Source organism: Dreissena polymorpha, chromosome 5, assembly GCF_020536995.1.
Source record: "Dreissena polymorpha isolate Duluth1 chromosome 5, UMN_Dpol_1.0, whole genome shotgun sequence".
NCBI lineage: Eukaryota > Metazoa > Mollusca > Bivalvia > Myida > Dreissenidae > Dreissena > Dreissena polymorpha.
This window is the reverse complement of record NC_068359.1, coordinates 41,999,068-42,128,148: the sequence shown is the minus strand read 5'-3', so window position 1 is coordinate 42,128,148 and position 129,081 is coordinate 41,999,068. Positions and strand designations below refer to the sequence as shown.

Genomic DNA, 129,081 nt, shown 5'->3' with positions numbered 1-129,081 from the left:
AGAACCGTGTTTAAACCGAACAAACATATTCAAAGTATATTTAATTGCACATTGAGGATAGAAAACATTTTACAATGAAATACCACCACCCATGATTATAGGGAAACTTTGACCCCTTCATTTATGTCCAATCATTATCTGATCTACATGTAACAGGAAATTCCTCCCCTGAATTATTTATTATGTTGTACTTGTATTGAACAGGTTTGATACTAGCCAATGTATACAATGTATCTTTATTCAGAATTGTTCTCAGACAGAGATATTAAAGCAATTTATTTTCTTATAAGATTCATATTATTATATTGGGGTTTTAGTTAATAATATTGATAGTTTTAGTATATTGATATTTCATTTTTTGTATTCAAACAAAATGACTTAATTTTTAATAATGGAAAATATATATGAACCATGCAAAATCATACAAAAATGAACTTAAGCTGTAATGTGTTGCAGATTCACAGAGGCGTGTAATGTGATGTTGTTATGTTGTGTAAGATAGATCCTGTAAAAATATTCTTCATGGAATTTGTAAATAATACCACAGATAAAATATTGTTGAAGGTAAATAGTCTGCAAGTTGCTCATTTTCCTCTAACATGCCCTTGTATTTCAAGGAAGAATACTTTCCAGGCCAGAGGAAAGAGGTTTGGGTTCATATCCCAACAGGGGCTTCAGAGGACATGCATTTTGGGACAAATAATTTTATTTGCTTAACTTTATCCTTAAACTCAACCAAAGCATCATGCAAATGCATTGGCAATAATCTTTGATAATGCATAAATGAAAAGACATAAAACTTATGAATTGAAATCATTTTAGCTCCACTATTATATATGAAATATATATAGTGGAGCTATCCTACTCACCCCGGTGTCGGCGTTAGCATAAGCGATAGCGTGCAAATGTTAAAGTTTGCGTACCACCCCAATTATTTCCCATGTCCCTTTACATACTGCTTTAATATTTTGCATACTTCTTGACCAACATGACCCCAACCTATAAACAAGAGCAGAACACTGTATCAAGCATTTTGTAAGAATTGTGGTCCTTTTTCACTTATAATATGCATATTATTTATAAATCTATGTAAAAGTTTGCGTACCACCTCAATATTTTTCTATGTCCCTTGACATATTGCTTTAACATTTTGCATACTTCTTTACCAACATGATCTCAATCTATAAACAAGAGTAGACAACTCTATCAAGCATTTTGACAGAATTATGGCCCCTTTATACTTAAATAATTGAACATTTGGTTAAGTTTTGTGTTTTGGTCCATTTTACTCCTAAAGTAGCATAGCTATTGCTTTCAAAATTTGAAAACTCGCTAACTATCATAAGGGGACTGTACAGGGCAAGTTGCATAACTCTGGTTGGCTTTTTAATGGACTTATTGCCCTTTTTTGTCTTAGTAACTTTGAATATTTTGTTAAATTTTGTGTTTAGATCCACTTTACTTCTAAAGTATCAAGGCTATTGCTTTCAAACTTCCAATACTTTCTTACTATCATGATGGAACTGTACCTGGTAATGAGACCTTGACTTTTGAATGACCTTGACTCTCAAGGTCAAATTAATAAATTTGCTTATATTGCCTTAACTTCTTTATCTATGATCAAGGTACCTGTAGCAGACCTGAGCCCCCCCTCCTGGACGCTTGGACCAATTGATGTTGACCTATCACTCTCTAATAAAATAACGAAAACTGACTTGCCACAACTCATCAAGTCAGAAGCTCTCTCCCTTATAGATAATTTGTATGCTGAGCATCTAAAAATCTAAACTGACGGCTCCAAATGCCCTAACTCTGGTTTGGTAGCCAACTCTTTTGTAATTCCCTAAAAAAATATTACTAAAACGCACAGGCTCAGCAACAATCTCTCTATTTTTACAGCAGAATGTTTGGCAATTTTTAAATACTCTTTGTGCTGATTATTGCTTAATAAACCTACTAAAACTGCTATTTTATCAGACTCAATGTCATCTCTTGAGTCTATAAAAAAACAGAAAAAGCAGATCTAGGTCTGACATTTAAGCTAACATTTTGGAACTTCATCAACAGTGCCTAGATAAATCTTTAAAGGTCACATAAGTATGGTGTCCAGCACATGTCAACATCAGCGGGAATGAGCAGGCCGACAGGGGGAAAAAGGAGGGCCTCTTGAGGGGGGCCGTAGATGCTGGGGAACTCCTGGCACCTACTGAGATCTACTCCCTGACAAAGAAATTTGTAGTGGGTGAGTGGAATCTCCGGACCGACAATTTGTCTTCCCGTCGACATACTTTTACCAGAACCGCGAAAACCCTCAGGCCGCCTGACAGATACTCAGCAAAGTATGTCCTCTGTATAGACCCCGCATGTTCTAGGTGCCAGGAACTGCGCCCCACATGCTGCTGCACTGTCCTAACCACAAGGCGCAGAGCGACCACCTCGAAGCTGCATTGCACTCCCATGGACTAGTTTTAAACCTTTCCAACGTGCTAGACCCCAAGGGAGCAGCTAGGGGCCGGGTCTTCTCTGCCCTCGCCAAATACCTTCTGGATTGTCAGATAACTGACAAAATCTAGGTCATTGGGGGAGGGAGAGCAGCCAACACCCACCCAATTATTCAGTCTTGTGACTGTTTGTCCTTTAAACTGTGTAATCTTTGCACAAAACTGACGTAATCTAGTAATTGTGTTGGATTTGTGTCTCCTTTACACAACTTTTATTTTAGCTTTTATGGGTTTATTGTTCTACCCCGCCCTTTCTAAATCAGGCCAATGGTATTGACCTGGTCTTATTTATTTTAATAAATTTTTTATGAGAGTATGACGTTAGTCCACCATTTACATTTTTCAGTATCTTAATATAATCATATTTTATGGCATTTCTTATTACAAGAAAGGACGAGGCTGTCCAGTAACCTGGGATTGTTGGCTGCATTGCACCCCCTCCCCTCTCTTCCCCTTTGACACCCCACCCTTTCCCCTTCAAACTCGAAGAGCCATGTCGGACTGGAGTGCACGGTGCAGGGCCTAATACCAGTTAAAACCCTTATTTAGCCCTATCCAGGGTAATACCAATCCCTTGGTATTATTGTCGATTTTGATGATATTGCTAATTTTCGATCATAGCAAATTTTGTACCTTGTAGTACATTAAATCTTGTTATAACTGCTAATTTGTGTAGCAAATTTCCTTATTTTTGTGTAAAACTGCTATCTTATATAGCAAATTGCCTTAATTTTTTCTCAATACTGCTATTTCTACACCATAGCAAACTTTTTACTCTGTATTACACTAATTTATGTTAAAATTGCTATTTTATATAGCAAATTTCCTTAATTTTATGTTAAATTGCTATTTTATATAGCAAAGTGCCTCGGTTTTTCTGTTTAATTGCCATTTTACATACCATACAAGGTACTTTAGTACTATTTCCTCCATTGTTTTCACCAATATACAAATAATATTGATTGGATTAGAGCTTTTTGGGTTTGTTTTACTGCATCTAGGCAATATTTGGTCTTTTTACCATTTTACATCATACCTTTTTCCTATTTTCCTTCAGTTGCATACAAACTATTTTTCATTTACCGTGCTATCCCTCTGGTCCTGGGGAAACAACCTTTGTAGACTCCATCCCCACAATTACCTCCCTTAGTTCAACTAAGTGACATCACCCCTGCTGGCTTTTCTCCCCCACTCACACCGGCCTACACTCCCAAAATCTCTTCTTCATTCAACCCTCCAGGGTGGCAACTTGTAATTTAAATATATAAATGCATACAGTACTGTACATATTGTAAATAATGTACTTTTTGTACTAATTTAGTTGTTTTGTCACATTTTTACCTGTAAAGCACATTGTTTTACCCTTTATTTTTATGTGGCCCTATAAAGGTGACCGTTTGGAGACACGTAAGTCATTACCCTTAACATATAAGGGTTTTTTACTAATCTCACTTTTAAATATTGTTTTAACGCCACTCTGGGGGGGACTTCTCTTCTCCATAGACCAATCCTCTTTAAGTTCCATACAGACAGGGTCTTACGTTGGAGCATTACGGTTATATTCCCTGTCTGCAAGTGTTTAACATTGAGCCACATACATTTATAATTTATACACATTACAATTTTTAATAACTCAATACTCAATTGCAACATTAATATAGATTTAAGAGTTATACTCCCTATATGTTATTATATATTATCTTTTTCCTTTTTTTCCATATAATTGCATGTCTTCATGCAAATTCACTTTACATTTGAGAGCTATTAAATCAGGCTTTAGCATTCCTACTAATTAATGTTCATAGATAAGCATATTTTCCCATCGATTAGATCTTGTTGTATGACATTTCGTTTAAACATTAAATATACACCTAATTCTGGTACTTTACTATGTATGTAAATATATAGTGGCAATGTTAAACCACTTTGTGATCTGGAAAATCCTTAAATATTTTTTTTTTTTCAAACATATTACACATCTGTGTATTCCTTTACTTTTCTATAGGCATTATACTAAAAATAATCCTACTTGGATTTTAACATTTAAAACACAGATCACAAAGTTTAAACACTCCAACAAAGCATTGCAGTAAATACTGAACAATGGGTCTAGTAATGATGATACCGCATATAATAGTATGTGTTTTTACCATCAACTCTTATAAAAAATTGGGCTATTCTCCTCCTTCTCTCTCTTTTCAATACAAACAACATACTTATAATAATGATAATAATGACAATAGTAACAATAATAATAATATTAATATTAATATTACTTCATCATAATAGTTTAAATAACATATACCAATTATATTAAATTCAAACAGATTCAAGTAGTAATATTCCTTCTTGTTTCATATGCTTTGTTTACATTCCAAAAGTGCAAAAGGGCAGACGTCCGTGCAAGAGCAGACGCCATTTCAAGGTCGACTGACTATTGGGGTTATTTACCCTTGGGACTTCGGTTAAAAACCATTGCCCGAGCACACTGCTTAACATAGAACTCTGCATAAAAAGCCGAAAACGGCCATAAAATGGACAGCCCGATTTTACTGGGCTGTACCATTGGTATAAATATAAAACTTTGCAGTGTTGGTGCGGTGCCTTAATAAAAATCTATTGGTTTAAAAATATATAACCCTTATATGAAGCGTTAAAAAAACGCAGTGCTATACAGTGAATAGGCCTAACGCGGTTAAAAAAGCGGCGTTTTAATTGGTTGATGCGCTTATATAACGATGGCGCTGATTGGCCGAAATTTCTTATTAAGGATTGCCAGTAGGTCAATCCGTTTTAAAATAGATTTTCCCACGGCTGACTTTGTACTTTTAAGAAAAAGTAAACAATAATGGTTTATATGCAAAAATATAAATGAAAGAACAAGAATGAGTTAATCCAAAAGAACTTGGAGTTGTTTTTTAGTATTAGATTACTATGTTTTTGTTACGTTACTGTACTTATTATTAATTTATATCATTCATATGATGTTGTTATTGTATGTTATTCTTTGTATTGTTTTTTTAAGGAGGAGAGAGAAAAAGAATAGCCCAATTTTTATAAGTAAAGATGGTGAAAACACACATACTGTTGTATGTGGCAGCATCATTACCAGACCCACTGTTCAGTATATACTGCAATGGGTTTGTTGGAGTCTTTAGACTTTGTGATCTGTGGTTTAATAATTTGAAACCAAATAGGACTATTTTAATATATTAATTATAGAAAAAAGGAATACACAGATGTGTAATATGTTTGTGTAACAATATAATAATATTTGAGGGTTTTCCAGATCACAAAGTGGTTGAACATTGCCACAATATGTTTACATGCATAGTCAAGTACCATTTTTATGTGTATGTTTAAAGTTTAAACTAAACGCCAAACAACAAGATCTAATCATAAGAGAGATATGTTTATATCTAAGAACATTTATTAATAGGGATGCCAGAGCCTGATTTAACAGCTCTCAAATGTAGAGTGAAGTTGCATGTGCAAATGCAATTATATGAGAAGGAAAGGAAAAAAAAAAAGACAATATATGATATCACATAGAGTGTGTAACTCTCAATTATATATTAATATTGCAATTGAGTATTGAGTTGTTAAAAAATTAATGAGTACAAGTTTATGTATGTGGCTCAATGTTGAACACTTGCAGACAGGGAATATAGCCGTAATGCTCCAACATAAGACCCTGTCTGTATGGAACTTAAGGAGGATTGGGCTATGGAAAAGAGAGATCCCCCCAGAGTGGCATTAAAACAATATTTAAAATTGGGTTTAGTAATAAACCCTTATATGTTAAGGGCAATAACTTACGTGTCTCCAAACGGTCACCTTCATAGGGCCACATAAAAATTAAGGGTAAGACAATGTACTTTACAGTTAAAAATAAGACAAAGACAGCTAAATTTGTACAAGATGTACATTATTTACAATATGTACAGGACTATATGCATTTATATATTTAAAATACATGTTGCCACCCTGGAGGGTTGAAAGAAGGAGAGATTTTATGGAAGTGTAGGCCGATGTGGGTGGGGGAAAAGAAGAGCCAGCAGGGGTGGTGTCACTCAGTTGTACTAAGGGAGGTAATTGTGATGATGAAGTCTACAATGGTTGTTTCCCCCGGACCAGAGGGAGTGCACGGTAAATGAAAAATAGTTTGTATACTATTGAAGGAAAATTGATAATGGTAAAATGGTAAAAAGACCAAATATTACCTAGATACGTTTAGATAAACCCAAAAAGCTCTAATCTATCCAATATTATTAGTATACTGATGATAACATTGTAGGAAATAATACTAAAGTACCTTATATGGTATCCAAAATGACAATTAGACACTAAAACCGAGGCAATTTGCTATATAGAATAGCAATTTAATATAAAAAATTAGGATATTTGCTATAAAAGTAGCAATTTTAACATGAGTTAATGCAATAATAATAAAATTAAGGCAATTTGCTATATAAAATAGCAGTTTTCACAAAAATAAGGAAATTGCTACACAAGATAGCAGTTATAATAATCCTTAATGTGCTCCAAGGTACAAGATTAGTACTTTCAGCAAGGTCGACAATACTTTGTCCTAGATAGGGCTAAATAGGTGTTTATAATGGTATAAGGCCCTGCACCGTGCACTCCAGTCCGACATGGTTCTTCGAGTTTGAAGGGGAAAGGGTGGGGTGTCAAAGAGGAAGGGAGGGGGTGCAATGCAGCCAACAATCCCAGGTTACTGGACAGCCTCGTCCTTTCTTGTAGTAAGAAATGCCATAAAATATGATTATATTAAAAAACTGAAAAATGTAAATGGTGGACTAACGTCATGCTCTCATAAAAAATGTATTAAAATAAAGAAGACCAGGTCAATGCCATTGGCCTGATTTAGAAAGGGCGGGGTAGAACAATAAACCCATTAAAAACTAAAATAAAGGTTGTGTAAAAGCGACACAAATCCAACACAATTATTTGATTACATCAGGTTTGTGCAGAGATTACACATTTTTAAAAGGAAACAGTCACAAGACTGTATAATTAGGTGGGTGTTGGCTGCTCTCCCTCCCCCAATGACCTAGATTTTGTCAGTTATTTGACAATCTAGTAAGTATTTGGCAAGGGCAGAGAAGACCGGGCCCCTAGCTGCTCCCTTGGGGTCTAGCACGTTGGTAAGGTTAAAAACTAGTCCATGGGAGTGCAATGCAGCTTCAAGGTGGTCCCTCTGCGCCTTATGGTTAGGACAGTGTAGCAGCATGTGGGGCGCAGTGAGAGGTTCCTGGCACCTAGGACATGCAGGGTCTATACCGAGGACATACTTTCCTGCGCCACCGGGTAATAGGGTGGTTCCCATCCTCAGGCGCGTGATGGCTCTGTCAAGCACAATGCTTGCCGAGTATCTGTCAGGCGGCCTGAGGGTTTTCGCAGGTCTAGTAAAAGTATGTCGACGAGAAGACAAATTGTCGGTCCGGAGATTCCACTTGCCCAAAACAAATTTCTTTGTCAGGGAGTAGATCTCAGAAGGTGCCAGGGGTTCCCCAACATCTTCGGCCCCCCTCAAGAGGCCCTCTTTGGCCCCCCTGTCGGCCTGTTCATTCCCACTGATGTTGACATGTGCTGGACACCATACTAATGTGACCTTTAAAGATTTATCTAGGCACTGTTGATGAAGTTCCAAAATGCTAGCTAAAATATCAGGCCTAGATCTGCTATTTCTGTTTTTTTTATGGACTCAAGAGATGACATTGAGTCTGATAAAATAGCAGTTTTAGTAGGTTTATTGACCAATATCCAGCACAGAGAGAATTTAATTGCCAAAAGTTCTGCTGTAAAAATAGAGAGATTGTTGCTGAGCCTGTGCGTTTTACTAATGTTTTTTGAAGGGATTACAAAAGAGTTGGCTACCAAACCAGAGTTAGGGCATTTGGAGCCGTCAGTGTAGATTTTTAGATGCTCAGCATACATATTATCTATAAGAGAGAGAGCTTCTGACTTGATGAGTTGTGGCAAGTCAGTTTTCGTTATTTTATTAGAGAGTGATAGGTCAACATCAATGGGTCCAAGCGTCCAGGGGGGGGCCTTGGAGGGCCTCAGGTCTGCTACATGTACCTTGTCGAGACCGGCATCCTCAACCAGGGTCCTAATACTCGCACCAAAAGGTAGGGCGACATGCTTACGCTTAAGTATTTTCCCCTTGACGAAGGTGCCAGTCCCGACAAGTTTGTTTACGGGGTTTGAACCATGCCGAGACTTAACCCTGGCCCAGAAATTGAGGGACTGTTGTTTTCTACGCAAGTCAAGAGGTAACACACCGGCCTCCTCCTCTAGCAGTGCACCCGGTGTACAGTTTAGGGCTCTCAGAGCTATCCTTAGGGCCTTGTGTTGAATGGCATCAACCATTTTTAGGGCGTTTGGCTTAGCACATGCATAGATTTGGGCTCCATAAGCTAGCTTTGGACGTATAAGGGACTTGTAGAGTGTTAAGAGGCTATTTTTATCTGATCCGAAACCTGTGCCTCTTAACATTCTCATTAAATTTAGGTCCCTTTCGCACCTTTCTGCCAAATATTTAAAGTGGTGAGTAAAAGTTAACTGTTTATCTAGGTACATACCTAGAAATTTCACCACTTTTTCAAAGATAATTTTGGTGCCGCCTAAATTTAAGTCCAAAGAGTGCTGAAATTGTTCGCCAAATAGTACTCCTACTGTTTTGGTTGGAGAAATTTTGAATCCCCATTCAATTGCCCATTTCCATATGGAGTCTAAGCCTGCTTGAGCCCTCTTTTGCAGGCGTAACATGTTAGACCCCTTTAACCAAGTGCCTGAGTCATCGGCAAACTGGGAGATAACCATTCCTGAGTCTTTTACGGCATCAGGTAGACCGTTTACGATGAGGGAGAACAGAGTTGGGGATATTACGGACCCCTGAGGGGTTCCGCGATCAGTTATGGCTACCTCTGATAACTCCCCATCGACCCTGACCTGGATTTTACGGCCCTCTAGGAATGCTCTGAGGTAGTGGAAACTGTATCCAGTGATTCCATAGTCAGCTAGCTTTTTTAGTATGCCGAAGGTCCATGTTAAATCAAAGGCGGCCTGAAGGTCCAAAAAAATTGCTAATATTAGCAATTTCAAGGTCGTTCTTTGTGCGAAATTTTTATCCCAAAACGGATTGACCTACTTGCTTTTGCGCGGACGTGACAGAGATAACCAATCAGAGCTATGCTTTTAAAGTCAACCAATAAAAACAGGCTTTCTCACAGCATTAGGCTAGACATTGATTATTAATTTTATTAAGTACTGCGTTTTTAACGCTTCTTGAATAAGTATAGATATTTTTAAACCAATAGATTTTTATTAAGGCACCGCACCAACACTGCAATGTTTTCTGATTACCGGAATAAACCCCCTTCGGAAGAAACCCCCTTCCCTAAAAACGGCATAGCGGAAGAAACCCCCTTTCACATTTTGCATACGCGGAAGAAACCCCCTCGCTAGTTTTGCATAGGCGGAACAAACCCCCTTCGAGTTTTCAGACAGGCGGAATAAACCCCCTTCGTGTTTTCAGACAGGCGGAATAAACCCCCTTCCTAAGTGTTAAGTCTTTCACGCAGAGGTAGTAAAATCCCGACTCGAACGATTCCCAGTACATCCGTTTCAACCCGACTCTATTACTGCATGCTTGCTACTTTTCAAGTTTATATTCATTTCCCGATAATCCCGTTTATAACATTTTTAAAGCACTTTCTGGTAAATATTAACGATAAAAGCTCTCAATAATTTCTTTAACACAAACCTTGCCATTTTTTCTCTTGTATCAAATAAATTTCGGCATAAGTGACTATTTATAGACTTGATGAAATATTCCCTCCGAACATGCATCAATCCCCTAATATATATCTACAATAGGCGGTACATTAAAGGACCTTTCATATAATTAAATGAAGGTGCGAAAATCTATTTCCAAACTGTTATGTGCCGAGTAAAGAGGTGTACCGGCCGTATGTTCACAAGTTGTTAATGATGAGATGCTCGTGTGAATTTGTATTGCACTCGTTTCAGTGAGATTATACCATTTTATATGCGTTAACTTGTACTATATTGATAAAAATAACAAAAACACAAAATTAGCGCCCAGAGCCGATAGTGACGAAGATATTTCGTACATATTTTCCTACAATAACCGAAGCATTCGTCTTAAAAAAAAAATTGAATCATGCAAAAAAAAAACGTGCTTCCCGGGAACTTTCTGAAAATGAAAGTGAATTTCTGTAAACAATTACCGTGCGTTTGAATGTTACTAAATCGTCTGAAAGGGGGTTTGTTCCGCTATGGAAGGGGGTTTCTTCCGCCTATGCAAAACTAGCGAGGGGGTTTGTTCCGCCTATGCAAAACTAGCGAGGGGGTTTCTTCCGCGTATGCAAACTATGAAAGGGGGTTTCTTCCGCCCTGCCGTTTTTAGCGAAGGGTGTTTCTTCCGGAGGGGGTTTCTTCCGTACACCATGTTTTCTATTTATATCAATGGTACAGCCCAGTAAAATCGGGCTGTCCATTTTATGGCTGTTTTTTACCTTTTTATCCAGAGTTTTATGTTAAGCAGTGTGCTCGGGCAATGGTTTATTAACCAAAGTCCCGAGGGTAAATAACCCCATTCGTCAGTCATTTATGATCATATTTGATTCATACTTTGACTCAAAACAATGACCACACACCCACATTATACCCCCTCTTCATGATGGCTTACGTTATTCTGTCAAGCACTCAAGTAGTCCAGCGGCTGTCCTCTGACAGCTTGTGTTCTTTTTTTTGTTACTCCAACTATCACGCAACATTTTAATGCAAATGAATAACATTTTTGGTTTCAATAGTCCTAATACAATATAATATATAATGCAAAAATGAGAGAACAGAATAAACTAATTATATTAGGTAACAATCTCACAATTTAAATAAATTAATAATAGGTTTGCCATCCATATAGAAGAAAGAAAAGTAAAGAAATTGTGAAAAAAACACACTAAAATGTGTGTGTGTGGTACAATCTATGTATTGAAAAGAAAATATATAAGACTTCAACATATAAATAACTGTATGTATTAACATATGAAATTAAAAAAGGAATAAAAATACTTACTTAAAAAATTGTTATAAACGTTTAAATCACCTAGGGGCTAATGTCCTAGCGTGCACTTTTTTGAAGGGGCTAATGTTCTAGGGGCTAACGTCCCAGAGGGCTAATGTCTGTACCCTATTAATAATATATTAATTACTGGTGACAGTCATGTATTTATATACATAGAATTAACAAAAACCTGTCAAATGTTACACTATCACTCATACAACCATTGAACCATTTTATCCATGAACAATTGTGAACTTAAGCTTTGAAATTGTGAAAAAAAGAACAAGTAGTATAATGCATGGGGAACTAGAGTAAATGCAATGCTGAAAGAAATTAAGTATATTATTTGGTTCATCTTCAGTCCATTTCCAAAATAAAATATAATATAATAATAACTGTCAGTCATGTATCATTTATGGTTATAATACCTCTGTTTATTATATATTCATAAAAGAATTACATTTTCTTGCTAATAAACTTAATACATGCTCTAACTCGCCTACACAAATGACACAATAAACAAATATTTGGATTGATTTTGAAAGATTCTTAGTGCTCATAGGTAATATGGAAAAACATCATCGATATTCATTATACAATTGATAATATGATAATAATTGTTATCATTATTTTGTGTTTATTGTTTTTTTAAAAACAAACAGCTATGCAAACAATTAAAATCCTAACAATTAAAAAGACTAACAAGTATAGATCTGGTACAGTGGACAGGAAATGGACCCAGTCATAGGGGTACAATTATCAAGTGATGAGCTCGTTATCATAGACTCTGAGAAGATGCTATAAAAACATGGGACCTGTCATAAAAAGCTAAGATGACCTTTCTGCCATGAAGTTGGGGGTCATAAAGTGTCTTCTAAGAAAAATAACAATATTGACAGGTTAGCTTAAAAAAACATAGAATTATACGATTTATTTATTTATTTTTTATTGGTGAACCAAAGGGCCAATGAAATCTATTAATTGTAATGTTAAGAGATAAATTACTTGATTTCTTTTGCTTTTTGCTATTGTTCAGTCAGATTTTTGAAGTGCTGTCAACATTTATTGTATGTTATAATAAATTTGATTTTGTTTAAAACCGTGTTAGTAATACTCTTCATAAAATAATGGAGGATAATGAATATGTTGATTTAGTGAACTTTCTCACTTTGGAAACTTTTCCTGTGCTTATGAAGGGAACTGATCGTGTAAATATCAACAGGCGTCACCAGTTCAAAATTAAGGCAAAGAAATTCTTCTTGAAGGGTAGGATATTTCAAAATTGCATTTTCTCCCTGAATTTCTCAGATCAATAATTAACTACAAGTAACGGTTTCTAGAATAGCTCCCAGATGTGATCATAGTGTTTATTTTAAGTTATAAATTATCCTTAGTCAGGTTGCATATTTCTTTATGAAAACTGGCAATTTAAATTAATATCTTAAGATGAAAATAATGAACAAAATAATAAAATAAAAATAAAATATTAAAGTGGCTGTAATGCCATTAATTACAACATAGTTGTTTAAATTTTAACCCTTTGAGCGCTGGAACCGGATTTTGAAGGCCTTTGCAAACAGTTTGGACCCAGATTAGACGCCACAGAACGTGGCGTCTCATCAGGATCCAAACTGTTTGATATCCTGATAGTGGTCTTAGAAAAAAAATCGAAGAAAATGCTAATCATAGAATTCAGCAGAGAACATTTAAGCAGACGACAAATTTCCCAGCATGCAAAGGGTTAAAGTGGTTGCAATGGCATTAATGACAACATACTTCTTTAAATTTGAATGGCAATTGTCATATTATTTTATCATTTAATGACACATCAATTATCAATTAGTGTAATTGTTAATATGAAATAATATGTGGAACACTGTATTATGTGAATTTGGAATAAGACATCAACTTGGGAATGGACATCATTTTGGTGATTTTCTCAGACAAAACTATTCATGATCTCAATTATTTTTTGTAATATTTTATCTATACTTCAAGCTAAATAAGCAATTTTCTATAACTTTTTATTAACAGTGATTGTATTTTTATCCCTTTTAATGTATTTTTAAAATGTGTTCATGCACTGCAAGGACAAGGTATTATTTTAGGGGGATTAAAAACAAATTCAATAAAAAATCCAGTTGTGTAGTGTAGTAAAATCAATTTAAATGATGCTATTATATATGCAAGTATCTATTTGAATTATAATATGTCAAACTTAATAAATACAACATGTAAAACTTCATATTATGCACTGTTGAAAAATCACAATTTATTCCCGCATTGACGTCTATTCCAACCTCACATTATACAGTATTGTGTCATAAATTGGACGTTTTGCTTTTATATTTTGCATACTTCTTTACCAGCATAACCCCAATCTATAAACAAGAGCAGACAACTGTATAAAGCATTTTGTAAGAATTATGACCCTTTTTCCACCTAGAATATGCATATTACCCGGTATTGATAAATCTATGTTAAAGTTTGTGTACCACCTCTAAATTTTATGTTCCTTTACATTTTGCTTTTATATTTTGCATTCATCTTAACCGACATGACTCCAATCAACTCAAGAACGCTTATGCCTAGGATAATGAAACTTGATAGGTAAATTGATCATGACTCGCAGTTGACCCCTAATTATTTTCAGGTTACTATATCAAAGGTCAGGGTCACGGTGACCTGAAATAGTAAAATGGTTTCCGGATGATAACTAAAGAATGCTTAGGCCTAGGATCATGAAACTTGATAGGTAGATTGATCATGACTTGCAGATGACCCTTATTGATTTCAGGTCACTAGGAGGTCAAAGATCAAGGTCACGGTGAACCGAAATAGTAAAATGGTTCCCGGATGATAACTCAAGAACGCTTATGACTAGGATCATGAAACTTCATAGGTACATTGATCATGACTGGCAGATGACCCCTTTTGATTTTCAGGTCACTAGGTCAAAGGTCAAGGTCACAGTGACAAAAACATACTCACACAATGGCTGTCACTACAACGAAGAGCCCATATGGGGGCATGCATGTTTTACAAACAGCCCTTGTTTTAATTTTGATATCCTACTTTGCAGGTAAAGAACTCTTCAAATATGTACCAGGGGTGCTTAATGGGGTTAAAGTGGTTCGGATGGGAGAGACGGCTGATCTCTTGAAGGAATTCCATGCCAGTGGTATAGGGGGCCACAGTGGTTTCAATAAAACAAATGAGACGATGAAGATAAGGTTCTGGTGGCCTAAGATGACACATGATATCAGGGAATATGTAAGTTTCAGAATGCTACCTGTTACTTTTCAGTTTTTATGTGTTGTATAGTCAGGAAAAATGTTTGTAAATAAAGAGTGTCTAAATACTTTGAAATACAAACCCAGTGTTTTGAAACAGCTTTGCATTAATCACAATGGAAAGTCCTGCTTATGTATTTGTATTACACTGAATTCTTTTAAATGTATAATTCTCAATTTTGGGGCAATTATTATTAGAAGGGCATTATATTCAACTGAGAATGTATTGAATAGCATTCAAAATTTTCATTGATGTTTTTGTGTTGAGACCATAAAGTCTATGAATCTTCGCCAAACTATTCATGGCTGGCTGGCTGGCTGGCGGGCTGGCGGGCGGGCTGAACAAGCTTGTCCGGGCCATAACTATGTCGTTCATTGTCAGATTTTAAAATCATTTGGCACATTTGTTCACCATCATTGGACGGTGTGTCGCGCAAAATAATTACGTCGATATCTCCAAGGTCAAGGTCACACTTTGAGTTCAAAGGTCAAAAATGGCCATAAATGAGCTTGTCCTGGCCATAACTATGTTATTCATTGTGAGATTTTAAAATCATTTGGCACATTTGTTCACCATCATGGGACGGTGTGTCGCACGAAAGAATCACGTCAATATCTCCAATGTCAAGGTCGCCACGACTAAAAATAGATTTTTTTTAAAAACAAACTTACAAAGGGGGGTTTATTTTGTTTGTTCATTTCAAAAGTTCAGTTTGAGTTTTCTCCCTTTATCAGATTTTTTTTTCACAATGAAAACCTGGTTTTGTGACAATTTTGTCCCTTGTTTTCCACTTTAAAATCAAGTAGGAAAGTTCTTAAAAAACGAGTTGGTAAAATAATTGTAATTCAACTTAGTATTGTTGAAAACAGGAGAAATTCGATCAAACAAATGGAACAATTTAAGTAAATACAAATAGAGAAACCTCTTCCTTGCATTGTCAGTTCACACAGTTAGAGAGGTATCTGTTCTAGTATAATAAATTACCTCTTGATTTTAAAGTTGAAGTTTAAATGCAAACTTAAGTGCAATAATTATTTGGAAGTAATTATTAAATTCATTGAAATGCAAAATGAAATAAATTTGGCACTTGTGAATTTGATTGACAATGATTATTTTGAATAACTGGATCATCAATTGTATAAGATATTTATCAAAGACGATCCATGATTTCAATCAAAATCTTTAATATTTCTTTTGCAGAAAGCTGAATGTCTTGTGAACAATCTCCCAGCACTGACACTGGGACAGTCTCACGTAGCATTTTTCCGGAACTATGTTCGGGGACGTCTGTTGGCCTCTGGGGACAGGCACACATATTTATGTAATGCCCTGCAGTGTATTGACCCCAGAGGACTTAAGTGGCTGAACTGTGATGTGTGTGGGCGTTGGGTGCATGAGAAGTGCATTGGAACTGGTTTGGACACTGAAGGCTTTCGATGTGACATTTGCAATGTCCAGTACAGTTGATAAGATACGGATTACAGTTGATACTTCGAAAGAGGCATTTATATATGATGGTTTTACAATCATAAGTAAGAATTTGAAAGTGTGTTAAACTTCATGACTTAATAATAAGTATCAAACTGCTAGTTAGGCAGCAATGGCGTGTACATATTTTATTTTATTGTTTTATTCTGTGTGCTACAGTTTTTATATCAAAGTATAACAGTCTACAGTGTTTCATTATTTTCTTGAAAGAAGTTACCGTTACAGCAAGTGGTAACTTATGATGTTATATTGTTCCATTGTTATATCTATGTAGATATGATTATAAGTTGTTTTTGTACTGTTAATGATAATCCGTTTAGAACTACTTATTGTAAGTCATCAGCGAAACATGTGAGTTTTGTAGTGAAGCAATCATGAACTTATATTTTAAGGGTAAAATACACATTGTTGCATAGTTATTGCCTGTACATCATATCATTCAACAAACAGATGGTTACCGGTAGACCTTAAAGTCTCTGTTTTCTGGTTAATAAACAACAGTTCAATAATTAAAAAAGAAAAATACTCAATCACTTTTTGTCTTTATATTAAACCCAGACATTTGATACTATTAATAGAATGTATTCCTTGAAAATATTATAACAAGAATCGTTTGAATGATTTATAAAATATTTTCCAAAAAAAGTATCAAATTGTAGTGAGAAATTAAGCTCTGTTTAAATGTTGCTGTTTGGTGTTTATGTAAAATATATGTTACAACAGGGAATCATTAATTCCATATATTTTGTTGCTGTCTGATAGTACTCTGCCTCTTTTTGTATTGAAGACAATACTTTTAAGAGACTTAATATTGTTTTATGTTCAGCCTTATTATTTGAATGCATTTTTTTTTCCACAAGTACCACGCTATTTTACAGGAAAAGTATACTTAAAAATACTCACCATCTGATTTTGTTAGTCATGCCTCTACATCATAACTTGACTGTTGTGTTCACAACAAACTTTTTGTTGTTGCTATTTTCTTAGAATATCTATTATTATTTGTTTTATGAAACATGTATTGTTCTGAGGAGACAGTGTATTATTATGCCCCCCTTCGAAGAAGAGGGGGTATATTGCTTTGCTCATGTCGGTCTGTCGGTCGGTCGGTCCGTCCACCAGGTGGTTGTCAGACGATAACTCAAGAACGCTTGGGCCTAGGATCATGAAACTTCATAGGTACATTGATCATGACTCGCATATGACCCCTATTGATTTTTTCACTAGGTCAAAGGTCAAGGTCCAGTGACCAGAAATAGTAAAATGGTTTTTGAATGATGACTCAAGAACGCATACACCTAGGATCATGAAACTTCATGGGTAGATTTATCATGACTTGCAGATAACCCCTATTGATTTTGAGGTCACTAGGTCAAAGGTCAAGGTCATGGTGACCCGAAATAGTAAAATGGTTTACGGATGATAACTCAAGAACGCATACGCCTAGGATCATGAAACTTCATGGGTAGATTGATCATGACTCGCAGATGACCCTTATTGATTTTGAGGTCACTAGGTCAAAGGTCAAGGTCACGGTGACCTGAAATAGTAAAATGGTTTTCTAATAATAACTCAAGAACGCATACGCCTAGGATCATGAAACTTCATAGGTAGATTGATCATGACTTGCAGATGACCCCTATTGATTTTGAGGTCACAAGGTCAAAGGTCAAGGTCACGGTGACCCGAAATAGTAAAATGATTTTCGGATGATAACTCAAGAACGCTTTTGCCTAGGATCATGACACTTCATAGGTACATTGATCGTGTCCCGCAGATGACCCCTATTGATTTTCAGGTCACTAGGTCAAAGGTCACAGTGACAAAAATCGTATTCACACAATGGCTGCCACTACAACGGACAGCCCATATGGGGGCATGCATGTTTTACAAACAGCCCTTGTTTAAATAATTATTCATTGTTTCAATATATAAATTTCTACTACCTTATAATACTGTTTAACACAATGTGCAGTTAAACTAGGCTGATATCAGTGAGGAATTTATCTGTATTTTAAATAGCATCTTAGGTTTTATATTTCATTTAATTTACATATTTTATTATATTTTGGTTAGAACAATCAATGATAACTTAGTTATAATACCCGACATATAATATACACTGTATTGATGATCAATCAACTTGTGAAAGCAAAAGATAAAGAAAAAAATTCATCTATAACACACATGTTCTTATAATTTACATGTACTTACCAAATGTTCAATAATTTGCTTTCATTGCATTGTGTTATTCTAAACCTCTGTTAATGATCCCAATAATTACAGTGTTTGTTTTTTTCAGAATGACTGACCTTTCAAAATGTATGCTGTATTTTTATTACAATTCTTATTTTCCTTCATATCCAAAGATGCTTAAAAATTTACACAAAGCAGTTGTTTATTTATTGCAAAAAAGAAGTTCAATTTTCTTCTGCTAATTATGTAATTTCACCACTGCATTCAAATGACTTTAAATAAAAAATTTACTATGCTGAAATCAGTTACAAATGTCTTTATCCAAAAAAATAAAAAAAAATAAAAAACAACAAATGAAGCATATTTTTGAAGTTGTTAAAACAAAAAAGAACAACTTTCTTTTCACCAAACAACGTTAAGAGACTTTGCTTTGTATAAATAATACTCATATAAGTCGCCCCGTTGTTATTATTATCAATTGCAATGTTATTATGTTTATCTTAAAATTTGTCATATCAGGTGTATACAGAATTTAATGTAGGAACACCTACTTAATAACAGTTTTGATCTACAATTCAATTTCAAGATATGGACCATCTTTTGTCTCTTGTTTGTTACTTACTGATATACATGTCCCCCGTGTTTTAATCACACCTATGCATACCTGGGAACACACCAATATTGCCAATGCGCCTGGCATATAAAACACGTTATAAAATATTTCAGAAATACTTTCTATAACAACTTGAGTAAATTTCAGTAATTCAATTCCTTTCTCGCGAATCTTACACATACCTTGTATTGCTTGAACGTATGAATAATGAATGTATATTAATTGTTGGCTTCTCACATTCATTCATAACTTGAGATATTATAAGCATCAGCTGGTCAAGACAAATATAAGTCACAACCACAACCAACATTATGATTAGTAAATACTTGGTCTTCAAATTCTCATGGGCAACATATATCAGCTGTTAAAGCCATATATAAGACAACACCGCCACAAAGATCATTATTTCACACTAATACTTGGTCTTTCACTTTGCACAGGCCGTACATATCAGCTGTTTCTAATTCTTGGTCTTGCACTTCTCACGGGCAATAGGTAGCAGCTGTTCAAGCCAATTATATAAGACACCACTGCCACCAACATCATTATTTCGAACAAATACTTGGTCTTTCACTTCTCACGAGCAATAAATATCAGCTGTTCAAGACAAAGAGAAGACACCACCGCCACCAACATCATTATTTCAAACAAATACTTGGTCTTGCACTTCTCACGGGCAAAACATATCAGCTGGTCAAGCCAAAGATAATACACCACCACCAACAACATCATTATTTCAAACTAATACATGGTTTTGCACTTCTCACAGGCCATACATATCAGCTGTTCAAGACAAAGAGAAGACAACACCAACACAAACATCATTATTTCAAACTAATACTTGGTCTTGCACTTCTCATATGCAATAGGTATCAGCTGATTAAGACAAAGATAAGGCACCACCGCCACTAACATCATTATTTCAAACTTATATTTGGTCTTGCACTTCTCACGGGCAATACATATCCGCTGTTCAAGCCAAATATAAGACACCACTGCCACCAACACCATTGTTTCAAACTAATACTTGGTCTTGCACTTCTCACGGGCAATAGGTATCAGCTGTTCAAGCCAAAGATAAGACACCACCCCCACCAACATCATTATTTCAAACTTATACTTGGTCTTGCACTTCTCATGGGCAATAAATATCAGCTGTTCAAGCCAATTATATAAGACACAGCCACCACCAACATCATTATTTCAAAATTATATTTGGTCTTGCACTTCTCACGGCCATACATATCCGCTGTTCAAGCCAAATATAAGACACCACCGCCACCAACATCATTATTTCAAACTAATACTTGGTCTTGCACTTCTCACGGGCAATAGGTATCAGCTGTTCAAGCCAAAGATAAGAAACAACCACCATCAACATCATCAAATTATACTTGGTCTTGAACTTCTCACAGCCATACATATCCGCTGTTCAAGCCAAATATAAGACACCACCGCCACCAACATCATTATTTCAAACTAATACTTGGTCTTGCACTTCTCACGGGCAATAGGTATCAGCTGTTCAAGCCAAAGATAAGACACCACCCCCACCAACATCATTATTTCAAACTAATACTTGGTCTTGCACTTCTCACGGGCAATAGGTATCAGCTGTTCAAGCCAAAGATAAGACACCACCGCCACCAACATCATTATTTCAAACTAATACTTGGTCTTGCACTTCTCACGGGCAATAGGTATCAGCTGTTCAAGCCAAAGATTAGACAAAACCCCCATCAACATCGATATTTCAAAATTATACTTGGTCTTGCACTTCTCACGGGCAATACATATCCGATGTTCAAGCCAAATATAAGACACCACTGCCACCAACATTATTATTTCAAACTAATACTTGGTCTTGCACTTCTCACGGGCAATACATATCCGCTGTTCAAGCCAAAGATAAGACACAACCACCACCAACATCATTATTTCTAACAAATACTTGGTTTTGCACTTCTCACGGGCAATACATATCAGCTGTTCTAGACAAAGAGAAGACACCACCAACACCAACATCATTATTTCAAACTAATACTTGGTCTTGCACTTCTCATGGGCAATAGGTATCAGCTGTTCAAGCCAATTATATAAGTCACTACCACCACCAACATCATTATTTCTATCAAATACTTGGTCTTGCATTTCTCACGGGCCATACATATTAACTGGTCAAACCAAATATAAGACTCAACCACAACCTATTTCATGATTTTAGACAATTACTTGGTCTTGTACTTCTCATGGGCAATAGGTATAGGTATAAGCAGGTAAAGCCAAAAATATAACACCACCACCACACACATATTATTTCAAACAAATACTTGGTCTTGCACTTTTCACGGGCAATACATATCAGCTGGTAAGTCAAATATAAGACACCAACACCGCCAACATCATTATTTTAAACGAATACTTGGTCTTGCAAAACATTTACTTGGTCTTTCACTGTTCACATGCCATACATATCAGCTGGTCAAGCTTCACATAAGACACAACCTCAATCAACATCATGATTTTATTAATAAATTGGTTTTGCACTTCTCAAGGGTAATACATATCAGCTGGTCAAGCCAAATATATGACACAACCACAACCAATTTCATGATTTTAGACAATTACTTGGTCTTGCTCTTCTCACGGGCAAAACATAACAGCTGTTAAAGCCAATTATATAAGACACAACCACCACCAACATCATTATTTCTAACATATACTTGGTCGTGCACTTCTCACGGGCAATACATATCAGCTGGTCAAGCCAAAAATAACACACAATCACCACCAACATCTTTATTTCAAACAAATACTTGGTCTTGCACTTCACACGGCCATACATATCAGCTGGTCCAGCCTAAGATAAGACACCATCAACACCAATATAATTATTTGAAACAAATACTTGGTCTTGCACTTCTCACAGGCCATACATATGAGCTGGTCAAGCCAAATATAAGACACAACCACAACCAATTTCATGATTTTAGACAATGACTTGGTCTTGCACTTCTCATGGGCAAAACATAACAGCTGTTCAAGCCAATAATATAAGACACAACCACCACCAACATCATAATTTCTAACAAATACTTGATCTTGCACTTCTCACGGGCAATACATATCAGCTGGTCAAGCCAAAAATAAGACACCAACACCACTAACATCATTATTTCAAACAAATACTTGGTCTTGCACTCCTCATGGGCCATACCTATCAGCTGGTCAAGCCAAATATAAGAAACAACCACAACTAATTTCATGATTTTAGACAATTACCTGGTCTTGAGCTTCTCATGGCGAATACGTATTAGCTGTTCAAGCCTCACATAAGAGTAAAAAGACACAACCTCAATCTACATCATGATTTTATTAATTACTTGGTCTTGTACTTTTCATGGGTAATACATATCTGATGTCCAAGCCAAATATAAGACACGGCTGCCACCAACATCATTATCAGACAATTAGTTGGTCTGGCACATTTCTAATGAAAGTAAGTAACAGTTGGTCAAGCACAATTTAATACAAAACCACCATCATCCTTAATTCAGGCAATAACTTTGTCTCTCACTTCTGATCCACTATAGGTATCAGCAGGTCAAGCCAAATATAAGTCACAACCACAACCAACATAACTTTATTTCAGACAATTACTTGGTCTTAAACTTTTCGGGGGGGGGGGGGGCAATTTGTATCAGCTAAGTCAAGCCAAATATAAAACAGAACCACCAGCATCAATATGTCAGACAAATAATTGGTCTTGCATTTCTCACTGGCAATTCCTATCAGCTGGTCAAGCCAAAGATAAGACACATTACCCATGCCAACATCATTTTTCCAGCCAATTACTTGGTATTGCACTTCTCACTGGCAATAAGTATAAGATAATTATGGCAAATTAAGACAAAACAACCACCAATTTTATTTTTTTAGACAAATGATTGTTCTTGCACTTCTCACGTGCAATAAGTATTAGCTTTTTTAAGCCAAATATAAGACACAACCACCACCAATATCATTATTTCAGACAATTACTAGGTTTTGCATTTCTCAAGGACAATTATTATCAGCTGGTAATGCCAGTTTGTATGTTGGTTTTGCAAATCTAAAAGGCAAATATTTTTGCAAGCAATGAAAAATATAATACACTGCTACCAAGTTACCAATATCATTATTTCAGTCAATATTAAAGTGAGTCTTACATGAATCAAATGTAATTATATATTATAATAAATGTATTACTAGCTATAGACAATACATACAACACATCACCACAATTATAATTTGAAACAATATTTTGGAAATAAAAAAAGTTGGAAAAAGCTGGAAATAGCCATTAGAAATATAAAATATTTCCAACACAGGCACAATTATTTTGGTTAATAACTTGACGAATGATAAAATAAATGTAAATGTATTACACAATAAAACAATATTCACTTTTTGGTTCCCATATCTTAAGTAATTTTGGCAGGATTTAAAAACATAAATTACCAAGATAACAAATCATTATAATTCAATCTTAACACTTACAGACACTTAATACCTTAAGAATTAACCATAATTTCTACATATAAGCGTTCACAGAACGTGCGATATCTAAACGTTTTAAGTACACTTGTGGTAACACTTCAGTATAAACATATTCATAAAAATTTGGGTCCGGTTGTTAGCACATTGATTTTAAACAGTGACCGTTTTAACCTGTCAGGCCGTTTTACCTCGGGACCGTTTAATTTTTACCAGCAATAATTTTCACCATTAATGTCCGGAAATAACAACAATCCGAACAGTAGTTTTTTGCATTCTTGATGTAAAAAGTCATTTTGTACTTTTAATATTAACAAAACTACTACAAATTCAAATTAAATAAGTGCTACTTGTATCGGACATCGGTCTTAATGTTTTCACGGTCAGCGGGTTTGTAATTCTCACGGAGGTAACGTGAGAAATGCAAGACTTCCGGTTTATCTTAACTGCCTCACGGTCTTGCAATTCTCACGCGACACCGGTATATATAATCCGCATGCGTTAAGTGCATAAAGCAAACATAATGTAAACAAATGCGCACTTAAGTTTAATACTAAGTTCCTCGTTTGTGAACGCGGTTTACGCTTGTATTTCGAGACCATAGTGGCAATGATGATGAAGTTTGCCTGTATATAGACTTTTTTTATTAATATTATTCCTGTAGTCACTAACGATGCGTTCTGTTTACGTGTCTCAAGCGCGACGAATTTATTTAGTCAAACCCGCGAATTCGATCAGATCAGCCTTTTAATTTCCCGTCCAGACTGTATGCTGATAAGTTTGTGGTAAAATATTAACGCGCGTACATCGTTTCCTTCATATGATGCAAAAGGTACTAGTAGTTGGCTGACAAAGGACCATTTGGCCGGTCTCTGGGTTTGCCAGGCAGAGTAACACAGATCTACAGCGACACAATTATTTTGCGCCTGGATGCACTGTCGACTATAAGTTGCTTCATGAAATAATATTTGCGTTTACATTTTTCTCACAATTATAATTACAACACTGACAGTGTTTACTGTACATACTTTTGCAAGACAAGAATGAGATGCTGCACGACAAAATAATAGTAATTAACGTATTTTGTTCGTATAAAACTTAATTTGTATTAAGTTACCTGTCTGACATATCTTACCTGCACATTATATCTGGAATCTTCTTTACTTTGTCACAAGCGCATTGCTCAACCAGTTTTTATGCAACAGAAATGCGTGCACTGAGTTAAAATGCATTCCAATTTATTACATTAGCAGTAGTTCATAGACTACCGGAACTCAGACTGTACAGATTTGAGTGCATACCGGTAGGTAGTGTGTCACAAAATTGTGCAAACCTAGAAATATTTAATTTAAACTATACCTGGTACTAAGTATGCGACATTCGTTATACATATATCTGGTTGGCACGTGTTGACGAAGATCCTTTTTCCTCGACCAAGGTGTGGACGGACATATAAATAGATAGCTCTTTAAGACACTTTTTTGTAGGATATTGTCAACACATCAATGTATTGCACGTTTTGAATGTAAAGTTCTCTCTTTTCAAAATCGAGAAGTGTATACATGCACGTCAAGAAGAGAGGGCGCAGGATCATGTAACATTATGTTCACAAATTGATGTTAATGGATGTGAACACGAAGTGATGCTTTTCTTTTCAAATAACTTTTCAAAACAATTTTTCTGAAGAATTTCAACTAGTGCATCCAATACAGTTTTTATGCGGCTTATGGAATTGTGAAAAGTGCGACAATGTCCTTTTGTAGATATAAAATGTAATTATAATACCGTAACGGCAACAATACTATAATTATTAGATGAAGAATTAACAAGAGCTGTCAGAGGACAACGCGCTCGACTATTCGAGTGCTTGACAGTACATGTGTATAACATAAGCCATCATGGGGAAATTATTCATATTCAATAATTTTTTAGACGATCTTTCAAAAATAAACAAGAGCGCCGCATGGCGGAGCAATATACGCCCGATTCGTGTGCCATTGGAGATGATACACTGATGATTGATGTATTTGTTTTGGAAATAAGCAAAAAAAACAACAACAACTTATATAACTGATATATTCATATATATGCATTGATATCAATAAGTGTACACTTAGTCTCATTTGTTCTCTAAAACACAATATTTAAATCATAATTGTTTAGACCCCCATACCACTTTGACGCAGGATAAAAAGTTGTTTAAAAGTTTCGGATGAATACAATTTGAATTAGAGTCCGGACAAAGTGGCGCCGTTGAAAATGCACTAATTGACCCTATGACCTAGTTCTTGACCCGACATGACCCATATTCGAACTTGACCTAGATATCAACTAGATGCAACTACTGACCAAGTTTGGTAAAGATCGGATGAATACAATTTGAATAAGAGTCCGGACAAAGTGGCGCTGTTGAAAATGGACTAATTGACCCTATGACCTAGTTTTTTACCTGGCATGACCCATATTCGAACTTGGCCTAGATATCAACTAGATGCAACTACTGACCAAGTTTGGTGAAGATAAGATTTATACAATTTGAATTAGAGTCCGGACAAAGTAAAATGCACTAATTGACCCTTTGACCTAGTTTTTGACCCAGCATGACCCATATTCGGACTTGACCTAGATATCAACTAGATGCAACTACTGACCAAGTTTGGTGAAGATCGGATGAATACAATTTGAATTAGAGTCCGGACAAAGTGGCGCCGTTGAAAATGCACTAATTGACCCTATGACCTAGTTTTTGACCCGGCATGACCCATATTCGAACTTGGCCTATATATCAACTAGATGCAACTGCTGACCAAGTTTGGTGAAGATCGGATGAATACAATTTGAAATAGAGTCCGGACAAAGTGGCCCCTTTGAAAATGCACTTATTGACCCTATGACCTAGTTTTTGACCCGGCATGACCCATATTCGAACTTGGCCTAGATATCAACTAGATGCAACTGCTGACCAAGTTTGGTGAAGATCGGATGAATACAATTTGAATTAGAGTCCGGACAAAGTGATGCCTTCCGCCCGCCGCCCGCCCGCCGCCCGCCCGCCAAGGGGTTTCACATAATACGTCTCGTATTTTATACGGGCGTATAAAAAAGGAAAAAAAAAATTTTTTTTTGGGGGGGGGGGGGGTAGGGGGGTGAGAGGGGGTATAATGTAGGGTGTGGTAATTTATTAGATGATGTTTTAAAACAAGAGGGCCAAGATGGCCCTAGTTCGCTCACCTGAGAGGAGTCGGTTCATTCAATCTTTACCAAATGTCAAACATAACCTAGATTTTGTCCAGACAAACGTCCTGGTCAAGTTTGATCATTATTTCATCTGCTAGTCATGATCAATGTACCTATGAAGTTTCATGATCCTAGGCGTAAGCATTCTTGAGTTATCATCCGGAAACCATTTTTCTAAGATAAGTCACCGTGACCTTGACAGCAATTGTGTGAATACGTTTTTTGGCACTGTGACCTTGACCTTTGACCTGATAATCAATAGGGGTCATCTGCGAGTCATGATCAATATGCCTATGAAGTTTCATGAACCTAGGCATAAGCGTTCTTGAGTTATAATCCAGAAACCATTTTACTATTTCAGGTTACCGTGACCTTGACATTTGACCTTGTGACCTGAAAATCAATAGGGGTCATCTGTGAGTCATGATCATTGTACCTATGAAGTTTCATGATCCTAGGCATAAGTGTTCTTGAGTTATCATCCAGAAACCATTTTACTATTTCGGGTCATCATGACTTTGACCTTTGACCTAGTGACCTGAAAATCTTTAGGGGTCATCTTCGAGTCATGATCAATGTACCTATGAAGTTTCATGATCCTAGGCATAAGCGCTCTTGAGTTATCATCTGGAAACCATTTTACTATTTCGGGTCACCATGACCTTACCCTTTGATCTAGTGATCTGAAAATCAATAGGGGTCATCTACGAACCATGATCAATGTACCTATGAACTTTCATGATCCTAGGCCTAAGCGTTCTTGAGTTATAATCCGGAAACCATTTTACCACGGTAGGGGCGTGGGGTATTGTTTGGGTGGAATCCATTGTGGTATTCAGGTAAGTGTTGTTTTGTCAAAGTTATAATAAAATGTTATCATAAACAAGGGCTGTTTGTAAAACATGCATGCCCCCCATATGGGCTCTCCGTTGTAGTGACAGCCATTGTGTGAGTATGTTTTTGTCACTGTGACCTTGACCTTTGACCTAGTGACCTGAAATTCAATAGGGGTCATCTGCCAGTCATGATCAATGTACCTAAGAAGTTTCATGATCCTAGTCATAAGCGTTCTTGAGTTATCATCCGGAAACCATTTTACTATTAGAGGGTCACCATGACCTTGACCTTTGACCTATTGACCTGAAAATAAATAGGGGTCATCTGCGATTCATGATCAATCTACCTATCAAGTTTCATGATCCTAAGAACAAGCGTTCTTTAGTTATCATCCGGAAACCATTTTACTATTACGGGTCATCATGACCTTGACCTTTGACCTAGTGACCTCAAAATTGATAGGGGTCATCTGCGAGTCATGATAAATGTACCTATGAAGTTTCATGATCCTAGGCATAAGCGTTCTTGAGTTATCATCCGGAAACTATTTTACTATTTCGGGTCACCATGACCTTTGACCTAGTGACCTCAAAATCAATAGGGGTCATCTGCGAGTCATGATCAATGTACCTATGAAGTGTCATGATCGTAGCCATTAGCGTTCTTGAGTTATCATCCCGAAACCATTTTACTATTTCAGGTCACCGTGACCTTGACCTTTGATACAGTGACCTGAAAATCAATAGGGGTCAACTGCGAGTCATGATCAATCAACCTATCAAGTTTCATGATCCTAGGCGTAAGCGTTCTTGAGTTATCATCCGGAAACCATTTTACTATTTCGGGTCACCGTGACCTTGACCTTTGACCTAGTGACCTGACAATCAATAGGGGTCATCTGACAGCCATTATCAATCTACCTAAGAAGTTTCATGATCCTAGGCATAAGCGTTCTTGAGTTATCATCCGGAAACCATTTTACTATTTCGGGTCACTGTGACCTTGACCTTTGACCTAGTGACCTGAAAATCAATAGGGGTCATCTGCGAGTCATGATCAATCTACCTATCAAGTTTCATGATCCTAAGAATAAGCGTTCTTTAGTTATCATCCGGAAACCATTTTACTATTACGGGTAATCGTGACCTTGACCTTTGACCTAGTGACCTCAAAATCGATAGGGGTCATCTGCGAGTCATGATTAATGTACCTTTGAAGTTTCATGATCCTAGGCATAAGTGTTCTTGAGTTATCATCTGGAAACTATTTTACTATTTCGGGTCACCATGACCTTTGACCTAGTGACCTCAAAATCAATAGGGGTCATCTGTGAGTCATGATCAATGTACCTATGAAGTGTCATGATCGTAGCCATTAGCGTTCTTGAGTTATCATCCGGAAACCATTTTACTATTTCAGGTCACCGTGACCTTGACCTTTGATAAAGTGACCTGAAAATCAATAGGGGTCAACTGTGAGTCATGATCAATCAACCTATCAAGTTTCATGATCCTAGGCGTAAGCGTTCTTGAGTTATCATCCGGAAACCATTTTACAATTTCGGGTCACCGTGACCTTGACCTTTGACCTAGTGACCTGACAATCAATAGGGGTCATCTGACAGCCATTATCAATCTACCTACGAAATTTCATGATCCTAGGCATAAGCGTTCTTGAGTTATCATCCGGAAACCATTTTACTATTTCGGGTCACTGTGACCTTGACCTTTGACCTAGTGACCTGAAAATAAATAGGGGTCAACTGCGAGTCATGATCAATCTACCTATCAAGTTTCATGATCCTAAGAATAAGCGTTCTTTAGTTATCATCCGGAAACCATTTTACTATTACGGGTCATCGTGACCTTGACCTTTGACCTAGTGACCTCAAAATCGATAAGGGTCATCTGCGAGTCATGATTAATGTACCTATGAAGTTTCATGATCCTAGGCATAAGTGTTCTTGAGTTATCATATGGAAACTATTTTACTATTTCGGGTCACCATGACCTTTGACCTAGTGACCTCAAAATCGATAGGGGTCATCTGCGAGTCATGATCAATGTACCTATGAAGTTTCATGATCGTAGCCATTAGCGTTCTTGAGTTATCATCCGGAAACCATTTTACTATTTCAGGTCAACGTGACCTTGACCTTTGATATAGTGACCTGAAAATCAATAGGGGTCAACTGCGAGTCATGATCAATCTACCTACAAAGTTTCATGATCCTAGGCATAAGCGTTCTTGAGTTATCATCCGGAAACCATTTTACTATTTCGGGTCACTGTGACCTTGACCTTTGACCTAGTGACCTGAAAATCAATAGGGGTCATCTGCGAGTCATGATCAATCTACCTATCAAGTTTCATGATCCTAGGCCTAAGCGTTCTTGAGTTATCATCCAGAAACCATTTTACTATTTTGGGTCACTGTGACCTTGACCTTTGACCTAGTGACCTGAAACTCAATAGGGGTCATCTGCGAGTCATGATCAATCTACCTATGAAGTTTCATGATCCTAGGCCTTAGCGTTCTTGAGGTATCATCCGGAAACCATTTTACTATTTCGGGTCACCGTGACCTTGACCTTTGACCTAGTGACCTCAAAATCAATAGGGGTCATCTGCGAGTCATGATCAATGTACCTATGAAGTTTCATGATCCTAGGCTCAAGCGTTCTTGAGTTATCATCTGGAAACCACCTGGTGGACGGACAGACCGACAGACCGACCGACCGACATGTGCAAAGCAATATACCCCCTCTTCTTCGAAGGGGGGCATAATAAAAGAGTTATGACAATTTAAGCAATATTTTCAATTATCTAAGTGTAAAAGGGGCCATAATTATGTCAAAATGCTTGATACAGTGGTTTGCTCTTGTTTATAGGTTGGGGTCATGTTGGTAAACAAAAATGCAACATATAAAAGCAATATGTTAAAGAATATAGGAAATATTTGGGGTAGTACGCAAACTTTAACATAGATTTATCAATAATATGCATATTCTAAGTATAAAAGGGGCAATAGTTATGACAAAATGCTTGATAGAGTTGTCTGCTCTTGTTTATAGGTTGGGGTGATGTTGGTAAACAAGTATGCAAAATATGAAAGCAAACTGTCAAGGGACAATGAAAATAAATGGGGTAGTACGAAAACTTTAACATTTGCTGCATATTCTAAGTGGAAAAGGGGCCATTATTAAGACAAAATGCTTGATAGAGTTGTCTGCTCTTGTTTATAGGTTGGGGTCTTGTTGGTAAAGAAGTATGCAAAATATGAAAGCAATATGTCAAGGGACAATGAAAATAATTGGGGTAGTACGAAAACTTTAACATTTTCACGCTAACGGAAACGCTGACTCCGGGGTGAGTAGGATAGCTCCACTATATATATTTCATATATAATAGTCGAGCTAAAAAAAAGTCTGCATATTTAAGTATTTATCCAGAATGACCAAGAGTGAATGCGCAGTGTTTTGAATTCTACTCCAGTATGTGCCCCTTAATGAACATATTGAAACAATATCACCAGCAAAAAAGGTTTTGAAAATTATAAAAGATTGTCACTTGGTAAGACAATGTCAAGCCTTTTAATCGGAACATAACATTGATGTAAATTAATTGGCTTTGTCAAGTTTTTAGTAACTAAAGTAAGTAACTAATTCCGTTTGTCACGATCTCACGTGTTCCTTTAAAGTCACGGTTCCTGTAGGCAGTTGCCTACTCTGCCTTATGGTTAAACCGGGACTGTTGGTTCTTATATATGTATAATTGGTATTACACTGTAACTCCAATGTAACGCGCTCTGTTATAACGCTGTATCTAATACAAGGGCACCGCATAACAGGTGCCACGCTCAGCTGCAAAAAGCTTGTCAGATTTTTTTGATTTTTTTTAGAGGTCACAGTAACCTTGACCTTTGACCTATTGACCCAAAATGGGTGTGGCATGTAGAACTCATCAAGGTCCATCTACATATGAAGTTTCAAAGTTGTAGGTGGAAGCACTTTGATTTTAGAGCCAATGTTAAGGTTTTTGTTAAAGTTTTATATTTGAGGTCACAGTGACCTTGACCTTTGACCTAGTGACCCAAAAATGGGTGTGGCGTGTAGAACTCATCAAGGTGCATCTACATATGAAGTTTCAAAGCTGTAGGTGGAAGTATTTCGATTTTAGAGCCAATGTTAAGGTTTTTGTTAAAGTTTTATATTAGAGGTCACAGTGACCTTGACCTTTGACCTAGTGGCCCAAAAATGAGTGTGGCGTGTAGAACTCATCAAGGTGCATCTACATATGAAGTTTCAAAGTTGTAGGTGGAAGAACTTTGATTTTAGAGCCTATGTTAAAGTTTGATATTAAAGGTCACAGTGACCTTGACCTTTGACCTAGTGACCCAAAAATGGGTGTGGCGTGTAGAACTCATCAAGGTGCATCTACATATTAAGTTTCAAAGTTGTAGGTGGAAGCACCTTGATTTTAGAGCCAATGTTAAGGTTTTTGTTAAAGTTTTATATTTGAGGTCACAGTGACCTTGACCTTTGACCTAGTGACCCAAAAATGGGTGTGGCGTGTAGAACTCATCAAGGTGCATCTACATATAAAGTTTCAAAGTTGTAGGTGGAAGCACTTTGATTTTAAGGCCTATGTTAAAGTTTGATATTAGAGGTCACAGTGACCTTGACCTTTGACCTAGTGATTCAAAAATGGGTGTGGCGTGTAGAACTCATCAAGGTGCATCTACATATGAAGTTTCAAAGTTGTAGATGGAAGCACTTTGGTTTTAGAGCCAATGTTAAAGTTTTAGCACGAGGCCTACGGCGGACGACGAGCAGGCTATGACAATAGCTCGGGTTTTCTCCGAAAACAGCCTCGCTAATAACGCTGGGGGTGCTTGGATGCGTGTATTATGCGGTCGCATGGCTTGGACCCCATCATCCGCGTTATATTGGAGTTACAGTGAATATAGATACTGTATATATATTTATATAATGGCAATTATTCATATAGGAACTAACAGTATCATACATTACAGTATGCGATTTCTTTGTTTAAAAGTTATTGTGTTAAATATTATCATATTTATTAATACATCTATAATTGGCATTATCATCATTATCATGATGATAAATGAAACATTTTAACCATCATTGTACAGTTATTTTTTTTTAAATAAACTATCACTCATTATTCTGTCTGTACGAAGTAGGAAATAGAAATGGAATTTCACATATGGGTGTAGGTTGTACAAGATAAAATATATTTCAAGGCATAATGCTTAAAATGTTATTAAAAGTTTTATCACTCTTGTAAAAAGAAACGTACATTCAAACACAATGTTGCAGAAGTACTTTTTATTCTATACATTGTCTGCACAACACTGAATATACGTACAATACACGGGAAATGAAGTGGTGACAGTGGAGTTCTACAATGCAAACATCTAACAATTTATAATGTAAAAATTGTATTTCAATACTACATGGGGAAGGTATATGGCAAAAACTGACGGTGAAATGACTAGTTCATAAATGGCGAAATGTTTAAGTTAAAGACATCCCTAACATGGAAATGAAATACTGAATTCCTGAAATTATTTAAAAACTAATGTCTGTGAGAAATTCTGTAAATGAATGCGCAATGTAATGACAGTGAATTTACGGGACAAAGTTGTGGAGGCAAAAAGCAATAGAAAACCAATGATAAAGTTAACAATAACATGATTAAGAACATGATGATATATCATTTAAAAGATCAAATAGGAGAGGCTCAACATTTTGACTTTTGGTCGTTTAATTTGTATCAACCTTTCTTGTTGACAAATAATTCAACATACACATGATCATAAGTGATGGAAAAGGATGATCATGACTATGTTATTAAATTTTGATAAAGAGGAAAACATTTTTATTCTAATATACACATTTGCAAACAACAAATACTGAACAAATAGGGAGGAGTTGCATATTAAAACAATGGAAAAAACAACAAAATTGGCATATCTGCAAGCACTGATCTGTCATCAAACAACAAACATTTAAATAAGTAAGTTTGATAATGGAACAGAACACCCATTAGCATCCTTGTTGCTCGTCTTCTAATCCATGCAATATTCTATCATTGCTTGATGCGCACATGAATTTTATGAAGTGTATTCAGGACCAATAAATACGTTTGTTGTTTTCTTAAACAAAGTTTGATAAACCTGTATCTTTCATAGGCCACTGTTATTGTATGCTTCAACAAAACTTTTTTTTCTGAAAAAAGTAATATTGCGCCATTCATTATTTTTCATATTCAGAGGAAGCTAAACAGTAAAAACATGAACACATGTTTTACACAACATGTCTGATCTTCTTGAAATAAATTCTAGAGATAGAATTACTCAATACAAAACCTAACAGTAAAGTAAGTAATTAAAACCATAAGCAAAAGTGTAAAACCATATTGCACGCCAATAGCAAAATATATACAAGATCTTTGGGGTATCATAACTAATTGATTATTACAATCAAATACTTTAATAATAGTTACAGCAAATGTATGGATTGACATGGGTTCATAATCGTCCTTTGCAATCAACACACACACACTACTTCAGTTAATAATACAAAAAGTAAAAAAACATCAACACAAGAACAACATGATTTAATACATAGAAGTGTATATACTTAACTATATACAGACTCTTCACAGATCAGCAGGTGCGCTGACCATACATTGGCAAATAACTTTACCATGTAAAAATATGAACTATTGATAATTTATTCAATTAATTAAGTACTGCAAAAAGTGAAAAACATGTTTAACTTGATAACTTATCATAATAATTTGATTGCTAGTTCAAATTTCAAGATTTTTTTTTTCAATCTCTCCATCCCGATTCTTCATGATGCTTTCTTTAATGCTTCTAGCATGATCTCTTTAGCTGCAGTTTTAGAAACGGTCACTGTTCATATATTACAGGACAATGTTTGTTTCCCACAATTATCAGTTTTTAACATAAGGAAATTTCAATAACACTCTTGCATGATTAAGAGGTGATTTCAACTCGAAACCCATTGTTTACACCAAAAACAGGTCACAATTCACAACTCTATCACATGGTCAGGTACTACATGTCCCAGTAGTTACACAAGACCTTGCACACATTTCTTAATGGAAAATCAACAGTGTTGCTGTCCCAAAAATGATTTTTCATGCTGCTGCAGTTGCATACATGGAACAAAACTACGCAAATATCAAATGCCTCTAACAAACGCCTATTAAAATAGGATTCTTTGATTTTTCACATAAATGATCTAATTTTATATTACTAACAAAATGATACACATCATATATTATGTAGCCTTTCAAAACCCTTATTGGGACCTTGTTCTAGGAAAACTGGGCTTAATGCATGTGAGTTATGTGACAACCCAGATGAGCCTGTGAAGTGCACACAGGCTAATCAGAGACCGACTAAGACGACACTTTGCTTTTATGCAATTTTTCTTTTAAAGGAAGCCCCTTTTTAACAAAAATCCAGTATAGGCAGAAAGTGCTGTCACTGATTAACCGCTGCAAACTGCACAGGCTAATATGGGACGACACTTTATACACATGCATTAAACCCCAATTTCCCAGGTCAAGCTCATATACCATGTTGCCGTTCATAAACCTCATTCAATTGCCCATTCCAGGCTGGAAAGTCCCGTCCCCCTGCTGTCCCCCCAAAGGCATCACCATCCCAGAGGCTGCTGCCATCTGTGGGCCCTGCTGCCCCATGGCTTGAGGCCCCATAGTGGTTCCCTGGGCTCCATACTGAGGCTGGAATGGCATCGGATAGTAGGGCATGGGAGCCATCATAGGGGCGTATGGATACGGGGCGAAAGGCGTGTACGGAAACATGCCGGGCTGCATTATTCCACCCATAGGATACATATTTCCCCCCGGAAATCCACCAGGTTGTGACATGCCCATAGGCTGTTGGCTGCCAAAGTTAGCATTGAAATGATTGTTCCCGAAATTTGGATAAAATCCTGGATTATGCGGCTGTGGAGAGAACATGTCGAAGTTTGCCTGGCCGGATGGGTTGAACTGTCCCATGTTGTTAGTGGACATCATGTTCATTCCGACATTCATGCCCCCTGGATTTCCATACTGCGCTGAAGCGGTTGATGATGTTAAAGGGGTGTCGCTATTGCTGCCCTGGCTAGAATCGTCCAGCTGAGACAGGAAATTATCGTCAGTTTCAGTCAGCTCGGACAGGAAACTGGAGTTGTTATGTATACCGCTCATTGTAAAGTCTCCAACGTTCTGATTTGTACCCGCTGTATGGGCCGCCTGTCCAAATGGCATCGTATTGCTCACAGGTGCTTTGTAGCCCATGATTTGACTGCCGTATCCCGGCAGCATGTTCTTGTTGGCATTCATCTGCTGGCTATCTAAGTAGGTGGGGGCACCAAAGTTGCCAAACATGTTTTGATTGCTATTGTACATTCCAGCCTGTGTCTGAAGCAGAGTTTGACCCGCAGACCTTTTACTCTGTGAAATCCCCGGATTATTTACATCTGACATGCTGTTATTAGCAACAGAGTTATCGGGGATGCCTGGATTGAAGAACCCTCCAACCTGTGCAGATGTCTGGATGTTTTGCATTGGATTCTGCAAGGAGGGCTGACTAAATCCTGTACTGTACTGTGGCCTGACGTTGCTAGACTGGAACTGATTACCTGCATAACCTGACATCGACTTTGCACTGTTCTCCCACTGGTTTCCAGCACCAGAATTTCCTAAACCCTGGTTCCAGTTCCTGAACCCAGAGCTGTCTGCTGACATTTGTGACAAGTTTGAGCTTGAATTGGGATTGCTTGTGAGTTTCATTTCGTGAAGATCGATTTCTGATGGTCTCAATGGCAGGCTGCCATGGTTCGAACCTATCTGAGACTGTTGTGAAGAGCTGTTGGACTGATCGCTCATGGAACTTAATGGAGATTGAGTTCCTGACAAGTTAGAATCTGAAGGACTTCCAGATAGTGTAAATTTTGGTTTACTGACTTTACTCGCTGGCATATCAAATGAATTTCCAGCACTCCCTGAGTTAGGAGCAATGTTTATTTCTTTCACTTTGGATTTGGAAGGCTTCTTAGCACTCTTCTTTACCTTTTCAGTTATTAAACCTGTAGAAGCCATAGGTTTGTCAGCGTTAAACTGTGGCAATTTTATGGCTTTCATATCAATTGGAGGTAAATTCCATGACACATCTTTGGTTACCAGTTTGGCAGAGTCTTTTTCCTCAGACATATCCTCTGATTTCTCAGAAGTTTCTTCAGCTGCTGCTTTGTTCTCTTCTTCAGTCTTTTTGCCTGAATCTTTTACGTCAGATAGACCACTTGCACTAACACCAGACTCCATGGAAGCCGGCATTGCCAACCTCTTAATGGTCTGTAGTCCAGGCTTTGGTATAACTTTACGAATCACCGTGGTGCCTCCAGAAAAGGCCAGACTGTTTGATATTATTTTCTTATTACCGTTTGCAAGCGTTTGGAGCGTGGTTATGGGGCCAATCTTGGGAGACCCAGTTGTGCTGGTATTGGGTGTGACAATTCTGATCTTGGTTCCGCTGTTGATTGTTGCGGTGCTGATTTTCTGTGACTGGGCTGCGATTGTGGCTATCTGGCTGGCCGTTGTGCCAGAGCCCTTGCTGGTTAGTATGGTAGGGGCTCCCTTGTTGAGTGTCACAGGAATGATGGTCCTGACTGGGCCGGGCCCTTGTCGAATGATAGTCAAGGGCTCTGAAAAAAATACGGGAGAAGGGTTCAGTAAATTTTCCAGTATTATATCAAAATATTTAGTAAATAAAGTTAATGAAATAATAAAACAAATCATCTTTGTCATATAACAGAAATAAGTCAAAATACTGGGGGAAAAAAACTAAAAAATAAATAAAAAATCTTGTAAACCAATTTTCTGTTGTAAAGACAAGATTATTAATTTTAACATTTTTTTAACTAAGTTACTTTGAATAAAATGATTCACATCAATGTTAAGAAAGAACAAAAGCTTTTTTCACAACTCCTACACCAACAACAACAAATCCAAAGTTAGTGTGTCCAAAAACTGAGCGTTGCTCTGGAAAAATGGGGTTTAATGCATGTGCCTAAATTGTCGTGCCAGATAAGCCTGTGCAGTCTGCACAGGCTAAGCAGGGACAACACTTTCCGGCATAACTGGATTTTTGCTAAGAGGAGACTGCCTTTAAATGAAAAGTTCCATAAAAACGGAAACTGTACTTAAGTGGTCATTAAAGCAGATACTATACAACTCACTTGATGTTGACACAATGTTTGGTCTGATGACAGTGACACTTGTAGGAGTCTTTCCCTGTGAACTGACAGTGGTGGTGGTAGTCGGCCGCACAATTGTGACGCCACCTGTACTGAGGTTAGATCCTGTGTTCGCCAACGTATCCAGGGGAGAGGTGGAGTCTGGCTGAGGCTTGGACCGTACGGCAAATATTTTACCGTCTGGAGTGCGGATGTAAACCCCTTTAGGAGTGCGAATGACCAGCACTTGCTGACCGGCAGGGATTTTCTTGGGCTCTGTTGTACCTGCCTCAGTGGTTGTGTTAGTCCCGGGCAGTACTATCTCTGTAATTATATATAGTAAGGATAGAACAGGTTCTCGTCATGCATCTTTTACACACATAAATATAATTCTGAACTGTAAAATTTGCATCACAGTAATTTAACCCGTTTACGCCTAGCGTCTAGAAAAAAGGCCTTGGCAAACAGCGTAGACCCAGATGAGACGCCACATGATGCGGCGTCTCATCAGGGTCTGCGCTGTTTGCTTACAGGAATTTCTGTAAGAAATATTCTAAATATAGAAATAAATACCGGTATACTAGACATCCCTAATTTTGGAAATAAATTGATCCAATTTAGAAGGATGGGAGAGTCCACTAGGCATAAATGGATTAAGAATTGAAATCTGCTTTTGCATTATTACAAACCACCACCATGTTATTGTTGGATATATAGACATTACATAAATGCTTCAAACTGAGGAAAGCTGGTGTCATGACAGATATGCGCCTTGCTTTGGGGAAATGGAGCTTAATGTACACGTGTAAACAGTCTTCCCAAAATAGCCTGTGCAGTCGTTTAACCCTTTACCACTTAAATACGTATTTTGACGCTTTTGTAGTCCCTTAGAAAGATACATTCAATTAAATACCTTTCTTAATATATTCAAATTTTAAAGGCTTCATTACCAACCCTTAGATACTGATGAGCAGCAAACAGCATAAAACCTGAACAGACTGCGAGTTACTCGCAGGTTGTTCTGGTTTCATGCTGATTGCACACTGCCATTTTCACTTTGCTTCTAAGTGGGAAAGGGTTAAAGGAAGTGTCTTTGTAGGGAAAATCCAGTTTAGGCAGAAAGTGTTGTCCCTGATAAGCCTGTACACTTTTCTCAGTGTTGTCCCTGATTAGCCTGTACACTTTTCTCAGTGTTGTCCCTGATTAGCCTGTACACTTTTCTCAGTGTTGTCCCTGATTAGCCTGTACACTTTTCTCAGTGTTGTCCCTGATTAGCCTGTACACTTTTCTCAGTGTTGTCCCTGATTAGCCAGTACACTTTTCTCAGTGTTGTCCCTGATTAGCCTGTACACTTTTCTCAGTGTTGTCCCTGATTAGCCTGTACACTTTCCTCAGTGTTGTCCCTGATTAGCCTGTACACTTTTCTCAGTGTTGTCCCTGATTAGCCTGTACACTTTTCTCAGTGTTGTCCCTGATTAGCCTGTACACTTTAATCAGTGTTGTCCCTGATTAGCCTGTACACTTTTCTCAGTGTTGTCCCTGATTAGCCTGTACACTTTTCTCAGTGTTGTCCCTGATTAGCCAGTACACTTTTCTCAGTGTTGTCCCTGATTAGCCTGTACACTTTTCTCAGTGTTGTCCCTGATTAGCCTGTACACTTTTCTCAGTGTTGTCCCTGATTAGCCTGTACACTTTTCTCAGTGTTGTCCCTGATTAGCCAGTACACTTTTCTCAGTGTTGTCCCTGATTAGCCTGTACACTTTTCTCAGTGTTGTCCCTGATTAGCCTGTACACTTTCTCAGTGTTGTCCCTGATTAGCCTGTACACTTTCCTCAGTGTTGTCCCTGATTAGCCTGTACACTTTTCTCAGTGTTGTCCCTGATTAGCCTGTACACTTTTCTCAGTGTTGTCCCTGATTAGCCTGTACACTTTTCTCAGTGTTGTCCCTGATTAGCCTGTACACTTTTCTCAGTGTTGTCCCTGACTAGCCTGTACACTTTCTCAGTGTTGTCCCTGATTAGCCTGTACACTTTTCTCAGTGTTGTCCCTGATTAGCCAGTACACTTTTCTCAGTGTTGTCCCTGATTAGCCTGTACACTTTTCTCAGTGTTGTCCCTGATTAGCCTGTACACTTTTCTCAGTGTTGTCCCTGATTAGCCAGTACACTTTTCTGAGTGTTGTCCCTGATTAGCCTGTACACTTTTCTCAGTGTTGTCCCTGATTAGCCTGTACACTTTTCTCAGTGTTGTCCCTGATTAGCCTGTACACTTTCCTCAGTGTTGTCCCTGATTAGCCTGTACACTTTTCTCAGTGTTGTCCCTGATTAGCCTGTACACTTTTCTCAGTGTTGTCCCTGATTAGCCTGTACACTTTTCTCAGTGTTGTCCCTGATTAGCCTGTACACTTTTCTCAGTGTTGTCCCTGACTAGCCTGTACACTTTCTCAGTGTTGTCCCTGATTAGCCTGTACACTTTTCTCAGTGTTGTCCCTGATTAGCCAGTACACTTTTCTCAGTGTTGTCCCTGATTAGCCTGTACACTTTTCTCAGTGTTGTCCCTGATTAGCATGTACACTTTTCTCAGTGTTGTCCCTGATTAGCCTGTACACTTTTCTCAGTGTTGTCCCTGATTAGCCTGTACACTTTTCTCAGTGTTGTCCCTGATTAGCCTGTACACTTTTCTCAGTGTTGTCCCTAAAAGCCTGTACACTTTAAAATCAGTGTTGTCCCTGATTAGCCTGTACACTTTTCTCAGTGTTGTCCCTGATAAGCCAGTACACTTTTCTGAGTGTTGTCCCTGATTAGCCTGTACACTTTTCTCAGTGTTGTCCCTGATTAGCCTGTACACTTTTCTCAGTGTTGTCCCTGATTAGCCTGTACACTTTTCTCAGTGTTGTCCCTGATTAGCCTGTACACTTTTCTCAGTGTTGTCCCTGATTAGCCTGTACACTTTTCTCAGTGTTGTCCCTGATTAGCCTGTACACTTTTCTCAGTGTTGTCCCTGATTAGCCTGTACACTTTTCTCACATGAACTCTTTTTCCCAGAGTAAGGCTGAAATATTACTCAATATTTATTTTGAATTCTTCCACAATCCAACACGTTTATTACGTTCATTGCACCACTCACCTGTGGTGGCAAGCACTTTAGCATGTTAATTGCACCACTTACCTATGGTAGTAAACACTTTATCATGTTAATTGCACCACTCACCTATGGTGGTAAGCACTTTATCATGTTAATTGCACCACTCAACTATGGTAGTAAGCACTTTATCATGTTAATTGCACCACTCACCTGTGGTGGTAAGCACTTTATCATGTTAATTGCACCACTCACCTGTGGTGGTAAGCACTTTATCGTGATAATTGCACCACTCAACTATGGTGGTAAGCACTTTATCATGTTTATTGCACCACTCACCTGTGGTGGTAAGCACTTTATCATGTTAATTGCACCACTCACCTGTGGTGGTAAGCACTTTATCATGTTAATTGCACCACTCAACTATGGTGGTAAGCACTTTATCATATTCATTGCACCACTCACCTGTGGTGGTAAGCACTTTTATCATGTTCATTGCACCACTCACCTGCAGTGGTAAGCACTTTATCATGTTTATTGGACCACTCACCTGCAGTGGTAAGCACTTTATCATATTCATTGCACCACTCACCTGTGGTGGTAAGCACTTTATCATGTTCATTGCACCATTCACCTGCGGTGGTAAGCACTTTATCATGTTAATTGGACCACTCACCTGCGGTGGTTAGCACTTTATCATGTTCATTGCACCACCACTCACCTGTGGTAGTAAGCACTTTATCATGTTCATTGCACCACTTACCTGTGGTGGTAAGCACTTTATCATGTTTATTGGACCACTCACCTGCGGTGGTAAGCACTTTATTATGTTCATTGCACCACTCACCTGTGGTAGTAAGCACTTTATCATATTCATTGCACCACTCACCTGTGATGGTAAGCACTTTATCATGTTTATTGGACCACTCACCTGTGGTGGTAAGCACTTAATCATATTCATTGCACTACTCACCTGTGGTGGTAAGCACTTTATCATATTCATTGCACCACTCACCTGTGGTTGTAAGCACTTTATCATATTCATTGCACCACTCACCTGTGGTGGTAAGCACTTTATCAAATTCATTGCACCACTCACCTGTGGTGGTAAGCACCTGGTGAACCGAGACGCCCGGCTTGAGGACCTGTGGAGCTGCTACTATCTTGGGTCTCATTGGGACTGGCGTGGAGATCATGGGCTTCACACTGGCGATAGGGCGCTGAACCATGCCATCCCGACCCCTGTGGTGTGCAATAAGAATGGAATTAGGACTGAAAGATTTGAGATGTACTTAATATCTGCAATTCTAAGTTCATCTGAATCAATGAACAAACTTACAGCATTTGCAAACACTCGAAAGCACATATTTGTTCTGTGACTAATAATGTAAGATGTTACATTTATTTTTTATGTTATTATTTTTATGTCAGTGCGACCCCTGTGGCTGTGGTGGGCAATAAGAATCGAATTAGGACTGCATAATTTTAGATGAACTTAACCAGAACAAACTTTAGGAATTTGCCAACAATGTGAAGCAAATGTTTGTTCTGTGACTAAAAATGCATGATTTTTTATGTTTATTTTTCATGTTATCTTCTTTTAATAATCTGCATTTCAACATCATAAATTACATTTTCCTGTTAGCTTTCCATTTCCATTATTTGATCTTCCAGTACTACAGTACATTTAATTAACGTTTTCAATGTCTTGCATGTTAATTGGGAATAAACCCATTAAAAAGTTCTTCGATTTTAAGTTTAAATTGAAACACTTTTGCCATTTTTTTAACAAAGTTTTTATTCGAAAGATTATTCCTTTTTTGGTCATCCATCTTGTGAACTGCCCATGGCGCTTACCTGATGGTTCACTGATATAGTTCACCAGATGGTTCCCTAATAGTTCACCTGATAGTTCCCTAATACTTTGATCACCTGATGGTTCCCTAATACATTGCTCACCTGATGGTTCCCTTACATATTGCTCACCTGATGGTTCCCTGATACATTGCTCACCTGATGGTTCCTTAATACATTGCTCACCTAATGGTTACCCTAATACATTGCTCACCTTATGGTTCCCTAATATATTGCTCACCTGATGGTTCCCCTGATACACTACTCACCTGATGGTTCCCCAAATACATTGCTCACCTGATGGTTCCCTAATATATTGCTCAACTGATGGTTCCCTAATACATTGCTCACCTGATGGTTCCCTAAGACATTGCTCACCTGATTGCTTCCATAATACATTGCTCACCAGATGGTACCCTGATAAATTGCTCACCTGATGGTTTCCGGGTACATTGCTCACCTGATAGTTTGCCTGGTGCTATTCTCACCTGATGGTTTCCTGATACATTTTTCACCTGATGGTTCCTGGATACAGTTGACTGTTCTCACCTGATGGTTCTCTGATATATTGCTCACCTGATGGTTCCCTGATACATTTTTCACCTGATGGTTCCCTGATACATTGCTCACCTGATGGTCCCCTGATACATTGCTCACCTAATGGTCCCCTGATACATTGCTCACCTGATGGTCCCCTGATACATTGCTCACCTGATGGTCCCCTGATACATTGCTCACCTGATGGTCCCCTGATACATTGCTCACCTGATGGTCCCCTGATACATTGCCCACCTGATGGTTCCATGATACATTGTTCACCTGATGATCCCCTGATACATTGCTCACCTGATGGTCCCCTGATACATTGCTCGCCTGATGGTTCCCTGATATATTGCTCGCCTGATGGTCCCCTGATACATTGCTCACCTGATGGTCCCCTGATACATTGCTCACCTGATGGTCCCCTGATACATTGCTCACCTGATGGTCCCCTGATACATTGCCCACCTGATGGTTCCATGATACATTGCTCACCTGATGATCCCCTGATACATTGCTCACCTGATGGTCCCCTGATACATTGCTCGCCTGATGGTTCCCTGATATATTGCTCGCCTGATGGTTCCCTGATACATTGCTCACCTGATGGTCCCCTGATACATTGCTCACCTGATGGTTCCCTGATGCCACTCTCACCTGATGGTTCCCTGATACATTTCTCACCTGATTGTCCTCTGATACATTGCTCACCTGATGGTCCCCTGCTACATTGCTCGCCTGATGGTTCCCTCATATACTGTTCACCTGATGGTTCCCTGTTACATTGCTCAATTGATGGTTCCCTGATACATTGCTCACCTGATGGTTCCTGGATATATTGCTCACCTGATGGTTCCCTGATACATTGCCCACATGATGGTTCCTGGATACAGTTCTCACCTGATGGTTCTCTGATATATTGCTCGCCTGATGGTTCCCTGATAGATTGCTAACCTGATGGTTCCCGGGTACATGGCTCACCTGATGGTTACCTGATAACTTGCTCACCTGATGGTTCCCTGATGCAATTCTCAACTGATGGTTCCCTGATACATTTCTCACCTGATGGTTCACCGATAATCACCTGATGGTTCCCTGATACATTGCACACCTGATAGTTCCCTGATATATTGCACACCTGATGGTTCCTGGATAAATTGCTCTACTGATGGTTACCTGGTACATTGCTCACCTGATGGTTCCTGGATATATTGCTATCCTGATTGTTTCTGGATACATTCCCACCCCACCAACTTGTGAAATGTCCATGGCGCTCACCTTATTGTTCCTGGATACATCCCCGCCCCACCACGCGGGTAGTACGCAGAGTACGAGGGACGACTGTACGACACGTTGAGCCTCTTCTCCATCACGTAACTCTGCTTGGCCAGGCGCTTCTCTTTCATTGTCAACTTCAGCTCCTTGCGATCAATCAGCAGCGATTCATGTGTGAATGGTTTCTAAAAGGAGAAAAAGACAGCATATGTGTTACAATTCTATTTCAGTATTTGTTTATATTTGAACAAGAAATTTGCCTTTGATATTTCTTACATAGTATATTTACATAAACTTATCATATACATGTACGAAAAGTTACTGTTGCAGAAAAAATATAATATGTATTTATTTAACATTGTTTTTGAATGTTAATTATAGAATTATTTTTTTAACAACAAATAATCTTTGAGAAGGTAGCAGTTGTGTATGTATGTTCTTTTATAACTTTTAAACAAATAAATATGTCATGTTCAACCACATCAAGGTGGTTAGAGATTAAATTAATTCTGGACTCAGTATCCCCGCACACACACACGCTTGAAAGTACTAACAAATCATCCTTATGATTGCATACATAGCATATACATGTACCCTGGAGATTTTGCGAGCCATTATCTCATGAACCATTTAGATTTAGATTTTAGTATTGAGTAGAGTACAAATAGGGGCAGTAAAATGCGACCATGGCTTAGTATTATGGACATTTTCTCATTTCTTTACCTCAGTTCAAAAGATAAGATTTGAGTTTCAACTCAGCCGAGTACTCAGGATCTTGGTCAGCGCACGAATAATCTCAAATCTAAGCAATCTCAAATATTCCTCCTTAAACTCGGGGTGGAGTCAGGCTTAACTCAAACAAGAGCACCTCATAACGGGTGCCACGCTCGGCTGCGAAAGCTTGTCAGAATTTTTTTTTTTTTTTAGAGGTCACAGTGACCTTGACCTTTGACCTAGTGACACAACAAGAGATGTGTTTGTCACAAACACAATGCCTACTACTGCGCCACTTTGAAATAAAATTTCTATTTATGATTTGGTAGGTATAGACATCATTTGGCAGGTATAGACATCATCTCCCTTCAAAGCTTATTACCTTCCCTTGAATTTTTTCCAATCCAACCGGGGGGGGGGGGGAGGGTCTCACAGTCAATTATGACCATGTCAGACATCACTGACAACCAAGGCCTGTGGTTTAAAAGAGATCATAGCCAGAGTTTTTTTTTTTTTTTTTTTTTTTTTTTTTCATAACTCGCAGGCTGTTCTGTTTTTATGTTGTTTGCACAGTGGGAAAGGGTTAAGTATGTTTGTGGTACTAGACCCATAGACTGTGCACTTACAGCAGTGAGCCAGTGTCCCTCATTGAGGAGAACATTACAGAGCACACAGTCTGTGCTGAACTGCGCGACATCTGAGAAATCCAACTCTGGAAACTCTTTATTCTGGAAGTAAAACACGTCCTATAAGTCACATTTACAAAGATATACAACAGAGTGTAAAACACGTCCTATAAGTCACATTTACAAAGATATACAACAGTGAGTAAAACACGTCCTATATGTCACATTTACAAAGATATACAACAGAGCGTAAAACACGTCCTATATGTCACATTTACAAAGATATACAACAGAGATTAAAACACGTCCTATATGTCACATTTACAAAGATATACAACAGAGCGTAAAACACGTCCTATATGTCACATTTACAAAGATATACAACTGAGCCTCCGTCTGGGAGAGAAGAATTTTAAAAAGTCTTAATGCATGTGCGTAAAGTGTTGTCATAGATTAGCATGTGGGACAAAACTTTCCGTTTAGACTGGATTTTCTTAAAGAAGAGACTTCCTTGAAACATAACATTCCATGAAAGCAGAAAGTGTGGTCCCACTTTACACACATGCATTAAGCCCCTATTTCCCAGAGAGATGATCAAATTAATAAAAATCTTTAGAGTATACATATGTATACAGTAGGAATTATACAGTGGAAACCCTCTAAACTGGATCCTCTCTATACCAGAATCCTCTACAAACCGGAGAAATTGTCCCAAACCGGAGAAATTGTCCGGTCCAATTTGTTCCCCCTATAAAACCATGTGTAAAATATCTCCTCAAGACCGGAATCTCCTCAATTCCGAACACCGTTCATTCTTTGGATCAAAATTTGGTCATTCCATACATAATTGTACCTCTCTAAACTGGTCAGGACAAGTTAATTGCACCTCAGACCTAGAGTAAACAAGAGCTGTCTCCATAGGAGGACATATGCCCCCAATAAACGCTTTGATAGAAGTTATTGAAATGTACTAAGTGACCTAGATATTTTCTTGATACAACTTCTGACCAAGTTTGGTAAAGATCAGATGAAAACTACTTCAATTAGAGAGCGGACACCATGCTAAATCCTTGAAATGCACTAAGTGCACTGACCCAGCATGACCCTTATTCGAACTTGACCTAGATATTGTCTAGATACAACTTCTGACCAAGTTTGGTAAAGATCGGATGAAAACTATTTGAATTAGAGAGCGTACACGAAAAGAGTGACAGACTGACTGACAGCAGTGCGAAAACTATATACCCCCTTTTCTTCGAAAGGGGGCATAAAAACGTGTGAATAGCGGATTAAAGACGCGTGAAATTTATAAAGGTTGTCGAAAATTTTGCAAACTGTAAAATCGCAAAACAATTTAAAGAGACTTGGCCTGTGATGTACTTATCTATCAATAGAAGTGATAATACTGATTATAATAACTGATAACAAACATAGAGTTCTTTAGTGTGTGTTTTTTTTAATGTAGGAAGCCGTGCTAAATTTTTGATGAGCTTAATGCCATTTTAATTTTGAATTGTTTATTACAATTGCTAATTGCATGTCATATAAAATAGTGATTTGCAGAGTTCTTGATGCAGTTGCATATTGATATTCATTTAGATTTTCAGTTTGGCAATTAAGATAACCAAGACTAAAAATGTCCGAACCTTCTTCTAAGCAAAGGCGCATGGAATTGTCTCTAAACATGCATGTAACTTTAAAACACACACAACAAGAGTGCCAAACTGTCACAAGATACGCCCGTTTGAAGGTTTTGGACAACTTGATAACTTTACCATGACCCATATTTGAACTTGACCTACATATCATCTAGACACAACTTCTGACCAAATTTGGTGAAGATCGGATAAAAACTACTTCAATTAGAAAATGGACACAGTGCTTAATGCTTGAAATGCACTAAGTGACCCTGTGACCTAGTTTTTGACCCAGCATAACCCATATGCGAAATTGACCTAGATATTGTCTAGATAAAACATCTGACCAAGTTTGGTGAAGATCGGATGAAAACTATTTGAATTAGAGAGCGGACACTGCTGTGGACGCCGCCCCGCCCGCCCAACCGCCCGCCCGCCACCAAGGTGAAACTATAATACGTCCCGTTTTGTTAAAACTGGCGTATAAAAAACAAATCAGTTATAAGAATTTTCACATTTCAGAACAATAATCACTTAGCATAAAATGTTCTAGTTTTTTAACTGTAATCACACTTTTATTACAGAAAAGTACAAACATATCATTCAATGATGACATACAAAATTATATGGGCTGGGCTCTCTGAAAAGGGGGCATATTCATAAAGTGTCGTCCCAGATTAGCCTGTGCCATCTGCACAGGCTTGTAAGGAACAACACTTTTCGCTTTTATGATATTTTCTGTTTAACAAAAGTATCTTCTTAGCAAAAATCCAGTTTAAGGCGGAAAGTGTTGTCCCTGATTAGATTGCACAGGCTTATGTGGGACGACACTTTATGCACAGGCATTAAACCTCCTTTTCACAGAGCACGGCCCATATGTAAGACATTTTGCGATCAATTACCTCATGAACCATGAGTTTATCCACATGTTCTCTACGGAACTGATTCTGTGGGTTCAATTCATCGACGACACGGTCCGACATGCCCTGCTTGTTCACCTGACGATCATAGATCTTTTTTTCCATAGTATTTTCAGTCACAAGGCGGTAGATGTAGCTTGGCTTTATCTGATTAAAAATGCTCATTTGTTAATTTGGTTTAATTTTATGAAGCCATTTTTGTCAAACATCCAAGTACATGTGACAAATCGTTCTTCATTCTGGTGACTAATAGCATTAAAATATCAGGCATTTTGTCTTCCTTGCACGAAGATTTAGATATCAGCTCACTCAACTGAGAATAAATCGAGACAGCTGAATAGTTTAGTTTAGCACAGCTCGAACGTATCTATATCAGCAGGTACATGTCTAGATAATGAGAATTACTGAGACACTTTCAAATCTGCTTCCTGGATAGAAATAAAATCTTATTTTGAAATTGAGAAAAGATAATTTGAAATCTCCCAAATTAGGAATCAAACTCATAACCTTTCAAACACAAGGTCAATGTGGTGTAGTGGATATGGTGTCCGCCTAGCAACTGGGAGCTCGTGCATTCGTTCCCCATTGTGGCAGCGTTCCTCAGATCTCCCAAAAATAACCAAGTACTGGTTCTACCCAGGAAACTGACTCGATAAGCCTTAGAGGTACGCATGCAATGAAATCGAGCTTTAAAAAAGGGGGGTAATTTAAACAACCTGTCCAAAGCGGTAGACTCTGCAAATGGCCTGACAGTCATGGCAGGGGTTCCATGAGGCATCAAGCACCACAACACGATTGGCTCCCACCAGGTTGATCCCTAGGGAACCGGCCCTGAAATGTACACATACATGAATGGAGCCTCCTAATGGGAAAACTGGGCTTTATCAACTTGAAATAAACAAGAGGGCCTGAAAGGCCCAAAGTCGTTCACCTGAAAGGAAAGGAACTGACCTGTTCTGTGCAGCCCAAGATGTCATTAGAACAAAATGTTCTTACCAAATTTCATGAATAGTGAACACCCTCTGGCAGCCACGTTTTTTAACAGACCAGAACCATTTTCATACAAATCCAAGACATCATTTAAACAAATATTCTGACAAAGTTTCAATAAGATTCATGAAGCAATATAAGGAAAAATGCCCCCCCCCCCGGTAGCCATGTTTTTCAAGCAACTGGAACCATTTTTGAACTTGTCCAAAATATCATAGGGACAAATCTTCTGACAAAGTTTCATAATGATCGGACAATAAATATGGCTTCTAGAGTGTTAACAAGGTTTTACTATAGCTATATATGGAAAAATTCCACGCTCCTTGACAGCCATGTTTTTACACCAACCGGAACCATTTTCGAACTAATCCAAGTGATCAATGGTACAAATCTTTTGACCAAGTTTCATGATGATCGGACAATAAATGTGGCATCTAGAGTGTAAATAAGGTTTTACTAAAGCATGATATATAGCCATATTAGGAAAAATGCCCCGCCCCCTGGTGGCAATGTTTTTTAAGAAACCGAAACCATTTTCAAACTCATCCAAGATATCATTAGGACAAATCTTCTGACCAAGTTTCATGAAGATCGGAAAATAAATGTGGCCTCTAAAGTGTTAACAAGGTTTTACTATAGCCATATAAGGAAAAATGCCCCGCCCCCTGACGGCCATGTTTTTCAACCAACCGGCATCATTTTTTAACTTGTCCAAGATATTATTGGGATGAATCTTCTGACCAATTTTCATGAAGATCGGACAATAAATGTGGCATCTAGATCAGTGTTAACAAGATTTTACTATTATATATATAGCCATTTAAGGAAAAATGCCCCGCCCCTTGGCAGCCATGTTTTTCAAGCAAACGTAACCATTTTGGAACTCATCCAAGATATCATTGAGACCAATCTTCTGACCATATTTCATGAAGATTGGACAATAAATGTGGCATCTAGAGTGTTCACAAGGTTTTACTTTAGCCATAGCCCATATATAGCCATATAAGGAACAAGAGGGCCAAGATGGCCCTAGTTCGCTCACCTGAGAGGAGTCGGTTTATTCAATCTTTACCAAATGTCAAACATGGCCTAGATATTGTCCAGACAAACATCCTGGTCAAGTTTCATCATTATTTCATCTGCGAGTCATGATCAATGTACCTATGAAGTTTCATGATCCTAGGCGTAAGCATTCTTGAGTTATCATCTGGAAACCATTTTTCTAAGTTGAGTCACCGTGACCTAGACAGCCATTGCGTGAATACGTTTTTTGGAACTGTGACCTTGACCTTTGACCTAGTGACCTGATAATCAATAGGGGTCATCTGCAAATCATGATCAATATACCTATGAAGTTTCATGAACCTAGGCATAAGCGTTCTTGAGTTATCATCCAGAAACCATTTTACTATTTCAGGTCACTGTGACCTCGACCTTTGACCTAGTGACCTGATAATCAATAGGGGTCATCTGCGAGTCATGATCATTGTACCTATGAAGTTTCATGATCCTAGGCATAAGCGTTCTTGAGTTATCATCCAGAAACCATTTTACTATTTCAGGTCACTGTGACCTTTGACCTAGTGACCTGAAAATCAATAGGGGTCATCTGCGAGTCATGATCATTGTACCTTTGAAGTTTCATAATCCTAGGCATAAGCGTTCTTGAGTTATCATCCAGAAACCATTTTACTATTTCAGGTCACCGTGACCTTGACCTTTGACCTAATGACCTAAAAAACAATAGGGGTCATCTTCGAGTCATGATCAATGTACCTATGAAGTTTCATGATCAGAGGCATAAGCGTTCTTGAGTTATCATCTGGAAACCATTTTACTATTTCGGGTCATCCTGACCTTGACCATTGACCTAGTGACCTGAAAATCAATAGGGGTCATCTACGAGTCATGATCAATGAACCTATGAAGTTTCATGATCCAAGGCCTAAGCGTTCTTGAGTTATCATCTGGAAACCATTTTACTATTTCGAGTCATCATGACTTTGACCTTTGACCTAGTGACCTGAAAATCAATAGGGGTCATCTACGAGTTATGATCAATGTACCTATCAAGTTTCATGATCCAAGGCCTAAGCGCTCTTGAGTTATCATCCGGAAACCATTTTACTATTTCGGGTTATCGTGACCTTGACCTTTAGCCTAGTGACCGGAAAATCAATAGGGGTTACCTGCGAGTCATGATCAATGTATCTATGAAGTTTCATGATCCTAGGCATAAGCGTTCTTGAGTTATCATCCAGAAACCATTTTACTGCTTTGGGTCACCGTGACCTTGACCTTTGACCTAGTGACCTGAAAATCAATAGGGGTCATCTGCAAGTCATGATCAATGTATCTATGAAGTTTAATGATCCTAGGCATAAGTTGTCTTGAGTAATCATCCGGAAACCATTTTACTATTTCGGGTCATCGTGACCTTGACCTTTGACCTAGTGACCTGAAAATCAATAGGGGTCATCTGCGAGTCATGATCAATGTACCTATGAAGTTTCATGATCCTTGGCATAAGCGCTCTTGAGTTATCATCCGGAAACCATCTGGTGGACGGACAGACCGACATGAGCAAAACAATATACCCCCTCTTCTTCGAAAGGGGGGGGGGGGGGCATAATGAGAATACTGCCCCCCTACCTGCAGCCATGTTATTCAACTGACCGGAACCATTTTTAAACTCGACTCTCGTATCAAGGAAACAAATGTTCTGAGCAAATTTCATGAAAATTGGGCCAAAAATGTGACTTCTACTGTGTTCACATGTTTTCACTATATACATATAGAGAAAAATGTCCCGCCCACTGGCGGCCATGTTTTTTCACCGATCCCGACCATTTTCAAACTCTTCCGAGATATCAATAAAACCAATGATTTGACCAACTTTCATGATGATTGGGCAAAAATTGTGACTTCTAGAGTGTTTACAAGGTTTCTCTATAGCCAAATAGGGAAAACTGCCACTATATACATATAGAGAAAAATGCCTCGCCCACTGGCGGCCATGTTTTTTCACCGATCTCGACCATTTTCGAACTCGTCCGAGACATCAATTGAACCAATGTTTTGACCAACTTTCATGATGATTGGGCAAAAATTGTGACTTCTAGAGTGTTTACAAGGTTTCTCTAAAGCCGAATAAGGAAAACTGCCCCGCCCACTGACGGCCATGTTTTTCAACGGACCGGAACCATTTTTGAACTCAATCAACATATCATTTAGACAAAAAGATGGGACAATAAATGAGGCCTCTAGAGTGTTCACAAGGCAAAATGTTGACGACGCACGACGGACAAAAGGCGATCACAAAAGCTCACCATGAGCTAAAAACAAAAAAACAAACAAGTTTTCAGGTTTGATTTCTAGTATTTTTATTCTTATTTTTAATATTCTTAATATGACCTTGAACTGTGAACTTAACCTTGTACCTAAAAACCTGGCTAAGCACAACACTCTGCCTCATCATACGGATTAGTCTTGCAATGTGATTATCAAATCCATCCATTCTAAAGCCTGGACAGAGATAAGCCCCAAACAATTTTTCTATTGCTGAGGACCATAATTAGACCTTAATGTATTTAATATCAATTTGAGGTATTTAATTCCAAGACCTTGAATCGTGACCTAGATCTTGGATCATTTATATTTGTTGGCATGAAATTTTGTGGCTAATTAAAAAATACTTTTTTGTTGACTCGTGAATTTGTGGGCTTCTGTTTTTATATTGATTTTGTAATTTTGTGCTAAATTCGTGTATTGGTCAGCGAAAATGTATGTCCCACGAATAATAATGATATACCGGTAAGAGTATCTGAAGATCAATCTATCAATCAAAGCTGGACACAATTATATTTGGCCAATAACAACAGCCCACTACCTCAAAAGTTTCCATAGCATGGTCATTTTCATAATTGTCATTGCATAAGGAATTATTTAACCCACCTTGTTGACAGCAGGAACAACCACTTGTTGGGTTCAGCATTGAAAGCGTTGATCAATTTTTCTCTTTCTGAACTTGAGGTGCTTCCGTCCAACCCTGTAATTACATAGCAATTGTTTGTTATTAAGTTTGCATGCTTCCATCCAACCCTGTAATTACATAGCAATTGGTTGTTATTAAGTTTGCATGCTTCCATCCAACCCTGTAATTACATAGCAATCGTTTATTAAGTTTGCACGCTTCCATCCAACCCTGTAATTACATAGCAATTGTTTATTAAGTTTGCATGCTTCCATCCAACCCTTTTATTACATAGCAATTGTTATTATTTCTGCATGTACACATAACTCTTTATAAAAAAATTGTGCTTAATGTAGTTTTGTTTCAAGGGGATTCAGGTTTAACTCCTTTTAAGCTCATATACGAACAGTCTACAGTTCTATTTCAATCTTTTGCAGGTAAAGGAGTCAATTAAATGGAACCTTACATAACATATGAGGTATATAAGAATACAAAATAGTGAATTTAACAGCATATCGTCTATAAAAATCTGTCAAAGCTAACAGCATTTTATGTATTCCAGACAAATACATTTTAGAATGAAATATGGACAAATATAAGACTTTTTGTCAAATTGTAAAGTTTTTATTTATAAGATTAAGACCACAGATTGAGCTATTGATTTCTCCAACAAGATCAAATTTAACAAATTTTACAGCTTACAATATATACAAGTGTATAATTAATTTTGTTCAACCAGTCAACACCATTCAGATGTTATCAGGGATTTAAATACATTTTGAAAATCAGGAGTCAAATGACCCCTTGTTTGAAAATTTCAGGGGTCAAATTTAATTTTCAGGTGTAAAAATACTGAAGCACAGAGTCATTTTGTTTGTTCATATTGGTTAAAAGCTCTGCACATGTTTCTATATTTATTTTTGTCAAATACTATGCTATTTAGCACAAGTTGTATTCTATAAATATATGATTAATTTGCTCTTCAGTAACATTTGCATCAAATGATAATTTCCTAAAGTTAAAAGACAGAAAATATCAAGATGCTAGTATCAAAAACCAGGATTCTGCCAGTTGTTATGGCTACTTACTGAAGTAGTTTTTATTGCGACACCAGAGTTCATCTTGTTCAGGGCGGGGCACACGATACTTGGACAAGAACTCTTCTATCAAGTTCAAGGTGAACAAACTTTGGCTGAAATACAATCATATCAGCTGCGTTCTGGAAAAACTGGCCTTAAATCATGTTCGTACATGTAAAGTGTCATCCCAGATTAGCCTGTGTAGTCCATACAGGCTTATCAGGGACAACACTTGGCTTTTATGAAATGTTTCATTTTAACTCTTTCAGTGCTGGAACCGAATTTTGAAGGCATTTGCAAACAGTTTGGATCCAGATGAGACGCCACAGAACATGGCGTCTCATCAGGATCCAAACTGTTTGCTATTCTGATAGTATTCTTGGAAAAAAAATAGAAGAAAATGCTTATTTTAGAAATTCAGCAGACGACAGATAACAAATTTCCCAGCATGCAAAGGGTTAAAGAGGGTCTCTGCTTCGAACAAATCCAGTCAAGGTGGAAAGTGTAATTCCTCATTAGCCTGCAAAGGATTATCTGGGATAAAACTCTCAGCACATGCATTAAGTCCAGGTTTCTCCGAACAAAGCTCATATTAATAATTTCTAAATATTACAGTCTTCGTCCTATCACACTGGTCCAAAGCCCGGTGCAAGTGGTTTTGATTTTCGGCTAGATGAAATTTGTAAACACTAGCCAAATTCCAAATCAATAGTTTCATGACCTAATTTTTATGAATAAAGGTAAATGTATATAATTTTATCAATTACAATTATAGTAAACTACTGTTAAAGCAGTTAACAAAACAAATATGATTGCTGTCGTCTCTTGATTTCAGGGGATTATTCACTCACTGAAGTGTGACAAGGAATAGCTTGCAAAGTTTAAATTAGTGACAATATATTTGCTTTTGTTAACGCAAACATGTTGAACACTATCATGTTACAATTTAAGTAAGTAATCAAATTTTATAAAAATGTAGTTACATTAAATCACACATGTTGTATTTATTGACATTTGACATGTCTAATTGCATAGTGTAGTAAGGCCATACCCATATAAATGGCAGTTATACCTTTTTTAATTCTTATTTAGATTATGTAGAAATGTTAAATTCCTAGAATTTAACTCAGACTTCAAAACAAGGTGGATTTTCAATGTTAATGTAAGTGAAACATATAAAAATAAATGTTTTGATCATAAGAATTCATTATATCTTTTATACTTTAACGAAAAAAATCCTATATCAATCACGATCGATTTTCATTTCAAACCATTCACTTTCATTACGTGATATACATACCAAATAAAACCATATAAACTGGGGGCCTACCTGAAGACCAGTATTTTGTCTCCCATCTGCAGAGATTCTGAGATCAGATTGAAGAGGATCACCATTTTACCACCATTCTCCAGCATGCCTGGGACGTAGTCCTTCAGGATTTCATTTGCCTGAAATAGCGGACACATAGAAAATTAATTTTTGATCAAGTTATTAATGTGACTCAATTGTAAACCCTTTTATATATTGTGAAGTGTGTTAAAAATGTGACTAATTATTTGTTAATTGTGAAATGTATGTGAAATGTGAATTATTCTTTTTTTATTGTGAAATGTGTGTGGACACATGGAGGAAATTTTGTTTGTGGTAATTGTAAACCCTTTTATATATTGTGAAATGTGTGGGAAATGTGAATTGTTCTTTTTTTATTGTGAAATGTGTGTGGACACATAGAAGAAATTTTGTTTGTTTTGGTAGATCATTTATTTTAATTCATCAGTGATCGATCATCTTCAAGTTTTCAGAAGTTGCATGATGATATAGATTCTGGGCCTGGTTGCACAAAACTATCACTGACAGTGAAGCCAACAGCTGATAAATTTTGGATCAAGTTATTTATGTGACTCAATTGTAAACCCTTTTATATACTGTGACACAATTATTGTTTGAATTACATTATGTTTTCTAAATTTTGTCATTAGACCAAATGACGAAGTTATGTTCATAAATAATAATTACATAGAATATTTATAAAAATAAGACTGAGTTACCATAGGCATGAAAGACATTGATATCCAATGTAATCCATGCATATATCCAGTGTCTGTTTTGTAATCAAGATTAATCCAGATATTACATAAAGGGTAGAACATTATACTGTGTACTTCACTGACAATTGACATTTCATGTAAAATGCTACTGCAGTAAATATGTATCAATAGCATTGACTTTGTTTAGTTAGAAATGTAAGGATAAGCGCTAATGTTATTAACTTTTTATCCCACTTTTATAGCGAATTCGGTTGATTAAAGCCCAATTGATTCAATTTCTGCAATAAACCACGGCACGAAATGACGTCTTTTTTTTACAAAATGACGTCATAAATCCAGCGAAATTATCCAGTTAAACTAATTTTGTTTAAATAAAAAGGTTTACTGAATAAAAAAGGTAATAAAGAGAATAATAGATTAGTGTTAATTATAGATCAGTTTTATCATGCTCAGCACGAAAACGAAAAAGCGCTCGCCAAGGCTCATGCTTTTTGTTTTCTAAGCCTCTCATGATAAACCTGATCTATAATCAATACTAACCTATTATTCTCTATATTTTCAACTGCATGTATTGTTTTTTTCAGGGATGTTGCAGCTTTAACAGCAAAGACGCTGCAGATCATTAGAGACAATAAACGCAAATAAAAGATGACAATGTGTGATAAACCATTATTTGCCTTGATTGTAATTGAATAAGATTAATCGGAAATTGGATTTGTGGCTTCAAACACTAGCAGGGTCTTCCCCAGGCCATTTAAGCGCCCCTTGCCGGGGCGCTTGAATTTCGAAATCAGAGTCCCCGGGGCGCTTGAAATTTTCCGATCAGTGTATTCTTCAGTAAAAGAAAGTGGAGATTGTCCAAAAAAAATCAAGGTTTCCCTATCAGTGTATCAATATTCCCTGTTTTAAAAGAGCACTCGGTACCTACTTTCACAAGTAATCGCCATAAACACCGCATGGGGTAATGGATAATCCACTGATAAAGAATAGCATGACGCGCGTGTCGATTATTCTAGCCACATTACTCGGTCATTTAAATGCTGACAAGGATGTATCTGGTAACTTTCCAGTCGTCAAACTGTGAAGTTCATCGTCAAATCGGTTACGTGAATGCTTATGAGGGCGGGGTTAACTATCGACCATTATTTTTGATTGACGTCGGGCATGGAGTAAGAGTTTATCGCAGCTTGATTAGCAAGAAGTTGTACCATGTAATATAAAACCGGTAATTAGTACAGTACATAAAACCGGTAATTAGTACAGTACAGAACATTAAAGACGGTTTCGGGCATCTTCATCACACCTTTTTACTGTAAACAAGTGTTACCTATGACTCATAATTAATACGAGAAATTAATTGCAAGTGGTAAACAATTAATTATTATAGCGAGTAATTTGTGCAAATGACTCCCGGTTACAATTATGTGATAACAATTTATTTAATTCCAGTACATGTATATTTCAACATGTCCATTTATAGAACTGATTCACCTCGTTTTTCTGACATTTATTCGACACGTAATGCGCTTTAACAAATTTTCGTTGAATTAATTACGCACACTTGTAAATGTTTCGTCCGATAATCGATAGTTAGAAGACTGATGATGGCAATCGGCCGTGATCCTCGTGGACAACGTGAATTTCATGCATAATTCCGTCAAAACATTTATTCGACTCGTAAAGTGTGTAAACAAATTATCGTTGAATTTATAACGCAACGGTTAATATTTGTTGAAATCTCAAATGGGAATAATTACATTTGTAATCCGAAACCCATTACCGCAAGTCGATGTTAACGTGTTTTTAATCCGAAACACACTTCCGAATGTAAATGTTACCGCAACGTTAAATATTTTTGCTTCAAATTAGCAGTGCAAATTTATTTTGTGTCGAATCTTTTTCTCAATTAAAAAGAGCGCGAAAATTATGCAGCATGTACAACGTCGCGTCTATTGCATACAAATGGCGTGTATTGAGCGTTTTAACAAGCACACAACAGGTCAGGGGATTGACGCATATTCAGAGGCAATATTTCATCACATCTATAAATAGTCACTTAAAAATGGCAAGGTTTGTGTTAAAGAAATAACTGAAAGCTTTTATCGTAAATATTTACCAGAAAGAGATTGATAAAAGCGGAATAAACGGGATTATCGGGAAATAAATAGAAACTTGAAAAATAGTAAGTATTCAGTTATAGAGTCGGGTTGAAACGGATGTATTGGGGAATCATTCGAGTCGGGATTTTACTATCTGTGCGGAAAAGTTTTAAAACAATTAAACAATATAAAAAAAATATATTTTTAAATGACTGGGGGATTTTTTTTAAGAGTCATAGCGCACCAAATGACGTCTTTTGACGCTGTTTTTCTTTGAGTTATAACGCACCACAGAACGTAAATTGACACGTTAAATTAAAAAAAATCAACGTCGGGAGGCGACACCACTCCCGAACCCACCCTCGGTCGGCCCCGGGGCGCCTGAACAAATTCCTGGGGAAGGCACTGACTAGTTACCGTAATTCAGTCCCACTTATCTGCTAATCATTACAATGTACTAGTAAATTGGTATACAACAAGAAGGACCAGTAACTTAACCTCATAACAATGGACTAGTTAATTAGCATTTAATAATCACGGCCCACCTCCTGCAAGTGACTCCAAACTGACCACCTCTACCCCTTGCGATTAATCACGGACAAGGATTACAAACAACTAAGCAAATAGATGAAGCAAATTCCTTTTTTTGCAGATCAGAAATTGCGGAATTAAGGTGCTGAAGAAATAGTAATTTTTTTGAAAATCGACCAAATTACCAGTACATTTTGATGACAATAAATAGTTTCACAGTATGCGTTAATTGTAAACAAATTTGTATGCTCAAATAATTTGAACATGTTCGATAATTTTATTACTTTTAAAATTTAATTTATTGGGGTCTGAAGTTAAGAGACTTATATCTTAATTGACTTTACAAGTTTTGAGCAACATGGCCCTGTTCTTTATCTGTATGACCGGACATTAATTTTAGTGTGAACGAGGAAAAACCCAGAAGCAGCATAACTTAAAAAGCTGAACAAATAGCATTATCCATGCTTATGACTGATATTAAATAATGATCAATACAACTCAGCCTACCCAGTCATACGTGATTGTGGGTTCATTGTTCCTATTGAGACTGAAGGACGACCCCATTGAAGGGGCACTGCTTGCCGGAGAATTGACACCAGCTGCATTGGCAACTGTGGGTATCCCAGAGGCCAGGGACCCCTCGGGCAGCGGACTGGTGTCCATGGCCATAGCTCCCATGAGTGGGTTAGGGGTTGCAGGAGGGGTCTCCTTTTTTGCCTTGGATTTACTGCCACCCTTTTTCTTGGGTTCGCCAGTTTCAATGTCAAGGTCATTGTCGTCGAGGCTTTTCTTCATACACGTGTACAGGATGTCTGGATGGTTCCATATCTGCAATTTGCGGGAACGTAGTAAGTGAATCATTTTGGAATTCGAGAATTCAATTAAGAACTAGCCACAAGAAAACTGGCAGAGTAAATTCGTCATATGGTACTTACATGTTGTATAAATGAAGATTTTTTTTTAATTTATAGTCCTTTACACCACCATTCATAAATGGCTTCATACACTTGCAAAATAATTATACTCTGTTTGCAGAAAAGAACAAGGCGTGTCAACGGATGTGTAATATGCCCCCAAAGTATATGCTTATCAGGTGGTAGGGGAGAAGGGCACTACATTTATTAACGATGCAGAGTATACAACATTTAACAAAAGTTAATCTTAACCAAGAGGACCAAAGGCCCTGGTGTGCTCTCCTGAGACCAAACAAAACTTAACTGACCAGATGTATTTGGTGATGTTTGTGTAATACATATGACTTTTGAGAAAGCCTTTTAGCCTCTAATAACCAAGATTTTATGTGGGCATTATTGGAACAAATGTTCAAACCAACTTTGAAAATTTAGCAAAGAAGACGGCTCCTGATAGAATGTTTTTGGAAAAAATCAAATAAAAGTCCAGTACAATATTATTTTTCATCATGTCATACCAGCTAAACAGCATCCCCTCAAAGCTATGTATTCTAACAAATCATTTTCAAACACTCACAATAAATTTATTATCATAAGAACAAATGCCCTGAGAATTTAGTTTAATGACTGGGTAAAAATGAGCTTTTTCGCTTGTTCACAAGCTCATTAGCAAGCTTCATGATTTTTGGGCAAAAAATATGACTTCCAGAGTGTTCTCATGTCTTTATAAGTTGACATACTGAAAAAGGTTTTGACACCACATCATGATTGGGAATTTTGTAATTTTTCCCAAACTGGGAAAATGCCATCGTCAAATATTGTTCAGTAATCATACAAAGTTATACTAAAATGGTCTAAAAGATGAAAAAAAGAGCAGACATGGAATCCAGACAAACAGACCCACCAACCCACTGATGGAAAATGCAACTACAATAGGCATTCCTTTGGGGGCATGTGGCTATGTGCAAACAGCATAAAACCAGAACAGCCTGCGAGTGACTTGCAGTCTGTTCAGCTTTTTTGCTGTTTGCTGCTTATCAGTATCTAAGGGTTGGAATTGAAGCCTTTAAAACTTGAATCTGATAAGAAAGGTCTTAAATTAAATTTAAATTTAAATTCAACTCTCTAAGGGATAACAAATGCGTAAAAATACGTATCTAAGTGGTAAGCAAGCAATCTACAAAACAGACAAAACCTTACTTTGCAACACACTGAGAATGCTTTTAGAGGGTTATTATTGACCCAGCCATTGGATCCTGAATCAGTGACTGACTCCATGAATTTCTGGTAGAGTTTCCTCTGTATGGGAGACATGCGAATCAGAAACACGTACTCTTCCTTGGGGGGCAGGGCAGCCTGCAGAACTGTGTGTCCTCGTCTGCAAAGAACCAAAGTGAGAAGTCTATTGTAATGGCATTTTAGTTAAAAAGAAGGTATCCAAAGGTAAACTAAGTAAATATATTAATTAAGATTATATTCATTAATCTCAGATAAATACTGCTTTCATAACACTTAAGTATGTATGTTTATACATGTAAATATTTTCCCCAAACAGAAACTAACACGCTAAATTCATTTCCCAAATTCTGGCTTCTGTGCTATTTTTTGCCCTGAATAAACCACGTGTAAAGATGCCCTTTTTAATTTACTTTGCCATGCTCCTATCGCTCCTAAGTTAACAAGAAACCGTCAGAGACGGGTGATGCTCCCCAAAGTTTTTTTTGGTCACAATATTGCACTATATATTCAGATAAAAGGAAACTTCTTGAGGGGCATAACTTTGGACATAATAATACGATGGATGGTTAAGCAAATTTCAAAGGGCCATAACTCTCTAAATAAATCATCTAACCAGAACCCACAAATAACATGCGCATCTCCTCAAGGTAGTTAAGCTTCCCATAAAAATTCATTGAATTCCAGTCAGTAGTTGGGGGGACAAGAATTGCACTATATGTACAGTTTATAGAAAATTTCAAAGGGCCATAACTCTGTGAAAAATCATCCGACCAGAACCGGCTGATAATATGCACATCTCCTCTTGGTAGTGAAGCTTCCCATAAAGTTTAATTGAATTCCGGTCATTAATTGCTGAGAAATAGCCCGGACAAAAATTGTGCATGGACGGACGGACACACGCACGGACAGACGAAGCGGCGACTATATGCTCCCCCCAAAAATTTTTGGGGGAGCATAAAAACTTATAATTTAAGCCCGTAAAATTTACATCTGGCTGTAATTTTGTTCTCCTAATAGGCCACTCTTGATTTTCAATTGTGACAGTCTTTCGCCATGTCTGGTTTTATGCATGTGGTTATATAGTGAGCCTGGGCAGTTCCTTTGCAGATGATACTTTCCTCCTTAACTGTATTTTCGCTAAGATGAGACTTCCGTTTAAAGAATAACCAATAATAACAGAAAATGTTGTCCCTGTTTAATCTGGGATGCCACTTTACACACATGCATTAAGCCCTGTTTTTCAAGAGTGCAACCTAAATGTAACAGATGAGATCATCAATATAAAAAACACCAATGAATTTCAGACAAGTAAACATATTTTCATTGCAAAATGTTTTCAGGTACTTTCCTTCCAAGATACGAGATTAAACTAGAAGAGATATGACACACATGACTGGTATCCACAAATTTTTAACAGTTTATGCATACTGATTGAACAACCAAAAACACACAGTCACTCCAATATTGCAGTTCTCACACTGCATTTGTGGGGATATAATTAAGAAATTTCACAGATGAGGAAACAAGTCTACCCACTCCAAGGAACAAACCAATGTCAGACTTGTTAAATATAAGCCCTATCTGTATACGAATCATAGCTATTTGAAGGGACAGAATCAGACCCAACAAGATTCTGCTTTCAATAAACGCAAATGCCCACACTGATCGTATTATCATGATTGACCCATTTGAATAAGTCCAAGTCCAAAAGTAGGGCCATGTCATGGTCAACAAGCGATGTGTTTGTGAAACACTATATCCTCATATATTTGACCTTTGACCTTGAAGGATGACCTTGACCTTTCACCCCTAAAAATGTGCAGCTCCATGAGATACACATGAATGCCAAATATCAAGTTGCTATCTTCAATATTGCAAGTGTACATTAAATGAGCAATTTTGACCCATATATTTGACCTTTGACCTTTAAGGATGACCTTGACCTTTCACCACTCAAAATGTGCAGCTCCATGAGATACACATGCATGCCAAATATGAAGGTGCTATCTTCAATATTGCAAAAAATATGGCAAATGTTAAAGTTTGCACAAACAAACAAACAAACAAAGCAACAGACAGGACAAAACCAATATGTCCCCCACTATAGTGGTGGGGGACATAAAAAGAGGTTAGGTGATGCGAGTGTTCTGAGTGTTGAATTGAAAACTTTTTAGAAGTATTTATTGATGTTTAGCAAATAATCATTTCGGGTTAACCAATAATTTTTACTGTCTGAATTAGTAAAAAAAGAAGGTCAATGACACCGTCAAAATGAGGTCAGGTGATGTGGTTGTGTTGATATCCTTCAAAGACATCATTGATGGAAGTATCAGAGTGCTGCATTAGGCATTATTGATGTTAAAAACAAAAACCAACATTTGCTTAACCAAGACTTTGGAGCTTCTGTATCAGTTCAAAAGTATACGAATGTCACCGTTAAATGAGGTTAGAGTGATGTGGGTGTGTTGAAAGAATCTAAAGTTTGTAGAAAGCATTACTGATATTATACAAAACATGTCATTTAAGGTTTTACCTCGTACAGACAAAGAAATGAACAGACAGGCTAATCACTACATGTCTTACCACATCAGTAGATGCATAAAAAGAAAGACAAAGCCCTAAACAATTTCACAGAATTAAAATGGATAAATGCAAACAGCATAAAACCAGAACTGAGAACTGCATGCAAGTAAATTGCAATCTGTTCAGGTTTAATGCTGTTTACTGCTCATCAGTATCTAAAGTTTGTAAATGGAAGCTTTAAAACTTGAATCTAGTAAGAAAGGTCTTTAATTTAATTTGATTTTCTAAGGGACTACAAACGCGTCAAAGTGCATTTCTGAGCGGTTAAGGAGAAATATATTATTTGCTTACCTTTGTACAAATCCCTCGAGGAGACTGTGTAACACATGGGCCCTGTACCTCATCAACCTCATGTCCTGTGGGGTACTGTCCGCACACTGCCCATTCATGATGGGCCGCTCAAACATGTTACAGAACTCTGTCTTCGTACCCAGGAAGTTGGGACGCACAAAGTCCACCATGCACCAGTACTCTATCAGGTTGTTCTGCAGAGGGTAGCCAGTCAACACTATCCTTCGCCTAAAAGGAGTAAAAGATACAAGCATACAGTGTGGTTATAGGTTTAAGGTCAGATTTTGGAGCTTTTTTTCTTCTTTACAAAGGGCCTTATATAGAGAAAGGCCCCTTCCCAACAAAGAATTGCTTTAAAATGAAGAAATTTTCCCCAAATGTCAAGCTAACTTATGGAAAAAAAATCCCCCTTTCTCACTTTGGTAGATAATTTTTCCACCAAAATAAAAGGCCATGCCCCTTCCCCAAATAAAAAAAAAGGCCCTGGGTTTATAGTATTACAATTGATAACCTGTGACATCTTTAGCTGGCTTTCACATCAACCCCCTGACCACTGGGTTATTAGTCATCCAGTTACACTTGGCGCATGATGCAGCCACAGCTTAAGCACATATGCATATATCCCTCTCAGGCAGGTTAAAACATAAAGCTACACAACATTCATACATTTTTTTTTATCAGTAATGTTAAAACTATTAGAAGATATATTTAAGCACTTCTTAAAAATGTGGTGTGGTGGAATCTGGGAGACATAGAATACTGGCATCTTACAGTTTTATTCATAAATGTAAGTTTCTTCAGTGTTAAGGTATGCCACCAAGCCAGCATGGTATAGTTGGTTGAAATTTTGTTGATAAAAAAAGAACATACCATGAATTGAAATTAAACATTTTCAATTAATATACACACAGTATGTGTCTCAGTTATAAAATGCATGGTTCAAGTATAACAAGTGAAAATGGCTATGTGCAAACAGCATAAAACCAAAACAACCTGCGAGTAACTCGCAGTCTGTTCAGGTTTCATGCTGTTTGCTGCTCATTGGAATCTAAGGTTCGGGGATGAAGCCTTAAAAACGTGAATCTAGTAAGAAAGGTCTTAAATTTAATATAACTTTCTAAGGAACTACAAATGCGTGAAAATACGCATCTAAGTGGTAAAGGGTTAAAAATACAAACACAAGAACTGTTTGCATCATGTGGCATGAAGTGTCTTGCACATCTACATAACATGGTGATGACATATTTTAAGTTTCAATTAAATAACTTGAGGAATGCTGAAGAAATTTGCTACATGCATTTTAACATTTAATGTGGACAGACCAGTAAAACAATAGACACACAAATGACTCCCATTTACCCCACCCATGGGGTATAAAATCATTCTCACTTCATTTTTGGTTGCATTTACAGTCAGTTAAAAATATAGTTATACAAAAATTTAAAAATAATCATATAGAAAATAAAAAGTATGGGGGGATAAATTTGTGAAATTTATTGTGGCGGAAAATTCTGTTTGCCGGGGGTCGGATGGGCATGCGCATTTATACATTTATCTGAATGGACTCTGTGACTACTTGCCTAGTTTATCATCCTTGTCCTTTCGGGTAATTCCAAGTTATTAAAGTTGAAGCTTAAACAAAATAAAAAATAGTAGCAATACCGTAGGGTAAAAAACGTTTAGGTGTCAAATCGCTGGCTGAGCGATAAGTTGTATTTTAATGTCCGATTAAGTTTGTAAAAAGGTACAAGTAATATTATCACAAGTGTGGCGATAAAAGTGATCACAAGTGTAGTGATCAAGTAAAAGTATTATCGCAAGTGCGAAAAAGTGTGATCACAAATGTAGTGATCAATGTCCGATTAAGTATATTATCGCAAGTGCGAAAAAGTGTGATCACAAGTGTAGTGATCAATGTCCGATTAAGTATGTAAAAGGTACAAGTAAAAGTATTGGATCACAAGTGTAGTGATCGAGTAAGTGTTATCGCAAGTGCGCAAAAAGTGTGATCACAAGTGTAGTGATCAATGTCCGATTAAGTATGTAAAAGATCACAAGTGTAGTGATCAAGTAAGTGTTATCGCAAGTGCGCAAAAGTGTGATCACAAGTGTAGTGATCAATGTCCGATTTAGTATGTAATTCGCAAGTGCGAAAAAAGTGTGATCACAAGTGTAGTGATCAAGTAAAAGTTTAAGTGTGTCATTAAAAGTGTCATGGCGATTATCATGTTAAAGTGGATCCAATGGTCAAGCGATTGGTAGAACTAGGTTTAGCCCAGCAAAGTATATGGTTCTTCCTAGTTCGGTCGCTTGATGAGCAATAGCATTTTTTATTTTGGGTACGCGGTGTTGCTACTATAACGGTGTTACTTCACGTTTTGTAATTTTATCGTGTGCTCATCCACCTCCGGTAGGTATATTTTCAAAGTAACAGGTTTCCACGAGTGAGTAGCCGATCTTTCGTTGGGCTCGTGGTTACCACTGGCTGTTTTTTCGCTGCGGCCTTTTATATCCCACTTTTTACTCGTATAATATATTAAAGAGATCTGTTAATGAATACTTTGTGCATTCTATTACATTTTTGTGATGTTTATTGGGAGGCAAAATATTTTGGAATCGGTTCATTAAACTAGTTAAATGGAGTAATGTGTTGTTTTATCGTTGCAGTCGTAAAATAAAAAGTATAATAACAGCATCACTGATCAATTTATTGCATAGTCAAGATATTTCTAGGTTAGCGCTAAGAAATCTGAATCAGAAAGTGTCAAAATGTGTGATCCTGTGAAAATATGCTTAGTTTAAAAACAATTTACAATTTTTTTAATTGTCTGTTCGAGAATTAAGTAGACAATAAGAGATTTCAGTAGCCATTGTCTATATTGGCTACTGGTAACATTAACATAATACTTCATCGTGCAAATGGCTTACTTTGTTTTGATCTGTTTGAGTGACATGGAGATTCCAGCGTGGGAGTTCTTGATTCTGTGCCCCTCGTCACATACCACCAGGTCCGGACCAGGGTTCACCAGCGCCTCATGAATGTCTGAAATACAATTGAGCTTCAATCTTGGAAACAACATCAGGACTTGTTATTAAGCCATGCTCTGTGAAAAAAGGGCTTAATGCATACGCGTAAAGTGCCGTCCCAGATTAGCCTGTGCAGTCTGCACAGGCAAGTCAGGGACGACACTTTCATCTTTCATGGTAATTTTCATATAAAGTAACTTTCACCTGAGCAAAAATCCAGTTGAGGCAGAGAATGTTGTCCCTGAAAAGCCTGCGCACAACAAAACTTTACACACAAGCAATAAAGCCACGTTTTCACAGAGCTTGGCTTAATTACAAGTACTTATGAAGCAGTTTGTAGAAGATATCATCCAAGATGGCCGCCAGACAGACGATGTTTATGTATTCGGGAAAGAACAATATGCTCTGCTTCTTTTGAATATGAAGTTTGAGAAGTTTAACCTTAAACTAAAATTGAAGAAGTATTTCAAACTAATAGAAACAGTTAACTAGAGCTTTGTCACAGACGTGACAAATACCCCCACCGCCGCATTGACACAGAATATTTTGCATGTTGTCTTCACAAAAAACAGCGGACACCATGCTCAATGTTTAAAACGCACTTAGTGACCCCGTGACCTAGTTTTTGACCTGCCATGACCCATGTTCGAACTTGGCCTAGCAATCAACTAGATACAACTTCTGACCAAGTTTGGTAAAGCTCGGATGAAAACTACTTGAATAAGAAAGCGGACACCATGCTCAATTTTTAAAACGCACTAAGTGACCCCGTGACCTAGTTTTTGACATGGCATGACCCATATTCGAGCTTGACCTAGACATCATCTAGATACAACATCTAACCAAGTTTGGTGAAGATCGGATGAAACAACTTGAATTAGAGAGCGGACACTTAATACGGATCGACAGACCGACCGGCTCACTCCTATATATCCCCCTAAACTTCGTTTTTGGGGGGTATAATTACAACACACTTTGTTTGTGGTCGGTATAAAATTCAAAGATCTCCTGTTCAGTGAACTTACTCAGCAGCAGTTTTTTATCCCTATCCTCCTCCTCCACATCGATGACGTCTGACCCGGGCTTCTTGCGCCCCTTAGCCTTCTGCAGGTGCACCTTCTTGCTGGAGAGCAGACGGTACATCTCGTAACCTAGCAACAACACACCGCCATTCTGGTACCAGGCATCTGCAAACAGCAGGCATTTCAATAGATTAAAACCATGTGCTTTAACATTTCAGTGGTCAGATTAATTGTTTAGGGGTAAGAATTCTGAAGCACAGAGTTACCTTCCTTTTGCATAAAACTTAAATTCTCTGAAAAAATTCCTCTGTATACACTTTAGTAAAAAACTATGCTATTTTACTCAATCTGTATTTTTAAAATTTTATTATTTATTATTTGGTACCATTTGCAGTGAAATGAAACGTGGCAGGAGTCAAAAGTGAAAATAATGCATAATGCATGCATCAAAAGGCAGGAAACTGCTTTAATTGAAATCCATGAAACAGGATTTCATTTCAGAACATACATGTGAGACCTTCCTGTTCTACTGAGAATTCAATACTTAAGACAAGAGATGTGTTTTTCAGAAACACAATGCCCCCTAATGCGCCGCTTTGATTTTTGTGTGACCTTTGACCTTAAAGGATGACCTTGACCTTGCACCACTCAAAATGTGCAGCTCCATGAGATACACATGCATGCCAAATATCAAGTTGCTATCTTCAATATTGCAAAAATTATGACAAAGTTTAAAGTTTTGGGACAGACACATTGACAGACAGGCCAAATATAATATACCCCCGATCATTCGATCTGGGGGCATAAAACTTTAGATCTTTTATTTTTGAAAATTTTCAATCAATGACTGTCTAAGAAAAAGTATCAAGGAAAAGTGCCAACAAATTTATCTTTTAACTTTTACCAATAGTATTAAGAAACTTAATTTAATAAATATCAGGGCCTTGTTGCTCAAAACTTTATGTCCACTTTACAAGTTTACAACAAATTATGTTTGGATCAAGTTGTACACGAGACTTAAATGTTGTCGCATTAACAAATTTGAAAATGTTTGATATTAACATTTATTTCAAAATGGATTTAATTTGGATCAGAAGTTTAACAGACTGTTACCTTAACTGTCGGATATTGTTAAGAGCAACCCGGCGCTGTAATACACTTTTAAACATCTGTATTGAACATTGTAAAGAACTTATCAATCCCAAACACAAAGTTCAACTAAAGAAGTAGACTTCAAACCAAAGACATAATGAACCGTAAAAAAAACAACATAAAGAAGACCTTCGTACCAACAACCCTAGCCCTTGCAGGGGTGTTCTTAAAGTTGTCGTTCAACAAGTAGACATGGTACGGCCTGGGAGGTGAATCAGCCTCGGGTATGCCATACTTCTCACACGTCTCCTTGTCAGGAACCCACATGTTGAACTCCGACATCCAGTTGGCTAGCGTGTTGATGGGCACGATGACCATCACGGACTTGGCCCCAGTGTGCCTCAGGAAGATGTCGATGAAGCCAATCATCTGTATAGTCTTGCCGAGGCCCATGCTGTGTGCCAGAATGCAGCCGAACCCTGAACTGGTCTTGAAGCGGTTGATACACTCCACCAGGTTATCATATAGGAATCTTACTCCACCAATCTGTGATTTTAGTAAGAATTTATAATTTTTATACAACTATATAAATTTAGCCTTCTGGTGAACATTTGAAATTAAGAAATATTTCTTCATTGTAAGATAGACATAAAATGACAAAAAATTTTATTAGTGGCAAGATCAACAATTCTAAGACCATTATTTATTAGCTATAGGAATGTAGAAAGGCACTATCATTAATCATTACTATGGATGGCAAAATTATTTGAATATTCGATTGAATGGTCAGCATTCGAATAACAGAATTGATATTCGCATAACTTTTCAAACGTAATTGCCCTAACATTTAATGACCTGCAAGCCGCTTACTAAATCACCCAAAATCACTTGGGATTAACATGTTTGATGTGATGTTCTTCGTGTCAAACGCGGCCCTTATCAACCTTGATTGCGCAATGCAATATACACACTCTAAAAAAGGCTCCAAACTGTTGTTTGTCAATGGGGTGCCAATTAACGGTTTCAATTGACTGGCGAATAATAATTAAGTTTCTGTGGTCACAGTATGAACAGCCATTAAAATGGGTGAATTACTCAAATTGCGAAATGCAATATACACACTCTAAGAAAGGGCCCGAACTGTTGTTTGTCAATTAGATGCCAATTAAGGGCTTTAATTGACTGGCAAATAATAATTTAGTTTCTATGATCACAGTTTGAACAGACATTAAAATATGTGAATTACTCAAATTTAACATATGATATAAATTCAAAAATCATTAAGGGGATAATTAAATCTAACAAGAGCACCGCCTTGCGGGTGCAGACCGCTCATCTATTTTCTTTTTAAAGGTGAAGGGACTCTCATTTTCAATCACAAAGGAGGGAGGAGTGGAGTGAAGAGGGGTGTATAGTGTGGGGTTGTGGACATTTATTACATTATCTTCCAAAAAGCGAAAAAAAAAAAAAAAAAAAAAAAATCGGGGGGGGGGGGGGGGGGGGGGTTGGGGGGGCGATGGGGGGGGCGGGGGGGGGGGGGTTTCGGTGCGATGGTTGGACGGTATTTCAAACATAACCGTTTAAAAAAAAAATGGGGGGGGGGTATAGTGTGAGGGTGTGTGGTGGTAATTTGTGAGATGATCTTAAAAAAAAAAAAAAAAATCAAAAAAAAAAATTGGGGGTGGGGTGGGGGTATAGTGTGAGGGTGTGGTGGTCATTTGTGAGATGATCTTAAAAAAAAAAAAAAAAAAAAAAAATTAGGGGGGGGGAGGGGGGGGGGGGAGGGGGGGGAGGGCACGGGGGATGGTTTGGGTGGAGTCTATTGTGGTATGTCAGGTAAGAGTAGTTTCATCAAAGTATCAATCAAATCTAATCATAAATAAAGAAGTTATGGCAATTTTAGCAAAATTTAATAATTTGACCTTGAGAGTCAAGGTCATTCAAAGGTCAAAGTAAAATTCAAGTTGCCAGGTACAGTAACCTCATGATAGCATGTAAGTATTTGAAGTTTGAAAGCAATAGCCTTGATACTTAAGAAGTAAAGTGGATCGAAACACAAAATTTAACCATATATTAAAAGTTACTAAGTCAAAAAAGGGCCATAATTCCGTAACAATGACAACCAGAGTTATGCAACTTGTCCTTTTACTGTACCCTTATGATAGTTTGTGAGTGTTCCAAGTATGAAAGCAATATCTATGATACTTTAGGGGTAAAGTGGACCAAAACATAAATCTTAACCAAATTTACAATTTTCTAAGTATAAAGGGCCCATAATTCCTTCCAAATGCCAGTCAGAGTTACATAACTTTGCCTGCACGGTCCCCTTATGATAGTTCATAAATCTTGCAAGTATGAAAGCAATAGCTTTGATACTGTAGGAATAAAGTGGACCTAAACACAAAACTTAATCAAATTTTCAATTTTCTAAGCATAAAAAGGGCACATAATTCTGTCAAAATGCCAGTCAGAGTTACATTACTTTGCCTGCACAGTCCCCTTATGATAGTTAGTAAGTGTTGCAAGTATGAAAGCAATAGCTTTGATGCTTAAGGAATAAAATGGACCTAAACACAAAACTTAACCAAAATTGTCAATTTTCTAAGTATAAAAAGGGCACATAATTCTGTCAAAATGCATGCCAGAGTTATCTAACTTTGCCTGCCCAGTCCCCTCATGATAGTAAGTAAGTGTACCAAGTTTGAATGCAATAGCATTGATACTTACTGAGAAAAGTGGAACTAAACGCAAAACTTAACCAAAATTTTCAATTTTTTAAGTATAAAAAGGGCACATAATTCTGTCAAAATGCACGCCAGAGTTATCTAACTTTGCCTGCCCAGTCCCCTCATGATAGTAAGTAAGTGTACCAAGTTTGAATGCAATAGCATTGATACTTTCTGAGAAAAGTGGACCTAAACGCAAAACTTAACCGGACGCCGACGCCAACGCCAACGCCAAGGTGATGACAATAGCTCATAATTTTTTTTCAAAAAATAGATGAGCTAAAAATGCCACCAGCCCCTTCGGAAGTATGGAAATACTCAAATACCTATGTATAGTGTATTCTAGGTCTTTTGTGGATAAGAAGACCGAAACGTGTAATGTGTGTAAAGTTAGTTTTACATATGCACTGTCTACTTATGCGAATATTCGAATATAAGATTGAATGGATTTGCGAAATTCGAATAACGATATAGGTATTCGATGCCATCCCTAATCATTACAATAGCTGACTTTGTGCATACCTGATGAGGTTTGATATGCTTGCCCACTAGAGGTGACAGGTATATATCTGGGTCGGACGTGGGATGCCCGACGTTAACAAGCACCTTGCCATTCTCGTCAGGCACGTTGTACTGGTCATTGATGTGACTGCCGCTGTTGTTGACATCCTCTGCCTCCGCTAGGTCATCGTCGCTCATGTCTTCCCCCTCCTCCTCCTCATCCCCCTCACTTTTCAACATGACAACGTCTTCGTCATCCTCCCCACTGCTGATGTCTATCACGCCTTCTATCGGGAGAACACGCAGCCGTCAACACAAAAGTGAGGCTTACTTGAGCCACGTTCATTGTTGCTAATTTTTTCTTTTTATTAGGCTGCATCTTACTTAGGGAGTGTTGGTATTATACTGTATGATACAGTCTGCATGACCAGATAACAAAGCGGTCTTAATAGACTTATTCTTATGAAGCATCTGCCTAGTCTACATAAATTTTAATCAACACTTTTTCTGGGAAAACTGGGCTTAAAGCATGTGCGTAAAGTCTTGTCCCAGATTAGCCTATGCAGTCTACTTTTATGGATTTTTATTCGTTTATGGGAAGTCTCTTCTTAATGAAAACACTGTATAGGTGTAAAGTGTCGTCCCTGATAAGCCTATTTGGCATGCACAGGCTTATTTCGGCCGACACTTTATGCTCATGCATTTAGCCCAGTTTTCCCTCCTCCTCAACAAACTCACTCTTCACCATGGCAACGTCCTGCGTCTCATCCTCCCCACTGCTAATCTTTATCAAGCCTTCTATCAGGAAAACATACAGAGGTCAACACAAAATTGAGGCTTTATTAAATTTGTGTCTAAACTAAACTCTTCATAAGAACTGGTCTATTAAGACCATTTTGATCACTGATCATGCAGAATTAAAGTATGGAATATAGACACAGCAGTCAACACAAAGGTGAGGCTAGCCTCGTACTCAGAAAACTGGGCCTAATGCATGTGCCTAAAGTGTCGTCCCAAGTTAGCCTTTGCTGTCAGCACAGGATAATCACGGAAAACACTCCACTCTTATGTAATTTTTCATTTATAATAAGTCTTTTCTAAATGAAAATCCAGTTTTGGCAGCAAGTGTTGTCCCCGTTTAGCCTGTGTGGACTGCACAGGCTAATCTGGGATGGAACTTTACATACATGCATTAAACCCACTTTTCCAAGTATGTGGCTCAATTAACATTTGTCAAGCTAGACAGGGGCTTCATACATGTAACAATTGGTCTATTAAGACCATGTTTATATCTAGTCATGCAGGACTTAAGTATAGTATATAGAATATAAAAACACTTTCCCTGGGTTAGAAACAGCAAAATAATAAAAAGAAAACAATGAAATATTAGAAACACTTTAAAACTTTACTGTGATTTTTCACCATTTAAAGGATTGTGCTGGGTCCCTTTGGATTGGGAAAAATTGCATTGTTTTGACTTAAATTGGGAAATAAGTGTTGTTGTTTTTTGCTTACAAATGCTTTAAAATTGAGAAAAAGTGACTTCAATATTACATTTACTAAGGTTCAGCTTATAGAACTTGATGGGAGATGAACTAAATGTTAAGACTTATTTATTATAAAAAATGTCCTTCTTCAGGCCCCAAATTTGAAGAAAAACCAACAGCATCGCTTTATAAATGTTCAATGTAGACAGTAACTGTAACTTTCAACATGAGTTGTGTTGAACATTAAGTTAACGCCCACTCACCACTTTGCCAGCTATTTTCAAGGGCAAATAACAAGAATGTGTTGACGATTGGCCATGAAAATGTGTCTTGCACATCTCAACTTCATGATTATGACTTTTTTAAAGTTGGAATTATATTTGTTTTTGAAATGTTAAAGTATTTCTCTCCAAAAACGTATAACATTTTATGAGGCCTTTTGTACCCACCGACAAACCAACAGACAGACTTCAATATACCCCCTCCTGAACTTGGTAGGCAAAGGTATAAAAAGAGCTTAAGATCAGAAATGTAACCTAGACTGAAAAGTTTTTTTGACAAATAACAACTTTCATTAATGTTAGTTCAAATAGTTCAACATTGTTAACCTTTTTTGGGTTTAATCTCTGGCTCTACACTTTTTGGTTCCACCTTGATCATAGAAGACACTGTCTCCTTTTCTGCTTCTTCTTCTGCAGCTGTTAAACAAGAAACAAATGCTATGTCAGTAACAAAATATATATTAAATTTATATATACATATGTTTTGTTGAGCACTGAAATTCTAAATTCTTACCTATTTATTGATAAGTGCATTTCTGAATTATTATTTATAAATGCAATTCTGAATTTTGATTGATACTTTTATCCAGCGTTTAAACTTCAGGGTTTACATTTAAACCGACTATTAATAGCTTATTAATATCTTAGTTAGAAGGTGATTTTTCAAGCGGTTCCGTAGTGTAGTGGTTACATGCTCGCTTCACATGTGAGAGGCCCAAAGTTCGAGCCAAAGTAGAATCAAATTATTTGATTTGTGTTCTATGTTTACTGTTTGTTTTTATGTAGACATCTTATTTTAAATAAATATGCTGTTTTATTGTAACCATTTTTTGTTTTTATTATGCCCATGAAATATATGTGTGACAGGGTGGGGGGGGGGTTCGTAAACACATTAAAACTTTTACAGTGTTTTCATATCAATGAGTACTCAACCCATTCGTAAATGAGCAACCTAAGAATAAGTTCAGAATCATCTCCCCTTGAAGTTGAGCAAAATATGAAATTACGCTTACAAGATGAAGCAGATTTTTTAAAACCTACACAGTTCTGTTCCATAAATGAAAACTGCACACGGATGCCAGCAAAAACAAGAAACCATCGGAGTCGGGTGATGCTCCCCAAAGTTTTTTTTTGTCACAATATTGCACTATATATTCAGACAAAAGGAAACGTCTTGAGGGCACAGAAGTTGGGGGACAAGAATTTTTTTTATAAAATTTCAAAGGGCCATAACTCTGTGAAAAATCATCCGACCAGAACCCGCTGATAATATGCACATCTCCTCTTGGTAGTGAAGCTTCCCATAAAGTTTCATTGAATTCCGGTCATTAGTTGCTGAGAAATAGCCCTGACAAGACTTGCACTATATGTACAGTAAATGGAATATTTCAAAGGGCCATAACTCTGTGAAAAATCATCCGACCAGACCCCGCTGATAATATGCACATCTCCTCTTGGTAATGAAGCTTCCCATAAAGTTTCATTGAATTCCGGTCATTAGTTGCTGAGAAATAGCCCGGACAAGAATTGCACTACATGTATATGTACAGTTAATGGAAAATTTCAAAGGGCCATAACTCTGTAAAAAAATCATCCGACCAGAACCCGCTGATAATATGCACATCTCCTCTTGGTAGTGAAGCTTCCCATAAAGTTTCATTGAATTCCGGTCATTAGTTGCTGAAAAATAGCCCGGACAAAAATTGTGCACGGACGGACGGACAGACGAAGCGGCGACTATATGCTCCCCCAAAAAATATTTTGGGGGAGCATAAAAAAAGGAAACCAATGTAAATAAAATGAACTATGAAATATATGGGGGTTACAACACAAAATCATAGATAATGGTTATTTGGGGGTTATAACACAACATCATAGACAATGGTTATTTGGGGGTTATAACACAAAATCAAAGATAATGGTTATACCAGTATCTTTTTCTATTTTGTTTAAAATAATCGGCCAATATATTAATATTTACAGTAGAAAAAAAAAGTTCCATGTAACTTCATTGAGTGCCTTTTACACTGAAATTCCCGACGCCCTTTGATACTTTGCATCAATACTTATCTTGAACTCAGTATGAAACGAAAACAACATTATTAAGCAAACGTGATATTACTCTCACGAAAGAAAATAAAATACATGAGGAATTTATACATGAGGAATAATTTAAATTTCTAAAATTTCCCCAACAAAAATCATGAAATGTTAGCACCATTGTTCCATTCAATGCAGAAGTCACTATAGCTGCCAATACAAACACTTATGGATTGTTAATTGTCAGATATAACGTTTACCGGGTAACACATTCCTAGATGATTTAAGAGCCGTCCAAAAATGACTTTATTGTAGAACAACTAGGAAAGCATAGTGTTTGCCTTAAGCTTTGTCTTTGAACAATTTACATCTAAATTTCTGTTTTCATTAATTAAATTTCTAGGATGTTCAGAGGTAACAGCATTCTGCTCTATTTTGCTCACTTAAAAGTGTTCCCACTACTTACACTGCAGCAGAGACTTGAGCTGGCTGTCCTTCTCCTTCTTTGGTTTGTCCTCAAGGGAGGCAAGTTTCTCCTCAAGGGAGGTAAGCGTGGCCAGCTGCTGTTTCTTCAGCTCCTGCAGGCGACGCTGCCTCTCCAACTCAGCATTCTGGGCATCCAGAGTCTCCTGCTCCAATTTGTTCTCCGAGAGAATTTTCCTGTAAGGTTATCAAAAACAATTGTGCTTTTTATATGAGGTTTTGATACCAATAAAGTGGTTTAAACCCTTAATACTTTTCAGAGGTTAATTATATGTAGATTTATTTAAAGCCAAGAAAGTAGACAAATGGAATTTATTTTAGCCAATGTTGCTTATTTGTAGCCATTCGCTAAAAACTGGTTTAAACCCTTAATGGCTTGCAGAGACCATTCCAAGGCTATGAGCTTTGTGGAATCGTGAAAAAAAGCATTTCTTTAAACATTTTTAAGCATAATGGACATGAATTAAATATTTCAGTTTATCTTGAGATATACCCTTTATGGCTAAAACAAAGGAGTACAATACCCTTAACAATAATACCAGGGGAGAAAAAAACTATAGACTAAAACCATATCAGAAACTCTGAATGAACACTTGATTCAAACCCAGTGTTTCAGATTGGTCCTTGGTCCCACTTTTCTCAAGACAGGTGTCCTAAATGGTCCATTTTTTCATGACATTTGTCCTTAATCATGAAACAACTTTAAGACAATTTTGTTATTGTAAAATTAATAGAAAACAAGTCAAAACTAAATTCAATAACATTTTTCTTCAAATTAAACTTAACTACAGAATTAGGAGAGATCAATTATTCATGGTTAAAACAATTTCCTAGGCACAGCTCTTTTCCATGCCTTTAAGGCCTCTTCATAGGGGATGTCCTTTCTAGGCTTGCCATTAATCCTTATCCTCATTATCATGTCCTGAGTGCCTGGGTTAATAAAGCCTGTTTCTCAAGGCTGTTTGAGTTTGATTTTGAACCAAAAATTCCCATTCACAGCCTGCCGTGTTTACTGGACATGTGATGGCAAGACTGGCCAACTTCAATAAGGATATTGTTTACTATGAAATTTCATTATAAAGTGCCACAATGTAAAGAGAAAATTGCGAGGATGCAATTAACAGTGAAATTATTTTTTTATTCAAAACTCCAACACAAATTATCTAATACATACATAGATAAATATAACCATACAAGAAGTGTTGATCATTGAATACATACATGTTCCAACTCTACCTGTTACCCAATAATCAAGTTTATTTATGATTTCTATTTAAAAAACTAAAATATGGTCAATATTAACGATAAATGTGTTTAAGAAATTTATAAACACAAATGTCCGCGATTTTATGCAAGTTGTATACAAAGCAATAGTGCGATGAAGAAATTTCTATTCACCATGCATGATCATGTGATGCGTTGTGAAAGGATCGAGCACTGTTCATATTTAATACTTACACCCAATCAATGAGTGAATTTCAATTAAGATTAAATGTAACATGTACTGGCAAAAAGATGTCTATCGCAAACAGTTTTCAGAATTTCTTTGATTGATACATAAATACAGAACTCTGTTGTAATTCACTAAAAACTAAAAATTCATCCTTCATTAGAAAACATCAACCGAGAAAAGATCGATACAACATAAATGCCTGTAAAATTTAGCTTCCAAATCCCAAATGAATGAAAGCTATTGCTTAAGTGGACAATCACGTGACATTAATGAATGTTCATCGATAAAAGGCAAAGTATTACGAACATTAATTCCCAAGCTTCTGTATGCGTTGGAAGCATGCATATGTTTCATAAGGGTCTGTATGCGTAATTTGGACCCTTAAATGTGAAGACAAAAAACAAAGTACTCTTGAGATTTGATCGTCCAAAAGACTTGACTTATTGCTACAGAAATGTACCGGTCAAATTGTCTGACAAAAATAGGCACACTGAATTTATTTTTTTTGGTCATTTTAAATTTTATTGGCTAAAAGCCAAAGGGTCGATCCAAATTGAAACACTGCAAACCTGATGTTTTTCCTAGCGTTGTTGTCTGCTTTCTTCTTTTCTCCGTCCTCCGCTTTTTCTCCCTTTTTCTTCCGTTTTCTTTTCTGCTTTCCCTCACCATCAGTTGCCTCTCCCTCGCCTTTTTTCTTTCGCTTTCTCTTCTTCTTTGGTTTGTCTGCATCACCTTTGAAAACATTTCAAGTATACCTTTCAACAAAATATATTATGATTAACCTGTTACTTTGTAATCATATCAGACGATAGAATTTACAACACACTGGTTCTCCAGATCTATGCACATAATTTATCAACTCAGAAATTTGCTAAAAAGAATCATCCTCACTTTCAAGTTAATTTTTATTGTTACAATGGCAACTAGAGCTTTGTCACAGACGTGACAAATACCCCCACATGCCGCATTGACACAAATGATTTTGCCTGTTGTCTTCACAAAAAACAGCGGACAAAATGCTGAATGATTAAAACGCACTAAGTGACCCCGTGACCTAGTTTTTGACCCGGCATGACCCATATTCGAACTTGACCTAGACATAATCTAGATACAACTTGACCAAATTGGGGAAGATGGGATGAAAACAACTTGAATTAGAGAGCGGACACCATGCTCAATGTTTAAAACAAACTAAGTGACTCCGTGACCTAGTTTTTGACCTGACATGACCCATATTCGAACTTGACCTAGACATAATCAAGATACAACATCTGACCAAGTTTGGTGAAGATCGGATGAAAACAACTTGAATTAGAGAGCGGACACTTACTACGGACCGACCGACCGACCAACCAACAGACAGACAGACAAGCTCACTCCTATACATTTTGTGTATACCCCCCTAAACTTCGTTTGTGGGGGTATAATTAAATACTGCATTAATCATTAGCTGACTTAAATGTTACTAATGTATACATTTATACTTGTGACCTTGTTTTGAAATTAAATATTTATTTCAGCACTGCCCTGACTAAAAATACTTGTTTGCAAAACTTGCCAAAAGTCCTTTTGTTAAAGTTATTATATTAGTGGGTTTTTTTACAGACAAATTGTAGAAACACAGATTCATTTTAGCTATATTTGCTTATTTTTACTTTTGGCCATTTGAAAAGTCATGGGAAAAGCACTAAAGGCTCTGAACTGAATACTCGTAATGTCTTATTTCTTGTAACTCTCCTACCTTCCTGCGAGGCGTCCCCCGTTGGTAGTTCTGATGGACCTGCATGCCCTTCACCTTGCTCTGTAGAGGCCGGCGGCTCTTCCAAGCCAAGCTCAACTGGAAATGAAATACATGTAAGATCCAAACAAAAATTAGCCACATTCCTGAGAGAAAAGAAAACAAAAAGACATGTCCATATGGCGTGGTTGCCACTGCATTTTACTTTGTCTATAAACTCAACTTTGAATTTGACGTGTAACATATAAGTGTGACTTTGACCTTTCAGGTTATGAGACTTATGATACATATAACACTTAAAATCTACAAGTTCAAGCGGAGGGGGAGGAATGATTTTTTTAATCCAAATAATGGCTGATATGCAGAATGCACCTATGATTTACATTATTATTATTCAGACAATGACTCATGTTAATTTTATACAGCTAACAATTTACCTGCATCAAGGTCCCCTAGAGAGTTCAGAGCCTCATTTATGTCCTCATCATCACTGACTTCTTCGCTGTATTCCCCTTCACTGTCTTGACTGTCCTCTTTATCTTCTTCATATTCTTCATCACCCTCATTATCATAATCCTCATCTTCATCATCATCATCATCGTTATCACTATTTTCTTCACTGCCTGAGTCTTTTTCAACTTTAACTTTAATCCCTAACTCTTGTTCAGACTCAGTTAACACACTGTCTAGTTCACCAGTTATTTCTGCAAAATTTTGACTTTCAATACCTTGAATGTTCTCACTACTTAATCCAGCTATATAATCTTGTTGATAACCAGCACTTCTCTGATTGCTAACAAAAGAAGGGTTACTTGATGCCCTGTCTGTATTACCATGACCAAAGTTTACCTGTTTTTTAGCGTGATGTAAATTAAATGGCTGCTGTGGTGGTAGCATGGAATTCAAATCTTGTTTTTCGGGGCTAACATAATGGCTGTTTACCATATTATCATCATAACCGTCATCATAATTCTGATAATCATCAGCGCCATAGTCACTGAATTCATCAAATTCACCTTGAAAATCGCCTTCCCCACCACCCCTGTGAGAACTCGCTTCATTGTAAACCTTTCCACTCTGCGCTGTCTTAAATGGTGCATTGTCTGACCCAAATTTGAACTGATCCCATGAGGAAGATGGAATATTTGTCCTTGGCACATTTTGATGAGTGTCCTGAAAAACATTTCCTGAACTACCAACCCTACTTCCGCTCTGTTGAGGAATATTCACACTGGGTTCTGGCTGTGACCCATATTCCCCCTCCATAGAGAAATCGTCAAAGTTCTCCTCATCATTGAAATCTTCCTCCATCCCCTCAAATTCGTTGCCTTGTTCTTCTCCAAAAGAAGGTGCCACAATTGGGGGCTCTGACGTCTCCATCCTGAAATGAGTCATTGAGAATTAACTTTTAAACAAGGGTGAAGTGTGAGTTTTTTCTGTGAAGTTTTTTATAAATTTTACAAAGTAATTTCATTTGAACTAATTAGACTTTTTATACCAAATTGATAAACTTAAATGTCCACAGATCCTATATATTTGAGAATTAAATAGGTTAAATGATTGGGAAAATCATGTTTACTAAATTTCAACTCATTTCTTACTTAGAAACTAATAGGAGAAACAAGTTTTGTATTTTTGTATTAAAATACATTAAATAATTTTTATATGCAATATAATAATGTACCTATATAACACATGTAAATTAGAAATATGCCACTGGGATAATATGACACCGCAAAGGCTAAAGTGCCCATTGGACAACCCATTTTGGCCAAAATAATCATGTTTCATGACTCAAAAATTTTGGATGTAAAAGTTTTTCATCAATAAATGATGACTCGTAATTTTCAGACAGTACATTTCAAATGCCTTTAGTTTTCTGACTTCTTATGTGACCATACCTGATTATGGGTGGCTTTATTTAATAATAAATTTAAAATTGTTTAATGAAAGCTGCATGAACAGATCAATAAAATCAGACGACTTGTGAGATTTCCTGATTGTGTCTATTACAAAATACATTTTACTTTCACAAAAAATAATACTTTTATTTTAATTATTGTTTATAGGAACATTCAATATGAAAATTTGGCAGTTATTTTGGAAAAAAAATGTATACTTTATATCATTGGGAATGTGGCCAAATAACTGCTCTTAGTTTGTCTTCTGCATTTAAGGAAGAAAACAACAACAAGTGTGTTTTGTTATAACTTACATATATTTTTAAAAGGTAATATTTTATGTTCAAAGATATTGTATTGAATAACAAGCAATTAACCATGAGGTAACTGACAAAGCAAGTTTTCAAGACATGATTATTCACATAATATAAATAATAACATAATAAATAATAAACTTTAAAACAAAATTGCCCTTGTCACTAACATGAAAATGCTTAAACTGTGCAATTTACTGGATGGAAGTGTTAGTTTAATTGCATTTTATATAACAAGTGTGTTAAAGGGTTACCTACCATGAGAATACAGATAAACACTATGAATAGAATAACTATATTAAGTCACATTTTTGAAGAAACTGAAATTAGGACAACTGCTGGGACATTTGATATTTCCAAATAGATGTACATCTGTATATCAGAAGCAATAAATGGTTTAACATAGTTCGACTTACATGTCAAATGTTTAAAAAGACAATAAAATACATTAATTGGTAAGCTACCCCATAGCCAGGTTTAATTATATTAATTTGAAATTGATTCAACGTGAAACATTTTAAAAATTCAGGAAAATCATGAAAATGAGCCATCAAAACAGCTTAATTATGGTACGATTAGAACCATGTTTTTACCTCGATTCCTTCCACTTTTTAGACCAAAAATAAATTTAGTCAATCAGACAACTATCATGAAAACGAAGTGTCGAAAACTCTTTATCTGACATAATAATTTAATTATTAAAAAAGGTTATGTTAGTTTCGTTCATTTAACAAAGAAAGCCGCTTAGGCTTAAATTAACTAAATATATATAATTGTTTAACATTGAGTTGCAGTATTAATTAAATCTGAACAAATTGTTTGCTTACATTATTCGTCGTTCATATTGTATGTTTTTAACATAAATAGCCTTAATTTGTAGAAAAGATACTTTATCATTAATGATATAAGCATCGATCGCGAATTATTTCAATAAACGGTCTAGTACAAACCGGGCTAAACCAAACGGTTTACACGAAGTAACAATCTCCACGTAGAGTTGTTGTTCCATGCTCTCACACACAATCTCTGCAATCAGAAGAAAATGCTACCTGATTTGGTAGGATTTTTTAAGTATTTTATTATGAAAAGGAGTATCATTTCCTTTTATATATTAAAATAGTGTATAAGTTTAGGTTCATAATAAAAAAATAAATTACCATAAATTAAAAAAGTAACAAAATGGTAAAAGTATTGTACCGCGTGGCTATTCTATCAACACGTGATTAGTAATAAAGGAAGGGATTTGATCCAGCTACGCTGGTTCCAGTCAAATCTCTGTCACGTACATTGCAAATTTAGAATGTACCCGAGTTTTATTCCCGCCAAAAATCCGATGTCGTAAAACGCGCTACGGAATACGAAACAAAATTCTATTTCAACAAAACCTTCCTCAACATGCTTTAAACTGTGTATGAGTTTTGATAATATAGATGGCATTTTACAGAATATTGACATAAAAATGAACATAATACATTTGAAGAAAAAAAAAAGCCGACAACGACCAATTAACCGTTAGAATTCCCGGCTACGTTATAGTATATTTTCTATACACGGGGTACATGTAAGTAAACATAAGAGTACCCGAGCTACATTTAAGTAACACCCGAGCCGACAATGACCGATTGAGCGTTAGTGACCCCCAAACAAACTCAGAAACGTTGAGGTAACTTTTCCCCGTATCAGTGCAGGCCCCATCTGAAGCATTTGCGTACATTAGTAACGAGTCTTTTCTGTGTGGTAGTCGATATAAGCCCAGTTTCGTAATAGTACCCTGCTAGTTTAACCGGTGCGAACTTTAGGTTAACCCCGGTCCGTCCGTCTGTCCAGTTGTCCGTCCGGATCTAGATCATAAACTATTCAAAGAGTACGCTAGGTTGGCGAACCTCGATAAGTAAATAGATGATCATTTGGCGGAAAATGTACCTTATATCAGTTTTTTCGTCCGACAAAACTGCATTTGCTGTGCTTGCAGAAATACTTAAAAGGGTCTGAAAACTCATGAACCTAAGATAACTAAACACAATTAAGCGAGGTTGGTGAACCTGATGTTTACAGAGGAAAATGTTCCGGGATTTATTTTTCTACAGAAAATGTGATGCTATATTACTCAAATAGTATAAGTTAAAGTCTGGATTCTGCGACGACTCAAACAGTACGCGTAGCTTGACTATTTCACGTTATTTCTGTATTTTCTTATGGCACGAATAGCGTCTGATATATTTGCATAAATAAGTATAAAAAAAACACAAATAAAAACTGGATCCGACGACAACTCAAAAAACGCTTTAGCGAGGATGGTGAAACTCGGCAAGTGGATAGTGGGCCATATGCGGAATAGGCGTGTGACTTCAAGGTGTGTTTTTTCAGTTTTTTTCAGACACAATTAATTGAGAACTTACGGTAAATCTGAATCCTGCCATTACTTAAACGTACTTCAGATAGGGTAATATAACTTATGGAGATCATGTAATTCTTACTCCGCCAACATTTTCCTGATATGTGACTGCTGTCTTGTCTGTGACAAATCTCTTATTTACTGAAATTCTCATTAGATAATTTTATTATCAGCTGGTATTTATAAAGTTGACAATATGGAAATCACTATTATAATTACCGGTGCTCAACGTAATTTAACAATTTTCCTATCGGAATTGACAGCTGGTCATCTGTTCAATTCTCTGTCCAACATTGTTATTATTAGCCACATTTCACATTTATTTGAGCCTTGTTCTGAGAAAACTGGGCTTAATGCATGTGCGTAAAGTGTCATCCCAGATTAGCCTGTGCAGTCCATACAGGCTTATCAGGGACGACACTTTACGCCTAAACTTGATTTTTTGGTAAGGAGGGACTCCCTTGAAACTAAAAATACCATAAAAGCGGAAAGTGTCGTCCCTGATTAGCCTGTGCTGACTGCACAGGCTAATCTGGGATGACACTTTACGCACATGCATTATGCCCATTTTTTTCAGAACACGGCACATTTACTTACCATACTGTATTTTAATGAATGTGATATCGAAAATATTATAATATATTTATCCCAGATTGTGCTAGACTTAAGAAAAAAACAATCACGAATGTCTACACTTGGAGACTTTTTTAACGCAACACTTTTCAAACTTGAATATCTCAGTAATTAGTTGAGATTTTGATTTAAAATTGCACATGTGATCTTTTGACTATATTCAGTGCAAGATTACGATAAAATCATTCATCCGTGACAATGGGGCGATTTTGCACGTGGGGTAGGTGTGGTTTCATCTTTTTGAACGTGAAAATAGTGAAACGCGATGATTCTAATGTTATTTCAATTTCTTCATTTTGGGTGGGTTGATACACCAGGAAAACATAAACATGATTTAAAAATCATTATGTCTCGTATACAATTTCAGGTGCGCAACAGCGCAATCGGCATGTTGCAAGCTACCTTCCCCACTAGCTGAAGCATCCGATCGCAACGGATCAATCATTTTATCGTTTGCTTGCACATACTGTAGTCAAATGATCACATGTACTATTATATATCAAGATATTTACTCATAACTAAGATATTTAAGGTTGAACAATGCTGCGTTCGAAAAGTCACCAAGTGTAGTACAATGCTGTATAATTCTTCCAATTTATTTTCATTTTCATCATTCTCGGTGGGGTTTTTTACACCAGAAAAACATAAAATTAATTAGAAAAACGACATGGCTCGTATGAATATTAATGAGCGCAATGTTTTCACATTATTATTTTACGATGTACGATTTTGAGAATTTTTATTGTTCAGTTTTGTTTTTTTACTTTGTTATGTTTGATATTTTAATGTGGATTAATTTCAATTAAATTAACATTAAGCATTTGATATGTGTTGAACTAGTCTGAGTCCAAATTTCAACATAATCCTTTCTAAAATAAGGGAGCTATATTGATTTGAATACGTAATGCGTTAAAAAAAGTCTTAAAGTGTAGATAGTCGTTTCACATAACGCTAGCTCATTTTATTAATCAATAGATTTACTCCATAATGGGCAAGATTTAGGAAAACCCACTAATCTGCCGGCCCTATAAAGAATATTTCAAAATAACCGTATGTTTTTTTATGAGCTGGAATTTGTTCATTAAATGAGTCAACTTTATTTTGTTTTGTTTTTAAATAAATTTGTTTATTAGATCCGGAGTTGAATTATTTTGGTTTCACTCAATTTAAAGTGGTTGATACGGTATTTGATTTTTAACGATTAATACAGGATCAGCTTTGTTTGTACCAGCACAGACGTGTTTTTTTAACGGCTAGCTAATTCCTGGATACGTCTATGTTGCATTATGTGAAACTGGGATATTTCATTTGATAATATATAAGTGTATTGTATGGTGATATAGGAGTCTTCGTCCGACACGCTTTCTTGAATTTGCCTACTCAGAACCGAAGAAGAATCATCTCAACAACATATCGAACCAGCTCAGAATGAGGAATGCCAGAATACGTATTGAACCTGTCGAAACTCAATAGTTATACGACAAAAACACTTTGTTTGACATTTATCTTTTAAATGTATGCTCACAATGTCAAGAAGAACTGTGGCTCATTACAAATAGTCGTTTGCAATCGGATGCTAGACGCCTGAAAGCATAAGAATGGAACAAGTTACCAACGTTATAATAGTTATTCAATAGTAACACCCCGAAAAACACATTTGGATTGATGCAACTAATAAAAGTCATATTTCAAATTAAGTTTAGGAGGATCCATGTACATGTTTTAGTTATCTTTACCGAGTATGTGACAACAGACGGCTCTACCGTCGGCAAAACCACTGCTGCAAAAGTGCCAGGCCGGACACGTGGCCCCTTCAATACCGCAATACATGACCTCTCCTAGCTCGTTCGTCACCGGCCTTCCGGCATTGAACATGCTGAAGGGACAGCGGTAGAACGCCGGGTCCTTCGAGTGATCCACCTGCGTGTCGGCGCACATCGCTGTCGTAAAGTACAAAAGTAGTTAATAAACGGGGGCGTTTTGGTATAATACAATTCGGCACACGTCAATCCATATGAATGTTAACAGTCTTGAATTGTAAGCATAGTTTTGTTAATCTTTCTCTTACTTAATATTCATTGTAAATGACTTAATGAAATAAAGTGCAGTGTAAATTCATTCAGGAATGCGTATAACCGAATGTATGATTTACAACAATTTCATATGTGTCTCTGTCAAAAAAGTCGTAGGCATTTCATGTGTTATGCGGTTATGTTCACACAGTGTATGTTAATGGCGCATGCTATAAAATATGGATACCGTATGGAGAGAACGAAAGTTGATTGCATAAACATTTTCTGTCTCAAAATGTGTTTCAGGGAGAAGTCAAAATTAGCACTTGTATTAAGACAACACTTAAAACAAATGTGTTACGGGAATTATCTTCAAGAGCATCGGATGTAGAAATTTTAAAACAACACAATAGGTTCTTACCAACAGTAACGCACATGAGCAAAATTATCTTGAACATCTTTCTTTTGATGGACTCTGAAGTAAAGTACAAACTTATATATGGGCCGTGGGGTAAAAAGGGGGTTTAATGCATGTGCGTAAAGTGTCGTCCCAGATTAGCCTGTGCAGTCCGCACAGGCTTATCAGGGACGACACTTTCCGCTTTTATGGTATTTTGCGTTTACATTAAGTCTCTTCTCAGCAAAAATCCAGCTTAGGCGGAAAGTGTCGTCCCTGATTAGCCTGTGCGGACTGCACAGGCTAATCTGGGACGACACTTTACGCACATGCATTAAACCCCCTTTTCACAGAGTACGGCTTATATGTGAACATACAATATTTCAGAATGAAACGGTAAAACGCAAATGTTTATACAAATATGTAGGCCGTTATTAAAGTACAAAAAAAGAAAATACATTGAAAATGTTACGTGTCATTGCTTAAAACGTATATCAATCCACACAGTATTTAGATATTACATGAATTGGTAAATATCTAAAGCTGCGCTCACCTTGTAAGGTCGAAATTTAGAGTATATTTGAATGTTCCAACTGATAGTGTGTATACGATAAGACAATGTCAAGGGCACTTTGATGGAACACTAGTCAAGGTGCCTGTACCACGACACGAATTGAAATGCTATGTGTGGTATATTATTTATTCAATCAACAAAAACGTTCATTATAATATTGTCGAAGGTTTAAACAATAGGGCGGACATTGTAATTCTTCATAGAGAAGCTACATACATTGTATGTTTGCACAAATACTTCTGATTCGGAGTGTGTGCTTAAAATTGCAATAATGCTATGTGTGGGACACGTTTTTGAAATGCTATGTGTGGTATACAAACTAAACTAGAGAATCGAAAGATTGACATAAACATCAATAATATTTTAAGTCTGTCTAAACAACAAAAGTTGGTCAATAAAACATTGTTGGTACTGTTTTGCGTGCTTAAAATATGATAATCACGACGTTCATGTTACTCAAAATAGCATGATTGTCGATAATTTATATTCATAATTTTTACTTGTAGAATGCCATTTGTTTGGGAACAGTGGTAGAGAGGTCAAAACACAGTCGGGAATCTCCAAACACAAAGCCACCCACGCACGGAAGGAAAATATTTCTGTTGCGGCAAACCTTTTCTTGTGAGTTTCTATAAAATTGATTGTTACAAAATGTTAAATTTTCAGTGAATTGTTACTTCCAACTAAGGCACTTGTTTAATACATAAAATCGTAAGGATTGTTTGTGCAAGGTGTCATGTGAATATAATTGTAACAAAATTACAAAAAGTGTTATTGAACTTATGGTTGTGTGCTTTTTATCAGGAATGTGTAAACATATTAGACCGTAACGAGAGTTATTAAATAAGCATAAAGAGATAATACAGCATTATTTTAACAAATAGACAAAAGGATCAATAACTTATTTTTCTGTAAAATCATGCATTCGTATCTAAATCCTATTGAGCTATCTTATATATCACGCAAGACAATTAATTATTATTTTTTAAGTTTTACAGTTTATTTCATGTGTATTTTGTTCTTTTCAGGGAGATTAAAGTATTTTTGGAAGCACCTTCAAGAGACGTACTGATATCTTGATCAATGAAAAGTTGTCATATATAGTTAATGTTCAAAAGTTTTAAAGACTGTTTGTTTTGTTACCAGATGGTGCAAGTATTGCAGTGAAAGAAAACAATCAAAGTAAACATTAAATACACATTTGACAATTCAACAAATTGAACAACATGTATTGTTTATTACTTGGTGCGGTGGTAACAAGATCTTGCAGGCCCTTTCATGACCGGGTCGAATAAGTATTTTCATTAAACATCTTACACTATTTCCAGTTATTCAGATTTCATTTGAAATTGAGTTCATGAAGTATTAATACAATTAAATATGTTTGTTGGTATAATAAACCCCCAAAGCCAAGACTATTTGCGATGATCATTTGTTACCTGTTAATTAGATCATTTATATGTTTGTATAGCAAGATTTGTTACTTTGCGAATACTGATGTACTTCTTTATGTACTTGGTGCTTTAATTTCTATTGTAACATGTGCATGCTGGTTTTAAAGCAATGTTATTATTTATGAAGAGTTTATTTTGATATACTTAAGATATTCATATGGAGATGATATTGGAAACTAAATGAACTTAATAGACCACAAACAATCATCATTGGATTTATATTGTTATTTGTTATGAAACAATTGTTTTATTAACATATATACTCAGATTTTATATTCATCTACTCAATTTCATTAATAACATAGATACAAAACACATAAATATACACAAATATCAATACATACACTTTGTTTTGATTATGCCAAAATACATATTAAATGGTATGTTTGCATAGTTAGTTGAAAAAGCTTTCCGTAAACATCACAGAATGAAGCTGGGTCCGTCTCTGTCACTGTGGTTTTGATAATTAACTTGCCGCATAACACCTTCCGTGTGGTTTGATGGTGTTCATCTAATTCTAACACAGCTTCGCGCCTTAAAGCGTTACAAATCCTTCGACTAATCCTTGTCAAGTCTGAAAAACAACAGAAGAAAAACCCATTTTAAAGCAAGTGCTTTTACTTTCTTTGTCATTCATTTATATAAAAGGACCGAATTTAATAATCAGGCAGAAATATCAATCATGATATTTATTTAAAGACAATAAGTAAAAAAAATAAAATGATATTATAGTTCAGCATAAAGTGTTTGTTAAAAAAGACCATTGGTTGGATAACAATAACGCAGTGTATTTTATTTAAAATTTATTTTCAATTAAACATAAATTGTTTAAACATTACACAATTACTTCAGTATTCCATCATGTAACATTTGGTTAATTTGATATATTTTCAGTACAGACTGAAGTATATGTTTTAGATTCTTACAAAACTGTGTTCAGATTAAATGCAGAACTGACGGGAAAATTCTTGCATACCACACATAGCATTTCAAAAATGTGTCCCACACATAGCATTATTGCATTTTTATACACAGACTCCGAATCAGATGTATATGCGCAAACATACAATATATGTAGCTTCTCTATGAAGAATTACAATATCCGCCTTATTTTTAAACCTTCAACAATATTATGATGAACGTTTTTGTTCATTGAATAACAAATATACCACACATAGCATTTCACTTGGTGTGTTTTCAAACACGCGGTTGCACTTTTTGGAAAAAATACTTAATTAATTTTGCGCAAACTTAACACAGTTGTGTATTTTAACAATGACCGGGCTCTCGACTTTGTTTTTTTGAAAATGTTTTTGAATTAATGAAGAAATTATCAAAAACGTTACCTGAAGCGATGGTTTGTTGACATCCGATTGTCCCACACATAGCCGAAATAGTCACGTGGTACAGGCACCTTTTAGTGTCGTCTGCGTGGCAAACAACTGCGCATAATGATAACACTTCACGTTGTTATACGACAAAAACCGACGGACGTCACTTTTTCTGTGTTGGTGAAGTACAGTAGGTGAAAAATAAGAACCAAAATAATATCAGCAAGAAAACAAGGAACACGATGCTTACAAACGCAATCTATGTTTAAACACATTCTAATAAATACGATATACCAGTATTAATAAGTAATGAAACAACCTTGGGTGACAAACAATATGACAAACTGACTCGCATCATGCACTTAACAAGGTGTATACGCACATCGAAAATAAATCTAAGATTTTCGAACAAATAAAGACAAACACAACATATAGAGAATACTAGGTTAGCGGTGAATACAGATAAGTTTATGTTGCGAGGCTTAGAACGCCGGGAGCGCGAGCCTTGGCGAGCGCTTTCGGTGTTCGAGCCGAGCAACATAAACTTCTCTGTATTCAACGCTAATCCTAGTATACTATTTATCCCATTTGATTTTTTTCAACGTGACATGTAACATAATTAGATCTAATAACCTTAACAATAATTTTAATTCAGTCTTAAAAGCGCTTAAAATCTAACGAATGTAACCATGCGTAGTGATATAAATGTATTTGTTCTGGTACGCAAAATAGTATTTAAAAAATTCACACACAAACTGTAAAACTAGTAAAAATATCACCATATGCGTCGATTCAATTTTACGCAGTATGCGAATTGTAACACATTACGACCGCAAAAAGAAGATTTTACTTTAATATAATTCATTTTACTTTCGAAAGAAAATGATCAAAATCCAATATGGCGGCGATTGCTCCTGACAAAATGATGTCGATGTCAACATACATGTACACCATCGACGACCATGACAATTTCGACGAGTAAACAGACAATTGCAGCGACTGACACATTATTTGACTTAATATACAGAGCAATATGTTTTCCAACTTTGGACGACGAAAGGACGCGCAGAACGTGTTTTTTTTTATAGTTATGGGTATGCCGTGTGTGATTCGATGCATCAATGGCGCCCATGTTAAAAATCATTTCCCCGAGAACAGGGAACGACAAAAGTACAAACAAAAACCAAAACACGTTCGAACTAGTATCTTACCTTTAATTATCCTTTAAAATCCATCTAATAATCCATTTAACTCAATAATTGACGATTTTGCATATAGGGTCTTTAATAATTATTTTAGCATAGTTAAATAAAGACCCTTATGCCATCCTATCACTTTATTCAAATTAGTTTACGAACTCGATAAACTTTCTTCTTCGTCACACGCTACGTCATGTACTCTATGTACATTACTGCTGTTAAAATGAACCGGAGCAGTTTATCAAATAATAGCCGTTGGTAAACTCGGTTGCATTTGCAGACTTCTGCATACAAACATAATTATGATTAAACGTGCACAATGTTTTATTTGTCTATGGTAAATGCCCTCATTGTACAAGAATATAATTGAATATATAAATACACAAAGAATGGAAACATTCAATTACACAAAAGACAAATGAGTGGATAATACCCGTGTACAAAATAACACGTTCCGAATTCCAGTGTGGTGCTATTTTTACCATCTTATACTTTACACAGCTCTCTCTCTCTATATATATATAATGTCAAAAGTATATGCATGGATTATAAACAATGCACATTACACGAAATAAGGAAAATGTGATAAATTGACAATTTAAATATGTCGATATACAGTACATGAACATGTGAAATAAGTCGCGTTTATAATAAATCGTCAAAAAAAATTGGGGGAAAATGACGCAATAAGTATCATACAGATGGCGAAAAATTATGTCATATGACTAGATTTAAAGGTTGAAGGTCGTATAATTTTGAAGCTAAAGTTTTCTCGACTTTATTTCTTATGAAAAATCATTCAGTGGTAAAGTAAAAAGTAACCCGTGCACGCCACAGGTATATCCCTCAAGGTTGAATACAGGCTAGTATATTCCATAAGGTGTTATACCGTCAATGTCGTGTTGAAAATGGGATAAAGCTATTTCTTCGGTTACTCTAGACTATATGGAGTATGGGTTATAAACGGGTGATACATATATGCATTTAAATGTATCTCAGAACACACGCAGTAACAAAATATACATATTAACAAATTCATTGCCAAAACTGTAAGACATATAGAACAAGGCCATATTCAAGGACACCCAGCTCAATAAACGAGCAAAAATAATAGCATATTCACAACAAGAATATATTGTGGGAAATTCGCATTATTATTCATTTATAGCATCAATTTGCATAGCCCTTCGTTGAAAGGCCTCAAGAGGAACTCCGATCCTGTCCAAGTCTCCAGTAACATATTCTCCACTGTTTGCTCATATTTCGATCGGACGATTAGAGATACACACGAGAAAAAAATTAGCATATTAAATTAAATAAACAAAATATTACAAGCAATCAGTTTGCATTATTGTCTTTTTCTAGTATTAATATTCGCAGCGCTTCGTTGAAGAGCCGATAGAAGGAGTAAATAGTTTGCTCATGTTTTGATCGGACAGACCAGAGATAAAAAGAGCAAACATTAACATTTTAAAATAAAAAAAAAACAATATGTGTGAGCTATCAGCTTGCATTATAATCTATTTCTGGTATTAATTTTCGTAGCGCTTCGTTAAAGGGGCGGTAGAAGGACTCCAGCATCTTCCTAGTCTCCGGCAACATCTCGCCAATATTTTTTTCATGTTTGGACCGGACGTTGACGGGTCCTCGCTGAAACACCTCCATCTCCTCCATCCGGGTAAACGGTCCTGTAACCATAGTAACAGCACACTCAAACACAATTACATAGCTAGTATATTTTTTAATTATAACATTTGACTATAATGAAGCATGCCAGTAAACTCATAAATGAAAAAAATTATACCAAACAATACAATAACCGTGTTTGTGCGTGTGTCGTCTTGTCCAATTAGTATTATTATGTGAACAAAATCGGCATCAACATAAAATGTTTCAAACAATAAGTCATATCAAACGAAGCTCTCACAATTTGTTAAGAAATATGATAAGGACAACAGCAAAGACATACTTTCAACAACAACATGCAAGCAACATACTAGTCTACATCTGATCTCGTACCGTGCAAACAAAATGTACCTCTGATATCAACACCAAACAAACCAAAGGTAAAAAGTTTAATTGAGGTCGATGCTAAACACACACAAATGTACAAAAAATACCCACGGACAGAGAGGAAGCTGAATATTCTGTTGTAAACATCCGCAATTTTGGGCGGTCCCATGGTGTCCTCGGCTTTGATGACAAGGATATTGTCGCTGGAGAACACGTCTATCCAGTCTTGGATGAAGATGTGGTACATACCAACGCGCAGTCGAACCTTTCAGGGACGAAACCAATGGATGTTTTAGTTTTCCCAATGTATGTTGCCTTCACTTAAATTAATACTTCACGAAACAATTAGATTTCAAATAAAATAACACATTTATATGACAGCTAAGAATTTTTCAGACGACCAATAAGAAATATTTTGACGAGAAGTAAGAAACATTCATGTTTCAGCTAACTATTATTACGTTTACTACTTTAAACAATAAGATGGCAACTACGAAATCTCTAGACTATAACTAAGAAGTATTCAGACGACAACTTAGAAGTATTCATACGACAACTAAGAAGTATTTAGACGACAACTAAGAAACATTCCTATGATACTTAGAAACACTCATGTTTCAGCTAATTATTATTGCGTTGACTACTTAAAACAATAAGATGAAAACTACGAAACCTCAAACTATAACTAAGAAGTATTCAGACGACAACTAAGAAGTATTCAGACGACAACTAAGAAACATTCATATGACAACTAAGAAACATTCCTATCACAACTTAGAAACAGTCATATGACAACTAAGAAACATTCATATCACAACTAAGAAACATTCATATGACAACTAGAAAACATTCCTATCACAACTAAGAAACATTCATATGATAACTAAGAAAAAGTCATATGACAACTAAGAAACATTCATGTTTCAGCTAATTATTATTACGTTGACTACTTAAAACAATAAGATGAAAACTACGAAACATCAAACTATAACTAAGAAGTATTCAGACGACAACTTAGACGTATTCAGACGACAACTAAGAAGTATTCAGACGACAACTAAGAAGTATTCAGACGACAACTAAGGAACATCCAGATTACAATTATGACACTTTCGGACAAAACTAAGAAACATTTATATGACAACTAAGAAACATTTATATGACAACTAAAACACATTTAAATGACAACTAGGAAACATTCATATGACAACTAAGAAACATTCATATGCCAACTAAGAAACATTCAAATGACAACTAAGAAACATTCATATGACAACTAAGAAACATTCATATGACAACTAAGAATAATTCATACGGCAATTAACAAACGTTCAGATTACAAATAACAAACATTCATTAAACAACCAATGCACATTAACACTACAACTTAAAAAAAAAAACGTATAGGTAGATAACAACGCATCATTTACACTACACTGTCTCAAACCTTAATTAGTCAATTATTCAGTACTCGGATGCCTACAAGCTAGGTTACCTTCATAGACTCTATGGTATTGTTATAGGCGCATGCGCGGACGGAGTGGTGGTGTCGCCAGCAGCCCGTGTGGTTGCGCATGGCGTCAATGACGGCGGCGTGGAAGAGTTGGGGGTTAGTGGGATAGCGCAGGAACCGGGCCTCGTAGATGTAGTCTGAGTAAGCCCTGAAAGTTGCGGTACAGGGGGTGGGTAATTTAAATCAAGCAATTTCGGGGGAAAATGGGCTTGATGCCGGTTCGTAAATTGTCGTTTCAGAAAAGATTGTGCAGTCCGAATATAGCGCTTTATGGAAGTTTTGGAATAAAAAATATAATCTTCACGAAAATCCAGGCTATTCCGGGAAGACATTTTACGCACATGCATTAAGCTCAGTTTTCCCGGAAAGAGTCTCAATTTTAAAGCTATTTATTTAAGTTCGATTGCATCGAAAGCCTAATGCTTATTAAAACGCTCCGATTCCGTTTCCATGGTAAAATCAATGTTTGGTATCTTTGGGTTTGGGTACGATCTAATGAACTCTTCCACGGTGAGGATCAAACATGTGACCTCATAGCCGCTAGGCGGACACAATACCCATTACGCCACTGGGACATGTGGCTGATCGAAGTTCATAAGAGATGCTAGTTATGCCAATGTCTAATTCATTAGTTGATATCCAATAACTGTCTCTAAGATGCAAACAATATAAAATAATAGGATATTAATAAAATTTCTGTTAGGAGTGTTTTATATATTTAAAGCAGTTACTCGTGGTAGTAAAACCTCTAGCATTAAGTTCTTAATGAATGTATGTACCGATAAGTTATATATTGAACATTGAAAATCTTTAAGCAAAATTGCTACACGTAGTTCAAGAATATGATTTTGTGCCAAGTGAATCGGATAAAATTCAAATAAGCCGCGCTCTGTGAAAAGGGGGTTTAATACATGTGCGTAAAGTGTCGTCCAAGATTAGCTTGCGCACGGTACACAGGTTAATCAGGGACGACACTTTCCGCTTAAACTAGGGTTTTGCTAAGAAGAGACTATCTTTAAACGAAAAATAACATAAAAGCGGAAAGTGTCGTCCCTTATTAGCCTGTGTTGACTAGGACGACACTTTAGGCACATGCATTAAAACCCCTTTTCACAGAGCACGGCCCATTAATAAATCAGCAATACACTAAGACAGATTACAAAACACAAATATGTTTGAGATAAAACCAAGGCACACAACCAAAGTGCTTCCGATACAAGTACAATAAATCGCCCCATTGGTGCAAAAAGGTGCCATGTGCCTCCTAATTTCAATGTCACATGGTACCTTTTTGCACCAAGGGGGCGAAATAATACATGTATAATGCAATAGATTACATATGAGCCTCCTTCTATGAAAACGGGGCATAAAATGCAGGTGCGTAAAATGTCATCCCATATTAGCCTGTACAGTTCGCACAGGCTAATCGGGTTCGACACTTTCCGCTTAGACTGGATTTTCGTTTAGAAGAGACTTCCTTTAAACGAAAAATTCCATAAAAACGTTAAGTGTCGTCACCGATAAACAGACTGCAGACTGCACAGGCTAATCTGGGACGAAACTTTACGCAAATGCAAAAGACCTGTTTTCCAAAAACTCGTTTATATATTTGTGTATACCTGTCAACTGGATTTCTGACTACGAAGATTATCTTCATGTTTGGATTGAGGTGGTAAGCCACGTCTGCATTTGTGAACGCCGGCTCGCTGCAGTTCTCATTTCCGGGTACCTGTCGCCAGTCCTTGATGTCGAATGAGGCGTCAACAGTCGCCTCGCCTGCAATATAGTATGGGACGTGCACTGAAAGTGTTAATATATATGAACCAAATTCTGGTTAAACTGGTTTAAAATCATATGCGTAAAGTGACATCGCATATTAGCCTGTGAGGTACGCACGGGCTAATCAGTGACGATCCTTTGCGCTTTTATAGATATTTTCTAAAGGAGGGCTCTTCTCAATAATTAAGGTGGAAAATTGTTGTCCCTGATTAGCGTGCGTTGACTGCACAGGCATATCTGGGATAACACTTTACGCACATTCAGCCCAGTTTTCGTTCAACTAGGCTCATGTGTTTTCAGTCATAATTCTTATAAGACACCTTTAACAACTTAATTGCCTATAACTACTGTATATAGGGTGATAGGCGAGAAGGGAATCGGAAACGTTTAATTTATCTAGAGGCCAAGTTGTCAAGCGAGCAAATCAAACAAAGCTCCGTACACGATTCAAACAATAAGGCCACGAAGACGGTGGGACGTTTTCATTTCTTTTTTTTGTCGCACGTATTTTTCCAGTAAGCAGTTTGTGAACTGATAATGATAACAAAGAAATACAACCCTGTACACCAATCCCTACAATAACGGAATACAAATTGTGAAGTCAAGTTAACAAATAATGATAATGATGTCTCTGGCGTATTTATATGTAGATAAAAATAATAAGTCATTCAGTTTTGCTGTTAAGTTACCTAAACATTCCACACACAAAAACGTATCTGGCTTGTCTTAAACGTATTTAGATAAGTTTCTATGTCCACTGTAACAGTACCATTGACCTTACTCTATTGGTTTGCTTGGCAGAGAGTTTACTAATCGGGAAAGCTAGGGCTTGATTGCCTGGTGGATCTGTCTTTGGGAAAAACATTCGCATGACATTCCCTAAACGCGATTTGTAGGATTTCAATATAAGTATGGAGCCAATCATGCACAGAGCGTAGAATAAATTGAAGTGTTATGGTTTCAGACCACTTACCTGTGATGCCATGATGATAGGGGAACTCGTGTCCGCAGTCGAGCGGCGCCACAAGCTTTTGTAGTTCAATGGTGGACCTCGCGAACATCCGGATATACTGCACCATCACTCGCTCAAACGGCGCAGCTGAATTAGTCGTAATAAAGTCGCATGGTTGCTTTTACGCGCGTACTTAGCTTTTAATTGTAAATACGGTACTATTTGCATATAGATTTTTTTTCTCAAAGAATTTAACTGCTTGTTTTGTGTTATTTTGTGAATGTGAGAAAATATATTTCATATGCAAATATATTGCACATGGATACATCAGCGCTTACTGTCACAAAAACACATTACTAGACGATTGATTACATTAAACATTTCCTTATACCGTCTTAAAACTTAATAGAGTGGAGAAACATTAAAGGGATCTTTTCACGCTTTGGTTAATTGGCAAAATTGAAAAAAGTTGTTTCAGATTCGCAAATTTCCGTTTTAGTCATGATATTTGTGAGGAAACAGTAATACTGAACATTTACCATGGTCTAATAGAGCCATTATATGCATCTTTTGACGATTTTAAAACCTAAAAATTATAAAGCGTTGCAACGCGAAACGATTGAATAATTTGGAGAGTTCTGATTTTGTCGTTAAATTTTGTGAAACTACGAAGATTGCTTATATAAGGTATAAAATACGCTAAGCATGTGTTCTCGGCGGAATAGTTCAGTAGGCTAAAGCGTTTTTACTTCAGGACTCTGGCAGGACTCCAGGGGTCAATGGATCGAAACCTGGTCCGGGCAATGTTCTTTTCCTTTTTTTCATTTTATTCTTGATTTTTTACTGGATCTTTTACGATCCAATGTTTACATTTATCGATATAAAGCATTTAATGAATAAGTTAAAAAATGCCAAAATCTGTGAAAAGGCCCCTTTAAAGTTTAAACTGATTGATTGCGTCAACTGATTATAATTCATTTCTTTTGAAATTCTGTTTTCCAACGTGTTTAAGCAATTCATCTTGAACAGTTAATTCGAATGAGTGATTAATATAAATCGCGAGTTTTTTATTAGGATAAAGCACATCTCATTAAGAAGGTACATGTATTTTGAAATGTAATGCGTCTTCGCGTGTATACAGAGTGTGACTGTGGGTTTGTACGAGTACACTCGTTATAAGTTTCATTTATATGTTTCAACATGCTTTAATTAATTAATAATCAAACATGATTGATCTATGTCGTCTGATTTATGACATCGTTTTGGGGCGTGTTTGCGCGTTTAAAGGGAGCCTGAACTAAATATAAATGATTTGTCATTTCAGAGCGCAAATTTATCGTTCTGGCGTGACAACGTTTGGTGGCCGCTTTAATTAAACAATTGTCACCCTATAACAAGAGCATGCATTATTGCAGAAAGTTAAAGCACGCATACTTTACTTACTAAATCGTCCAATGTTAAAGAACCGCGGTTCCTTCCCGTGTTTGATGTGGATCTCGGCGTGGTTGAACAGACGCGCCCAAAGGTCCGTGGTTCCCGACTTTGGGAAGCCGGCCACAATGAAGTACGGGAGGCAGTGCAGCGCTCTGCCCTCCACCAGCGACTCGTTGTTCGTCATCCTCCGCCCGAGGTAGCATGGGTTCTTATAATTCGTCAAAAATTTCGGCCGTTCCTGGAAGCAGTTTATCGCTTCATGTTTATTTCCATGAATGTTTGTGCAAAAAGTTAATACAAACTCCTTATCCGTATTGTATTGACCTTTATTTGCAGCATCAGTATAAGGTGGGATTTATATACTAGAATTCAGGTTGGATCGTTCCAATATATTTTTGTGAATTATTGCCCTTAGTTACACGGTATGACATTTCTAATTAAGTTTACTTTTCTGGCAGATCACAGGAACTAATATTCGGAATTTTATTAAATATTATATGCAGTATCCCTACAAGGTGGGCATGCGCATAATGTCAGATCGTTCTTCTCCAATGGGTTTTCAGGGAGTAAGTGCACATTGAATTTTATTTCCTTTCCACGCAAGATCGCATCAGTATTTATTTTAATTGTATGAAACTAAAAAATGCAGCATCCTATACAGCGGACATGCGCACAGGGCGAAGTCGTTCTGCATTTATGAGTTTTGACCTTTGATTAATGACAAAACAATTTCTAATTTAGTTTTCGCGCGAGATATCAGGTACTTATTATCCGAATATGATGACACTTATATGCGGTATAATTATTGAGTGGACATGCATATCTTGCCATGTAATTACTCATTAGTGGTTTTCAACGGAGTTATTAAAAATTCGAATTATAATTTGTTTTTGCATGAGATCTCGGACATAAATGATCCAAAATTAAGACCAACATACAATAGGCTGGCTATATAGAGAATAGTATCAGTTCGCTCCAATCATCCCTTATTCTGATAGTAGCGGCCCTCCTCATTGTATCGTGATTTAAACGGAAAACCCTCAAGAAGTGCTTGCAAGTTAATGTTTCTTCAATATTAAGAAGTCTGAATATATTTGATGTTTATCCATGACTATTACGACGATCATTTTCATGATTTTCTGTGTTCATTGGAAAGTAGGTCATGTTTATTCCTGGGTGATGCTATGATTTTTAAATAACGTAACACACAATTATGTTAGTTTGTGTGTGTATTGATAGTAGCTTTATCAAATGTTTAATATGCCGCTTATTTTTTAATAAAATGTAAAAAATATTTTAAGAACAACATAAGCAAGAGTTTCGTTTTTACATTAGTTTGATGTCTTTAGAAGAAGCACATAGTAACAAACCTTAGCAACCAATCAGAAGGGCCGATATTATGAGAAACATTGCACATGATACAGATTTCTATAGGGAGCTAAGTCTAGCCAGAATTTTGTCAAATCGATGCCGATTTTAATGCAGTTTTCGTTGTTACGTCCAATAATACACATTAAACTATAGATTGACAAATAACACATGTGTGTTTTCTTTTGAATTTGTTCACTTCCAGAATGTATATGTATTCATTAAGACGGCTGATACTACAGATAGACATGCTACACGCCAATTTCATTGTTCCAGTCTGTTGATATTTCAAAGAATTATAACATAAGTTTTTGAATCCCATTGTTTTCATTTACCCATGCATTGACAAAACGCAACACTCAGTGGCATCCATCAGTTCGGTGATTTTTTAAACTATTATTTGAAGGAGCCTTTTCACGTTTTGGTAAATTGACAAAATAAAAAAAAAGTTGTTTCAGATTCGCAAATTTTAGCTAGTCTGTTGATATTTCAAAGAATTATAACATAAGTTTTGGAATCCCATTGTTTTAATTTACCCATACATTGACAAAACGCAACACTCAGTGGCATCCATCAGTTCGGTGATTTTTTAAACTATTATTTAAAGGAGCCTTTTCACGTTTTGGTAAATTGACAAAATAAAAAAAAAGTTGTTTCAGATTCGCAAATTTTAGTTAGTTATGATATTTGTGAGGAAATAGTAATACTGAACATTTACCATGCTCTAAAATATCCATTATATACATCTTTAGACGATTTGAAAACCTGAAAATCAAAAGCGAAACGATTGAATAATTGAGAAAGTTCTGTTGTTGTCGTTATATTTTGGGAAACTACACGGATTGCTTATATAAGTAAAAAATACATCCCTCACAGCATGAGCACGGATGGTCGAGTAGTCTAAGCGGGAGACTTCTTATTCCATGACTACAGGGGTCAGTGGTTCGAGCCCAATTTAGGGTTACCCTTTTTTCCTTTTTTTAATTGTATTCTTGTTTTTTCACGGGAAATTTTAAGGTCCAATGTTTAAATTTATCAATATAAAGCTTTAATGACAAGCTTCAATACATGCCAAAATCTGAGAAAAGGCCCCTTTAAATTAAATTATAAACGTGTTACTTAACTTTAATCTTTGAAGTAAAAATGGGTTTGGTCACGCTTAACTCACAGATTTAATACTATAAACACATAGATAACGAGGCTTATTACATTAGACACGCATGCACCCAACACAAAACGATTTTATACGTAACGTTATTATAAAAGTAAATATAAAAAATGGAAATCATTTATTGAAAACTATTAATAATATACTCTCTGATTATACTCCTTTAATTGACGTTTCGGCATAATGCCTTTATCAAAACATTGGAAATTATATGTTAACTACATTTTTACGTCTTTTGACTGCACAGTTTAAATAACAAAGAAAAATGTTTTTAAACGTCAAATGACGTTGTACATGATGACGTCATAAATGGCGTTATATAAAATGGCGCCAAAAAAAATGTAAAAATTCGCCAAAAATGAAATGACGTTAAACACTTACATATTGTATCTTAATCTTATGTTACATGTGTGCTTTATATATTTAATAAATTGATATTTGCAATAAAACAATCATCATCATATGTAATTATAATCTACCTTAACTTATTAATAATAAGTAATAAGTTAAGGTAGATTATAATTACATATGATGATGATTGTTTTATTGAAAAATATCAATTTATTAAATATATAAAGCACACATTTAACATAAGATTAAGATACAATATGTAAGTGTTTAACGTCATTTCATTTTTGGCGAATTTTTACTCTTTTTTTGGCGCCATTTTATATAACGCCATTTATGACGTCATCATGTACAACGTCATTTGACGTTTAAAAACATTTTTCTTTGTTATTTAAATTGTGCAGTCAAAAGACGTAAAAATGTAGCTCTAGTTAACATATAATTTCCAATGTTTTGATAAAGGCATTATGCCGAAACGTCAATTAAAGGAGTATAATCAGAGAGTTATAATTTTTTAATATCCCTTCGGATAATTCAACTGAGCTATTAATAATATAGTACTTAAATTTTGGAAATTATTAATATATGCCTAATTTAAGGAAATTAATTTACAATACAATTATAGAAATATGCTTAAAATATTTTGGGGAAAAAACAGACGTTCCTTTAAATGTATTGTTAAAATATTCACATATGGCGTTGTTTTAAAGGAAAGCCCTGGACGGACTTGCCCTATTCGCAATTTAGCAAAATGCAATTAATGCGAGTCACGCCATTTTGGCAATACGCGCATTACGTGAAACCGAAAGATTAGTTACACACTATTATAAAATGAAGGGAAATGAACTTTGTTTGTTACTGTGTGTTCTCCACGAACAATAAGCGATTATGTGGCATATAAAACTATAACATTTAATAGCCTTTTCATTTACGTGATTTAACTGACCACACCGAATAAATATATAAATAACTGATACTTTCTTAACTACTCCACAATAAACAAGTACATGCGCTTACATATCTTCTGAAATCCCATTCAGGTTTCAAATAATTAGTCCCCAAATCAGTGCAAAATGACTTAGATTTTGCAAGGGTTGCTGCAGTAAAGAACCGGACGCCGCTGGTGTTAATTGCGACATTCTGTTCCCCGTTGTCGTTGATATACCACAGACATACTGTTGCTAGGACAAGCGTCGTAAGAAGTACTGTGACTTTTCCTCTGGAATAATAATGCACACCCCTCTAACGTACAAGTTTTAATGCATCACAATATAATTATACTGTGCATAAAAAGTTCCCCATAACCAATTAATCATATGTCTGCACATTTTATATACAGTGTGTTTCTTGCACGTGGCTTTACTACAAATAAGTCAGTACCAAATTTATAATGACAATATTCAAGGAATGACGAAAACAAACATTAAATATTTTCAATATGGAAATGTATCCTTTAAAAATCCTTTTTAAATTAACCAGTTTTTTCATTAAGCAATTTCTTTTTGGTCGCCTTTGCTGACACGCATTGACATATGCAAATAATCGTTTTTACTGTTTTATCAAAGACAACAATATAAAAATTAATAAATGAAAAGAACATAAATAAGAAATATAAAATATAAATAAAATAATACATTTTTATTATAATAAGCACCATATTCACGTACCTGTATTTCATTATTAATCCACCATTTCTCGTTTAAATCGGTTCACCAAAGCAGTAATACTTTGCAAACAACGGGTGTATCCAACAGACTTCCACAACTGTACAGCTTTCCTTTAACACCCCAAAACAGTGGGTCAGAGTAGCCAATGTTAACAGGTCATCAATTGACAATTTACAAATCACACAGTCTACTCTTCATGACTAGACTCTATTACCGTAACGTATGGGGAACTTATAAATCCCGTAATAACCGTTCTGTCAAAGATAGAAAGAATAGGAACTTAATATTTACATTGAAAACACGTGTGTAAATAAATAAATTATGTGTAAAGAAATTAAGATAACTATATCCACACACACATAATACAAATGTCATCCCAACGTCTTATTACGTTGTCACTCACGTCAACGCTTCGTAACGCCTCAGGCAACGTAACACAGGTATTGTCTGACGTACGCATTTTTCGTTTTCTGAACTATTAAATCTATAAAGCGGCAAATTGCTTTTTTAGCATCACGAGGTCTCATTAAATGTGCATGCGTAAAGTATATCAATAGATATGTAACTGTGTGGACAACACAGTAATCAACACAGTAATCATATTAATCATAAGGACGGTGATGAACGAAGTGAATCACTTTATTAAAATTAAAAACAAAGAATACTTAATATCCTAACAGAAACATGGCCATCTACAGGTATGAAAATATAGCAATCTTGGGAGGAAGGTTCCCTTTTTTAAATCAAAATTTATAACGTAATGGACCGTAATTTTGAATTTGAATATCAAAAGCGCACCATTCCATGGACGTGAAGAACGTGCTCTTTTCTTCCTAGTCAACGCGTGATTTGAGCATGATTTCTGGGACCGTGTAAAAATGAACCATATCATCGGTTCGCGCATGTTGGTGACTTCCGGTACACTTGTACTGACGAATCGTCTTTTTTTAAATTCGTTTTAGTCACCTCCAATATCGTGAGTTAGATACTTTAAAGCGGTTTTGGCGCATGTTTTTGAAGAGATTTTAGCGCATGAAGGTACTCGGCACAGGCACACATGCCAAACTATTTGATCACCTTATAGTCGAACTATTGGTTAAAATATTGAAACAAAGTTGTGGCATATCTATTGCTCATACTTAAAAAAAGAAATTTTATCTTCCAATAAGTGAACACATATATTAACAGTATGCGATCTTTTACCAAATTTATAACTAGCAATTATTTTATTTAATTAAGGCCATTAGCCTATTACAATATAATACACAAACTTTTATTGAGTCACGTACGGCTATATTTATATACATGTTCAGCTATTGATATATAATTATGTGTGTATATATATATATATATATATATATATATATATATATATATATATATATATATATATATATATATATATATATATATATATATATATATATATATATATATATATATATATATATATATATATATATATATATACTTAATATAATAAATTGAGGAAAAATAAATAAACAATAAAATAAATTTTCATAGCTCCAATTTAGTGTGTAATTTATATAGGAACATGTAGAAAAAAGTGGTTAAATAGCTCCTAAGTATTGTGTTTTGTGATTAAGAAAATGTAGAGAAAAAAAGAAAGCTTAATGGGCACCCTTTTGAATCAACCCCCATTCCGCCATGTCTTGCCGCTGTGCTTGACCAAAATCCTGGGGAAATGCCTGATATATGTTTAATTCATATAATTTATTAAAATACTCAAACTATACTAAATTTATAATTTTGTGCGAGGCTTACTTTAAATTCTTAAATCGTTTAACGGGAATCTTAAATTTCCGTTCAGTGTTCATACATTATCGGTCGTGGGATTTTTTGTGATCTTCCCTTATCCGTCTCATCCTTTGTTTAAACAGTCCGATTCTCAAATATCTGAAAGGATGCATATTCATTAGCGAGGACGTTATCTCACCGAATCTATCAAAGTAACGCAAAAAACTACAGGAAAATAAACAGTAATGACCGTTTTTCGCCCTTCCGCTCCATTCTGTCCCGTCCTGTCTAGGGTTCTACATAAGGATGCTCCGACCCGAGGTGTTCAGCATTGCGTTGGAACACTCAGACACCTAGATTCAAGTGCAGCATCAGTAGTGAACAAAAGCAATGAAAATGAAGATTTTCCAGTGTCTCGCCATCACGTCGGTCTTGGTTGGTCTTTCAATCTCGGCGACTGTGCCAAAGCAAGAGGGCGAACCAGGTATGGAAATTGTGACATAAATACACTTGAAGATAAAGTTCAATAACTGATCGGAAAATGATTTTTAATAAATTAATATGTTTTGATTGTTTATGTGATGATAAGCGAGCGATCATGAAAATTATTACGTTATAATCAAATGATCTTCTGTATTATAAAGTCTTTTACGTTTTAGTGATATCACAGATACGTAGAAGACGTTTTAATACCGAAATCAAACAAATACTCTCCACATTCTAAAGTAAACGTTTCCGAAAGAGCGTACATTATCTTTAAGAACGTCAATTACAGAACGCATGCATATGGCGTTAATTTTATTGTCCACATTCTAAAAAGCGAACGTAGCCTTTAAGTACGTCAATTAACCCATTTATGCCTAGTGGACTCTCCCATCCTTCTAAATTGTATCAATTTATTTCCAAAATTAGGGTTGTCTAGTATAGTTATTTCTATATGTAGAATATTTCTTACAGAAATTCCTTCAAGCAAACAGCGCAGACCATGATGAGACGCCGCATTATGCGGCGTCTCATCTGGGTCTACAATGTTTCCCAAGGCCTTTTATCTAGACGCTAGGCATAAATGGGTTAAAGATCGCGTGCACGTTGCGTTAATTGTAATGTCCACATTCTAAGGTAACAGTATCCGAATGAGCGTACGTCGTCGTCTTTAAGTACGTCAATTAAAGAACGCATGCACATGGCGTTAATTTTATTGTTAAGCTAGATGAAGGTTCATTCATTTCTAATCTCTCGTTCTCCAATTGTTGTAGCCGAGCAATCCAATCGGGCGATCGTGTTGCCTGGCTCACCACTGAGGAATGCATGTAAGTGATAATATGAGCCTCGTTCTTGAATTTCTGGGATTAATGCATGTGCGTTAAGTGATATCCCAGACTAACCTGTGCACTCCGTACAAGCTAATCAGGGACGACACTTTACGCTTTAAATGATTTTCTTGTTTAAAAAAAGTATTTTCTTTACGAAAATCCATTTAAGGGGGAAAACGTCGTCCCTGATTAGCCTGTGCAGGCTGCACATAAACTATGCGCTACAAGATTGAGTGCGAAATTATTGATTCTGCTTCATATTTCTGAATTAAATACAATAGTATGACGCTCAACAAAAAAATCTTTTAAAAGTATCTGTATTCCCAGGTCAATGGCAGGTAAACAACAACCCGTGCGTGAACAACCAGCTCCAGCAGCTCAACTTCCCCCACCCGACCGACAGCGGCAAGTTTATCCAGTGCGGCATGTACGAGCGGATGTTCATCGTGCAGTGTCCGGCCGGGGAGGTGTATGAGCAAGCCACGGCCACCTGTGTCCAGCCACAGGTTTGTGACCCTTATTTGATACATGTAGTTGTATTGAAAACGAGCCGCATTCTGAGAAAAAACGCGGCATAGTGACGTCAAGTTTAGCCCCAGATTAGAATGCATTATTTTTTCTAATTTACGTTAACCCTTTGCATGCTGGGTAATTTGTCTTCTGCTAAAACGTCGTCTGCTGAATTTCTAAAATTAGCATTTTCTCCGATTTTTTTCAGAGAAAACTATCAGAATAGCAAACAGTTTGGATCCTGATGAGACGCCACGTTCTGTGGCGTCTCATCAGGATCCAAACTGTTTGCAAAGGCCTTCAAAATTCGGTTCCCGCACTGAAAGGGTTAATGACATTGTCAATAATCTTCTTATCATCACCCGTTTGTTCGCAGATGATACGTCTTTATCTTGTACGACATCCAATTTAAGTGATTTTGAGGGTATATTGAATCATGATTTACATCAGATAAACATGTGGGCCAAAAGATGGCTGGTTGACTTCAATCCACAGAAAACGGAAGCATTTTTATTTAAAACATTCCGGTTAATTTTGTCATAAACTTCTTGGTCTAACTTTAGGACATAACGGCAAATGGCATGATCATATTAATACATTCTGAAATCGGCATCGAAAGTACTTGGAATAATGAGGTCTCTTAAATTTTAAGTTTCCAGAAAAAGCTTAAACACTACCGGGTATATACGTCACTCATTTGCACCAATTACTTGAATACGCATGTGTTGTCTTGGACGGATGCTCTTTATACGAAAAGGAATTACTAAGTATTAGATAAAATTCAACACGAAGCTGCGCGAATTGTCTCCGGTCTAACCAGATCTGTTTCACTCATTAATTTGTACAACGAAGTAAAATGGCAGTCTCTTGATAAAAGACGACAGTATATAAAACTAATTAATATGTACAAAATACATAATGGTCATAGTCCCACTTATTTGGCAAATCTTCTCCCACCCACAGCTCAACAACAATCATCACGCTCTCTACGCAACGGAGACGACTACGTCATTGTATCACGGCGGACACAATTATATTCCCGTTCCTTTTTACCCTCTGCCATAGATCTGTGGAAGTCCTTAGCCATAAATATTCGTAACAGCAATACTATTTCACATTTTAAATCAAACTTGAAACGCGCATTTTTCAATAGCGAAAAGATTCCCCCATTTTTTTTTTACTGGGAATAGGAAATCCTCCATATTACATGCAAGATTAAGAAATAATTGCAGTGACCTTAACTCCGACTTGTTTCAAAACCATTTGACTGCTTCGCCTGTTTGCTCCTGTGGCAGCGAGATATAAAATGCACTAAGTACCACATACAGCGATTGTTTCTATTTAATGCATTGCGTTCATTTCACCCTTTAAATTCTGATATTCTTCTCCATGGAAAACAATCATTGAATGACGAAGAAAATGTCATTATTTGTACTGAAGTGCAGAGATTTATATCAGAGACGAAGCGTTTTGCATAGACGCACCAGAACAGGACGCATTATTGTGCATTATTGTGTATTACCTTGTATCATTATACTTTTATTATTTGTACACCAAAGTGTTATTTATTATTGATTATTATTTTTATTACTATACTTATAGTATCATTATTATTATCATTATTATTTTATTAGAATTACTATTATAATTATTATTACCATTATTATTACTGTTATTATTATTATTATTATTATTATTACTATCATTATAGTCAAAGTAGGAGATGCATCTATCTTTTTTATGTAGTTTTCGTAAAATTTCCAAAACGACGACTAATATTTACATCTTAAAAAGTCACCATTATCTATGTAACTTTATACTCAAGAGAAAGACCCCCGATAATGTTGTAGAACTTTAGGTCTAACCCTTTTTCCATATTATACTTTGTGAATTGTAATTAATTTGTAATTGTCAATTTGGAAATAAAATATGTTTAAACTATTAGAATGCAGTCCGCATAGGCTAATCAGGGACGACACTTTCCGCTTCCATGGGATTTTTCGTTTAAACGAAATATGTTCTCAGCAAAAAGAAATCAGATAAGGCGGAAAGTGCCGTCCCTTGTAAGCCTTTGCCAACTTCACATATGCATTAAGCCGGGTTTTCACAGACCGCGGCTAAAATATTAAATATTAAACGGACGAGAAACCCCTCTATCAATGAACCATTGATTGTTGATGTCGGTTTTCACGTTCAAAGTTTTTTGTAGTTCTGTTTTGTAGTTTTTCACACACAAATATACCTCAAATTTAAATCTACTGAACGCATATGCTTAATTCATTTTTGATAAAATTTTACATACTAGTGTATGTTTCATTTTATCTAATCACACACAACTTTGTTCATAATAATATTTAATTTTATATCAGATCATCAACAACCCACAAGTAGTCAACCTGGTATCCGGCTCGGTTAGCGTGTGTTCCGTGCAGAACCTCCAGTCCGGTCGTATCTTCTTCGCGGTTCCCGGCGACAGCCGACAGTTCATCCAATGCGACCAGAACGGCCAGGCCCGCTACCTGTCGTGCCCTGGCCAGCTGACCTGGGACCAGAGCCGACAGTCGTGCGTCGTCTACGCTAACGGAGGAGCGGTTGCTAACCCGGCGTCGATTTCAGGTTAGTATTGCAACAAGCATACGGCATTGTGTCCAAAATAGTCGCTCATCACTATCGACAAAAGCAGCGCCCGCCATGACTCTATTTGTTGAATGAACATGCGTACACTTAACGAGATCGCTGCATTGAAAACTGTTAATTTATACGGAAGTGACGCGACTACATGTATTTTTAATTATTAAAACCATGAATAAATATTTAATAACGTTGCCAATACCGTTCTATGTAAATTTTCCCAGCAGACCCGATAAAGTGTAATAGCAGTTCAACAGGACTAACATTATTACGAATAGTAATACGGTAATATAGTTATACGACATGTCTCAAATAACTTAACTACATGTTGATATTTCAGGTTATCTCACGGGAAACAGCCCATGCACAGCCCAAGCCATCGCAGCCAACACCTTGTTCTTCTCCCACCCTGACCCGACAAAGTTCATCCAGTGCGATCTGAACGGAAACGCCTTCGTGCAGCGGTGCCCATCCGGTCTGGTGTGGAACCAGTACCTGGAGACGTGCGCCTCTCAGCTGGCGACCTTCACCTTGGCGGGGCAGAGCCAGCTCCTTTACCCAAACAATCAAGGCTAACGTCCAACCCGACAGTTTGCATTCATTTGGTCACGTATACTGAAAAATGTGAACTTTACTAAACTGGAATAAATAACTTGGAGCATCATTTTATTTTGTTGTATTTTTCTAAATACCGGTACACGTTTATGTATTTCAATAAATGACCCATTAACGGTTTCGAACTATAATCATGTAAGGTTTTTTTCCATTAAGTCGGACAGATCAATGTTTCAATTCTATAATAAGCTCTTCAAACAGAGTCGGTAGCAGACCTTAAGTACCATATCTTATGAGTTTATAAAATTGTCATGTAGATGAAATTACGTTCTTAGGGGTCTTTTCAAAGATTTTGTCATGTATTGAAGTGTGTCATTAAATGCTTTAGATTGATAAATGCGAACATTCGATCTAAAAAGCTGCAGTTAAAAAAAAACAAGAATAAAATTCAAGAAAAAAAGTAACCCTCAACTAGACTCGAACCACTGACCTCTGGAGTAAAAGTCTATATCGCTTACACCACTCAGCTATCCGTGCTCACACAATAAGACATTTTAAACTTTATATAAGCAATTCTCGTAGTTTCACAAAATATAACGACAAAAACAGAACTCACCAAATTATTCAATCGTTTCGCGTTGCAACGCTTTATAAATTTCATATAATGGCTATTTTAGAGTATGGCAAATGTTCAATATTACTGTTTCCTCACAAATATCATAACTACAACGAAAATTTGCGAACCTGAAACATTAAAAAAAAATTTTTTTTGTCAAGTTACCAAAACTTGAAAAGGCGGGTATAGTCTGTTCAGACAGTTCTTGTGCCTATTCGACCTGTACGTCAACGGAACCATTTGCAGCATTGGTGGTGGCATAGAAAAGTACGCGAATACAAATAAAAAACATTATATGACCCTTGTTGTTTGTAAGCGAGTCCTTATATACCGCTGCCAGTAGGTAAACTCACGTACACCATAAGGGGCAAAAGCACTCTTCTCATATTATACTGTGAAATCTATAGAATATGTATAACGACCAAATGAAGTTAGCTTTTCATTATGACGATGTAATGCTTGCAATTTAAATTCATGGGGGTGGGGGGGGGGAAGCTATGAAATGCGAAATGCCGATGGAACACAGACGATGGATAATTCAAACTTCTGTTTTTACCATCACCAGAAGTTTTTAAAATACTGTGTCACATCCAATTTCATTGTGAGAAAATATTTGATAAAATCTTATACGGAATTATATATATTTTGAGTACCAAGGGTAAAGTGTTTGTTACAAATTCTCAAATCATGTAAAAAAAATAACGAATTACAAATATGAAAATGTCCGACTGAAGGGCCATATCGACTACCCTACAGTGCCTTAGCCAGACCTAAATTTAAGCCGAGGCAATATCTAAGGTCCTTCTAGGGGGGTCCGGGGCATGCCCCCCAGGATTTTTTCGGCGTAAGCTGCATAAGCCAGCTTTTCACCTTAGCCCGACCTTTGTAAGTGTCCAATAAAATTCCAATAAAATTTCCCGCGGCTAGGTACGAATGAATACACTTCATTTATTCCATTGGCTGATTTGAGTATACCACCAGAACATTGGAAACATATCCGCGTCTTTGTAACACTGTTTTACTGTATGAAACAATTTTATCTCGAATGAAAAGGCTTAATAGATAGAACAGTTTTACACTCAATTCTCGACATCAATACAGTTTGTGCGTACACCTTTTATTTTCAGAGTATTACCAGCGCAAGAGCGTTTATACTTAAAAGGCTATGTTCTCATATTTAGTACTTACTTCCTTATTCCTGTCAACATGTTAACATGTTAAAGTATAAAGAGCAATGGAAGCGAGGCCTCACTTTAAAGCATTGCATTTCAACCCGCGAGGTATATCGGGTCAATTCGCGGACATTCAGAGTTTATATACAGGTCATCACCGGAGTTGGCGGCCAGTAAAATAATCGTTATATAATAAAGACGCTATCCGTGAACTAGGTGACCTGGAATTTTCTTTAGACCAGAAATATGTTAAATGAAGATATTCAGCAATATAATTATGGTATGTAAATAATAGATTCTTAATGTGTTTTCAACAATACAATGATAAATATTATTGTTGATAAATTTAACAATAATTATTTGTCCATATTGCTTAATGTACTAAAGTGATATTATGAGCGTGTAACAGTTTATAGGTGTCTATCGCAACCGTTGATTATTTTTGATGTTTCTACATCATATACACTTATATTAATTAATGCAGCATCATCATACTAAAACAATATACCAGAAAGAGAAAAATAATGCATTTGAATATCAACCGTACTTTCGTTTGACAACTGATCATGCGTTTACGATTTGAACCTAAATTTAGTTTTAGTGCAGATTTGTTCATACGACACAAAGACACGAAATTGTTTTACGGATCATTTCAGCTTACAGGACTGGGTGGGTCACGTAAGAATATCGAATATAAAATATATTTTTATAAACAACTGGTAGCAAGGTGAGTTGCAGATAATTAATCAGTAACCACATTTTAACTAACTATTTTGACCTGTTAATTCTTTTCAGCTCAATTCAACAGTGCAAAATGCCCATAATATCACTTTAAGCATTAGCACGATGATAATTGATACTGTTAATAATCGAATCAAATAGCAATGCCCGACAAACCACTAAAACAGGTTTGATCGAAGAACGCGCCTATAAATACGGATACTTCTCGTGTGGCCGGTTGACTCATATGTTTAAATTTCACTTCCATTCTTCTTTTGGTTTTCTGTTTTGTATCTATAGGTTTATGACCAGCAATATGTTATAATGTAAAATAAGCCGCGAAAACTCCCCGTAACATCCCGTACTGCGTGTGATGCAGCTAAGAACTGCACAGAAAAAGACATTCGCTATCCTTGATCTCATTCATTAAACTATTTACGCCGTATATCTTTTTTTAAAGATATTTCTTGTTTTACCTAGAACGTCTCTGGTGCGTTTTAAAGGCCATTAAAAAAACTACATTTTATACCTAAATTATCGGAATAGTGGGCGCTACATATTACCGTTTGGTATCAAAAAAGTTCACACAAAAATCTGCTACACGTTCATTGTCAATTTTAAATTCTGGTACCATAAGCAGTGTTTGAAGTGACAATGATGTAACAAACTTAACTATAGAAAAATAGTCATATACTTCATTTGAAGTCAGATAGAAAAAAGAAAAAAATGAGACGCAGCTCTCTCATACAAGTCATAGTATGTATATGGATAATATAATGTGCTTTATATATTTATTATTGAAATACTAAAATAAAATAGATCTACCTTATAATATGAAGAAATAGATCTATCTAGCGAATAATATTTCATAAACATGTTTTATTATTCTTCAACTTTAAAATATCAATCTTATTGAACGCTAATTCAACTCTCCTGTCTCCAGTCGAATCCCACATTTGAAGAATTGGTTTTCGATCAACTGGAATGTGTGTATGCACAAACATTAAAGCGATGCCATTAAGCCGTTCCTCTTTCATAGTAGAACGTGTCCACGTTTTAAGCCTTCGCAATGCGCTAAAACTCCGCTCACATGTACAAGAACCAATAAAAAAAATTATTTCTTAAGTTAACATCAAATCAACTTCCGCAAACTTGCTGTTGCAGTTCAGACAAGTTCACCGTGAAAAAAATCGTGGACGATTCGTTTTTCCATTTAGAGCTTGAAAGCACAATAGGGCTCTTAAAAGAAATATTTAAATGCATTAAATCAAAAGCGTTTTCAATCATAAACACATATAAAAGGATCATTGATGGAATTTACTTAAACACGGACCTACTGGGATACGCAGTGACAATATATTAGTGAGCAATGGATCCAGAGTCTGACGCCGTACCGATTGCGTCACAGGGACATATCAATTTTTTTCACGGTGAACTTGTCTGAACTACAACAGCAAGTTTGCGGAAGCTGATTTGATTGTTTATCATGAGGAGTACAGATACTTAACTTAAATCAGTAAAGTTTTTGGCCATTTTTTCAATTTTCTTGTGTAACATTTTGCTTTAGCACTGCGTCATCATTTTCTGTAAGTTGACAGTTCTATCATCAACGTTCTATCATGAACTTCATTGACTATTTAAAAGAAAATACTTGAACTTCTTTACATCCAAAAAAGTTTAATACGCGGGATATCATAATTTGAACATTCTAATGTAAACAAAGATTCTTACCACATGAAACGGTCCCGGATTAAACTCGACGCCGACCATAAAGAGGAGAATTCCAATAAAGGCGAAAACGCCAACCACCCGAAGTGTGTCTAGGTCCAAAATAGACCCAGGCCTGGCCGTAAAATTCCCGATTCTCGCTCGGTACGTTCCGATGTCCACAATGATTGTAACATCGAAGTGTACAGTGCGACGCTTTGTTTAATAAACGGATTTTCCTAATCTTTTTTCTGAGCCATTTGGCATCAATTGAAGTTATTAAAATGAAATAATTATCTGCCTAAACATGAATCAATTGTACTCAATGATAATATTTGTTTGTGAATATCAATTTCTTACATAGATTTCATTCTTTGATATAAATTTTCCTTTTTTTTCCTTGTAATCTCAACATTGCTCTTCAAATTTTAGCCGAGGCAACTGTCTCGGTGTGCCTCAGCGTGGCTACGGCGCTGATTCTAACTCGGTACGTTTCGATGTCCACCATGCTTTTAGCATCGAAGCGTACAGTGCGACGCTTTGTTTAATATACGGATTTTCAAAATCATTTTGCTGAGCAAATTTGGCATCAATTGAAGTTATTTAATTGAAATAATTATCTGCCTCAACATGAACCAAATGTACTTAATGATAATATTTGTTTGTGAATATCATAGCGCCTACAATTTATTAAATTGCATCAATTTCTTATTTAGATTTTATTCTTTAAAATATTTTTTTCTTTTTTTCCTTGTTATCTCAACATTGTTCTGCAAATTTTAGCCGAGGCAACTGCCTCGGCGTGCCGGCTCAGGGTGGCTACGACGCTGAGATCTGGAAGGATTTTAGTTTATGTTCTTTGTTTTAGTATTTTATTATGAAAAGTAGTATCATGTTCTTTTATATCGTGAAAACTTATCGGTAATTGACATGTGCCTTGTATTGTGAGAAAAAAAAAACCGAACTATTATTATCCATGATAAAAGGGAAATCGTTTAATTATCAAGCCACACATGTGTGGCGTATGAAAGCCAGAGCTACCGACAATGACCAGTTTGCTATAAATAAGACAAAGTGACTTCAATTTTCTATCGCAATGTATGTTGGTTTGATGTTCCATTTACAAGACGCAATATTTTTTTAAGATCCGCGTAATACGAAAATGGGTCTTATGCAATATGCTGCCAGCGTGGCTCCAGCGCAGCCTGTGCACCCGCGCAGTCTTGTCAGAATATGCATACTGAATAGGCTACTCGGGAGATATCACGATACATTTCGTGCTTTTTGTATAGCGGATAGCGTAGCCACTGACAAGACTGCGTAAGTGCGCAGGCTGGGCTTAAGCTACGCTTTCCGCATATGCCATAAGACCCATTTTCGCGTGACACGAATGTAACCGTGTAATTTGAATGTGTGCAAAGAAAACTGCGTCTTAATTAAATATCAACATACCACATGGTTCGATGACGAAGAAATAAATTTATGATAAACCATGTGATGTGATCTCACGTAGTAAAATTTGTTTGTATCTACGAACACTGTTATGTGGTTTAATATTCGTGCACTTCATAACAAACATTTCATGCGGAAGATATGCGACTATTTAGTGAACAAAGAGCACAGCAATACTAAAACCTTTGTTTTTAATTTAATAACTTAGAAACGTCAATTTTCTACCTTTATTTCAAAGTCCGGATATACGCCGAATATCTTTTTAAAAATATATTTCTTGTTTTCTTTTCTGGTAGTATATTCGGGGTTGTTTACAGTTAACTACATAATTCACAACAACCGTTTGACGTACGGTGCAGCATGTCAACCGCATCATTCGCAGATCCACTTCTTTCGTTATTTAAATATAAAAAAAACGTACGTCAAATGTGAGGTACCCTTGCGTCAGCCTTACGGTGTCCGAGCTGACTTCACAAAGTTTCATCAAATGTATGTATTTGTCCTGCGTTCTTGCGTGCGTCTAGTCTGCGGGTCTGATAAGAGGGTTCTGACGAAAAGGATCGCGACCGGTAGGTCAATGTCACGTTTGTATATATATCTTTCAATCTTTATAACAGTATAAATGTACCGATGTGAATGTGAGGGTCGTCGCGCACTTAGTGCCTTTCGTTGCATAATTTGTCGCCACGATCTTATTCGAAATAACCTACGTCCGATCAAGTAAAAAAATACCATCGACGATCTGACAGTGTGCGGGCAAACTAAAAAATCTATATCACTAAATGTGTGTTAACGTTTAAAGGATTCGTTAAACTTCGACTGGTGCCATCCAAATATCATTCAGCGATTCTTTTTATATAATAATAATACGTTACATACGCCTTCAAGCCTAGGGTAAGCTCATAGGACTGCAGTTAATGCAGACTTAAAATCACAAAATGTGTAAAGTATTCTTTTTTTATCATGCATTATCAGTTCGACACAATGCTTAGTTGTGTGAATAAGCTGATGATTGCTGTATTATACACAATTGACAGTGCCCATCTTTGCACAACTACTTATTTTTATTTTATTTTAGCTAGTGGGACATTACACCTTCCTGAGATGTGATCAGGTGGTTTATCAAGGTGTGAAACTTGATCGGGTTGATCAATGGTTGTTGGGATATTGAAATGAATGGATGTGCAGTTCGCCTGATTAGGTAAATATAAATGTTTATTACTTATTTGCGTATGCTTTGCAATTGTGACAGAGCTTGTAAGTGTGATTAGTGTTAAAAAGTTTGGTTGAGGAAAATGAAAAACAATACACATGTTCACACGAAAAAAAAAGTTTTTTTTTGTTATTCCATTTTTTATTTCCATCGTAATATATTTATTACATAATTGCAGAACATATAATGTATGAAATACATAGTTTTTAATATATTTGTTTCACATTTTTCTCGATATAATTATGATACAAAGCATCAGTGAAGACTATGGTTGGTGTGAATAAATATGTTTTAAGTTTCACCAACATGGAATAGAATCACAAAGTTACATAAATATATGGATAGAAAAACAAAAAAAAAAAGAAAAAAAAAAGGAAAGTGTATGTTGCTTTTGGGTAGGTGTACCTATGTTACAAATGTCCAGTGAGTATAAAATATATGTAATTTATTTTGTGTTGTCGCTATTAATTCCTCGAGTTTAATTCGATTATTAAAAAAAGATACAAAAGCATCTATTTGCGGTGTTGCTTTTTCCTGTTTGCATTTAAAGATAAAGTATTTAGCCAATAAATTACGGAGTTTATAACGTGTGCATTTTTGGAGTCAGCTATGGTGAAATTACAGAATGATATTTTTGCAAAATTTAGTTCAATGTTTTCTAACCTGTTTGATTTGTTGTCAATAAAGTTTTTGATATCCATCCAAAATTTTTGAATGAGGTGACAATCCCAGAATACATGAATATTCGTTTCTGAGTACATATAACAAAAATCGCATAAGGTTGACGGAACGAGATGGCATTTATGTAGGTAAGTGTTGTTTGGTAAAATGTGCATGAGATATTTATATTGGTAAAGTATTTTCCTAACCTAATTCTTCATTACAATAGGCCCTTACCATAAATGCGACACGAATTACTCTTCGTTAGTAAGCACGTCCAACCTCTGCGAGGACAACAGCTTGACTACCCAGAATAACATCAATCCTGGGATAAAGTACGAGCCAATCCAACTGTGGGGTTACAACGCACCAACTATTAGTGGAAATCTACTTTCCACTACACTCCCTCCCTCTTTCTCTTGAAGGATTCGTTGATGTCCTTCTAATTTCCTTTTCAGCCTTAGACTGAATAAGTAAGACTTTTCATTGTTGTGGATCCTGTCTTAATCTGGACAGAATAAGCGTTAACTCAGACTGAAATTACTCACATCTGAAGTTATCTCTTTTAACTAGTGTCAAAACAATTAAGTTTCGTCCCCATCCTGTCTTATTCTGGACAGACTGTTAAATCAGACTAAAATTACGCAGAACTGATCTTAACTGATCTCTTTAAACTAGTCTTTTGGGGTAGTGTATTCTATCAAAATATGTTGCTTCTTCTACATCCTCCTTCCCACCCAAAAAGAAGGAAGGCCGGCCCCTAAACCTTAACGCTATGTAAACGTCTTGAATTGGTGTAAGCATCATTTCCTCCTGGATCCCAAATCCTTGAACCTTGCATGTCTGTTTGACTCTGCGATTTACTATGACTGTATTGCAAATTGTCCCTCTTGGAACCCAAGTCAACCTCCCCGCTCTGGGAGGACCTCGGCTGTTCCCTTTTTATCTCTGGTTTCTCTTCCAAAGATTCTGATCTCCCGTGCAAATCACCACCACGCAAACCCACGTCATCCTGCTTAAAGGACCGCGGCTGTTTACCCCGTAAACCCACGTCATCCTGCTTAAAGGACCGCAGCTGTTTACTTTGGAAACCCACGTCATCCTCCCTCAAGGACCGCGGCTGTTTACTTTGGAAACCCACGTCATCCTCCTTTATGGACCGTGGCTGTTTACTTTGGAAACCCACGTCATCCTCCTTTAAGGACCGCGGCTGTTTACCCTGGAAACCCACGTCATCCTCCTTCAAGGACCGCGGCTGTTTACTTTGGAAACCCACGTCATCCTCCTTAAAAGACCGCGGCTGTTTACTTTGTAAACCCACGTCATCCTCCTGAAAGGACCGCGGCTGTTTACTTTGTAAACCCACGTCATCCTCCTTAAAGGACCGTGGCTGTTTACCACTTGCACTGACCAAAAATGCTTTGCAGCCTTTCACATCAGTACTATACAGGTTACAATAATCTATCAAGTTATTTGAGCCTACTTCGACCTGGGACCAGCCTTGGCTCTCTAACTGGACCCTTTTAAGTTTAAAATCTCCTGTTTATAAGGACAATTTGAAACAAAATGACCCGTTTCATCACATGCAAAGCATTTCCGTTCATTCAACCTAGATGGTGTCCTGTTGTTTCTCCATGGCCTTCTTTTTTGACCTACAGCTAATTCATTGAGTTGTTCTTTTATTTTAATTAATTCTTTCTGCAATGTGCTTAAGTCAGTGATAGATTCTTTGTCTGAATGTGATTGTACAGAACATATGTAAGCATTTGTGTTATTATAGTCTATAGCTGTTTGTGTAACTTTAGTACGACAACCTAACATAGCACCCTTAGAGTGCTGAAACAGCCTAATATCATTCATGGCGGCTTCAATAGTATGATGTCTTTTCATAAAAGTGTTATGTCCAGCATCAATATCTATTAAGCCTTGACAAAATCTATCAATGGCTTGCTGATTACAGAAGGATTCCGGTAAGTCACGGAAGGCTTCAGCAGCAAGGGCTTGTACTCTATCTCCCCAGTCCTCCATCGATTCGCCTTTCTTTTGTATCTCTGTGGCAAATTTAGCTTGAGCAGATTCCGCAAGCTCAGCGCCAAACCTCCCTTCCAGCTTATTTAACAAAATTCTATATGGCACTTCAGGATTTCTTTTCATTATTCGGGCGCAATAATCCAGTGCTGTCCCTGACAGACAGTGCAATAGGCACATCTTGCATTCTTCTGCAGTCCACCCAAAAGACTGTGCGTACTGCTCGAACTTCATGTGAAATGATTGCCACCATGATTTGCCATCATACACCAGATTCTTGGGAATATCCCGCAAAGCCGATCTCAAAAATGGCTGCCCTCTTTGAAACGGAGTCCCGTCGCTGCCAAGTACTGGTTGAGGTAGCTTACTAGCTGGCAGATTATTTGAGTAGGCAATAGCACTACTCGTTCTGTGAAGAATCGGTTGATCCTCCTCTTCTGATGACACACCCCTTCCTGTGACAGTGTGGTGTGTAACCTTCTTCCTGTACACCTTATCTCGTGCATTCTTTCTCTTTGGAATTCCGGATGAGGATTCCAAATCATCGTCGCTATCCTCACGGCGGCGAAGATTGTCTTTAACAAAGTGCAGTTGTTGTTGCGCATTTGTTAAAAACTCGCTAAATGCGCTGCAGTCACCTTGTTTTTTGGCTGCAACTAGTTTTTTAGCAGTCGATAGGACCTCCTGGACGTCTTCCCACTGTGCTATTTCTGAAACCAACTTCTCTGAGGCATCACCATCCGTTTGTTTCTCGACTTTAGGTGATTCTGGTATATGGCCCATAATTTTCTTAGGAATAGCGCCTAACGTTATATTAGGCGATTGTTGGGATCGATCTTTCCCCAGCTGCCTGTTGGGTGTAAAATCTAACAACTGTGTCAGACTTTCTGAAAGTGATTGACGCGTCAATGTTTGGAACGATTCTGCCGTTAAGTTCCCAAACCTGTTTCTGACATCAACAATAGTCGATGCCAGTCTACTGCTAATACCCGGGATTGATCTTAATTCTTCTTCTGTCAAACAATTAACAGGCTGCTTTATACAGGCCATGTTGGCAAGAAACTATTTAATCCAGAAGTATTCGATGACAAATACAACTAAAATAAATATGAAGATGTTTCCTCCAATATGTGTAAATTTAAATACACAAGATATGGGCTGCACTAGTTGTCATAATCAAGAGTATTTTTTATAAATACATTTGAAATATACTTACAACAAGGGACGGTAGCCAAGCTGCGTAGGTCACACTTTCTTTTATACTTCCCCGCCCACTGTCAACAATGGACTCGTCCAAGTTCCGATATTGCTGTAATTGGGCTTAAATAATGTATAAACAGGAAGAATAACCTCTGTTGGTCTGAATTCATAAAGAACCACTACCAACACAAAAAAACTCTGACCTACTAGAGGCAAAACACACCAACTAGTCGTATGGTTTGGCCAAACAAAATTCCAGAAATAGGTGGTTATCAAAAACGGCGGGAAAAATTACCCACAGAAAATACTCAAATTCTGGTAAATTCTGTTTTGGAATGGGTTTAAAAAATCACCGCTGCCACCAATAAAGTATTTTCCTAACCTAATTCTTCATTACAATAGGCCCTTACCATAAATGCGACACGAATTACTCTTCGTTAGTAAGCACGTCCAACCTCTGCGAGGACAACAGCTTGACTACCCAGAATAACATCAATCCTGGGATAAAGTACGAGCCAATCCAACTGTGGGGTTACAACGCACCAACTATTAGTGGAAATCTACTTTCCACTACATTGGAAATGTCAAAGTTTGGTGTCAATAGTTAATTTAACTGATTGACTGAAGATAGTTCTTTGATTAATTTCTGGATTATTAAGCATGTCTTTCCATTTGTCAAATTGTTTGAACTTTTCAGGTTTGTGTTTTAGTAAAAGAGATTTATAAACTAGTTTGCAAGCTTTTGTATGTTCTGTTATTTTGTTAAGCATGTATTCCGGGGTGGTATAAATGATATCGTTTACTTTTAGTTTATTTTTCCAATCGACGGGTATGCTTTTGACAATTTGATGGTATTTTATAAAATCTGCTTTATCTATTTCATAAAGAATTACTATATCTTGGAAACTGTAAAATTCTCTTTTTCTAAAATCATATATATGTTAAATATATTAAATACCTCTTTCAAACCATGTTTTAATAAAAAAGTTTTATTTTCGTTTTTTTATAAATGTATTTATTCCAGATAATTTGCTTTTGTATTGGGATTTCATTTTTTTCTAATTAGACACTGAGCCATCCACAGAGGATGTTTTTTAAGAATTCGGATTTAATGTTAAGGTCTCTAACATCTTTTTCATGGTAATTTGATTTGAAAATTAACATTCCTCCATAGTTGTTTAGCATATTGGTATATATTATAATCAGTTTTGAGTCGGGTTGAAATATAAATCTTTTCACCCAACTGGCTTTGAGGGATGTTAAGAATAGGTCAATGTCTAACATTTTTAAACCACCATCGGCATAATCTTGTATTATCTGCTTTCTGGCAATTTTATTAGGTTTTTCATCCCACAGAAATTTGAAACATAGTGTATTTATTTTTGAAATGATTTCTTGGGATGGATTTGGTAAAACTGTTAATGGATATACAAGCTTGGGTATTGCAAAGTTTTTTAAAACTGTGATTTTTCCAATTAACGATAGTTTCCACCGTTTCCATTTATTCAAACAAGTTTCAAAAGCATGATTTTTTTCAGGAAAATTTAATGACATTATTTTTAATGGTTCGTTACTAAATTCTATCCCTAAAGTTGAGGCGTGTTTAGAGTTCCAAATGAATTGTTTATGTTTGCAAAACTCGATTGGGTTATTTTTGAATGCCCCTATTTTAAGTATTTTACATTTCTGTCTGTTCAATGTAAGTCCGGATATTTCTGCAAATTCTTCTATGATTTTTATTTATGTTTCGAACGATATACGAGAACCGTCTAGTATGAAAGAAGCGTCATCAGCAAAAAAAAGTTTGTTGACTAATAATACCGCTAAAACGCTAAAAGTATTGAAAACAATGTGTATATCACCGAATTTAAGCAGAACATTAACACACATTTATATGTTTGCTGTTTTCCACATGGAAGCGATAGCCATTTAACAATGCACGTGTGCGCCCAAATGTGTACAAATACTTTTACGGAATAACCCTTTTGAACTTTCAAAACTAACAGTTTTTATCGTAAATAAAAGGTTGTCGCGCTGCAAATAATTTGGAAAAAATAAATCCCATTGTGATTTGGAACACTTGAAAACTTTAATCAATAGATTTCGACAAAGCATATTGGCGACATGTCCTTTGTCTGTATTTAATATACACAATGGGTGTCATCTTTAACATCTTTTTCGAACAGCTGTCCGTTTATTTGGATACAGACAGTAACTCGCGATAGGATCGGATACACCACGACCAACTGCAGGAGGTCACAGTAAAAAGACCGAAGTATGGATCGTTGAAATGTCATCTCTGCCACTCCTGTAAATACAAAGATAAGTGATAGCATATACTTTTGAAATTGACGTTAGACAGGTATAATTAAAGAGACAATTGTAATATGCGATTGTCGTTGAGTTCCTATGGTAATCAGTACTGCTGTTGGTACGCAGAAAGACAACACTGTCCATTCGACTTGATTTCTAGAGCTTGGACATTTGATTATTGTTGACGCTCTGTCTGTGTGTCTGTCTGCTCAAACTCTGGCAAGGCTCCTCAGTTTTACTGCGAGGGACACACTTTTTTGCCCGCTAGCGTAAATACTGACGCGGGTCGACGGTGCTGGTACAGCGAGTCCGAGTCGTCCGAGTCAGCGTAAGCAGTGTTGAAACGCATTAGCTCTAAAAATCAAGTCTACTCGATAGCGTTTTCGTTCTGTTTTTTCAACAGCAATACGGTTAACTAAAGGCAGTAACTAAGGTCTTACATCACCTTGTCTCTTTTTTTCAGTGCAGAAGTTTAACGTAAACTCTGACATTTTCTTTCAAATGGACGTATTCTAATTTACCTACCGGTATATGCTAATACGTGTTTATTTTATTTATCTGTTATCGCCCCTTAATATCATCGTTGGTTAAATGATACTAAAGTGTATATTTTCAATAAAGTAGTGTTTAATTTATTTTCATTTTAGTTACTAGTTCGTGTCAGATGGGACTCTTTCACGATTCGGTTCCACTGCTGGAGAAGGATGGCGCATCGTTTACGGATGCCATGAAGATTCTTCAATTTAGCCGGTGGTGGTGGTGCTGGTGGTGATGATGGTAGTGGTTATGGTTGTGATGGGGGTGGTGATGATGGTGGTGTTGATGGTGGTGGTGATATTGGAGGTGATGGTGGTGGTGATGGTGGTGGTTTGGTGATAGTGGTTGTGATGCTGATGGTGGTGGTCGTGGTTATAATGATGCTGATGGTGGTGGCGATGGTGGAAGTGGTTGTGGAAATGATGATGTTGCTAGTGTTGGTAGTTATGGTGTTGGTGATGATGTTGGTGGTGAAGGTGGTTCTGAAGGTGGTGGTTGTGGTGGTGACTGTGATGATGGTGTGTGTAATGATCAACGCGGTAAATCAGTCTCCACTAGGTCGCTTCCGGGGCATAACTTTTGGTTCTCCGAAAGTTTTCCACGAAAGTTCATACCCACTCGCCGCGGATATAGCGCACAATATGCTAAATAGGCTGAACGTAAGCCCCCCTATGGCAAGCGGTTCGACGCATAATCCCAAGAAACTAGGTTTCTCATGAGAACCTTGGTTCTCAAAATGAGAACCTAGGTTCTCAGAATGAGAACCTAGGTTCTCGCTTGAAGATTGCACATGACGTCAAGAACCCAAGTTTTCAAATGAGAACCTAGGTTTTCATGAGAACCTAGGTTCTTATTTGAAAACCTAGGTTCTCATGAGAACCTAGGTTCTCATTTGAAAACCTAGGTTTTCATGAGAACCTAGGTTCTCAGAATGAGAACCTAGGTTCTCATGAGAAACCTAGTTTCTTGGGATTATGCGTCTAACTGCTTGCCATATCCGTGGTTTTCATTTGGGAACCATAGGTTCTCTGAGAACCAAGGTTCTCTGAGAACCTAGGTTTTCAGAGAACCTAGGTTCTCTTGAGAACCTAGGTTCTCATTATGAGAACCAAGGTTCTCATAGAACCTAGGTTCTCATGAGAACCTAGGTTCTTTGAAAACCTAGGTTCTCTGAGAACCTATGTTCTCTGAAAACCTAGGTTTTCTGAAAACCTAGGTTCTCTGAGAACCTAGGTTCTCAGAGAACCTAGGTTTTCAGAGAACCTAGGTTCCATGAGAACCTAGGTTCTCTGAGAACCTAGGTTTTCATATCTCTAGGTTTTCAGAATTACGCGTCGGACGGCGTAAACTTGCTCGTTTGGAATACGGGACACATTATTCAGGGCGCAGGATCAATGGGGTTCACATATGATTACACACGGGCTGGACAGAATGAAAACACGCCGTTAAGAACTTTATTTTTGCAGATATCTCAAGTTATTGAAATATGTTTGCAAAGTCTTTAGCGCATAAGTTTTTCTTGCAGTGTTGCCGATATCTTACGATTGAATAATACATTATTACACATAATCAATAGAGATAAAACTTTATACCATAATGATTGCTTCCTACATGTAGGTCACAGACATACTTAAAATAGAAAACTGTACCGTACAGTCGTTTGAGGCCCGAACAAGGGAACTGAATATTTGAAACTCATTCAATGCTGTTACAACGTATTATGTAACTATTGATCTGAATTTTTAGTCTCAAAATAATATTTACAATTAAAGATGTATTTCATAAACAGTTCAATTTTTTATTAACGTGTTCAGACCAATGTCGACCGATTACTTTTCTAATTTCATTACTCAAGAACACCCATGCACGGAAACATGAACAAGAAGCGGTCACCGACGGCTAATGCCTGTTGTCACAAATATTCAACAGATAAGTTTCGTAGAATATTACTGAGCATTGTCTGAACATTGTTCAGAAAATGCTCTTGGGGAGAAACATTCACGGTTTCACGCCTATTTCTATTCATTTTACACATATGCCGCCAGCGTGTACCAAGCAATGGGAGACAACTGGAGGTTAATTATGGCAAGCGGTTCGACGCATAATCCCAAGAAACTATGTTTCTCATGAGAACCTAGGTTCTCATGAGAACCTAGGTTTATGAAATCCCAAGAAACCAGGTTTCTCACGAGAACCTAGGTTCTCATGAGAACCTAGGTTCTCATGAGAACCAAGGTTTAAGAAATCCCAAGAAACCAGGTTTCTCATGAGAACCTAGGTTCTCATTTGAAAACCTTGGTTTACGCTTGAGAACCTAGGTTCTCATGAGAAACTAGGTTTTTCATGAGAACCTAGGTTCTCATAGACACATAGAACTTAGGTTCTCATGAGAACCTAGGTTCTCATTCTGAGAACTTAAGTTCTCGTTTGGTATCCTAGGTTTTCACAAGAACCTAGGTTCTCATTTGAAAACCTAGGTTCTCATGAGAACCAAGGTTCTCACTTGAAAACCTAGGTTCTCATGAGAACCTAGGTTCTCATTCTGAGAACCTAGGTTCTCATTGTGAGAACCTAGGTTCTCATGAGAAACCTAGTTTCTTGGGATTATGCGTCGAACCGCTTGCCATACCCCCCCCTCCCCTGACGCTGACCTTCATTTAAATCCAGGGAAGAAACTATGTCAGCCCGACAAGCAGCCGGCGGGAGATCAGCGTGCACAAGTCGCTTCCAGGGGATAACTCTTAATTGTCCGTAACGGGCCCATAAAGGTGCATATCCACTCGCCGTATATGTAGCGCGTAAAACGCTTTATAGGCTGTATCTACGTCCCCCTGAAGCCCACCCTAAATAAAACCCTGGGTCAAAACAAGGTCAGCCCGAAAGGCAGTCAACTGGGGATCAGCGTGCACTAGGTCAATTCCGGTGATAACTCGTTTGTGTCCGAAAGGGGCCCTTACAGGTGCATACCCATTCGCCGTAGATATAGCGCATAATATGCTAAATAGGCTGTCAATACGTCTCCCGGACACCAACCGTAATTATAACACGGGCCGAAATAAGGTCAGCCCGATAGGCAGCTGACCGGAGATCTGCATTCACTAGGTCGATTCCGGGGGAAAACTCTTGCTTGTCCGAAAAAAAAAATTACAGATGCATACCCACTCGTCGTCGATGTATCGCATAATACAATAAATAGGCTGCATGAACGCCCCTCTGACGCTGACCCTAATTAAACCCCCGAGCCGAAAGTAGGTCAGTCCGACAGGCAACCGACGGGAGATCAGCGCAAGCTAGGTCCTATTGTTTGACCGAAAGGGGCCCTTAAAAATACATAGCCACTCGTCGTCGATCTATCGCATAATACGCTTCATAGGCTGTATCAACGCGTCCCTGACGCCGACCCTAATTAAAACCCCGCGCCGAAACTAGGTCAGCCCGACACGCTGCCGGCGGGAGATATGATTGCAATAGGTCGCTGCCGGGGGATAACTCTTGTTTGTTCGAAGAGGGCCCTTAAAGGTGCATACCAACTCGTCGTCGATATATCGCATAATACGCTTAAAAGGCTTCATGTACGTCCCCCTGATGCCGACCATAATTCAAACTCCGAGCCGAAAGAAGGTAATCACGACAGGCAGCCGCCGGGAGATCAGCGTGCACTAGGTCTCTTCCTCTTGTTTTTCCAAAAGGGGCCCTTAAAGTTGCATATCGACTTGCCGTAGATATTGCATAAGCTGCGCTTAATAGGCTTGATGAACATCCTCCTAACGACAACCCTAACTAAAACCTGGGCCGAAACTAGAACAGCCCGACAGGCAGCCGAAGGTAGATCAGCGTGCGCTATGTCACTTCCTTGGGATAACTCTTGTTTGCTCGA

The 129,081-nt window shown here is 36.8% G+C and overlaps 3 protein-coding genes and 2 long non-coding RNA genes across 8 annotated transcripts; 2 read left to right on the top strand and 3 right to left on the bottom strand.

Annotated features, from left to right (window-relative positions):
- Nucleotides 1-33,158: 33,158 nt before the first annotated feature.
- LOC127832552 (helicase ARIP4-like) lies at nt 33,159-83,519 on the bottom strand. Of its 3 annotated transcripts, none has more exons than XM_052358063.1 (23): nt 83,410-83,519; nt 80,805-81,748; nt 80,371-80,466; nt 79,199-79,361; nt 77,160-77,353; nt 74,981-75,070; nt 72,907-73,172; nt 69,856-70,204; nt 68,570-68,731; nt 67,446-67,560; nt 64,518-64,745; nt 61,605-61,782; nt 60,001-60,321; nt 56,145-56,263; nt 54,824-54,927; nt 53,717-53,810; nt 49,489-49,603; nt 48,755-48,919; nt 46,216-46,317; nt 44,879-45,060; nt 42,306-42,448; nt 38,130-38,450; nt 33,159-37,595 (listed from the first exon to the last, which is right to left on the bottom strand). In XM_052358063.1, coding segments are annotated over exons 1-23 (6,564 nt in total). In that variant the 5' UTR covers nt 83,412-83,519; the 3' UTR covers nt 33,159-35,484. The 3 variants fall into 3 exon arrangements, with proteins under 3 accessions (XP_052214023.1, XP_052214025.1, XP_052214024.1); XM_052358065.1 differs by having other exon boundaries at nt 72,907-73,169; XM_052358064.1 differs by lacking the exon at nt 83,410-83,519 and adding an exon at nt 83,176-83,319.
- A 4,089-nt stretch (nt 83,520-87,608) lies between these two features.
- LOC127832574 (uncharacterized) lies at nt 87,609-90,215 on the top strand. 2 transcript variants are annotated; one of them, XR_008026962.1, is made up of 3 exons: nt 87,609-87,647; nt 89,100-89,214; nt 89,622-90,215. It is a non-coding gene; the product is annotated as an uncharacterized LOC127832574 (long non-coding RNA). The 2 variants fall into 2 exon arrangements; XR_008026963.1 differs by lacking the exon at nt 87,609-87,647 and adding an exon at nt 88,712-88,812.
- A 42-nt stretch (nt 90,216-90,257) lies between these two features.
- On the bottom strand, nt 90,258-91,479 carry LOC127832575 (uncharacterized). The gene is made up of 2 exons (XR_008026964.1): nt 91,394-91,479; nt 90,258-90,621 (listed from the first exon to the last, which is right to left on the bottom strand). It is a non-coding gene; the product is annotated as an uncharacterized LOC127832575 (long non-coding RNA).
- A 2,601-nt stretch (nt 91,480-94,080) lies between these two features.
- LOC127831184 (carbohydrate sulfotransferase 15-like) lies at nt 94,081-103,046 on the bottom strand. The gene is made up of 7 exons (XM_052356178.1): nt 102,951-103,046; nt 100,278-100,506; nt 98,856-98,981; nt 97,723-97,879; nt 96,086-96,251; nt 94,702-94,855; nt 94,081-94,265 (listed from the first exon to the last, which is right to left on the bottom strand). The coding sequence occupies exons 1-7, from the start codon at nt 102,984-102,986 to the stop codon at nt 94,081-94,083; spliced, it is 1,053 nt and encodes a 350-aa protein (XP_052212138.1). The 5' UTR covers nt 102,987-103,046.
- A 3,863-nt stretch (nt 103,047-106,909) lies between these two features.
- On the top strand, nt 106,910-111,695 carry LOC127832568 (uncharacterized). Its single transcript, XM_052358097.1, has 5 exons — nt 106,910-107,061; nt 107,834-107,887; nt 108,218-108,396; nt 110,770-111,016; nt 111,372-111,695. The coding sequence occupies exons 1-5, from the start codon at nt 106,968-106,970 to the stop codon at nt 111,605-111,607; spliced, it is 810 nt and encodes a 269-aa protein (XP_052214057.1). The 5' UTR covers nt 106,910-106,967; the 3' UTR covers nt 111,608-111,695.
- The last annotated feature ends 17,386 nt before the right edge of the window (nt 111,696-129,081 follow it).

What these genes read in the sequence shown, in the direction of transcription:
- LOC127831184 (XM_052356178.1), bottom strand. Translation starts at nt 102,986, where the DNA reads ATGCCGAAACGTCAATTAAAGGAGTATAATCAGAGA. An exon ending in CTATCATCATGGCATCACAG is followed by an intron (nt 97,880 to 98,855) that starts GTAAGTGGTCTG and finishes ACTATATTGCAG; the next exon opens with GCGAGGCGACTGTTGACGCC. An exon ending in ATACCATAGAGTCTATGAAG is followed by an intron (nt 94,856 to 96,085) that starts GTAACCTAGCTT and finishes CGTCCCTGAAAG; the next exon opens with GTTCGACTGCGCGTTGGTAT.
- LOC127832568 (XM_052358097.1), top strand. Translation starts at nt 106,968, where the DNA reads ATGAAAATGAAGATTTTCCAGTGTCTCGCCATCACGTCGGTCTTGGTT. An exon ending in AAAGCAAGAGGGCGAACCAG is followed by an intron (nt 107,062 to 107,833) that starts GTATGGAAATTG and finishes CAATTGTTGTAG; the next exon opens with CCGAGCAATCCAATCGGGCG. An exon ending in CCACCTGTGTCCAGCCACAG is followed by an intron (nt 108,397 to 110,769) that starts GTTTGTGACCCT and finishes ATTTTATATCAG; the next exon opens with ATCATCAACAACCCACAAGT.
- LOC127832552 (XM_052358063.1), bottom strand. An exon ending in GACAAAATACTGGTCTTCAG is followed by an intron (nt 54,928 to 56,144) that starts GTAGGCCCCCAG and finishes ATTGTATTTCAG; the next exon opens with CCAAAGTTTGTTCACCTTGA. An exon ending in CCAGGTGCTTACCACCACAG is followed by an intron (nt 38,451 to 42,305) that starts GTGAGTGGTGCA and finishes ATATAATTACAG; the next exon opens with AGATAGTACTGCCCGGGACT.